The sequence below is a fragment of the Strongylocentrotus purpuratus genome, unplaced genomic scaffold (genome assembly GCF_000002235.5).
Source record: "Strongylocentrotus purpuratus isolate Spur 01 unplaced genomic scaffold, Spur_5.0 spur5_scaffold_19, whole genome shotgun sequence".
Taxonomy (NCBI): domain Eukaryota; kingdom Metazoa; phylum Echinodermata; class Echinoidea; order Camarodonta; family Strongylocentrotidae; genus Strongylocentrotus; species Strongylocentrotus purpuratus.
This window is the reverse complement of record NW_022145604.1, coordinates 14016115-14159077: the sequence shown is the minus strand read 5'-3', so window position 1 is coordinate 14159077 and position 142963 is coordinate 14016115. Positions and strand designations below refer to the sequence as shown.

The 142963-nt window shown below is 37.7% G+C and overlaps 4 protein-coding genes across 6 annotated transcripts; 3 read left to right on the top strand and 1 right to left on the bottom strand.

The window, feature by feature from the left end:
• The first annotated feature begins 26437 nt into the window (after positions 1-26437).
• Positions 26438-46417, top strand: LOC115918779 (solute carrier family 23 member 1-like). The gene is made up of 14 exons (XM_030990361.1): positions 26438-26770; positions 30962-31195; positions 31783-31940; positions 33659-33750; positions 34061-34158; positions 35393-35538; positions 36485-36605; positions 37226-37382; positions 37850-38103; positions 38568-38697; positions 39774-39923; positions 40823-40918; positions 41802-42014; positions 45860-46417. Exons 1-14 carry the CDS (start codon positions 26711-26713, stop codon positions 45907-45909), a joined length of 1959 nt encoding a protein of 652 aa, XP_030846221.1. The 5' UTR covers positions 26438-26710; the 3' UTR covers positions 45910-46417.
• A 6389-nt stretch (positions 46418-52806) lies between these two features.
• On the top strand, positions 52807-84560 carry LOC115918021 (solute carrier family 23 member 1-like). 2 transcript variants are annotated; one of them, XM_030990360.1, is made up of 14 exons: positions 52807-52998; positions 71194-71466; positions 72675-72832; positions 74055-74146; positions 75039-75145; positions 76811-76956; positions 77634-77757; positions 78609-78765; positions 79602-79855; positions 80807-80936; positions 81936-82085; positions 82464-82559; positions 82972-83181; positions 83953-84560. In XM_030990360.1, exons 2-14 carry the CDS (start codon positions 71218-71220, stop codon positions 84003-84005), a joined length of 1926 nt encoding a protein of 641 aa, XP_030846220.1. In that variant the 5' UTR covers positions 52807-52998; positions 71194-71217; the 3' UTR covers positions 84006-84560. The 2 variants fall into 2 exon arrangements, with proteins under 2 accessions (XP_030846220.1, XP_030846219.1); XM_030990359.1 differs by lacking the exon at positions 52807-52998 and adding an exon at positions 63162-63495.
• Positions 84561-87070: 2510 nt separating this feature from the next.
• On the top strand, positions 87071-115807 carry LOC100892519 (protein boule-like). Of its 2 annotated transcripts, none has more exons than XM_030990358.1 (11): positions 87071-87645; positions 91906-92025; positions 95328-95419; positions 99088-99145; positions 99763-99822; positions 101335-101359; positions 102382-102563; positions 103596-103709; positions 104696-104740; positions 109877-110038; positions 114036-115807. In XM_030990358.1, the coding sequence occupies exons 1-11, from the start codon at positions 87619-87621 to the stop codon at positions 114468-114470; spliced, it is 1320 nt and encodes a 439-aa protein (XP_030846218.1). In that variant the 5' UTR covers positions 87071-87618; the 3' UTR covers positions 114471-115807. The 2 variants fall into 2 exon arrangements, with proteins under 2 accessions (XP_030846218.1, XP_030846217.1); XM_030990357.1 differs by having other exon boundaries at positions 95325-95419.
• Positions 115808-124167: 8360 nt separating this feature from the next.
• On the bottom strand, positions 124168-133277 carry LOC105446763 (spermatogenesis-associated protein 48-like). Its single transcript, XM_011683983.2, has 9 exons — positions 133068-133277; positions 132309-132872; positions 131471-131565; positions 129945-130015; positions 129306-129447; positions 128148-128215; positions 126853-126996; positions 125295-125402; positions 124168-124318 (listed from the first exon to the last, which is right to left on the bottom strand). The coding sequence occupies exons 2-9, from the start codon at positions 132859-132861 to the stop codon at positions 124183-124185; spliced, it is 1317 nt and encodes a 438-aa protein (XP_011682285.2). The 5' UTR covers positions 132862-132872; positions 133068-133277; the 3' UTR covers positions 124168-124182.
• Between the last annotated feature and the right edge of the window lie 9686 nt (positions 133278-142963).

The window sequence follows — 142963 nt, the reverse complement described above, 5'->3', positions numbered from 1 at the left end:
CCTTCTATTTCTTTAGTAACGTTTCGATGGGCCACATTAGCCATTAGGCAAATTCGTTGGGGTGCCACGTGTGTCTATCGGTGCAAATATTAGGTATTGATTAACAATTGTAAATTTGCCACGTATTTCTCCATATCCTCAAACACTGATATGCCAGAAATCCACTCTTAAATCACTTATGGAAAAGCAATTGATACGTTCTGTAAGAAAAATAAGAGTACGAGAAAAGATGGAGATAAAAAATTATTTTAGAAGAAAAAAAGTCGCACAATGATATTTCGTTTTAGTGGCACACAAAGAAAAAAAAACACTTACATGTTAACATAGGTCCAGAGCCATGGTTGCGTGATGGAGAGTGGAGGAGGGGAATCGAACATATTCAAGATAAAGTTGAGTTCTGGTCGTGCGATTGTATTGTGAAAGAAACGTTGTGGAATCGATCAGAAAAGGTTAAGTATTAGTGTGTACTGCAAGTTTCTGGAATCATCAAAGCACTAGGGGGAGGGTGCAGGAGGGTTCGTCAGTGTAGTGTCTTCTGTTCACACTCCCTTTCCCCTTTTCCTTCTGTTTCTCTCTCTATCATTTTTCCTTTTAGTATTCCCTATCTTTCTATTTGAACCGGGGAAGGGGTGCGTCCGTCCGGACTCCGAAGGGTAATTCTTCCAAAGGTTCAAGAACATGAATTTCCCATATACCAGGGAAATAAAGTTCATAGTTCCGTATATTTATTGCATTAATTCGAGGTTCGTTAATCCAAAGGTTTATAATTCCATAAGTGAAAAGGGTCTATTATTCCGAAGGTTCGTAATTTCGAAAATGAAATATGATTTGTTACAACGGATGTTCGTAATTTCGAGAAAACGATGTCGAATTCCATATCATTTTCGGAATTATCAACCCCAGTCCATTTTCGGAAATACGAACCTTCGAAATGATAAATGTTTGGAAAAGCGACATGTAACCCGTACAAACATCCAAATATCCTCCCTCTAACTATGTCACGATTGCATTTATGGATTTGTTTTAGCTATCTGTACTGGACCAAAAAAAATGGCATCGATCGTAAGAAACTTGATGGAACAGGAGAAACAGAAGAGGTGTACACAAATCTTGCCATCCACAACTTCTCTGGACTCACATTCGACGCAGAAGGTATAGAATCCAAAGGCGTAAATTCAGAGGAGGGGGGGGGGGGGGGGGGGGGGGTAGGGGTAAACATCCCTCCACAAATTCAATTCAATTCAATTCAATTCAATTCGATTCAATTCTTTAGGGAGGGAGGGGTAGAATTTAAAAACACATTCTATCCCACATTCAAAGTAAAATTAAAGGAAATTTGATTTTAAAACAAATCAGTTGTTGAAAATACTAATAAAGGTGACTCTAATATTGGTGACAATTTCTCTTTACAATGCTATTAAATTAAGGGAAATTTTGATTTGAATTTTATTTGAATTTATTTCCGTATAAAGAGAAGTACAATATTCGAAACATGACACAATATGTACACATACGAGATAAACGGTTGGATGGCCCTGCTCAGCATACACCAACATGGTGGCGCTGTTCGTCCGAGGGATCCAGAATTTGATACAAATATATAGAAACAGGTATAGAAGGTCCTAAAATGAGTCTCTTTTATGGACAAATTCTCACATCCATCTCTTTGAGAGTCGTGTGTCAATTTTTTCATTTGTCTTTTCTTTGACTGTTCACGGTATGGTCGTAGGAGGTCGCATCTTGTTCTGCGATGGCAGTACGACAGATCGTGCCTTCTATCAGGACGTATCCACGACCAGCGGGGAAATCGGTCCTGCTGTCGAGCTGATTCCTGGTCATTCAGGGATCTCCTTAACATTCAAACCGAGGGATGTTGCCATCTTCAATGGGAAAGTCTATTGGCTTGAGGCGCCAGCAAAACTTGGAATCATGACCCATTACGATAATGTAGAAACACTCAGCTACACTGAGTTTAACATTACAGCTTTCCAAAGTGTCCGTCGTTTGTGCATCGTATACTTAAACTAACAATTTCCAGCCATAACCTAATCGGTTGCTTTAAACAAAATTGAGAAACTGAGCAAAAAATTGTTTGAGGAAAATCAGACATCAGCTAAAAATTGTCATGAATGTTTAATGAAATGTAGATCTGCTATCTTATTGAGAACAATTGGCAACTTTTTATATAGAATGAATAACTCTGAATACAAAAAGTATCCACAATATCCCTTTTTAGTGTTTATAGGTCGAAAGGCTTACTCGGAAAAACCATGTTGGGCCAAATGCACAAATCAGGTTCGTGTGGAAAAATCTGATATTTAGGATATTATAGGATATCAAAATCAGACATCACGGCTGCTGCCTATGACCCCCACAGCCTCATGACAGAGTTGCCCATTTGTCTGCATAAAAATGGCGATCTAGTATAGAAATTGGTCCTTTCCTGGTTGCTTTTTGAAATTTGCATGTTTGTATTGAGCATATAGCTCCGAATAGTCTCATTGGACAACGCCCCCTATCGTCAGAGTCCAGCAGCCTAACATGTTAGCCTGTGGACTTTTACCAACGAAATCGATAAAAATTCATTTTTTGTTTAAACGAAAAGCACATCCACCCGACGTACGTTGAGACCAGCTCTTTCATTGGAACCCTCATGTCCTATTGTCTTTTGAAAGTTTACCCACCGTAATTTGGTCAAAATAGGTCGCCAGCTCGCCATTGCCTATATAACACATGTGCAACAAGTCGAACTTTAGACGCAATTTGCCACGCGAATGTAAGGTTATAGGTCAAGCACATGAAGGATAACAAGCATGAATTATCCTAGATCATTTCTGACTGGTCCATTTCAGCCAACCCCCACCGTATTTTTTCCATTTAGTATAGGCAAGTATTTAGCCGAGGTAAGCAAAAACATGAATATTCATGAACGCCATGGACTATTCGATTATTTAGAGAGGGGTGCAATTGTGCACCACATCAAACTCCCCTACATTAAGTCAAGTATTTCATTGTATTATTAGTTTGATAGGTTTATTTTACTAACTGTTTAATTATCAGATATTAATGATAGTTTAAAGATATGGAAAAGGTTGTATTTTCTATTTAGCAAAGCGATCTCACATACAAAATCACTATCAAGTGTCATCTGATCCGCCGATTGCCGTCTGCTATATACGTTCAGGTCACATGTATCTGTGGACTGTGATGTAGACAGTTTACTCGTCATTGTAGATTTATGATTAGCCATCTGTCATTATTAGTCTTTAAGTGTTGACACACATACAATTACCACACACACCCACGAACACCTTCACTTCCCCTCCCCCAACACACCATTTCCGCACACCCGGTTCACCCAATGGCATATACACCCTGCAACATAGTGGAACATTCTAGTTTGGTAGTGCCGTCGAACTAGCTACATTTGTGCTGGCAATGGTCCAGCGAGCGAAAATGAGACAACCGGAGCAATATGTTGTAGAAAATTGTTTAAATTTAAAAATGGCAAATCTACAACATTTTTAACCTTCATTTTGTAGATCTACAATTTTTATTTTGAAAATGTTATCACTCCTTAATTGAGGAATCGTAAAATTATTGAGTATTAGCGTGTATATATTGCGTTTTACAGTAATGATTAGTGACAAGAACGTTGAATTTTTATTTATTAATATCAAATCTTTGTTGTGTGCAAATAAATTGGAATACGGTGGAAATTCATTCGATTGAATTCAGTATAGAATTACATTATTTTCGTCAATTTCTTACTTTCTTTTATAATAACAACATTGTCAGGTAATAAATGTATTCATACGTAATGCTGTGCGCCTAATAGGCAGACTAGGCTATTTGTTGAGCTCCGGCAATGATCGCATTTATTGCGATAGGCTATATCGTGTGTTTCCTCGCAATATACTGAATGTACTGAATGAATACAATACAAAAATGCATTAAAAAATGCTTTGATAAAATGCTTTAAAAAAGAAAAAAAAATATGAGTACTCGACATTCATTACCTATAATTTTATCAATGTAAATAATTTTATGTAATTTGGTTTTTAATTCAATATTTTTAATTCACAACTGCAATTTGCACTCATAACGTATTTTAATCTTTGTAAAAACCTGTATAATTCAGTCTTCGTACTGCGAAACATGTTCAAATAAACCTTATTGAATTGAATCGAATCGAATAGTTTATTGAATCTACACAAGTAAGAAGGCATAGATCCTAGGAAGCATAGGCCTGTGTATATATATATATATATATATTTTCTCCAAAGGTTCATTTTAAGTTTTAGGTAATGCAAAGTTTTGGTATGGGGTCGTGAATTTGGTTCAAATGAACATATTGGAAGCATATGCGATCCTACAATATTCATTGAATTTTGTCGCGGTCGAAATCGACTCTAAAGTTATGAAATTGTAAATAATAAACACTTTATGTTGTATAGCTCCCTCTCAAGGTCAAGTTATTAATTAAACTATAAAATAATGTTTCTTGACTAAAATCGACCGATTAGCTATCCCCGTTCGGAAATTGTATACCTCAACTACATATTCTGAGATTTTCATGGTGGCAGCTGCCATTGTACGGCCGTAGGAGCTATTTGAAATTTATCAAAATTTACCGGGATCACCGGTAAATCTTTATATTCAATTTTTCTCAAAAGCAGAAGTGTTGTAGGGGCTAAAGATTCTAGTGTTTTTAATACATCCACAGGGGCATCCAAATATATAAAAATTGTAAAGAATCACTATTCACCCATTTTTCAAAATTTCCCAAAACTTTGTAATACCTTTAAGATTTTTTTTTTGATGCCGCCATCCTTGTCAAGCTTCGCTTATGATTGCGGTCTTTTGCACTTTTCCAACAGAATAGTTCGGGTAATACTTTAATTTATGATAATATGTTATGGAAATATCAAGCAAAAAAACATTTTGACATGAAGAAATTATTGTTTGTATATGTTGTATTATACCTTACATTTATATGTTCTTTGTTATTCAGTTATATTGTATTTGGAAAAAATGCAGAAATAAAATCAAATCAAAATCAAGTCCAAAATCGTTTAAATACGTTTAAATACTCGTCGTCGTTCCGAAGGTTCATAAATCCGAAGGTTTGTTTTCTGAAAATGAAATCGGAACATTCGTTTCGTTAATTTAGAGGTTCGTATCCGAAGGTTCATAATTCCGAAAGTAAAATAGGGTGCATGCTTACGAAGGTTCGTAATTCACGAATACGATACAAGGTTCTATGTCACTTTCGGAATTATGAACCCTCTGGTATTTGATATTTGTGTTTTGGAATTACGAACCTTCGGAAGAAAGAACTAGTGCCATCCGTGTATAGGATCCGCCTTGTAGAATGGTACGATTTAAATATAACAACGGAAGACTGAGGTTAATAGATGACGAAAAGAAAGGAAAAGGGAAGAAAAGGAAATAAAAGGAAAACTAATTTAGAGTGATAAGATTGGAAATGTGCTGCGACAAAATACATGGTAGCGTAAATGGCTGAGCTGTATATAATGGCGATAACATGCCAATATTTGAGCGAAGAGAACAACATTATCGAATGATGCTGGGGAAAAAAATCAAGTAAAAGCAAAGGCCCCTTCCCAGCCAGTCAGCCAGCTACGTATTATATGCCTTAAAGTAATTTGGTATTGATAAGAGGTACACATTAAAACTCATTTCAAGTCGCAAAGCCTTTACTTATACATTTTCCTAAAGTAAGTTCACAGAAGTAGCCTTTTGAAATTTGTAAAAACACCTTTCTCTTCATATTATTATTATAAGGTTAAAGGTCAGGAAATTTGTCTAGAAGATGTTTGTAATAACAACCATTCCCATGGCTCACAGTATGTAGACATTGTGAAGCTGTTACCATGGTATTTTATGCTTTTATTTATTTATTTGTTGTTCTATAAGAACGGACCAGCAGCGAAGTGGTCATCCATATGGTCAGAGGAGTCGAGCAACCTATGAAGAATTTCTAACACCAGTATGGTATTGAATTTTTTTGACACCATTGGTGTTATTTTTAACACCGGTCAGATTTAAGCATGCATTAATAATTACTTGCTGTTAAGTAACATGGTGTTGTTTATGCTCGGTGTTGAAAGTATCATCACGTGATTATATTAAGGTGGTTGATTGGTCGAATAAGTTTTTACTTAATGATTACTTCACACGTGTTCAAAGAAGAATACATTTATCATGATTTGTTAAGCAAATTATGACAATGCCGGCACATCAATTTTGTGATTTGTATTTTCCTTTGGCAATTGTTGACCAATAGATTATTTGTCCGATCTCGTTACAATTACATTAACGTTTTAGTAATAGATATATTGATTATAAGATTACCAACCAAGAAACAACATGCATATTTATTATATATTCGTGTACCAGCATGCATCATTTAAATGTTAATCTTGAAATTACTTCAAATGATCTATGTGATGGAGTTAATGCAATGGAGATTAGAATATACCTATTGGTGGACAGTTGCCAACATCGATTATGAATTATCAGTTTACCACTGGTTCTTCTACCCTGGTCGATAATGGTCGATAATAGGAAATATGGAATGTAGGACCATTGGATCAACAAGAATATAAACACCAAAAGTGGAATTGAATTTGTTATGATACCAGATATTGTTGTTAATCTACACCAGTAGGAGTTGTCAAATATTACCACCAAGAGTGGAATTGAATTTGTTATGATTCCAGATATTGGTGTTAATCTACACAAGTAGGAGTTGTCAAATATTAACACCAAAAGTGGAATTGAAATTACCTAATTCCAGAAAATGGTGTTTTAATAAGTAACACCAGAGGAGTTGTCCGGTATATATACCAAGAAAGTGTTAAATTGAACACCCTTGGTGTTAATTTTAACACTCCGGTTTTTGCAGTGTGAAGGGCTCAGTTTACAACTAAAATAATACAATATATAAAATAATATCATAAATATAGAATGAATAAAAGAAATATAATACAGACGAAACGAATATATTCTATTCTATCTCTTTTATGATATCCCTCACGTATTAATCACACATTGAAAACCGTTTTACCTTGCATAATTCTCCTCTCAGACATGTAAGTCCATTAATATTTGTGTTCTTTGTTGAACTTTGCCGAGTTGAGGGGGGGGGGGATTTTGGGGTACCTGAAAATTTGAGGGGGGCATAGTGCCCCTCCCCCACCGGGAATGCCGCCTCTGGCATAATGGGCAAAAATGAGAGAAAAAAACCCGGAAAATCATTTCATTTCAGCAACATTTGAAGATCACTGGTATCAAATTAGAAAAAAAAACACGTTTGAAGTTTATTTGGGGGGTCAACTGCCCCAAACCTCCTATCAGTAGGTCAGTGAAAACGATTATGAGATCATGATAAATATGCCGAGTGATATTCCAGCAAATAATTTAAAACATTATAAATCATAATGAAAAAAGGAAGAAAATGCAACCACTCATATAGCAGGTTAAGAGAGATTTAATTAGAAACATTGTTTAAAATGAATGTCGTCCTCTACGATGGGACACATACTAAAAGTGTTTGACTGCTGAACGAGGTACAATGGTACATATATACAACTATTGGGAAAATACACTCAGGACCACCAGTACCGGACAATTATCCACTGGACAAACGGATTCCTCGGACAATTACTCCCTAGAACAACTGGCCACCAGACAACTAATACAGTCACATTGGGTGAGTTCGAGTACGGTGTTCGGTGTTGGTGTTGGTGTTGGTGTTGAGAGTGTTGAAAAGCTGCTGAACCGAGCTCCAACACCGATGGTCAGTTTTATTTAAATATTTTTTTATAAAGTGTTTAATTTTCTCAATGCCTGAAGCAATACATTATAATCAAAACCAGGCAATTTACATCATACATCACATTCAGAATAATCAAAATGCAATACAAAAGTATAATTCTTAATTAAATTGCTGAAAAACATTGATATACAATGAAAAATACAAAAGATACCACTAAAACTGAATACAAAATACTAAATTCCAAATACAAAATTACAATATAAAAGTTTAATTCTGAATTTACATCAATTGCAAAACAACTCTTGTATGCATTTCCTTATTCGTTAAAAAACAATAATAGTAATAATAATAATGATAAAGTATGTAGTCATTTCATGTTCATTTGTTTTTCTTTCAAAAGACGCTTTATCTGTCGAAGTAAAGAAAATAAATAAATTTGTGTTCATGAATTGGCGTGGGACAGGGGAGGATACACGGGGGGTCCGACGGCCCTGCCCCCCCCCCCCTAAAAAAAGGAGAGGAAAGGAAAGGAAAGGAAAGGACAAGGGAGAAAGAAGGGCTCAAAACACGAGTTAGAAGCGGACACAGGGCACTCACCTACATGTATAGGTCAAAGCCCCAGTCCAGCTAGCAAGCTTCTGTTTCCTGATATGGTATTTTTCATAGAATAACGCCAAGATCAATATCTGTAGCATCCGTCGTGAAAGATATTACATTTCTTGCTGTTATAGTTTCTGATGATTTGGTATATCCCTTGTAATGAAAGAGGATCTCAAGTATGCTTTCAGCACGTGTGTTTTCATCATGATTTTAAATGTCTTTTGAGAGCCAAACAGCATTTAAATCTATGTTAGAGGATGAGTTAGCACCCTTCTAGCTTTCAAACAAACTGTGTCTGAAATTGGCCCAGGGTATAAGTTACTCTACCCAACTCAAGATTTCATGACTGGTTTAATACCACCACTCTAATTGCTGCTCATGAAAGGAAAGGAAAGGAAAGGGGAAGAAAGAAGGGCTAAAAAAACACGAGTTAGAAGTGAATAAAGGGCACTCACTTATCCAACAAAAAATGTGCACATACAAACTGGGAAACTTCAAAGTTAACAAACGTCATGTTTAGACATAGGTATATACCCCCTACATCGTCATGATTGTGATTACACTACCAGGGATGACATCAATATTTTTTGTTCTATCTTTACGTGGTACAAGATACTGATTAAGCTTCTCGCACATGAAATGGGACAATCAACAGAGATGAAAAAAGGCACTTGTGAGAATGGAAATGGGGCATCGGTTGAATTCTAGGGCACCTATCAGAAGTGAAAAGTGGCATTTAATATAAAGGGAAGGGGTTCTCTATATTAGAAAGGGAAAAGGGCACTTGTCAAAATAAAAGGGGCACTTATCAGAGATGAAAAGGGGCATTTAACATCAAGGGAAGGGGTTTTTAGTACAAAGGAAAGGGCACTTATAAAAAAGGAAAAGGGGCACGAGTCAAAGTAAAAAAAAAAAAAAAGGACATATTAAGTATCATGGGTGAAAAGGGGGAAGTACTCGCACCTGAAAAGAAACACTCTTTAGAGATGAAAAGGGGCACTTGTCGGGATGGAAAGGGATACTTATTATAAAGGAAAAGGGGCATTTTAAAGGAAAAGGGGCACCAGTCAGATTTTCATAGTGGAAATTATTGGGGGTGCAAAAGGGGGTATTTATGAGAAGGAAAAGGGGCACTTATCAGAATGAAAAAGGACACATTTTAGAAAGGAATAGGGACACGTTTCTAAACAAAAGGGGCTCTCATCTGAAGGGGCACAGGGGCACTCATGAAACAGAAAAGGAACACTTATTAGAAGGGAAAGGGGCAATTATTACAAAGTTAGGAAAAGGAGCACTTGTCAAAGTAAAACGCGTACCTGTTACTTGTTAGATTTGAATGGGGGGGGGGGGGGCTCTTATCACAGGTGTTTAGGGCCGGTAGATCTCGTATCTAAAAAGGGACACTTACCAGAGGTAATGAAGGGCACTTATAAGAATGAATAGGGATACTTATTACAAAGGAAAAGGGGCAGTTGTCGAAAGTAAATGGGCACGTATCTGATTTTGATAGAGAAATTTGTCAGAGGTGAAAAGGGACATTTTTGAGAAAGTGAAGGGGATCTTATGAAAACGATGGGGGTGCACTTTTTGCAAGGAAAAGGGGAACTTATTAGATTGGGAAGGAGCGGTTTCCACAGAGGTAAAGGGGCAGTTGTCGTATTTAAAAAGGGCACTTTGGGAGTACCTGAAAAGGGGGGGGGGGCACTCTGCCCCCGGGAGTGCCGCCTCTGTATATTGCTTTAAAAAATAAATCTGCCACAAACTTTAGAAATATGTGAAAGGAAGAGTTGATACGGTCCTCGCTTGTATTTTATTTTAAACAGAAATTTATTTTTCACCTATATAATGTACTCATAAAAATAAAAGGTCAAAGTTAAATTTTCTAATCTTTAGTAAGTGTCTCATTTGAGTGAAATAATGCTTCAGACCATAATTTACGTCACTACACAAATATATAGTGATCTTCCAGTTTCACAAATAAGTTATCCAAATTCGCTAATTTGACCGTAATTAAATGCTTAAAACCAAGAGCCGCCTGAGCCGGGGCACAGTGCCACCACACATTTTCGGGTACCCCTAAAGTGCCCCTTTTATTTCAGATAGGAGCCCCTTTTTATATATAACAGTTGTCTCTTTCCAAATGCTTATAAGTGGTCCTGATACCACCTCTGATAATTAAGTGCCCCTTCCGGATGACTTTCCCTATTCAAATCTGAGAGGTGCTCACTTTACTTTAACGAGTCTTTTTTTCTTTTGTAATACGTGCCAATTATCACCTCTGATAAGTGTCCTTTTTTATTTTGACACGTGCCCCCTTTTTCTTTCTATTAAGTGCCCTTTTCCTTTGCGATAAGTGCCCCTTTCAATTCTCACAAGTACCCCTATTTATCTCAGGTGAGTGCCCCTTTTCAGGTACAAGAAATTCCCCTTATCCTTTCTAATTAGTGTCATTTTCCTTCGGATAATTGCACTTTTTCCTTAATAATAAGCGCCCCTTTCCCGTTGTCATATTGCCTTTTATCATCTCTGGTGAGTACCATATTATTACCAGAACTCAAGCTTATGTTAAAGTAAACCTCGGTTCATTCTCCATTTTGCGTTACATGCATACACGACATGTTGTCAACCAGGAAACATGTATAATCATGTAATGATATGATGGAAACAACCAGCATAAAAACGTTACGAGAAGTTTGAGAAATTATAGATTGCCTATACGTGAAAAGAGAGAGGAGAGACAGAGAGAAAGAGAGAGGGGTAGAGAGGTTATGAGAGAGAGAGAGAGAGAGAGAGAGAGAGAGAGAGAGAGAGGGTAGAGAGATTATGTGAGGGAGAGGGAGAGGGAGAGAGAAAGAAATAGATTGGTTGAGATAGAAGAAAAGAGAAAGAGAGAAGAGAGAGAGAGAGAGAGAGACAAACACACACAAACACACACCACCACACACACCCACACATAACAGAGCGACCAAGAGAGATCTTGTGGGGGGGGGGGGTGGTTTTCTTAAATTAGGGTCCATGATTGGACTGACTCCAGATACTCCAGTGCAATACTCCAGGGAGGTCGTTCCCACGTTCCCAGCACGTCGCTGCTCAACAGCGTTCTTGGTTACCCTATACCACTGCCATGTAGTTTCATTCAGAAGTTTTGAAAGCAGCTTGTCAACGAACTCGGCGAAAAACGAACTCTAGCCACGACGCGCCCGACAATTTAGGATCAGTTTATATCACTTTCCATTCAGAGATCTCATTTCATTTTCTCATCAATCGCGCATGCACACTCAATAACTTGGACAGGGAAACCGTAGAAGCTGGCCTAAGAGGACTGTGACATAAGACGGAGTTGTTGTCTCGTCACAAATTTGAATAAACTGAAGATCAAACAGGTAGTTTGATAGTGTACACAGTTTTGTAATTGCAACGAGAAGTATCTAAAGTACTTAAATCTAGACTGCAAATAAAAGAACATTTGAACAGCGCTGAAGGCCGTGCAAAATAAACACCAGGACATCAGAACGTAAGTACAGAACTTCAATTTGTACATGTATGTAATTACTGAGGAATAATTGAGTTGAATTGAATTGAATGATACTACACCTCTTGAAGTTCTTGAACCCTTTACTAATAAATAATGTGAATATATTGATGATTTAGACCCAGATGACATGTTGTATAAATTTGATAATCCTTCCAAATATTGGCTAATTTGTGATGAATTTATTATGACAAAAATATAACTGAAAGAAAAAAAACACTGTTTTAGTATGTGCTTCACTTTAATTCAAAAAGCTCGTACTGACTCTAGATAAAAACATGTATAAAATACGCAAGAAGTTTTCTGTTGGCGAAGGCAAATTGAATCTATTCATATTGTGATCTCTGTGGCCTAGTGGTAAGGTACCGCTTACTGTACGAAGGTTCGATTCCTAATGGAGGCTTATCAGGTTTCTTTTCTTCTTCAACCTAAGTGGTTGAGGTAGGTTGATCGATAGAGGATGTGTATATGAGCCAGATTAATTAGCGTACCACAATTCTTAGATGGCTTTCAACATTCATTCAGTTCTTGACAGGGATGCCAATGATATATAATATTCCATATATATATATAACATTTATTTATTTGCAAATACTTATCTCAAAACTTTCGAAATTGTAATTTATTTGTACCCACAACGGTCATAATCAGGGGCGGCGATCCGGGGGGGGGGGGGGGGGGCGGGGGACACATTCCCCCTCAATTTGTACAGGGGGGGGTCGTCCCCCCGGAAATTTGAATAAAATGAGAAGAAATTAAAAAATGTACGCCAAACACTGACTAAAGACTGCAACACAATTTTAGACTCTGAAGGACTCAAGAGTGCAGAGTTTTGACTAATAAAAATGCAAACATCTTCTCGTTCGGTCGCTAACCTTCCTCGTATACCACTATCCCTCAAAATGTGCAAGTACATATTGTAGAAAGTGCACACTGTGTGTTTACTAGAATAAGAGATATAAAAATAGATCAGTGCTCTAAAAAAGAATAATGACCTACCAGCATCACAAATGAGGTATCAAAATTATGCTCATCTAACCGTAATTAAATACCTAAAATCCATGAGCTTGCGGGGGCTTCACTCCCTTGACCCCACAAGGGCCTTAAGGTGGCCTCTGGATGCTCTAAAAAAGAATAATGACCTACCAGCATCACAAATGAGGTATCAAAATTATGCTCATCTGACCGAAATTTAATGCCTAAAATCCCTGAGCTTTAGGGGGCTCCGCTCCTGGACCCCACGCCAATTAGTGACCTGCCAGTGTCACAAATAAGATATCAAAATATGCTAATCTGACCGTAATCAGTTGCCTAAAAACTCTGAGCTTCCGGGGCTCCCCCTTCCCCCTGTGCCCAATGCAAATTATCATTAATATTTTAGCCCCCCCCCCCCACTTAAAAAAAAAACGTTCCGCGGGGCATTCATATAACATAATGTAAGAGTTGTGGTGATGCGGATTCCCCCCCCCCCAAAAAAAAAAGGCGTTGCCATCCACTTGCTCCGAAACTGCCAAAAATGACCTCTAAATCTTTTCCTTGACCTAACTGCGGGCACTTTAGGTGTTTTTAGCCTGCCAGCAAATAATTTTTTTTTTTTTTTTTTTTTTTTTTTTAGGAAAGATAATACTAATTTAAAACACTCCTTAAAACGAAAGGGCTTGGAAATGTCTTTTAGTGGGAAAATAATGACCATTAGTTGTCGAATCGTTTTTTTTTAAATTGCATTCAATAAAGTAATAGTCACCCCAATAGTGTCTGACAGTGAAGTCTGGAAGTAATAATAATGATAACATACCGTACTTGTATAGCGCATATCACAATATGTATATGCGCTGTAAGAAAGAGTAAGAAGGAAAGGTGGATCGATTAACATAAGAAGAGTGAGATATGCTCAACCTACTCCTCAACATGCGGGTTCCCTTGCATAATTTGAATATTAGGACACTGCTAACGTTTAAATTTCACAGTTCATAATTGCTGCAAAGTTCTACAGAATTTGATGTTGGCTGCGAATGGGTCTTGGTACTTTTTAAGCGAATTCCAAAGTATAGATAGACAAAGACCCCCTTAGATTGGTCTAACGGTGAGTGAGAACAGACAACCGTGTCTGGAAGCGATCTACTCGTTCTGCATGACCGTGCGTGAACTTCACAGATAATAGGGACTTTTAGATTTGCGTGGGCTGATACGTGTGACGTCCATTGAAGGCAGTGCATTAAAAGGACGTCGACCGTAGCAATCCCCATTGTGTTCGTGCAAATCTAAAAGTCCCTAGTTGCTCTAATGAACACACACTGTACTTTACAAATTAATAGCTCAGAGATTGCTTAAACTCTTTCACAAAACCTTTTGATATTTGACATAATTGTAATGAATGGTACATGTTTTGTCCACGTGACCTTTACCCGACTTTATCTTGAAGGTTTCAACCTAGCTTTTGTCCATTGATATGTACCATCAATATAATTATGTCAAACGTGTCATGTTTTGTCCACGTGACCATGCACACCTGACTTTATCTTGAAGGCTTTAACCTTTTGTTCATCGATATGTACCTTCATTATAATTATGTCAAACGTGTCATGTTTTGTCCACGTGACCATGCACACCTGACTTTATCTTGAAGGCTTTAACATTTTGATCATCGATAATGTACCATCAATATAATTATGACAAATATCGATGGGTTTTGTCATGAAAGAGTTTAAGCATTTTCTGAGCTATATACATATTTGTAAAGTACAGTGTGTGTTCATTTAGAGCACTATCTGTGAAGTTCATGAACGGTCATTTAGAACGAATATTTCATCCACGGGGGGGGGGGGGGGGGTACTACTCACATTTGACTGGACTGGAGTGTGCCGCTCAAGCCTCGAAACCCGTACCAATTCTTAAGGGTCAAGTGTTGGCAGATTTTTCAAAAAATATAGGCCCATCTTTCACAATCTTCGGGTGTTCGCCATGCAAGACATCCGAAATGTTTTAAAAAACGGACCCATGTTTAGTGATATTTTGTAAAAAGTGGGACCCTTGTTTAGGGATTTTGTGTGTGAAAAAGCTACCCATTAGAGTGGCACATCCTCGTATGAGATTACTCCCCCCCCCCCCCCGGATATCACCAGCGAGCAGGGTCGCCACAAAAATAGTTGGTATAAGGAGTGTATGACCAAATTTGCAGACAGAAAATAAGATTCACATCCCCCCCTCCTTCAAATAAAAAGGCAGCAAAAGATGGAATTGCAATTAAATCAGAAGAAAAATATGAATATATAAAACTGTATAAAAAAAAGGGCAAATAAACTTGAAGTGCAGAATATATCGCCAAGCTCAGCACCAAATATTAGTGTAAGGTTTAGAATTAGGGTTATAATTACTTTGTGTGGTATTTTGAGCGTATGAGATCTAGGATGTCACATCGAATCCCCCCCCCCCCCTCCTCCCCTTACCCTCTTGCGGCGCACTAGTTTACCATATGGAGGTGGTAGGGCAAAAGAAAGATCCCATAAGTGCAATGACTTAGTTTATCAATTAAGGATAGGTTTGTGACCTTGGCAATCGATGACACATTTTTCTACCAGGTTTGATCAAATAAGGCAAAACGTCATAAGTTTGATAAAAGGGGCGACGGTGGGCGGATTAAGAGGGGGTGGGTGGGGGTAATGTGCCCACCACAGGGAATCAAGTTACAGTGGCAGATCTAGGTATTTTAGAAAGAGGGGGCGGGCACCTCCAACTCCTGTGTGCTAATATTTCATTCATCCATTTTATGGGAATTTGTGCTATAGAGTGGGAGGGGTGTGTTCCTGAAGCCCCATTCAATTCGCCATGGAATGAAAGAATCCTATAATATAAATATATATATATTGAACAAAACATCAAAGAAGTATAGGTGCATCATTCATCAATCGTTATGTTCTCCGAAACAAACAAACAGACAAATAGCACAAAACCAAACAAACGAGAATAATAATATCATCTATCGTTACTTTTATACAAAATGTGACCCATTCCCTAAAAAAATAAACAACATGAATAAACAGTACTATGCAATAATACTCCTCTCTAAAAAAAAATCAACGATGAACATGAAAGACATAAAACGGGTTTATAATTAGAAAACATGTATGTCGTTGATAATCATTAGAGCATGGAAGAGCAAACAATTACACACGGTTATACCCACCATTGCGTTAGACCAAGGATCAAGGATTTATTATTGCTGGTAACTCCTTGGTTAATTGACACAAACATCGCCTTCATTAGTAGGAAACTATTTAGGATGTTATGACATTGTCCAAACGCTGAACAACATCCACGAGTTGTACTTGCAACGAAGTAAGGTAATTAAGAATACTACTTGTATTATTTCAATTTTGATTACACTTTTTTTTAACGTCGTCAGTGTGCAGTTGTTTCAACATACACGAATATTATTATGATAATAGAGAGGATTGTTGTTGAGTGGTTTAAACTCTTGACAGGATATATTGAGGTCGTGGTTCGTGGGTCGCCAGCACTTGGTTCCTTTGGCAAGACATTTATCTACATTCGCCACTCTAGACCCGGTGTAATAGGTAGGTACATGATATGATTCAGTCCTTGAATGCACTAATGCTACGGTTGCCAGAGCCAAGGCAGGGGCGATGTTATCCACATTTGAATGAAAGCGCATAGAAACGTTTTATCACGTATTGTGCGCTGTACAAGATAACCATTATTATTATCATTATTATCATTATTATCATTATTACTATCTCTGTATTTATTATTATTACTTTTATCATCATTATCAGCATTATTACTATCATTATTATATCAATTCGTTGATTCAACGTTAGTTAAACGCTTCTCATGTTCAAATAGTGGAATAGCTTATACGTAAATCATTCATGAAATGTTGTGTAAACATATAGCTCCATGTATTTGCAATTTTGGAGCAAAATAATAAGCATTTATCATAATTATAGGCTGAACGAGAAGTGAGTTTCCTGTCATATACTTAAAGGCCTACAGATAATTAAACAACAAAAAATATATTAAAGTCAGTATGCTACCTTTGTATTCAAGGGGTAAAATCAGTCTGGTATACAGTGAACTTTTACTTACATATCTTGCTTCCTTCCTCATGTTCATATATTACAGTTAGACTTAGAGTGCGATGCTCCTAAATGATTAATAATAATAATAAAGACATTTTTATAGCGCGACATATCCACCCAGAGGGTGCTCAAGGCGCTTTATTTGTGATTTTCTCTCGACAAGGGCCCAGCCGACGGAGTTCTATTCATGATATTCTATACATCACTACAAAACTAGTTGTATCATACCATTATGATGAATCTGCACAATAGAAAATTAAATGTTAATTTTTGTTAAGTCCCCCCCCCCCCCCTTGCTTGACTTCACCAATTCCATACATCGTCGTGTATTGCCGCTCAATAATTGATCACGATGATTCATCTGCTCAACAACAATGTGAATGTTTTTTTTTGTTACTCCCCAACCTCGATCAACATTCCTTTCTTTATGAAACTTCATGGGCATTGTCACGACAATATTGGAATTAGTACGTCTCTGTTTGCTTTTACACATTTATGAATTGGTGAAGGTCTGATAAAGCCATGTAAATGTATTGAAGGATTCATGTAGGTGATGTCAACGTTCATTATTCGTCTCGAGTGTTGTAGAAAAATACCATTAAAGATATAATTAAAGGGATGAATATAAATCGCGTTGGTTGCTTAAAGATAAAGCTAAACTTTAGTACTGGTAATGCGATTGCATTGTGAAAGAAAAGGTGTGAAAGGATCAGAAACAGTTGATCATGTAGCATGTAAGTATTGGTGTGCACTGCAAGGTTCTGGAGTCATCAAAATCATAATAAATTTGACCGAGTCTTGGTAAAGTAACAAACACTCACATAGAAAGCTATATATGGGACAACACACATCGTGTCGGGGATGGTACTACCTTGGTTTCCTTGTCTTTCTATGCTCATTACTCAGCCAGTATACATTTTCTTCCAAAATTGTTTGGCACATGTCATTTATTTGTAATCTTGAACATTCAGTGTAAGTTTCGTTTGATTCTGTGAGAATTAATTTTTTTTTTTTTACCAGTACTGGAGTTTATCTTTAAGCTTGAGTTCTGGTAATAACTAATTATTCAAGATGACAAATAAATGACATGTGTCAACCGATTTCGGTAGAAAGTGTATAGGACTGAGTAATGAGCATAGAAAGATAAGGAAATCAAGGTTATAACTAGGCCCGATACCATGTGCTTAACAATGTGCAAATGAGATTTGGGGTTTTATTGAAGATGATTTCAAGCAAGTTTTTTCGTGAAGTTGTTTTTTATTTTACCGGTTCAAACGATCAATCTACTACAGGATAAACAATCCAGAATGAGTTATAGCCATGTCCTCTCGACATACAATGCCCATACCAGAGCTCAATATTAGCTTTAACTCCCGTTTGTGGAAAGGTTACACAACTTCTGCTGTAATTCTTCAGGAAGACGTGGTGTAATCCTGTCCTCTTTAAATAAAAAATGTGAAGGAAATTTCAATTATGACAGAGGTACTTCGGTAAGAAACTTTTCGGGGAATACCTATTAGCGGCAGAATCAAATTTCATTCTGGTGAGGATCTAGAACGAAGAGAAGTTGAGGCCTGGGGGACCGATAATTCTCTTATTTTCCACAATGAACCAGAATGACTCACATCAGGCACCTACGCAGGGGGGGGGGGGGTTGTGTGGTTAACCCCCCTTCCCCTTCACTTTTTTTATGTGTGTATTTTGGAGCACCCCCCCCCTTGTGTTTAAAAAAAAAAAAAAATTATGCCAATGGCTGACCTATAAAAAGTGACCTAACCTCCCCCCCCCCCCCCCCCCCCCCCCCCCCACCGGGGCAAAATGTCAATTTTTCAAATTTCGAGACCAAAAAAAGAAAAGTGTCCTCTTACCGAGGTACGCGAGGTAAGCCACGTACGCTAAATATTCAAAGATAGCACCATGCAACAGACGACAGGGTTATCGATATTTGCTCCAACGACAATTCTTCCAAGTTCCAGGGGGTGTTCCACAAAGACCCTAAGTAAACTTATCTCTAAGTTGGACTTAACAATGTTGGAAGGCTGTTAGCGTCTCTGAAAATGTTTGTTTAAAGTTATTTTAAAAGGCATAAAATGTTGATTCAAATCATTCATTTTTTTCCTATTATCAAGGAGATGTCATGTTCTTGATGTGGAATTTATGAAAAATCTAAAATGCTCGAATTATGGTTAAAGATAAAGTTGAGTTCTGGTCATGCGATTGCATTCTGAAAGGAAAGGTGTGGAATCAATCATAAAAGGTTGACCATGGCATTAAACATATTGCTGTACTGCAAGGTTCTGGAATCATCAGTACCAACATCAGTATCAGTGACCGGATATATTTTTCTCTTGCTCTTCAAGAGTTCAAGTTCACTTCGCGGTCTAATTACCTTGACAGTTGAGAGTAATTGACCCTGTAAAGTAATGGACCTCGTTTAGATAATTCAAAAATGCGCTTTTTCGTCTCTTCTCCACGAATTAAACACAAAGAAGTACTTTTGCTAGCCGTCACCGGTGTCAAGGGCATGAGCGCCAAGGAATCCTCTAGAGACGTCGGTGTGATTGTCTGCCATTGTGGAATAACTGTACTTCAAACAGTGGCGTATCCAGGATTCTCTGGTGGAGGGGGGGGGGGGGGTACGCAACATTTTCTGACATGAACATTAATAATATTGGATAAAGCGCACATAATTATCCACCACGCAAGGTGCTCGAGGCGCTCCACTGTTAATCGTAATCTGCTAGGCTACCGATTTCGGTGATCACAGCATTCAAAGGAATCCCTTCCAACCACAACCCTACCTGGGTGAAGAGCGTCATATATATATATATATTAATGTCCAGCCAAAGGACATAAGTGCCGCGAAGGGACTCGAACCGTGAATCAAGTCTGACAACTTATCCACTTGACCACGACACCTCAAATAAGATCAGCAACCATCTCAATCACCACCACCAGCACCACTACAACAACAACATCAATATGACCATCGAGCATTTCAAAGATTCTAAGGCCCCAAAAAAGAAGTTAGATAGGAAAGATGAATAGTAACGAAATTTTAAAAAAGTACGAAATTTTAGTCATTGTGATGCGATTGAATATTTAAGTGCGCTAAAATTGAACAAAAAGTACCATTGTGAAAGGGCTTTCAAAAACACGCATTTGGAGAGAAACCAATATACAAAAACAAGAGTAGAACGATAAGAGAATATCTCCCCCATCGCCTCCCGGGATCCGCCGCTGTCTGACACTTTTGTGACCTTGGAAACTGAGTGAAACAGATTCCTACAAATGTTTTCTGTTTTCTTTCTAAACACCAATCCTTATATAGGTCTCAATCCCCTTACAAAATAATACCTCCGTACAATAAGGTGTCGGGGACTTCTGTAAGAGGTGGATCCCGGCAAGTCAAAGTCAATACTGGATTGTGATGGAAACACATACACAATTGAAACCACACAGCCAGAAAAACCGCCAAAGTTCTTGGTCACATTTCATGAAACTGATGCCTGTCAATCAATTTATTATCAGGTGTTTCTTGCCATGGTGATAAGAAGAAAACTTTAAAGCCCCACTGTCCTACTTGTAGCTACTTGCTCCCTCTATATAGAAAACTTCCCCAATCGGTGCCTGTTGGTCCCCCGGCCATGAACCTTTTTTTTCTTATGTTAGTTGAGAGCTGAGTTGATGAGATAGCCACCTGTCAGTGACCTGGCTGGGTGGTCTAATCCCTTCTGGCCCAGTAGTATTGACGGTCTTTAAAGCTCATACTATGTTTTAAATCGAAAAATAAATGGCTATCCTTTGTCATGTGTTGTCTCAATTTCGAATCGTGCATTTATATAATCTAAAATATTATTATCAACAATATACTTTTCAACGATTTTTCATACAAAATGATTATTTATATTTAGTAAGTGTGAGTTTTATAATTGGTATGCAGTTGGTTCGTGTGTTTTTAAGAAATTGATACGTAAGGCGGCACTATGTCCCATTTGCAGCCAGCATCAAATCCTGTTGAACTTTGCAGGAATTATGAATATGTCACATATGTCCTATCTGTGAAATCTAAACTTTAGCAGTGTCCTAATATTCAATTTTAAGGAAACCCGTTTACTTTCTAGACTCCACGGTAACGACCAGAATGTCTAGGAGGGTTTCCTTGCATAATTTGAATACTATAACACACTGCTAACGTTTACATTTCACAGATAGGACATAGTACATGTAATATTCATAATTCCTGCAAAGCTCTACAGAATTTGATGTTGGCTGCAAAAGGGACATAGTATCTGTGTGAAGCATGTTCTACTAAATATCCTGCAGCCGGATACAATGTTATTTTTGTGTGGCAACAACAGCATGTCTCTGGCTAATATTTCTTGGAATGTATCATGTTTATCGCCGGATGTCATAATTTATGTGTATATTTAAGCATAATAGTCTTCTGCCAAAATTGTTATGAAAAAGTGAGAACCATTCATTAGTCGTTGCTATGCATGGAAGCTTGTTGATAATAAATACAATTATTTCACTGTATCCTATCTGGTTTCTGCTGAATGAAAAAAAAAATGGGGAAATTGTGTGTAATACTGTAAAAGTGGAAACACGTTTGTCCTTTGGTCTGATGTATCGTTGAATTTGGTAACCATAGAAACTGGCATATGCCATAATTTACGGTTTTAAGATCAACAGGTGGAGAGTCGCACCCTGTGATTTATCAGCTCCGCATATAATTGTGGAGAGAAGCGAGAGGGCCTCCCTGCCCCCCCCCCCCGATTTGTTGCGGAAAAGAAAATCATGTTATATTTTAAATGTTTACAATTAATCCAACACCTAACCCTAAACCTTTTTTATTTTTGTATTTATTTATTTCACTTCTTTATTCAAGGTAGTCTGTTCAGTATACAAAAATAAAAACCTGGTCTTCCACAGAGCCCTGATTATAAAAACAGCACATTAAAAATTTTCATAAATTACAATTAGAACTGTACAATATCGGATTATTAAACATTTAACACAATATATGCATGGTTTAGATAATAATAAAAATCAACTACAAAATAAATTAAACAAAAACATGGAATACATTTATAAGATTACACAAAAGAAAAACAATTCATTAATGATAATTATAGGCATTATATGGTAATGGAGTCAAGTAACATGACAAAACTGAATCATAATAGATAATGATAAAATCAACTATGAAAATAAGTTAAATAAAAACATGGGAATACATTAACTGAATATAATATTACACAAAAGAACAACAATTCATTAATGATAATTATAAGCATTGTATGATAATGGAGTCAAATAACATGGCAAAAACTGAATAGATAATGATAAAATCAACTATGAAAATAAATTAAACATTATATGATAATGGAGTAAAGTAACATTTCAAAAACTGAATAAATAATGATAAAATCAACTATGAAAATAAATTAAACCAAACATAGGAATTTAACCCTTTCCCACCTCCGCTGATGGCCTTCTAAGGTTGCAAATCATTTTTTTTTTTTGGGGGGGGGGGGGGGGGGGGGGGGGATGTCGGTAAGATTAGTGGTTTATAACACCCTCCCCCTCCCTTCTGACTATCTTAGAACCGCCCTTTACACTGTATGGAGTACATTATTTAGTTCCATATAGTATAATATAAATTTGGGGAGGAGGAGCACGAGCAGGTCATGCCCATAACAAAAACATATCAAAGACATTATATTAGGTGCACGTCAGAAAGATTGCCCATTAACTGTGTAATTCTTCGGAATTGCGCCCCCACCATGCATGAGTGTTTTGAAATTAGTATCGCTTATCGTCAGACGAGTTTATCATATCATTGACGGTTGTTTCCAAATGAAAGTGACAACAAAAACCCGAAGAGATCAGAAGGTCACCTAAATTCGTCATAACATAAATCACTAATATTTTGCCCCTGGTACTTTGACAGTGGCGTAGCGTGCTGGTCCTGGCATCATGAGGGGCGGCTGGGGAGTGGAGGGGCCACCTGACTCACTCGAACGCTGATTTACAAGGTGTCTTAAAGCCCCATTGCGCTAGTTTGGCCAGGAGGGATTAGACCTCCCTGCATGGTCTCTGACAGGTGGTTAATTATCTCATCAAATTAGCTCCCAATTAACATAAGAAAAAGAGGGTCATGGGGGACCATGGTCACCGATTAAGCATTGTTTGCTAAATAGGGGGCACAATTAGCTATAGTGCAGGGACTCAAATGAGGGTGTGGGAGGGAGTCATGTCGCCTTCCTTTCCTGTTCTTTACCATTTCTCTCTTTCCTTTTCTCTATTTTTATCTTTATATTCCTATTTTCCCCTCCACCTTTCATTCGATTGGGGCGCATTCCATGTGTCCATCTTCATCAGTACGCAACTATAATCTGACATGAAATATAAAGTGGGTTACGTTTTAGAAATTGACCTCTGACATGAAGACATGTATGACCTCTGATCACGCTGATGACCCCAATTGAAATGGTTTCTGATTCTAAAATCGTTTTCATTCTCTGCCTCTATCTTTATACCCCTTCTATTCTCATTTATTGTTTTTACTAGAGATGTAGAGATGTCAAAATAAAACTAAAAGCTAACATAAATGGTTATTCTTTCTTTCTCCCTCCCTTCTCTCCCTCTGTTTGTCGTCGGAGATGTAAACAAGTATTAATTCTGAAGTACTGTATGAGCAGATGGAGTACGGATCAGTATTCATGCTATTATATACCAGAGATGTCAAAATTAAACGTTTGATGATGCCAACTATATAGTTTTTTATTCTCTCTCTCGAATCGATCCCTCCTCCCTCTGTTTGTCGTTAGAGAGACGTGAAAATAATTATGTATAGAGTAAGGTATGAGTAGGTGGAGTACGGATCAGAATTCATGCTATGCGCTTGAAGCCGCCTCACCCGTCCCCCCAAGAAAATCAACACAACTTATAGGCCCCCATTATAGATTTAAGATATGTGTGGTTGCCCGTATTGGCCTCAATGTACATCCAACTCTTCCTCCCCACCGTCTAGGATTGTACACCCCCCCCCCTTATTGTCTATAAATATAAGGGATAAATGATATATTATTATAATTGACAAATCCAGGAATACATACCTTCACGCAATCTACGGTCATCTTCACAAATAAACCCCGTGTCTACTTCGGTGTCAACTCTTTCTTAGTATATGGTCATCACTCTTTTTTGCAAAGATTCTGCTGAACTTTGGAGCAAACTACCTTTAAAGGACAAGTCCATTCGAATTTTTTTAGATGTACCGGTAAGCTTTAAAGCCCCACTGTCCTACTTGTAGCTATACTTGCTCCCTCGATAGAAAACTTCCCCAATCGGTGCCTGTTGGTCCCCCATGATCCTCTTTTTCTTATGTTAGTTGAAAGCCGAGTTAATGAGATAGCCACCTGTCAGTGACCTTACTGTGTGGTCTAATTCCTTCTGGCCCAGTAGTAATGACGGCCTTTAAATGTTAAAAAACTGTCAGACTGCTATCCAATTCAGAAATTGTCTTAAGACACATTTATTCAAAATTGCTTTTAATGATTAACTTACTCTCTTCACATTGATGTTTATTTCATATGTATTTTAATTTGTAGGTTTATTTGCATTTTTTTGTTTTGTGTTGTTTAATATATAATTTGTATTATTGTATTTTGTATGCGTAGTATATTGAGAAAGCGATATTATATGCGACTTTATGCATTCTCCTCCCAACTCTATCTATAGCCACCATACTCCAATATGGCTAGTCCCCCCGAATGATTCTCATTCCATCTGACCTCTACATCCACATTCTATCCCTCACCTCTCTGACCTCTCTCTCTCATAGACCACTATTATGTAAGCCCACATGTACTGCTACATGCAGAAGGAGATGTGTTGACCATGCACCAATAAAGACCAAGTCTCTTATCCTGCAACTCTACTGAAGTACAGACGTGTCTGTTTTGTGTCCCATAAGTTAGCATGTTATAGCGCTTGGAGACTTCGGTGGTAATTAAGCGCTTTATAAGCACCGTTTTTATGTTATTATTTGTTTAAGGCCCACTGTACTACTTGTAGCTACTTGCGCCCTCTATAATAACAAACAATGCCTAATCGGTGACCATTGGTCCCCCATGACCCTCTCATTTCTTATGTTATATGAGAGCTGAGTTGATGAGATCAGTGGCGGATCCAGGGGGGGGGCCCGGGGGGCCCGGGCCCCCCCCCCTTGAGAAAAAAATCATGTAAAATCACGTGATTTTTACCTTTTTTTGGGGTTGGGCCCCCCCCCTGGCGCTCAAGGGGGGGGTGCAAATTGAAATTTTTTTGAGGATCAAAAAAAAAAAATGTGCTCACTCCCCCCCCCCCCCCCCCCCCCCCCCCCCCCCCCCCCCCCCCCCACTGAGCGTATTTTTGGCCGGCGCGTTTTTCAAATTTTCGGGAGCAAAAAAAAAAAAAAAAAAAAAAAAAAAAAAAAAAAAAAAAATTGTGCTCTGTACACCCCCCCCCCCCCCCCCCCCCACTGAGCGAATTTTCGGCCGGAGCGATTTTCAAATTTTCGGGAGCAAAAAAAAAAAAAGTTGGGCCCCCTCCCCTAAGAAATCCTGGATCCGCGCCTGGATGAGATAACCACCTGCCCAGTGACCTTGCAGTGTGGTCTAATCTCTCCTTTACACTGATGAGCTTTAATATATAGTCCTACAGCAGGTTAAATAAGTACAAGTTAGAATCAATGCTAGTCCTTGATTTGTTTATGATGAGCAGATCCAGCGGTTACTGCACTCCGTTTGACATGCCCTATTCATACCGCAAAGGTGTGGCCTATTGAACAATAGACAGTGCGAATAGATAAGTTTCGGCTATTCAGGGACTCGATAGACATCCCTGGGCTATTCAAGCGATATTAACCAGTACTCTTTATCAAGGTTCATGGTCACACCATTTGTGATATGTCTCATCCATACTGAGCCCGATTCAGCGGCTGTTAGCGAAGATACCGAAGCCATAACTGAGGTGCGAACGTACTATTTTGCACTCTACGCTGTGCGTGCCGACTTATACTAGTATTATGAATGAAAACAGACCTGTTTTTTTCGCAGTGCCTCAATCATCTCTTGATTTTCCAGGCTGACTCAGGCAGAAAGGTGATAAAATAACCGGAAACCATTTTTTTTAAAAAAACTCTACGATCAGCACTCTATAGCGGTTGCTGAGACGAGGGCAAAATAGTCATAGCTCGTATTCAGTTGTGTCCTCGGAACCCATGACAGGTACAAACAGAGTGGCTTTTATTGGTGAGAATGTTTTGTTTCGACATACTGAAAGGGACGTTTTAATGTCATTTGGGCATGATTCATTCATATGTTGTTTTTTTTCTCGTTCAACAGGTGTCCGTTCATCTGACAGTCACTGATCAGTCACGACAGACTGAGGAAAATCATCTAGTGAACATTTTTAGGGTTTGAACATAACTTCCTGACTAATCACAAGAGAGTGGCATCATCTTCTTACCAAGCACACCCGAGATACGTCATCTCCTAACCAATCACATCAGAGGGACATCATCTACTGACCATTCACAGAAGCCGAACATCATCTTCTGACCAATCAGAACACAGGACAATCGTCGACTGACCAATCAGAACAAAGGAGCCTACCGCTGATGCTATGGATGAGCCAAATGGACTGAAGAAGAATGGAGTTATTGAACTTGCTAGTCATTCGGGGGTAAGTTTTCCTATTAGTTTGTTCTTCTAATTTAAAGGGGAATTTTCACGGAAATATCTTCTTCTATTTGTTAGAGGTTCTATATGCCCGTATAATATTGACAAATACAGTGAGTGGGAAGGAAATTGCGCCTAGAAATACGTAAATTTTCTTTACTATACAAGAATTTTTGCGAACAACCTTGAACATTTAAAAGAACTCTGAAACTTGTTTTCACTAAAACATGACACTGGTTTAATCCTGCATCTATATAGAATGTCTCTAGGCAAACTAGTGTTGTTGAATTTATTTTAGCAACAACTTGCCTCTTCTATAAATTCAGTGACTTCTTCTTCTTCGTTAAAGGTACTATGTCCCTTTTGCAGCCAACCTCAAATGCTGTATAACTTTGCAGGAATTATGAATATGTCATGTATGTCCTATCTGTGAAATTTAAACGTTAGCAGTGTCCTCATATTCAAATTATGCAAGGACACCCGTTTACTTGCTAGACTTCACTGTCAGACACTATTGAGTGACTGACTGGCTTTTTTCTTCTTTGGTAATAACATACATGAAAAGAGTTGTAAAGGGTACATGAGCATTTGTCTAAATCAATAACCCACTTCTTGTGATGGCCAAGATTAAACTGATTAAATCTTTGCACAGCATAAAACGTATGACCATTCGGTACAATTGTCTGAAAATCAAGACTATTACTTTTGGGCTCTATAGCCCTAAAGTCGATTTGACAACTAATAGTCGTTTTTTTTCCCACTTGAAGACATTTTCAAGCCCCACCTTTTTTAGGGAAGTTCTAAATTAGTATTATCTTTCAAATGCAGTTGGAATTTAACTTTTTCATTTTTTTGGCCTGCAAATGGGACATAGTACCTTTAAGTGCCAAATCATGAGACGTTGGCGACCATGGAATATGCCACAACTCTCTATCCCATATTCTATGAAGTAATTCATTCTCCCGAGATCAATTCCACGTTCAGAAATCCCACTCTTTAAGTTACTCATCCACAGAATCCTCCTTCTACCCCTACTCCTCCTCCCCTCGATTCTTCCAGTCAGTGCAAGATTTTCCAAACCATTCTTCCGAATAACATGACCCAAGAAGAGAAGGTCAGCTGGCGACATCTTATATAATATAGAAGCTTTCGTCTTGTGACTATTGAAATCATATTTAAACCCACTCTCGGCATGCAATGAACAGGAAGGGACAGCATCAACTGCCATTTTCAGAGAAATTTCAACCGCTGTTCGTTTCAATCGTTTGGTGTCGCGGCCATTTGAATTTATATCATGAAATATTCTCTCATTCTAAAATGTTCCGCTACACATTGGGTTTACTCCTGTTCGTGTTTTTGATATTCTCTTTCAACAATATATATGTTTCGTATGTGAAATAGATACAGATAGTTTATTTGTTTTAATGTCCTTATTCTGCAGTAAAGAAAACATTGAGGATACCTTGTTAAGCTCTTTGTAGTAGTAACAGAAATATAGTTTGAATGCTGTCATATTTGTTCTATTTCTTTTGAGCCAAAACGGGTAAAATAAAAATTGACCAGTTAGCGCTCTATACTCTCTCTCCAGTAAAACAAAAACAAGTTAAATGGGCACTTTAAAGATATTATGTCCCTTTTGCAGCCAACCTCAAATTCTGTAGAACTTTGCAGGAATTATGAATATGTCATGTATATCCTATCTGTGAAATGTAAACGTTAGCAGTGTCCTTATATTCAAATTATGCAAGGAAACCCGTTTACTTGCTAGACTTCACTGTCAGACACTATTGTCAGTATTGAGTGACTGACTGGCTTTTTCTTCTTCTTTGGTAATAACATACATAAATGAGCTGTAAAGGATTTGTCTAGTACAATAACCCACTTCTTGTAATGGCCAAAATTAAACTGATTGAATCTTTGCGCAGCATGAAACATACGACCATGCGGTACAATGGTCTGAAAATCAAGACTATTACTTATTGGCTCTATAGCTCCTAAGTCGATTTGACAACCAATAGTCGTTATTTTCCCACTTAAAGACATTTTCCAAGCCCCATTTTTTAAGGGGAGTTCTAAATTAGTATTATCTTTCAAATGCCACTGGAATTTAACCTTTTCATTTTTTGGCCTGCAAAAGGGACATATAGTACTTTTAAACTGTGAAATTCCAAATTCAAATACCATTAGATTTTTAAATTGTATTCTTCTTCCCTATGATACCGTCATAACATCGTTGCATATAACGAACCTGTATACACTGAAATTTAAGTGGGTTAAGGTCGTTTCCTATCCAGAGTTCATTCCAACTTTGCAACCTGGATCTGTTCCCATTCCAATTCCCCGAAACCCTGAATGATTTCCCCTATTGATTGATTTATGATGACTTTGTTTAGCCTTTTAAATTCTTTCTTTCTTTCTTTTACATTCTGCTTTAAAGGCACACTGTCCTACTTGTAGCTACTTGCTCCCTCTATATAGAAAACTTCCCAAATCGGTGCCTGTTGGTCCCCCATGATCCTCTTTTTCTTATGTTAAATGAGAGCTGAGTTAATGAGATAGCCACCTGTCACAGTGACCTCGTTGGCTCGCTGTGTGGTCTAATCCCTTCTAGCTGCAGTATTCCTCTTGTAGAAATAAAAGGATGAATCTGTTTTGTATTGTGTGTATATTTAATATTTCCAAATGTGGCTATATGTGTGTGTATGTGGGGGGGGGGGGTAAAGTGTCCATTATCCACTTTTGAGACTCCCCCCCCCCCCCGCAGGATTTCAGATATCATATTCGTGGGGAATATTATTATCTACTGGAATAATTTCGTCCACCCTGATTTGACAGTAATACTAGATCCTCCCCTGTATTCATCATTGACATGTATGAATGGTGACCCCCAAAATAGCAGAGCAGTTTGAAATAGTCACATAATTTGCAAGTCCAGGTTTGTCGTTGCCCCGTACGTTACCAAGTACTGTTTTGTTACCAAAAACAAATGCATTCAAGTCTACTATTTTATTTCACATTTCGTCGGTTCTGAGCCATTTAAGAATATCAGTTAACGCCCCTTTGGCTCCAAAAGACGACTTGTTCTGGCCCAAGCTCTATATATCTATATAGACACTGTTGCCAATTCTATGCATATAGTTGGAATATATTTATTCTTTTAAACCTCCTTTCATGAAGTTATGAGAAAATGATTTATTATTGGTAGATAAAGTTGACATCTGCTCAGAATGTTATCATGGTAATCAATCAATCTAAATTATGAAAAAACAATAAAGTTCAGAGAAGATATCTTTAATTAATCTATCAAGAATAAATCATATACATGTAGTCACAATAATTTCATTAAAAAAACATTTGAGATTTATTCGCAGCAGTGTATTATTCTACTAGATAAATTTGGTCTGAGCATGGACCTAGGCCCAAGCTCCAGTAGAAGCTATGTTTTCCCGCCCCCCCCCCCCCACTCAGTGTTATTTAGGGTACGCATATGCGTGTTTCCAGCACCCCCCCCCCCCCCCCCTTCAGCATAAGTCCGGTGTGTAAAGTCAATACGGGGAGACCTTTTTCTTTTTTTATATGAGCCTTTTCAGCATCCCCCCCTTTCAGCAAAAGTCCGGTGTGTAAAGTCAATACGAGTAGACCTTTTTCTTTTGTTACGAGCCGGAGATTTTGGGAACAAGCATGCGGTCCATCCGTTCCCGGAGTGGAGTGGGGGGGGGGGGGTATGTTTTACAGTCTTCATCATCATCAATAGTGATCTGTCAGTTTATGACAGGTTCCGGGTGACCCAATCAGAGTTCTACTTCAAGTGTCTCTCCAAGTACTTCGGTCATTAGCCATACGTTTTAGCATTTCATACCCCGTTGCTCCACATTCCGCAATCAAATCATCTAGAAAGCCTTTACGAGGTCTTCCCCTCAACTTCTTTCCATGTAGACGGCCTTAAAGATGGAAAGAAGGCCGTCTACAGTCATCAGATATACTTTAATCTGAGATGCGGTTGGTTATATCCTGGGACCCGTTTCACAAAGCCTTTTTTTCAATGACAAATGACAAATATCAGTGACAAATATGCTGATAACCAATCAGAAGCAAGGATAACAACAACTGTCATTTGTCACTGATGACAAGTGTTGTGAAACGCCCCCTGGACCTAACCTTGCCTATGCATACTTCTCTTACCTTGCCTATATAGGACAAGCATCATGCCGAGAGTGCAGATGAGGCAGCCGCTGACATGATAAAACCGAAGGATAACCATGGTAACGGGGATGTTGAGTCGGGTGTCGCGGAGTTTGGAGATGACGACCCCACCCGGGGATCCCACCAGGAGGAAGCCGATGCGATCCTCACCAAACTGAAGGGGGAGCTCAGCTACGGGATAGACGATGTGCCAGCCTGGTATACCGCTTTTTTGCTTGGTTTTCAGGTAAATTTGGATAAAATCCATTTTCTTGTCCGGTCGCATTTATAAGACGGTGTAAACGCTGATGATCTTTTTGACTTGTTTGATAAAAATACATGCTCCCGAGGTCGTAATCGATGATAAAGTTTCCTGTAGGAGAAGACGACGTTGAAACTGTTAATGGCGGGAGAGGGGGTGGGGGGGGGGGGGGGCTATAACTGACCAATTCCCGAAAGGATACTTTTTTTTTGTTCGGATTTGCCATCGACCTAAACAAAGCTTTGATGACAAAAAGTGGTATGGATTATGGTGATGGTGGTGGTGATGGGGGGGGGGGGGGGGGGGAGGGGTCCTATCCAGATAATTCTCCCCTAGTTTCCCTAAAATGGAAACTATCCATCTATGTTTAATATAATATGTGAATAATTATCTGATCAATGCGAATAAACTGTTCCAATCTTTAAAAAAAACGAAAACTGAACGAAATTACAATCTGCTCTCCGACGCTCCCTTGTACCAGCTTAAATGGAAATTGAGTTCAGTCTTATTAACTACCCAGGAGACAATGTTAAAATAACTTAATCGTGCATCTAATACTTCTATCAATTCAGCACTACCTAACGATGGTTGGTGCTACGGTCGCTGTCCCGCTCTTTCTCAAAGGAGGGCTGTGTATCAGCGATGATTACGTCACCCAAGCCGAACTCATCGCCACCATGTTCTTCGTTTCTGGGATAGCTACTCTACTCCAGACAACGTTTGGTTGTCGGTAAGTACGCCTCAAAAGGGGGTCACCCATCCCCCCCCCCCCAAAGATTCATAATGCCGAAAAAACAAATTTCCCAAACGTGTGTGTGTATTTGGGTTTTTACAGACGTCTATCAATCAGATATGATTATTTACGCCTGGGGACCGATTTTTAACGTCACCATCCGAAAGACGTGACTCAGTTTCGAACCTGCGTCCTCGGCTGAATCAGTTTGTAACTTCCACTGTTAGCTGAATTACAGGCGCACGCCACAACGCCCACAAACGAGAGAGGGCGTCAAACTTATACCGAAATCAGAGCCATCTACACACAGAGTTTGGCCAGCTTGGTTTCACTGGGTCACAAAATGGCGTATATTCTTTTGTTTTGAGCTTGCCCAAGCAGTAATCGCCATATTGTGTCCAACTCGAACCGGGTGGGCCAAACTCTCCTTATCAATGACACTGACCGAAATGAAATAGGATTCGTTTTTCCGAAGGTCAGTAACTCCGGAAATAATACAGAGCTTTATTTACTTTTTTCCCGGAATTGTGAACCATCGGATTAATGACCTCTATTTCATTTCCGGAATAATGAACCTTTGGCAAAGCGAACCTTCGGAATAACGACACTTTGGAATATAAATACAACCTTCAGAAAAAAAAGAATCTTCGGAATAAATGCATGTAACGGCCTAAACCCTTCATAGGATGCAGTAAGGGCAGAGACGGCTAGAAACCATGGAATGAGGGCGGGGGGACTAATGTTCGAATTTGCCAACTATATTCAACCGAGAGGGTCAACATTTACGATTAAAAATAAAAAGACAACTAGGGTGGGGCACATTTTGAAACAGTGCTAATGAGGGCAGCAAGTTTTGATGACAAGATCCAAAGGACTTTCAAGGGAACAACTTAATTTCAATTTCGTAACCCCCATTGTACTGCCTATGGCGTTCATGTTAATTGGGATTATGTAATATGAATCGACCAGTTCACACATCTCATTCGGTGAGGCACAAGGTCATTGGAATTACCGTAGGTTGATATTTTAAAAATAGTATTTTCGAGGCACGAGCATGCAGATGTAAAAAATGTGGGTACAGTGCGTCCAAGGAAAAACGAAACCGAGAGTTATCGATGTTTTATCATAACTTAGTCACATTTATAATTAATGAAGTCTTTCGTCTACGGCTGATTGTCAACGAAACGGGGTTAAGTCTTTTGTTAATTCCGTTTGTTGCTACGGCAAGCAGCCAGTGAAAACGAATTCGTTTAATAAAATTAAATTATGGAAATGCAAGCACTACTTTAAGCGAACAGAACTTTGTTATTCCTAGTTCATTTTTTCCTGATTGAGGTGTCATGTGAAAGGACAGAAAATCAACTGTCTAGAAATGTGATTTTCTCTTTGAAATTTAAATACCGTCTGCCAAATGACTTTTTGGTTTCCTCTCTTCAAATTCATTTTGATCACTCATGCGTGAAATATGCATTATATGAGTTGCATCAAATGAAAGAGGAGGATCTAAGCTTTACAAATATGTGTTATTTATCAATTATAATTGTGATTAAGTTATGATAAAACATCGATAATTCTCGGTTTTGTTTTTTCTTGGGACGCACTGTATATCGAGTTTTTCCCTTTTCTAAGTCTGTAAATTTGCTTTAAATACACTCTAAAGTAAGCATTATTTAATAATTATAATATCCGTCTTTTATTCCGTTCACTCTCTACAGACTCCCAATTGTCCAGGGCGGAACGTTCTCTTTCTTAGCACCCACATTTGCCATCTTGAGTGTGAAAGGGGCTTGTCCACCGTCTCCCTCTGGTAAGATATTAGTAGGCATATTCTAACCCCCCTTAGACTACCAAAATCTATCTTACGGTTATACGAAAGTTCTTACAGCTACACGATAAGCAATATATTTTTCTTTTCAGTTTACAATATCGTGTGAAGAAATATTGCATAGCGAAACTCATGTTTAGTATTCTTTCGAAGGAAAAAAATACTTGATGAAGAATCAGGGTCTCGTTCTAGTCTAAAAGTCGTATCAAAAATGTTATAAGAGGGCACAGGAGACCGAGATTACAATCTTACTTTTCTAACGACTCTATCTGTTTATTATTTTCTTTTCAAGTAAATGCTTCGATGGAAGAGCTGGCAAACCAGACCAAGGCTTTTCAGGACAGAATAAGAGAGATACAGGGTGACATCATGGTCGCGTCTCTCTTTCAGGTACTTCCCCTTATTCGCAACCTTATTACGTCATTAAGTGATTCACATTCAGTTCAAACGAATAAAAGGGATAAAGGGTTACATCATGGTCGCATCTCTCTAGGTACTTCCCCTTATTTGCAACCTTCCTACGTCATTAAGAGATTCAAATTCAGTTCAAACGAATAAGAGAGATACAGGGTGACATCATGGTCGCATCTCCCGTTCAGGTACTTCCCCTTATTTGCAACCTTATTACGTCATTAAGTGATTCAAATTCAGTTAAAACGAATAAGAGAGATACAGGGTGACAACATGGTCGCATCTCTCTTTCAGGAATACTTCCTCTTATTTGCAACCTTATTACGTCATTAAGTGATTCGAATTCAGTTTAAACGAATAAGAGAGATACAGGGTGACATTAATGTCGCATCTCTCTTTCAGGTACTTCCCCTTATTTGCAACCTTATTACGTCATTACGTGATTCAAATTCGGTTCAAACGAATAAGAGAGATACAGGGTGACATTAAGGTCGCATCTCTCTTTCAGGTACTTCCCATTATTTGCAACCTTATTACGTCATTAAGTGATTCAAATTCGGTTCAAACGAATTAGAGAGATACAGGGTGACATCATGGTCCATCTCTCTTTCAGGTACTTCCCCTTATTTGCAACCTTATTACGTCATTAAGTGATTCGAATTCAGTTTAAACGAATTAGAGAGATACAAGGTGAAATCATGGTCCATCTCTCTTTCAGGTACTTCCCCTCATTTGCAACGTTCTTACGTCATTAAGTGATTAAAATTCAGTTCAAACGAATAAGAGAGATACAGGGTGACATCGCTCATTCAGGTTCTTCTCTCTGTAAGCTATTTGCGAGCTAGACTGAGCGAATGAGCCACAATTTTGGCCGAGTTTTACATCTTACATCTTACACTGAAAGCCGCACTGCACTACTTATATCTACTTGCGCCCTATATAGCACACAATTCCTAATCGGTGAACATTGGTCTCCCATGATCCTTTTTTCTTATGTTAATTGAGAGCTTATGTGAGTTAACCACCTGTCAGTGACCATGCAAGGAGGTGTAATCCCTCCTGGCCAAACTAGTGCGGTTGGGCTTTAAATCGTAGCCTCTGTATATCGATAATTATAATGTATGTATATTTGCGATAATCTAAGATTATGGATTATATTTCAACAGACTGAATTGATTTGATTTAATACAATTTGATTTGATTTGGTTTACAGGTGTTGATCGGTTTTACTGGAACCATTGGCATCATGCTCCGCTTCATCGGCCCTCTCTCCATCACCCCCACCATATGCCTCATCGGTCTCGGTCTCTTCAAGGAAGCAGCGGACTTTGCAGCGGGGCACTGGGGTATTGCGTTCATGTAAGTCGATATCAGGGGAGTATCCAGGACTGTCAGATAAGGGGAGGGGGTACACCAGGACTGTCAGATAAAGGGGCGGGGGGGGGGGGTACAAAGGACCCCCTCCCGACAATAGCTTCTCCGATCCCCAGGTCGAAATTCCAGTTGATACCAGTTGAAACCAGTAAGGATTTCCAACTGGTATCTACTGGTTTGAACTGGTGTCAACTGGTCTCAACTGGTACCAGTTAATACCAGTTGACACGATTATTTGGAAACCAGCAGATATCAGTTGGAAATCCTCTGCAATTTGCTTCAAATGATCATTGTGAGGGGGTAACTGCAATAGTTTATACATTATGGTCTTGTCGGTGGCCAAATCATGCCAATGTTGATTATTGATTACACGATATCAGTTAATTACTGATCTCAACTTATTAATCTACTGGTAAATCAATTGGAAATATCAGCTGGTCTCAGATTGACGTCAACTGGTTTTTCAACTGGTTTGTCAACTGGTGCCAGTTAGCGTTGTTTCAATTTCCATTTTAAAAACCAGTTAACTACTGGTTTAACTGCTACCAGTTGATCAGTTGTCTAATGGTTTCAACTGGTTTTTTCGACCTGGTGAGGAAACTTGATTTGGGGAATCACACCGGCCATCACTAAGCTCTCTCGGGTGCCCAGTGGCTCCCCCAAATGCTAATTTCCCTGTATTTTTGTTCTTCAACAAGGAAGTCCGCTGTTGTTTCGATTATTAATCAAGTGATTAATTTACTTTTGCTTACTGATATGTATGTTATTGATATGCTACAAGAACTTTTCGAGAAGTTATCCAGCCTTCTAGTTTAATCTTTTGACTTTCCAACATAATGATTTATGCGCTAAAAAGTGCTTCATCTTAATGTATCTCAAGAAAAGAAAAAAAATCATCATCGAAATTTCATGTGATGTTCTCAATTTGTAGGACTATCGGATTACTGACTATTTTCTCGCAGTACATCTCAAGGTTCGGAGTTCCATTCTATTGCTATAACAAGGGACAAGGGTGCCACTCAAACAAATTCTTCATCTTCAAATTATTCCCGGTGAGTTCATAACTGATCTCAAAAAATTTGAGTTTAAAATGTGTATTGAAGGAAAATGAGACAATTATTATAATGTGCAATTACAGCATTTTTTCTCATACTATAGCTTTCGATATTTCGAATTATCGCGGAAGATTTTGTGACAAAACGCTCAATGAACTCTCGAAATCATAAAATGAATTAACGAGGGTGATGTTAGCTGTGGTCTAGCGCCATCTACGATATTTATAGCAGCCATCGTATCTTATTTGACAAGGCTTTGGTAATCTTCCCGGCAAATCTTTATAAGTGTTCTAGGTTTCTTACTTGCTTGCGCTACACAAATATGTAACTACGTGCAGCACATAACCGAATTTAATTGATAAATGCCACAATGCGGAGTGCGTCCTGATGACATAAATTCATTTGATAATTATTCGGGCTTAGAATGCTCTGTTGTTGCTTATCTTGTTGTTGCCGTTGATTTTGAGGGTAAAATAATGTTCCATAACAATAAAACTGATATGAACTATAAATGTGTATTCTTCCTGACGCTTATTGTTTGCAACGTATATTTTTCGCTTAATGATTAATTAAGACATAGTAACACTTGTGTTCTGTTCAATAATGAACTGATTTAGGTGATTTTAGCAATTCTCATCTCTTGGATCTTCTGTGCCATCCTGACCTCAACGAATGTCTTCCCAACCGAGATCGATGACTACGGGTTCCAGGCCAGGACCGACACCCGATTTCAAGTGCTGCAAGAGGCGTCGTGGTTTCGATTCCCTTATCCTGGTATGAAGTTTACTTGCTCTGTTGCACTCATTAGATCATTATTTTTTTCTCCACCCCTCCGACTACTTTCTCTGTCTGTCTTTCTCTTTCTTTCTTTCTCTCTCTCTCTCTCTCTCTCTTCATCTTAGTTTGCCCTCCATTCTCTATTATCGTCAATACTTTATCATCTGTATATGATCTCTTAAACAAGTCCTCACATCAGTCACTATAAACAAACAAATCTGTTAATGAAAGATTTTCTTCAATCATTCACTAACAAAAGCAACTCAATGAAATTGGAATCCAAAATGTAGCTAGAAACTGATCCCCCCCCCCCTTCTTCTTCGAATAAATGTTTGAAAGGCAGTGACGTTTCGTAGAGGTAGCTAGTTTTTTCAATAAGTTTCAATAACTTTGCATGAATGAATTGTATTTAAAATACATGAAAATATTTATACTTTCCGATTCCTGCTTTCACCTTCCCGCAGGTCAATGGGGTCTTCCCACCGTCACGGTCGCCGGAGTCTTCGGCATGCTCGCCGGTGTCATAGCCTCCATGATCGAATCCGTGGGCGACTACTACGCATGCGCACGTATGGCCGGAGCCCCGCCCCCTCCCAACCACGCGGTGAATCGTGGGATAGGTATGGAAGGTATTTCATGCCTGATCGCAGGGATGTTCGGATCGGGAAACGGAACTACATCGTACAGCGAAAATATTGGCGCCATCGGTATTACAAAGGTATATAATACCTGATTATGAAATTACTAGCTTACTATGAATAAGGAAAATGGATTATTAATGATACGCAAGCAAAAAGAAACCCTTGTATAATTCTAAAAGATTGATGAGACAAAGACATTTCTGAATTAAGATATAGTAGTCTCTGAACCGAAGAATGGCAGAATGGAAACAATGGTTTCCATGCATTATTGGAAAATAGATTTGTGAAAATCTGTTTTGATCCAGGCTATATACATCCATTTCATTTCCTGGAGAGGGCAACTCTACCCCCCCCCCTCCCCTCTTCCCTTTGAACGCAAGAATTAACTATCCCCTCCCCCTTTTTTTGTTAAGTCTACTTTTACTACCTTGAGCTAATTTATTTGTAATTATCTTTTCATAGACTAGGTACATCTATGGTTTTCTCTCTCGTTTATTTGTTTTCCCATTTTTCTTTGAATTCCTTGATCATCGTTATATAGGTTGGCAGTCGGCGTGTGATTCAATATGGAGCTCTGATCATGATTTTTCTCGGAACATTTACCAAGTTTAGCGCCATCTTTGTCATGATTCCAGATCCGATAGTTGGCGGCATGTTTTGCGTCATGTTTGGTAGGCATGCTTTCGTTTTCTTCTGAGATAATTCGTAATGCAAAAATGTCCGAGTGGTTTTGTTGTTAACGAATTCATCGCTAGCCTGTCAAGCCTCACCAGTAGGCCCACCGGAATTTATATGACATTAGTATCACTCATGTTATATGCAAACATGGGGTCATGATTTAAACAAATAATGCTTGAAAAATATCTAACAATTACTGATTCAAATTTCATTGCCAGAAAACCGCAGCTTTTGGGAATTGGGATTCATTCAGAAACCTGTCTTATATATATATATTATATATATATATATATTTCAAAATATGTTTATCATGTAAAGTAGAGGAGCTGGTAAAATCCAATATATTTTGCCTTTGGGAATCCCCCCTCGAACCAGTAGACATCTTTCTTCCACGTAAACCTATTACATAAATCTCATGTTGATGCCCGAGTATAGAAATTTATTTCGAGGAAAAAAATGACTTTAAATAATTCTGAACTGATTGCTATCCATTTGTTGTGTTTTCTGTACCTGTAAAATATTATTGAAGTAACGGAAACTTGGTGTGAAAAAATAAATAATTCATTGAAATCTACAACTCACCTTTTTATTTACGCATATTAAGTAGACCACGTCTTATGCATGTAAGTCAAAACAAGGTCAGGGTGGTTTTATTATCTTTCCTTGCTCAGTCCTTTTATTATTATCCATGATATTTTCTACAAAAAAAAGTTTGGCAGATATCATTTGTAGCTTTGCCAAATTCATGTAATTTTCTTTTGAAACTAGGATAATGTATTCTCCATTAGTGCCAAACCCATGTATATTGATTAAATTCAATTGATTGCCTAAAACTATGTTTTGTTTATCTTTTTGTTTAGTAATTCATTAATATTTTTTCTTTTTCAATTCTCATTTATTTCATTCTCGATTGAAAATTTCATTGATACAAAAGATTCATGAACAAAATTTAGGCCTTGTACAAGCGTATTTCCCAGAGCAAAGTTCATAGCATACTGTATAAAGATAACTTATTCATGTATTCAATCATTCATTCATTTATTCATTTATTCATTCATTTTATTTCCAGGAATGGTGGCAGCGGTGGGATTATCCAACCTACAGTTCGTTGACCTCAACTCCTCGCGAAACCTCTTCATCCTGGGCTTCTCTCTCTTCATGGGTTTGTGTATCCCAAACTGGGTGAAGTCGGGAACTAACGATCAATACATTAACACTGGTAAGAGATTGTGTTCCCTTATCTCGAGGTATTTCTCGTCACGTTATACCTCATTTTCTCACCGATGTTTCTTCTATTTCAATAATATGGGGGAAATACCCTCTGGCTAATTACTTGTCTCCTTGTAAGTCATATCGTAAACAAGATGTTCTCCCATTGCCATCCTAAACCTTAGCAAACATGCCAACCTATTACAAATTAATATTATTTCACGAGACACGGTTTCACTATTCGTCTCTTAGAACAAAAGTCCTCCTTGATGTGATGAATTAAAGGGATAGTTGAATTCTGTTTTCAGACCGCAAATGCCTTCAAAGTGTATGGTTATTGCTCCTATTCTTATCTATGATATTTCTAGTGCCCTTTTGGGACCTAGAATTGCTATGAAGGTCATTTTAAACCCAAAATGTGCAAAATATAGCCAATATACGATCTTACCAATTCAGCTCCACTTAAAAAAAAAACGATGATCGTTAATTAATTAATTAATTAATTAATAATAACAATGCATGGCTAGTTGTGGGTATTATAACCAACACGACAAAGCCAACACTTTTTCAAATTATCGATATTTGCGGTGGTACACAAATATTAGAAATCGTTATATTTATGAATAATTAAGCCGTACTCTCTGAACCAATTTTAATCAAACAAAGATGATTTTGTCATTTAAATTGTATGTTCTTTCAAATTCGACACTCAGTTGTTCATTATCCCACAACAAATATTTGTATAGCGCCCTCTGCAACAGAACTAAACTATCCCTTTAAGCATTTCGTTTATTTACAGAAGAAAATAACCCTCTTCCAAGTTTAAGCTTAGGTAGACCAGTTTTGTTTTGATACTTTTAACCGCCAAAAGCTTTAAAAATGCTTCTGCTTTGTATTTTCCTGTGTTAGGTGTGAATGAGTTAGACCTCATTATAGTTGTCCTACTCAAGACCGGGATGTTTGTGGGAGGATTCTTTGGATTCGTGCTGGATAACACGATACCAGGTGAGAAAAACGATGATGGCATAGATGTTGATGACGATGATGATGATGATAATGGTGGTGATGGTGATATTGTTGTTGTTGTTGATGATGACGATGCCTATAATGAGATGGTGATGGAGAAATTGTGATCATAGGATGGTGATGATGATTATGATGATGATGATGATCATGCAATCTTAATAGATGATGATGGTGGTTTTGATAATGATCATTAATTTTTATTTTTTATTATTTTTATTTAAATTGTTGTTATTGATGATGATAACGATGTAAACGAGGATTAGAACGAAGTTTAATCAACACATAGAACATATACGTTTTAGGCTTAAAATCACATTGAGTCATGATATTGTGTCTGAATACCTGTTAACGTTAAAGGTAATACAAAGTTTTGGTATGGGGTCATGGAATTGGTTCAAATGAAGCATATGCGACCCTACAATATTCAGTGATCGTTGTCGCGGTTGAAATCGAGTCTAAAGTTATGAAATTGTAAATAATAAACTCTAGCTGTATAATAAACTGTATAGCTCCCTCTCAAGGTCAAGATATTAATTAAGCTATAAAACAATGTTGCTTGACTAAAATCGACCGATTAGCTATTTCCGTTTGGAAATTATGCATCACAACTACATATTCTGAGAATTTCATGGTCGCAGCTACCATTGTACGGCCGTAGTCGCTATTTGAAATATATCGAAATTTACCGGGAGCACCGGTAAATTGTTATATTCAATTTTTCTCGAAAACAGAAGTGTTTTAGGGGCTACATTTTCTAGGTGCTTATAATACATCCACAGGGGCATCCAAATATATCAAAATTGTAAAGAATCACTATCCCCCCAATTTTCACAATTTTCAAAACTTTGTATTACCTTTAAAGGCACTAAGAAGGAGAGGGGCATCGGAGAGTGGCAGAGGTTCTCGGGAAGCGACGGGGAGAACGAAGTCGTGAACGACCTCGTGTTTCGCTGCTACGACTTCCCTTTTGGAATGGCATGGATACGGAGCAAGGACTTCTTTTCTTATTTGCCCTTCTCTCCTACCTTCAAGGGCTGGAGGTGTCGGGGGTGTTGTCAAGGCGGCAGGCGGTCAGGTATTTATATTTCGTCATGAAATTAGATTTAAATATAACATGATCGCAAAGTCTTTCGAGATATCAAAAGCCAGTTTGGACTGCCTGTATAAATCATGTTCAGATTACGTGGTATATATGACATTAGGGACTTTTAGATTCTCCACGACGAGATAGCGGACTGCCCTTTTAAGGCAATGTGACGTCCTTTTAAGGCACTGGCAGTGACGTCACATTGCCTTAAAAGGGCAGTCTGCGTTCTCGTCGTGCAGAATCTAAAAGTCCCTATTGTCATGTGTGCACGTATCAATAATACGCGCAGGGATATGAGAGTACCTCAGGCTGATTTTTGGGGGAAAGTATTTGCGCTTGTCTTTTTTTCATAACTTTGCAAATTAATTCTTGTTCAATGTTCAATGAACGTTGAACAAGAATTAATTAGCAAAGTTATGAAAAAAAGACTTCAATTCTCGTACCAACTTCATGACATGAAGTTTGTACGAGAATTGAAGTCTATCGGCATTACCATCATGTAGTAAAACTCTAAATGCTGATTTGGAGCTGTATAAGTCGACAATGTTGTGATGCAGTCAATATCCTAGATGTATTCAGGAAAGTCACTGTATCTTTCGATGAGTCTGATGTAGGTGCGGCTCCAGACCTTTAGGCAATTTGGGTGGGGCAAAATTCCGAAAATATATGACAAGAATACAAAAAATGAGAGAAAAAGAAACAAATAAAAAGACCAATATTTGTTTTTAAAAGCGTTATCATATTTTCAGGCGCCTTTTTGATCAAATATTCGAACCGGATTTTCCAAGACCTCCCCCCCCCCCCCCCCACCCTGTACCCGCCTGTGTTCCATAAACACACAATTAATGTGTAGCACTTTTCATTTGGGGAGTCGGCAGTGAACAATTGAACGACCGTGAAATATTCTACCAGAACGTTAACGTCATTCGAAAAGAAAACGCATGACCCCAAATCAAACTTGTACTTTTTCAACATCCCAACGATCGCAAAGAAAACATGTATTGCTTAGTTTGTCAACAAAAATAAACAATGTTGTTTTTCCTGCGAATATTCGTCACGGGTTGAATAAACATGATACAAACACGATCAAACAAAAACATTTTCGATGAGTGACATTTCAAAAACTATTTTTACAAAATTTATTTTTGGCATCTCACATGACCTTGCAACATGACCTTGCATATTTTGCTTGAATCTGTTCGTTTTTGTTTTCCTTTATTTTGCTTTTGTTAACATCTCTCAAATTTCCCATCGTGTATACACTAAGGAATGAGCAATGTGTTCTTCGTGCATCTGTGTAATTGCCAAAATTCTCTTCATCTCTGATCTCTGATGTATGTCTGTCCGTCAACATGTCTATACAACAATAATCTTGAAGGCGTATGAAGAAGAAAAAAAATCCTAATTAAGAAATTGATGAATCAGGGGATAAAACGATTACGAAACATGGATGTTGACGTAATGACGCGCCCACGTAAAACAAAACGCAAAGATGAAAAATCTTCTGATTCAAATAATACCAGCTGTTTCATACGACGCAAGTAACTCCTTATGCGGACTGAACTCGAAGCGTCAACACACATCATTGCGTCAACCAAAGACATCCGGGCTCGTGCATGCCCAGACGCAGCGCGCGCACCAATGAAATTTCTTGAGACTGGTAGATTGGATTTATACAGGCATTGAGACATGTCGGAAAGTCGCCGGTGTGGATAAAACAAACTGATGCACGTTGCACACGAGGCTTTCTTTCCACTGCGTTATTCCCTGCGATAATCAAGAAAGTGAAGACAATTAGTCCATACACCAGTAATTCAAAGAAATGTTTGCTCTGTTCATGTTCCATTTATATTTCGTACGATATCACCTTAACACGGACACGTCAAAGACTGTGCCAGCCTTTGACGCAATCCTACGTCAGTAAAATGACGCACCAATCTACAACGAGCATGAATGCATATTTGAATTCGATCAATCTACTGACGCCGCATATGCAGTCGGCTTCATAATTGCCTGTGCACATCTTTAGTATCAAATGAACAAAATGAATCCTCAAAGTGAGGTAACATTATTATGTATTCAGAAAATTCAAAACTCCGAAATTATTCACACCCTATATATTTACTCTCTTTTTGTGTTGAAAAACACCTGTGGGTGTTACAAGCTGTGCAATGAACTTTGCTTCCATTTTTATGTTTTGAGTGCGGTTGCAAATCTATTTACATACAAACGTGAATGTACACATGTTTTACAATTCTATTCATGTGATGTTTATACATTCCGTAGACATTGTAGATACATACCAGGAATGAAAACCAGTGTGAAGATATCATGATGTCTTGTTAAAGCAAAGCAAAGACTGATGAAGAAGAAAAGAAGACAAGAAGAAGAAAAAAATTAGGAAGAAGAAGAGGGAGGAGAAGAAGAAAAGGAAGAAGAAGAAGGAAAGGAAAAAGAGAAAGAAGATGAGGAAGAAGAAGAAGAAAAAGAAAAAGGTTTGGAAAAAGAAGGTGAAGAGTAAAAGAAAAGGGAAAATGAGAAGAAGAAGTAAAAGTAGAAGAAGGAGAAGAAGAAGAAGAAGAAAAAGAAGAAGAAGAAAAAGAAAAAGAAAAAGAAGAGGAAAAAGAAGAAGAAGAAGAAGGAGGAGAGGCTTGCAGTTACCTCCAACAATGAAAGCAAACTCTTACAAATCATTTATACTCAAACATTTTGGGTATGAACCATGTAGTGCATACGCTAATTTTCATTTCTCCGTCTGATGATAACACTGTGGTGAAAACTTGAAGTCATGTGAGAAAATATCAATGTTTACCCTTGACACGAATGAACTATAATGGTAATATCGTCACCAGCTTCATGCTTAACATACATCTTTTGTTGCTTTTATTTCTATAACAATTAGGTCGAGCGTAGACAGAATTATTTGCGAACCGGTTTTCGTCACGAGCCGAATAAACATTAGTCATTTGATCTTTAGTCAGTCAGAGTCGCGAACGAAATAAACTGACATTAGTGTGAGGTTACTTGCTTCATGACAAGCAGTTATTTGATTTTCTTTGATCAACAGAGAGTCTAAGGCGTGCCAAGGACTGTATAATGAGATGTAATGGGGGTGGTTAACAATCATGATATCTAGAAAGTGTGTTACACACGCAGCGCCTAGTTTTGTTTTCTATATTTTCTTTAAACGCAATACAAATATTTCATTATCATATTTGTTGTATTAAAAAAAAAAAAATCTAAAAATGTGTCATTACTATTATTATTTCTTTTATTTTTACTTTATAAATTTTGTATTTATTATATTTTTTTAAATATTTTATTTATTATTATTATTAGTATCATCATCATCATCCTTTTTTTTTTTTTTTTTTTTTTTAAGGGGGGGGGGGGTGGGTACAGTACGGGTGAGGCGCAGCCATTTTTATAATGTTTATCCGCCCATGGATGCCATCCTTTTTTTCCCTCTCTACGATGTTATTGATGGCTTGTCTGAATATGGATTGAATAGCAAAATTAGAAACAAACCTGTTAATAAAATTAATTCAAACCTGAATTGAATATGTTCCATTTTTTCCCGATGTATGGTGTTTTCTTTCAGTCTATTCGAGGGATATTCATGGTAGTTAGCCCTTGTAAACGGAGAGATGGTCCAATGAAGATTACCATGGCCTATGAAACAGGTTCGGATCCAACACTACAGAATTTTAATCCAGCATGTTAAAAGTATGACCACCATTTTGAGAAAAAAAATCACAAGCTTTGGCCCTTTTACACGTTCCTTTAGTATTAGAGAGTAAATCTTGATTTTCTTCTTCATCTTTATCTTTTAGCGTTGTATCGTCTTGTTCCAGCGCGATTCAGGTCAGCAGATGAAGTTTAGATTTGACCTTGCTGACGTCATCATGTCCTCATTCCAAAAGTCTTCGTCATCATCGACGATGCTGTCTTCAATAAGTGTGACTTGCTGAAGTCATCATGTCATCATTGCCATAGTTTTTTATTTGTATTTTATGTGGTTTTAATGAGTGAATGAATTGAATCGAAATTGCAAATGAAAGCGTCTTCGTCATCATCGACCATGCTGTCTTCAATAAGTGTGACGTGGTGACGTCATCATGTCATCATTACCATCATCTTTGTCATCATCTTCGTCGTCATCAACAATGCTGTCTCCGATCAATGTGACTTTCACTGCTCCTTTTACATCACAGTGTCTTTAAGAGAAGAATGAGTTATAATGTTGTTTAAACCGATTTTGAGCACTCACGATGAAGCTCTATTTTGAAACAATTTAACTGGATCACGATCGCAAGAACTTAAGGAATAAAATAAGGATACTTAAAGGTACTATGTCCCATTTGCAGGCCAAAAAATGAAAAAGTTAAATTCCAACTGCATTTGAAAGATAATACTAATTTAGAACTTCCCTAAAAAAGGTGGGGTTTTATTGTCTTCAAGTGGGAAAATAAAGATTATTAGTTGTCAAATCGACTTTAGGGCTATAGAGCCCAAAAGTAATAGTTTTGATTTTCAGACAATTGTACCGAATGGTCATACGTTTTATGCTGCGCAAAGATTCAATCAGTTTAATCTTTGCCATCACAAGAAGTGGGTTATTGATGTAGACAAATGCTCATGTACCCTTTACAACTCGTTTCATGTATGTTATTACCAAAGAAGAAAAAAGCCAGTCAGTCACTCAATAGTGTCTGACAGTGAAGTCTAGCAAGTAAACGGGTTTCCTTGCATAATTTGAATATGAGGACACTGCTAACGTTTAAATTTTACAGATAGGACATACATGACATATTCATAATTCCTGCAAAGTTCTACAGAATTTGAGGTTGGCCGCAAAAGGGACATAGTACCTTTAAAAGCAATAAAAAATAAGGAAAATCTAATTCTTTTATAATCCGTATTTTATCAACACTGTACACTGCTTTAAATTACATGTTCGATATGTGTGATTTTGATTTACAAGTTGTGTGTAATTGTTTTTATTAGTGTCTTACTATTAAATTATCGTTTCAATTTCGACCATTTCTTGGCTCGATCACGTGATCTTTACATGTTTTTTGTTCAAAAGAGGCAATTCGTATTTTTAAGACGAAATGTCCATAATTGAAACGGGTTGTATATCAATATAATCATTCTTTCTTTTAATTCAATCGAATCGGGAGTATTAAATAATGTATAGCTTCAATTGTACATATATCATGTTAAAATCAAATCAAGATACTGTTTTATTATGTAGTTACAATTCAGTGCCATGCAGACGAAATTTTTTCATACAGTCATGTTTCATATTTATATCATTGTGCATAAGCCAGTTCGGGTATAGTTGCTGCGCATGGGCAGACACAGGTCATTAAGTTTGTAGAAAACTGTAAAAGCCATCGAAACTAATGATAAGTGTGTATAAAAGTTATGGTATTGGTATTAATTCATGCATCGACTTTAAATTTTGTGTTTTCCTTTCAAAGAGGGCAAATAAAAGGTATTCATGAAGCACCTTCATCACTTTGACAGTGATTAGTGGGACTTCTCCTTGTTAAAAATTTCTTTGGATAATTATTTCATTTGGGGGTCATTGGTAACGTGCTTTCTCCGGACTGGTCTATTGAGATGAATAGTGTACACGCTAATATTCTGTTGTTTGAACATAACAACTCCTACTCGCTAAACACGGAAAATATTTAGAGCGTGACCTATTATAATCGTCCCCAATAATCACCTTTTATTTCCATGATTGGTGACTCTCATTCTTCTTCTTTTTAATAATTTTTCAAAGTAGTGAATGGACTCTTCAAGAGCAGATTTGTCAGCACCTTAATTGTATTAAGAGGATTGCCCTCTTTTGTTCGCAATCTCGTTTTAGTTAATGGTCCATTTGGCCAAATGAATGGGAAATAAGCTGCATGCGTGCATGAACTCTGTCATAGTGTATGAAATTGTTGTAAATACAAGAAAGGTGTTTATTTTCGTATAATCTTGCGAAGTAATATCGCGGTTCTGCCATTTGAATTTTGGTAAACATGTAGTAACATTAAAGGTACTATGTCCCATTTGCAGGCCAACAAAATGAAAAGATTAATTTCCAACGGCATTTGAAAGACAATACTAATTTAGAACTTCCCTAAAAAAAAAGGGGGGGGGGGGGCTTGAAAATGTCTTTAAGTGGGAAAATAACGACTATTAGTTGTTGAATCGACTTAGGAGCTATAGAGCCAGTAAGTAATAGTCTGATTTTTCAGACCATTGCACCGAATGGTCGTACGTTTTATGCTGCGCAAAGATCAATCAGTTTAATTTTGGCCGTTACGAGAAGTGGGTTATTGATGTAGACAAAATGCTCATGTACCATGTTACAGCTCATTTTATGTATGTTATTACCAAAGATGGCATAAGCCAATCAGACACTCAATAGTGTCTGACAGTGAAGTCTAGCAAGTAAACGGGTTTCCTTGCATAATTTGAATATTAGGACACTGCTAACGTTTAAATTTCACAGAGAGGACATACATGCCATATTTATAATTCCTGCAAAGTTCTGCAGAATTTGATGTTGGCTGTAAAAGGAACACAGTATCTTTAAAGATAATATTAAGCGGTTTTAAAAGATTAACCTCCTTTGGTTGTATTTTAAAGGCCCACTGCACTACTTATAGCTTCTTGCGCCCTCTATACAACAAACAATGCATAGTTGGTGACCATTGTTCCCCCATGATCCTCTTTTTCTTATGTTAATTGAGAGCTGATTTGATGAGATAACCACCTGTCCAGTGACCTTGCAGGGTAGTCTAATCCCTCCTGTACCCTAGTACAGATGAGCTTTAAAAGAAAGGGATTGAAGAGTAAAGTTTGTCCCTGCCACAAAATGATTTTAAGTGTCTCGGCAATCATATCATGGCTCAATACTATGTATATTTCTAATGACATTCTGATATAAAAAATCGTATGAGTAACTCTTGTAAATACAAAGTGCCGTAAGATTATCTGGTACTTGAAATAATTCGTTGTTTTAGATATGGATGAATTTGCATGTACATAATTTAGGACAATCAACTTCAGGCCTTGAATCAGTGGTGTTTCATATAAAACAATTTTAGTACTCTTTACAATCGCAGAAAAATAAAATAAAACTTATACATATTGTATTATTATTATTGTGAACAAAGTTTTGTGTACATGTATTGATTTCCTCGCTTACCTTGTTCTATAAACTGTGTGATACCTCAGTCACACCAAAGAGACCGACAGAGGACCGACAAGAGACCGACAGCTGACCGACATCAGACCAAAGAGATCGACACCAGACCAACACCAGACCAAATAAACCGACACCAGACCAAAGAGATCGACACCAGACCAACACCAGACCAAATAAACCGACACCAGACCAAAGAGATCGACACCATACCCAACACCAGACCAAATAAACCGACACCATACCAAAGAGATCGACACCAGACAAACACTAGACCAAATAAACCGACACCAGACCGACACCAGACCAAAGAGACCGACACCTGACCAAAGAGACCAAAGAGACTGACACCAGACCGACACCAGACCAAAGAGACCGACACCAGACCAAAGAGACCAAACGACACCAGACCAAAGAGACCAAACAGACCGACACGTGACCAAAGAGGTCGCACCAGGCTGACATTAGACCAAAGACACCGACACCAGACCGACACCAGACCAAAGAGACCAGAGACCGACACCTGACCAAAGAGACCAAAGAGACCGACACCAGACTGACATTAGACCAAAGACACCGACACCAGACCGATACCAGACCAAAGGGACCGACACTGACCAAAGAGACCAAAGAGACCGACACCAGACTAAAGAGACCGACACCTGATCAAAGAGGTCGCACCAGACCGACATTAAACCAAATACACCGACACCAGACCGACACCAGACCGACACCAGACCAAAGAGATCTTACAGACTGACACCAGACCAAAGAGACCGACACCAGACCAACATCAGCCCTTAGCTTCTAAGGCCTGAGGGCTACAGTAATTATTTTTACGTTCTCCATTTCCAAGTACGGTTATACATCCATTATTCATTTTCTTGACGGTGTACTATCTTGCTGTATGTACTTTCTTGAAATGCTGAATAACATAATGATACTAGACCTATAAATAATACTTCTACTAGGCCTTGTTATTATGGTTAGTATTATTATCATTAATATTAGTAGTAGTAACAATACGTTACGGCTAGAGCAACTAAATTTGCTACAGGTCTATAGGATAAGGCATGGAATTGATGACCTCCAGTCAGCTAATTTCTTTCATCGTACCACTGTCACAGTAAGGTCCCCAGTTCAAACTACAAAAGAAACACGTAAAATCTAGATTGAGGCAGAGCTGTTTTTCACAGAGAGTAGTAAACGAATGGAATGGTCTTCCATCATATGTAGCAGAAAGTCCATCACTCAATTCTTTCAAATCAAATCTTGACAAGTACTGGTCACTGAAGAAGGACAAGTGTAATCCTGATGAACTATTCAACTGTCCATGTTCATCCATAACTGTACAACGCCTAATTCAAGAGTAACCCACCAGCCGATGCCGAGGGTCTAATAAGTTTTGTATAACTTTTTGCCTACTTCAAAGGTATGAATAATACAGATAATAAAAACCTTCAATTATCCTAATAGCCGCAAACCAGTTGGTTTGGAATCAATGGCGGTGTGACTGAGGAATAAGGGTAACGTTGATTGGTAGTATTTGGTGTTTTTATTTTAATAATACGTGTTACCCCCCCCCCCCCCCCTAAAAAAAATATACATATATAAATAATAAATCAATACATATATACAACAAAATATAAAACGCGTACCCGGTGATGTGCTAGTCCAACTGGATCAGACTTTAGCCCTGTAACATTATAAAACGTCCAATCCTGCTGCAAGTAATCGTATCTTACGATCCATTGTGTCTATATGTAACATAATCAGTCGTAAAGGTTATATTATTAAGATTCAAGGTTCAAATGATTTTATTTCTCATACACAACATAATGCAATGAAATTACAATGGCATTTGCAATTTTATATAAATATATTACCCGCCCCCCCCCAAAAAAAAAAAATATATATATATAATGAAACAAGACAAGTATAATAGTAATGACACGAGAATGGAGAAACTAAATAGAAGCAGAGCTTGTTGAAGTATTAGTTCATCAGAGGCTGTTTATGGTGTAGTTATACGATTGATGGAATAGGATAGCATTTACTGGTTGATGGAGTTGAGATTAAACAGGCTCTGTATCAAGGTGGGGGGGGGGGGGGGAGGTGCGTCCAGAAATTGAGGGGAGCCCCAGAAGCGAGAGGGGGGGGGGGGGCAATCGGTCTTACACGAAGGATAGAATTCGATTTGAGTGTTGATAAGAGGTGGGGATGGGAGGGAATCGTTTTATCTCCTCTGCACTTTCATTATCTTTCTATTTTCTATGTTTGTCCATCTCTCTCTCTCTCTCTCTCTCTCTCTCTCTCTCTTTCTGTCTGTCTCTCTCTCTCTATCTCTCTCTTTCTCTCTCACTTCTACTGCATGTTTCTCACTGGCTTCGGAGATTGAGAGAGAGAGAGAGAGAGAGAGAGAGAGAGAGAGAGAGAAAGAGAGGGGGCCGAAGAGTGGGACAGAGTTGGAAATAAAGAGGGAAATGTGTAAGAAGGAGAGAGAGAAAAAATTGATGGAAGAAGGGGGACGGGGAAAGGGGGGGGGGGGTTGAGCACGCGTAAATATGATACGATCCCTTCTAAACCCGCCCCCTTCCCTCACATAATCCATTCCGTACGATCACAGCCCTGACGCCCCCTTCCACTGACTGTACCTAAACTACATAGTACTCGAGTACGTTTATAGTTGTATGTTTCCGAACTCTGGGGATTGTTTTCTACCATAAAGAGCATCGCTTGTGTAAATACTCACATGTTTGGTTTTCTCTCTCTCTCTCTCTCCCTCTCTCTTTCTCTCTCTCTCTCCCTCTCTCTCTCTCTCTCCCTCCCTCTCTCTCTCTCTCTCTCTCTCTCTTCCTTCCCCTCTTTCTCTCTCTCTCTCTCTCTCTCTCTCTCTCTCTCTTTCTCCCTTTCCCGATTTGGGATTAAAGGTAAAGACCAGTATTGGAAACGCCCCAATTTCAAAAAATGAAATGGAAGCTCTCATTACCAATCATGTGAAAGAATATGTTTTGACTAATACATGATGATAAAAAATTTGCCGGGTAACCGCCTTCTAATTCATATATTTGGTAAATATGTTTCTCTCATGGTCTGTGAGAGATATAGGGTAGTCCCATATACATCTTTCTGTGTATAGTGCTTGTAACTTTACGAAGAATGGGCCAAATTTCTTATCATTTTGATGATTCCAGAACCTTGCAGATGCTAGATGCTAGATGATCAACATTTTCTGATCGATTCCACAACGTTTCTTTCACAATGCAATCGCATGACCATAACTGGTCTTAACCTTTAAGCAAGCATTCATAAATACGTTGGTTCAAGAGTCAAATTGCGAGCTACCAATATTCTTTCTTCTTTTGATACAGCCAAAGCACACAGTGACACGTACCAATGTGGGCGAAGTTAACCTCACGCACGAGCTGGCATACACTCGTGTCACGGCCTACTATCTTCGGATAAAGTCTACAGAAACTTGTAAAAAGAGAAAACCGTGCTAATCAAAAGAAGTTCAAGTTGAATGATCAAGAAACATTTATGTGAATCGAATTCGAATGTTATTGGAACAAGTATTTAATCAAGTGCAAACTGTAGGCGTCGTCGAACGGTAGAACGACGCCAGACGAATAGTGGGGAATCGTCAGATTTGGAATACCAACTGCTTGCAGAGGTACTTGTCTTGATCAGACGGGTCTATAAGGAGGTTCAAGGGCGTCGCTGTTGACTTAAACCAAGGATTTCACCAAACTTCAAACTGAGGTATGTCATTGGGCATTTCAAGGAAATGGAGACAGAAGGCGTTTATCAGTATTATCGAGTGGTATCAGTTATATGTTCGTTCCTTGATTGCAACTGATTCAGTTGCAATCAAGGAACTTTTGTTTATGTTTAGGAGAGTGCATTTTACAATGTCGAAGTGACGAAGAATGGGTGATCTTAGATTATTACATTTTCTTGAAATATATTTTACGTATGTATTTTTATACTTATCTTTAAGCAGAACAACATTGTTTATTGTTTACTCTTCTTTTGTCGCTCTTCCCCGCCGCTATGAACGATACAAACTAAGCAGGAATTATCTGATGTTGGTGTCTGGATTACGACTTTCATCTTTTTTTGTAAATGTTCCATTCATTTTCAGATTTGCCTACCATAACACTCTCGATTTACAAATACAATACGAATCAAGAATTAAAAACGGCTGGAATGCTCTATTCAGAGCCATTATCAAAATGGCTCTGTTCTTCCTAGAGGTCCAGAAATAATTAAACATATCTATAAAAAAAAACACTCCCAAACCCTCTATATCACATTATGGATACGACTGTTACCATCCCTTCCCCTCCCCGTTCACACCAAAAGTTTATACATCAAAATCTGCTATCCATTCATTTAGTCCATGCCGAAATAGATTGAGTGTGTTCGGTCTACGTAATGCTAAGGTCACAAAGGTTCCCTGTTTTCCCATTGTCTTTCCGAATTTCCATTGTCTGAAAATCGTTCGTACGGCGTACGTAGCTGTTCGTAATGGCGTTTGTGACCGAGGCATAAGTTAATCGGTAATTCATTATACAATTTCGATCCGCGATAAAAGAATGTTCGTTTACAATAATTAGTTTTAGGTTAAAGGTACTATGTCCCATTTGCAGGCCCAAAAAATGAAAAAGTTAAATTCCAACTGCATTTGAAAGATAATATTAATTTAGAACTTCCCTAAAAAAGGTGGGGCTTGAAAATGTCTTCAAGTGGGAAAATAACGACTATTAGTTGTCAAATCAACTTTAGGGCTATAGAGCCCGAAAGTAATAGTCTTGATTTTCAGACAATTGTACCGAATTGTCATACATTTTATGCTGCGCAAAGATTCAATCAGTTTAATCTTGGCCATCACAAGAAGTGGGTTATTGATGTAGACAAATGCTCATGTACCCTTTACAACTCTTTTCATGTATGTTATTACCAAAGAAGAAAACAAGCCAGTCAGTCACTCAATAGTGTCTGACAGTGAAGTCTAGCAAGTAAACGGGTTTCCTTGCATAATTTGAATATGAGGACACTGCTAACGTTTAAATTTCACAGATAGGACATACATGACATATTCATAATTCCTGCAAAGTTCTACAGCATTTGAGGTTGGCTGCAAAAGGGACATAGTACCTTTAGGTACCTAAATTAACGATTTGAAGCTTTCTAACCCCATTGAGAGAACAGAGAAAGGTAATTACAATTGCCGGTGTGGTAAACAAAATAAAACTACAGAACGCAAATTAGTATAATGATCATTACAATAAACTTTCCAAAGTGCGTTACTTAAATAGTAGAATGCAAAGTTTGATCTTTCCCATAGGAAAAAAGGGTATTTTGCCTTGCCTGCAACAGAAACCCAACGGAACCCCACTGGAGCTCCCCACGCAAGGGGGCCCCCGCCACCCTGAAAATATCTTCCAGAGCCGAGCCTCCAGGCCGATCAGACATGTCCGTCCCCGTACTTTCAAAAGCGCTCCGCGGTCCCTGTCCCTGATAAACAATGCAAATATATAAAAGGCAATTTTACAATAAAAATGATATTGATGGTATCTAAGGCCAGGGATAAACCTTTACCGCTGAACACTAAGATTAATCATCTTGATATAAAATTGGACTTTTGCTTTGTAAAGGTCTTGGATGACCAAACAATAAACGAATCTATTCTGAATTAGATGACCTGGGCCCGGTGTCATAACAACTCTTAAAACTCGATGACAAGTTTAATACAAAAAAACTCTTCTAAGCTACTGATTTCGTGGTATTTGATTAGCTGAGAGCAAATTCATCATAGAAATTGAGTATTCGTTATCGATAACAAGTTTTTAATGAAACAGGGCCTTGCGTGGGGGCGGGGGCGGGAGCAATTGACCACAACCGTAAGCTTCAAAACCATAACCATTCATGATATTTGACCTTCACTGTTCAGCAGTTCCCTAAGCACTATACTTTAATACAAAAAAACTCTTCTAAGCTACTGATTTCGTGGTATTTGATTAGCTGAGAGCAAATTCGTCATAGAAATAAGGCATTCGTTAAAAATCGATAACAAGTTTTTAATGAAACATGTCCCTGCGTGGGAGAGGGGGCGGGGGCGGGGGCAATTGACCACAACCATAAGATTCAAAACTTTAACCATTCATGATATTTTACCTTCACTGTTTAACAGTTCCCTAAGCACAGGTACAAATAAAATGAAAGACTTCGGATTTTGGCCTACATTAATTAAACAAAAAAGTGAATGAAAGGGTCTACTTTGACCTAAATTTTTACAATGAAAACATCAATATTTTGAGATAATCGGAGAATGAACCTTGCTCATTATATATAAAGGGGTCGTTATAAGTTTAAATTTGTGTACGGCTGTTTTCATTGATAGAATTGGGGCTATGGTAAAGCTATGTGGGGTTGACACGAGGGGAGAGGGGTGCACGTGCCTCAAAATCAATTTGCGAAAATCAGGAAAAGACGGAAGAGGGGAAAGGGAAAGTGGAAATATAACGCTTATATTAGTTCTACATCACCCCTCCCCTTAATCATGCTAATCATTGTTCTTGATTAAGATGATGTAATTTGCATTGCATCCACCAAGTACGACCGGGGCTTATCATGATGCCGGTGCCCCCTATCTGGATCCAATCTACGCCACTGATTTGGGGGTGGGGAGTACGAGACATCTAACCACTTTTTATCGCCTAATTCCTATCTACTTCAGATTTTTGCGCCACTCAGTTAAGTCGAAACGTATTCCGTAACTTTGTTTGATTCGCTCCTAAACTGGGGTTTCTCCTTTCGTGTTTGTAATACAGTGTATTAAAAAGTTTACTTATACTTTTGTCTCAATGCTTCTCAGATGTTTTGCAATCAATTGTAAATATACATGTATGATGTACATTAGCGGATCCAGGAGGGGGGGGGCCGCCCCCCCCCCCCCTTGAGAAAAAAGAATCATGCAAAAACACGTGATTTTTTACCTTTTTTGGGGGGGATTGGCCCCCCCCCCCCTGGCGCTCAAGAGAGGGGGGGGGGGGGTGCAAATTTTTAAATTTTCGAGAACCAAAAAAATAAATAATTGTGGTCACTACCCCCCCCCCCCTACCCCCACTGAGTGACTTTTCGGCCGGCGCGATTTTCAAATTTTCGGGGGCAAAAAAAAAAAAGTTGGGCCCCCTCCCCTAAGAAATCCTGGATCCGCGCCTGATGATGTATCACAAAGCCCAATCCACTTTTTTCTTTTGAATTTGACAGTTGAACTTTAGATTCTTATGAGATTATTGATGAAAAGACGCGTCGGGTGAAAAATACCCTCTTTACATCATCATCATCGTATTTAAGTGGGTATTATGAGACTAGGGTTCTGTTTATTTGTTCAAACTCTTAACCTCATTCAGGGGAGAGCTGCGAATGTCGAATAGTTGATAGTCCTCTATTCCTCAGTCTAACGACGCAGGCAAATAACATGTTCTATTTGCTCGTTGTATCTATAGTTTACCTCGATTTCGGGTCTCCCCGAGTACACGGTGGTAAAGGGTGAAATAGTATTTATTTAATGCAATTGGGTCAACCTTATGAACCTTATTATGCAAGTTGAGACTAATGCTTGAAAAAAAGAAAGAATGGACTGGGTCATTTATGTTTGAAGAGTAGAAAAGTGACTTTATTTTATTGATAGCCGATTATTTATTTTTATGCCTCCGTTACGAAGTAGCCGGAGGCATTATGTTTTCGGGTTGTCCGTCCGTCCGTCCGTACGTCCGTACGTCCGTCCGTCCGTCCGTCCGTACGTCCCGTTCTCGTGATCGCGTTATCTGAAGAACCGATTGATGGATTCCTGCCAAACTTTGGTCATGTATGTTACTTGCAGAGCCGATGAACTGATTAGATTTTGGGGTCACGAGGTCAAAGGTCAAAGGTCACAGGGCTCATTATGTATGCAAAAACAGCTCGTGATCGCGTTATCTGAAGAACCGATTGATGGATTCCTGCCAAACTTTGGTCTTGTATGTATCTTGCAGAGCCGATGAACTGATTAGATTTTGGGGTCACAAGGTCAAAGGTCACAGGTCACAGGGCTCATTAGGTATGCAAAAAGAGCTCGTGATCGCATTATCTCAAGAACCGATCGATGGATTCCTGCCAAACTTTGGTCATGTATGTATCTTGCAGAGCCGATGAACTGAATAGATTTTGGGTTCACGAGGTCAAAGGTCAAAGGTCACAGGGCTCATTATGTATGCAAAAATAGCTTGTGATCGCATTCTCATTAGAACAGATTGATGGATTCCTGCCAAATTTCGATCATGTATGTATCTTGCAGAGCCAATGAACTGAGTAGATTCATGGGTCATGAGGTCAAAGGTCATGGGCTCAATATGTATCCAAAAATAACTTGTGAACGCATTCTCATTAGAACTGACAGATGGATTACTATTTAACTCAGGACATCTTGCAGAGCCAATGAACTGAGTAGATTTTAGGGTCATCAGGTCAAAGATCAAAGGGTCATATATGTATATGAGAAATTGTTTGTAATCACGATATTCTGAGAACCTCTTAATGGATTACAATTGAACTTGAATTTGAAAAATTTCTTCTGTTTTGGTTTGTAAAATTGCTCTTTGACGGAGGCATCATTTTCGACTGCGCGCAGTCGAAGTTCCATCTAGTTTTGTTACTGTGATTCCAAGTCTTGTGTTATTCTTGTGGATGTTAAACACGCAAGTATTGGATCGTTTTTTAAAGCAGGAAATTATACACTCTCAAAAATATTTATTCAAATATGAAGAGAATATATTCAGACCTGAAAAAAAATCGTATGAGGGACACTAACAAGAATATATTCAAAATGAACGGAGACTGGTTTCCACTGGGGCCGTGTTAAACATCGAAAATAACATTAATACATGTTGCACATCTGATAACATTGAAAACTTTAACGTTATATTTATATTCATTAAACAGGCGTAGTTTAAACAGACAAAAAAATAAAGGTTATAGCAGTACTGTTTACTACTAGGTCTTTATTTATAGTAGTTTACTACCATGAAAGCATAATTCAGTTAAATATATCCATTGGTGTACGCAGAATTTTTTCATGGAGGGTGTTTGAAAATTGGAAAATCGCGCCGACCGAAATTTCGCTCAGTGGGGGAAGGGAGTGGTGGGGGTGGTGGTGGGTGGGGGTGGTGATGTGTGGGGGGGGGGGGGGTAGTGAGCAAAAAAAAATTGTTGGCCCCCCGAAATTGGAAAAATTTATTTTAAAAAATTGAAAGGCAGAGGGGAGTTGACATCCCCCCCCCCCCCACCCCTGCGTACGCACCTGAATATATCACATCACATTCATGAAAGTTATGATAGTTTGAGTGTGTCGTTTTTATATAAAAAGAACATTAAATGTGGAAATTTGAAGAGAAATACTGGGTGAGCCGTCAGTTCAAGATTATTGAACAGCTGATCTATTACAAAATTAAATCGGCTGTCACGAGGGTCGCCTTTTCGATTTCAAAGCTATGTTCTTCTTTGCTTACAGGTAAATTTGATTCAAAGTCTACGCAGACATTCAATTTTTAACAGGAGTATCGATGGTTAAAATGGTGGCAGATATTCGCATCATTTCTATGGATTTACAATCCGATACAAAAAAAAGTCAATGGGAATATGCCTCAACTTTTAAAAAAAAAGGAGAAGAAGAAGAAGAAGAAGAAGAAGAAGAAGAAGAAGAAAGAGAAGAAGAAGAAGGAAGAAGAAGTAGAAGACAAATTAATAAGGAGAAGATGAAGAAGATAGGAAGACCGAAGAGGAGGATTAATACAAAAAGAAGAAGAAAAAAAATTAACAATCAACCAACAAACAAAATCAGCCAACAAAACCCACATTATTAATTTTCTACTAAACTGCCAAAAAATAGATATCTTCAATGATTTCACGTCGATACTTTATTCATTTTTATTTCCATTGAATTTTCATCATGAATTGAAACGAACTTCATGATCGAATGGTGTGTCAGTTACTTTGTGCCTTTCGTATTATGGTGTATAATTTAAAATACCAGCATAATTACCATCTCGATTCTTATGTTACAAACTGAATGTCTGTCTGGCCCGAAGCAGGTAGATGACGTGATAATCTGCGGATTTCTAAAAAAAGAACTTAAAATAATTTTGGGGGACTTTTGAGGTGAAAAGTTTCATTTTATCTAAGCCGCTGACATTTTTACCTCTAATAACTTTACATGTGACTTTTTACCTCAGATATTCTTACCTGTGACATTTTTTCCTCTCATATTTTTGCCTCTTTCATTTTTAACCCTCGCCTTTTTTACCTTTCTCATTTCTACCTCTGACTTGTTCACCTCTGGCATGTCTACCTCTCGAATTTTTACCCTTGACATTTTTACCTTTGGTGTTTTTACCTCTGACATTCATAACTCCGACATTTTCTTACCTCTGACCTTTTTTACCTTTGGTTTTTTCACCTCTGGAATTTTGTCCTCTTACAATGTACATCTGGTCATTTTTACCTCTGACATTCCTTCTTGTTCAGATATTTCTATCTCTGACATTTTTACCACTGACCTTTTAGCCTTTGACAATTTTACCTCTCTGACATTTTTACCTCTGGCATGTTTACCTCTGACATCTTTACTGCCGACATTTTTACATGGCACTGTTATGATCAGGGGCGGCGAACCCGGTGGATGGCGGGGACACGTCCCCCCCCCCCTCAATTTTCTTAGGGGGAATCGTTCCCCCACGGAAAATGTGAAAAACTGCAACACACTTTTAGGCCCTGGTGGGCTTAAGAGTGCAGCGTTTAGAGTAATAAAAATGCAAAATATCCTTCAAAATGTACAAATAAATATTGTAGAAAATATGCATTCCGGTTTTAAACTATATTTCTGCTAAGGAATGATATTTTTGAATACATCAAAACTTCAAAAACCTGTGAGGGGGTCGTTCACTATTTCCTCGTCCCTCGCGTATTTTCTATTTACACAATAGCCTGTTATTTTAAGGCTTTAAATTCAACACACCTGCTCGTGAAGAGTCTAGCTAGCTACGAAATGTTGGAAAGCGGTCAAAAACAACTTAGACTTTGATTATTTATTGCTTTGCATCACTATTTATAAAGGCAAGAAATAGAACTGAATAAATACGGGGATTCGATCCTACAACTTCAACGTTGTATTACACCGTCCTTACTGATTGAGCTAGCGATGGGTTGATGAATTATTGTGACTGCCATGAAGGAAGATGACGTCATCCGTTTACAGTAACGGCTGCAAGAAATTCTACACGGAGTTTGATTTCGACAAAGAAAATCCGGGGAAAAGACCGTTCAACGCATCATACAGTCAATCTGGTAAATGGAACCGATGTATATTAATTAGCCTAGGCCTAATTTTCAAAAAATAAATGCAACGGATTTAGTCCAAAGATCATGATATTTTTTCCCAGTCAGTATGACGACGTGCTATTGTAAAATTGGAATCGCTGTATTATGGTTCGGTAATGAAAGATAAAGATTTTTCCGTCAGGAATGTTATTGAATCTGATCCACCATATTTACATAGACAAAGTCTATATAGGTATGGAAATTGAGAAGCTCGTTTCATATCATACAAATACGTGATGAATTACGTTTCATCTTTGCACTTTGCGGATTATTTTTTCTCCAAGAGTATGCCTAATTCTATTCAGATGTTTATGGTCTGTTAAGTCATCATGAAAGATTTGCGCACGGCACTTCATGGCAGTATACCAACATTTTGTATTCGTAAAGTTAGAATGCAGTCAAAAGATATTGAAACAATGCAGGGGAGGGTGGAGGGGGGTAGTGCCATCTTAATAGGCGGACCGTATTTCTGGTGCATTTGATTTCTTTTCACTTAAAGTTATTTTAGTATGTCCCATTTGCAGGCCAAGAAATGAAAAGGTTTGATTCCAAGGGCATTTGAAAGATAATACTAATTTAAAACTTCCTTCAAACGAAAGGGCTTAGAAATGTCTTTTAGTGGGAAAATAACGACCATTTGTTGTCGAATCGACTTTAGTGATTGCAATCCGTTTAGTAATAATCTAATTTTCGGACCCTTTACCTAACGGTCGTATGTTTTGAGCTGCGCAAAGATTCAATCAGTTTAATTTTGGCCATTACAAGAAGTGGGTTATTGATCATGATGTAGATAAATTCTTATATACCCTTACAGCTCATTTTAAGTACCATACAAGAAAAAAAAGAAGTCACTCACTCACTCAATAGAGTCAGACAGTGAAGTCTAAAAAGTAACCAGGTTTAGTTGCATAATTTAAATATTAGGACGCTGCTAACGTTTAAATTTCACAGATAGGACATATACATGACATTTTCATACTTCCTGCAAAATTTTACAGATTCTGATGTTGGCTGCACATGGGACATAGTACCTTTAAAAGAATGTTGAGTTCTGCGAAAGGTGAAAAATAATTTGTGAGTTTTTTTTGTTGTAGCTGTTAGTGTTGAAGAGTATTATATAAAATTGTCCCCTGAAAGGGATGGCTCTTCAAACGCCTTGACATTCATTTAAGATAATAACTAAAGGTTTAAAGACCGTCAATACTACTGGGCCAGAGGGGATTAGACCATGCACACAGCGAGGTCACTGGCTATCTCATTAACTCAGCTCTCAACTAACATAAGAAAAAGAGGATCATGGCCGGGGACCAACAGGCATCGATTGGGGAAGTTTTCTATAAAGAGGGAGCAAGTTAGCTACAAGTAGGACATTGGGCTTTAAGACCACAATTTCAGGAACTTTCTGAAAGAATTAGAAGAAGAAGAAAAAAGGGAAGATGAAGAAGGAAAAGAAGAAGATGAGGGAGAAGAAGTAGAAGAAGAAGAAGAAGAAGGTAGAAGGAAAAATACTACTATTTGGGGGTATTGCGTTTGTGGTGCCATCTACTCAAACTTCGTCTTGTATGTAGGCACGTTTTCCGTGGGGTTCCCATTATACTTCCCGTGACCTCACGAAAAATAGGTGGAAAGTGCAATCTGTAGTACAGAGACAGAGAGTAAGAGAGAGAGAGAGAGGGGAGAAAGAGGGAGAAAGAGAAAGGGAGAGAAAGGGGGAAAACTGTATTTATAGTGATCAATCTGATTGCATAAATATTGGCCTATCGTTTCCACCTTTTCTGTTATTCTCAGTGCAAACTTGCTGTAGGTGTGACACCGCTCCTGTAAACAGAAATAAAATGGTCACACTTTACTTCTGACTTTCTGCACCCCGATCGATTTCCGCCCGTTAGAGAATGACAAAGAGATAGGTGTTATATAAATCAAACGCTATGTCATTTGATCGTGTGAATGGGTAAACCGTGCCCGAATTATTGATTCAAGCGAAACAGTGATAGAGATGTTCACACGAATCCTTAGTAGTTTTAAACGTGACGTTTGCGAAATCTCGAAGAGATTAACAACGATCCACCGATCCAAACGGGACCTTAAAGTATTTAAAGGGGAAAGCATTCATTTTAACTACAAGCTAGCGTCAGCACGACCATTAATTTCGAGTGAGGACACCCCCCCCCCCCCCCCTCCAAACCGCGCTTCACGTAGTTGTCGCGCCATTAAACTTTAAGAACTGCGGTGGCTTGTAGCTTTGATTCAACTTATAAAGCCTATCTGCACTCGTTTGGCCAGGAGGAATTAGACCTCCCTGTATGGTCACTGGCAGGAGGTTATCTCATCAAACCAGCTCTCAATTAACATAAGAAAAGAGGACTATGGGGGATCGATGGGCGCCGCTTGGGCATTGTTTGCTATAAAGAGGGCGCAAGTAGCTACAGGTATAATGCAGTCCCGCTTAAAGCTTCGTATAACCGCGAGTACGTCCGCATTGTCCCGAACTACGAGATAACTTCAAAGTTAAAACCGCGACCTAAACTTGGCCTTTTAGGCACTGGCGTGTGAAACTCACTGGTAATAGCGGGAAATAAATAGAGAGAAATTGTAGTGGCCGACAATAGGCGACCGGTCGAACAACCTTCTGAAAACAGATACCGCTATCGTAGGTTTATGTTCTTCTTCAGCGGTGTGTCAATAGAACGGTGGTTGGTATACTCAGTACGCTGCTGGTGGGTGCGAAGATAGTACATCCCGCTGTGACGCGGCGCTTTGAACAGTAGCATTGAAAGAGTTTGACTCTTGATTCCAGAAGCAAACGGTGTTGAACTGCGGAAACCTTTGCTGATGATGGTAACGACTAAATTCTATATTTCAGATTAGTTTTTTTTGTTATACCTCGCATGCCATCAGATCTTTATCGTAAATGCAGCTTTCTATATCTACGATGTTCGTTTTGGGAGAGGGTACGTAACATTTGCTTTTAGTGTCATAATAATCTTCGCGGTAACCCTCCGATACGTTTGGCGTCTTCCGAAGTTTCTACATTGTGTCCTAGTTTGAAACCTTCAAGCCAAGTCATTCCAAAGAGCAAGTGATTCATAATTATGATTATGTAGTACTCTGTTTAACATCATTGCGATCAATATTCTGTTTATAAGCATATATTCAAGGTTGTTTTTTCTTGATACTACTATAGGTCAATATTACTATATATAACTTATAGTGATTGTAAAATTTTGAAAATATGTTGACATATTAAGTCTTTGTATATGCATGTGTATAGAGTCGCCCTTCTGTACGTTATCATTTTTTCAGATTATTGGCGTATGACCTTGATTAAAATTTGTGTGTGTGGGGGGGGGGGGGGGGGGAGAGGCTGGCATCATATGCCGAATATCAACTTCCAACATTCTATAATTCAGTTATTGTTATTGAGTGAGAATGGGGGGGGGGGCGGTTGGGTAGGGGGAGAGAGCAGGGGACGGAATCGCATGTAAAAATGCTACTTGAAACGACACTTTCATGCCAGTGTTAAAGTAGATATTCATTGATTTAAAAACTAACTTTATTTTCATTATTGCAAATTATTATTGCAAGTTGAAACTTTGATTCGACAAGGTTATCAAAATTCAATGCTTGGAAACATTCGATTGTACATTCCGGGTAATGTAGTTTGGGGTATCGGACTGTAGTCGGTTTTGGAGTCCCATTCGTCGATTTGACTGGGGTATAGAGTACCAAAGCTGTGACATCGTAAAAATCTATAAAAAAAAATTAGAATTTCCTTTTTTTTTTCTCTTCATTTTCCGAAAGAGCAACAAAAATAATGTCCAAATGTCGAAAGTTAATTAAAATTGTTAAGTATTGGCTGAGATATGACCATCTGAATAAAAAGATTTCCTATAGGAGCTCATTGTTATTTTGCTCTGGTTCGTAATGTTATGATTCATATAAATGTGATCCAATGTGTTATGATATTCCGTCATGGAATTTGCCCTAAATCAACATTAGGGCAAGGTCATAAGTAAAGGGTAGCAATATGCATCGCTGTTGTTCGACTGTGCATTTAAATTGCTCTTTTGCCCGAGCCTGTTCTACAATAATTGTTAAAGGTAAAGACCAGTTATGGTCATGCGATTGCATTGTGAACGAAACGTTGGGGAATCGATCAGAAAATGTTAATCATCTGGCATTTAGCATCTGCAAGGTTCTGGAATCTTCAAAATGATAAGAAATTTGGCCCATTCTTCGTAAAGTTACAAGCACTATACACAGAAAGATGTATATGGGACTACCGTATATCTCTCACGGACCATGAGAGAAACAAATTTACCAAATATATGAATTAGTAGGCGGTTTCCCGGCAAATCTTTTATCATCATGTATTAGTCAAAACATATTCTTTCACATGATTGGTAATGAGAGCTTCCATTTCATTTTTTGAAATTGGGGCGTTTCCAATACTGGTCTTTACCTTTAACCTACACTAAACATGGCGCTTCAGAACGTTAATGACCAAACAGGAGCAAATCGTGCGTGACACGTCACCAAAGTGCATGAATTTCAATTTCAGATTCTTTAGAAGTTGGCATTTAAGGACGACTAGTTAGGATTGATAGCCCACTGTCTAAAGAAAAATCGCACTCTCATATCAAAGAAAGAAGTGGAATTGCGAAGAAAAAAAAAGCTATTTCAGGTATCAACAAATATTAATTTGTTGACAGCAGGTCGTATCAGCATGCAGTGCCAAGGTCACACTGGGAGCTTTACAGTGCGATGTCAGTTCGTTTCTCGATTTTCGAAAAGAATGCGTTTCCCAGTCCCAAATAAACCAATCAATTTGGTTCGCTGCAGCTCAGATGATGTTATGAACAATTACGATCATGTCAAAATGCGGAAAAGTTTATTTGTATATGAGGAACGTGACATTGCGTGACAAAAAAACAACCAGATCTCAAACCAAGCATGACACTCTCAGAAAAAGATTTTCGAAATGCATGCCTTTCCCAGTCCCAAATAAACCAATCAATTTGGTTCGCTGCAGCTCAGATGATGTTGTGAACAATTACGATCATGTAAAAATGCGGAAAAGTATATTTGTGTATGAGGAAGATGACATTGCGTGACAAAAAAACAACCAGATCTCAAACCAAGCATGACACTCTCAGAAAAAGATTTTCGAAATGCATGCCTTTCCCAGTCCCAAATAAACCAATCAATTTGGTTCGCTGCAGCTCAGATGATGTTGTGAACAATTACGATCATGTAAAAATGCGGAAAAGTATATTTGTGTATGAGGAAGATGACATTGCGTGACAACAAAACAACCAGATCTCAAACCAAGCATGACACTCTCAGAAAAAAAAGAAAAAGAAAACATATAACAAAAAATAAAGAGTAAAGGGCACTAGGTGCTCTAGTACATCAATTAGTGATTCACTATTTACCCTAGCCAAGCATGCAGCCCCTATACCAGATGTATGATAAGTGCGTCTAGCCCCCTAAAAGGTAATGCAGATTTCAACAAAAGTAATCTATTGTCTAATGGCATATTAAGTGTTTGTACACTCTCCATTTGAGGCTCTGGACGCCGTACTCTTATATTGTTCTCAACATTTGCATCTGGAAGGTTTTTTTCTTCCATATTCGAAGTGCAGAGTGAACGAGGCTTAAAGGTAAAGACTAGTTTTGGAAACGCCTCCATTTCAACAAATGAAATGGAAGCTCTTATTACCAATCATGTGAAAGAATATGTTTTGACTAATAGGATACAAATTTTGCCGGGAAACCGCCTACTAATTGATATATTTGGTAAAGTATTACATCCATCTGGGCTGGATAGATATAGGGTAGTCCCATATACATCTTTCTGTGGACAGTGCATGTAACTTTACCAAGACTGGGCCAAATTTCTTATCATTTGGATGATTCCAGAACCTTGCAGTACACACCAATACTTATATGCTAGATGGTCAACCTTTTCTGATCGATTCTACAACGTTTTTTTCACAATACAATCGCATGACCAGAACTGGTCTATACCTTAACGTCAAGCGTAGCTGTTATTGCTCTAGGCAGGGCATGACGAATCATGGACATAATGGCTATACACGGGCCTTGTTTCATAAAATACCATGACTATTGTAAGCTACTGAAAGCGTGGAATTTGGTGGGCAGAGAGCAAATCGTCATAGATATCAATCATTTCAATTCAATTCAATTCAATTTTATTTCATTCATTTTAAAAAGACAACATTTCATATAACAACCAGCTATATAACATAAAATACACATTACGAACATATGTGACATTTGGACATAAAATAAACTGAATAGGTTGCAACCTGAAAGGAAAAAAATAATCCTTATATAAAGGTTGACCCTTTTTTTATAATAAACAAATATGAAATATATCCGTTACTAAACATTATACTATACTCAAATCAAGACAACAAACATACATACAACAAACAAATAAAATATGTCTTGAACTTAAATGATTATTGCAGTTTATCTAAAAGAAATTTCTTATACCTACGTTTAAAAACATTTACACTAACAGAATTATGAATATAATGGGGAAGAGTGTTCCATAAAAAGGGTCCTTGGAAAATAATTATTTTTTGGTTTAGTACTGTACGAGTCAATGGCAAGTGAAATTGTTTAGCATTTCTAGTATTATAACTATGAACATTACAGTTTAAAATAAACAATTCGGAAATAGAATCAGGGATAAGATTGTGGTGACATAAATACATAAAAATACCTACTTGTAATAAATATACATCCCTATATTGCAACATGTTTAATGAGTAAAATATTGGATTGGTATGGGCTAGAAAAGAAGAATGATTAATAATTCTTATTGCACGTTTTTGTAATTTAAACAGTCTATCTTGATAAATTAATGCAGCATTGCCCCATACAATAAAAGCATAATGTAAGTAAGGGTACACAATTGCATAGTATATCATTTTGAGTATAATTTTAGGGAGAGATTTCAATCTGTACATGACACCAATACTTTTAGATAATTTGTTGCAGATGACACCAATATGATTAGACCAGGAGAACTTATCATCGATAATAACACCCAAAAACTTTGCTGAAGAAACTCTCTGAATGTTTGCATTACCTATAGTTTGATTGTTATTGAGTCTTTATTTATTTTCTTTTTGGTAAAAATCATAAAATTGGTTTTCTTTTCATTAATGGAAAGTTTATTAGCGTAAAACCATTGAACAATTAATCCAATCTCAATATTAAATGTAGTTTCAAGAGTATGATTGTTTTTGTGTGAAAGGAAAATACTGGTGTCATCTGCAAACAGAATACATTTTAAAATTGTTGAAGCATTGACAATATCATTTATATACAAAATAAATAAAAGTGGTCCAAGAATGGAACCTTGTGGCACTCCACATCTAATTAGCTGTAACTGTGATTTGTTTTTATGTAATGCAACAAATTGTTTTCGATTTGATAAATAATTTTTAAATATTTTCAATGTTATACCCCTAATTCCATACATATATAATTTATCCAACAAAATACTATGGTCAAGCGTGTCAAACGCTTTAGTGAGATCAAGAAATAAGCCAATTGTTGTTTCTTCATTATCTATTGCACTTCCCACTTTATGAACAAAATCTATCAAAGCTGAAGATGTTGAGTGTCCTGCTCTAAATCCATACTGGTTATTGTTTATAATATTGCACTTTGTAATAAAATGTAAAAGTCTGGTATAAATACACCTTTCAAAAAATTTGGAAAAAAAACAGGTAAAACAGAAATTGGACGATAATTAGACATCACTTCTGGTGGACCACTTTTAAAAATGGGTATTACCCGAGCTATCTTTAACGATGTAGGATTTGTCATTGATAACAGATTTTATGGAAAAGGGCGCTGGTGTCTCTACGCATTATGAATTTTGGTAACAATGCGTAAAGGTCTTTGGGTCAGTGGCTGGTGTGCATTTACAACTTTTCACTTTTGACCCTGTCCCTCATTCTGATGTACTGTTTACTCCATGGCTGCAAAATCGTAACAAATGTGGTATTATCCTAACTAGGAATAATCACACTTTATAATGATACTAATCAATGCGATGATTATGACGCGATAAGAGAGTTATAATCGATCCAACTTGAGTTTCCAACCTTTGTTTGAGGGATGCGTAACAATACTTTGCATTCCGAGGGAAAAACTTTATTTAATTCTTCATTGTTTATTTTACGGTAAGTTTTTAACCAGTAACATTAACAACACAAAACAAAGTAGTTGAAAATCTCATTCACTGATAACCGCAACTCATTGATTTAACTGGAAGCCCGACTGATGAGAACACAGCATTCTTCCAGAATCTCGGGTAAGGGTAAAAATAACGATTAAGACGTCTAACGATTTGTTTTGTTGTTGAATCAGAATTAATTATGTACTTTCTAAATGTACAAGAGTGGTCATTCAGTATTTTACCTGTCATAAATTATGTTTCACTTTATATGGAATGGAAATCCACGTTCGAAATAATGAATCTATCTCAAAGGAATAATCGAAACCATACTTTTAAGTGGCTTCCACTTTAATCTGGAGTGGCTTCAACTCCAGAACACTAATGATGGTCCCTTATATGGATCTTAAAAGAGTAGATTGCCCCTCCTCTGCATTTGGAGAGTGTATCTCTATTTTACCCCTTTTTAAAGCCCCCACTGCACTACTTGTAGCTACTTGCCCCCTCTATATAGAAAACAATGCCTAAGCGGTGCCCGTTGGTCCCCCATAATCCTCTTTTTCTTATGTTAATTGAGAGCTGAGTTGATGAGAAAACCACCTGTCAGTGAACAGCAGGGTGGTCTAATCCCTTCTGACCAAAGTAGTCCAGACGGGCTTTAAAATGCACGCGTCAAGTATAAAATCATTGCCTTTTAATAGATAAACCGTTTTTTTCTTTTTCCGGTTTCTTTCATCGGTACCCCCCCCCCCCTCCCCCAGCTTCTTCGTTGGAATTGTATCTTGGTATGAGACTGTCATTCAAAGTATTGTTCATGATTTTGTTTAAGGCATGACCCGTCATAGCAAATATCCTGGGATGTTTGTTAAAATAAATGTCATGTTGGTTCGGGATGTTGACAAAAATGTAAATAGTGGGAAACATGTTGACGCGGCGCCAAAAAAGAAAACGAGCAGATAACAGCGCTTTTAATATTTGAACTGAAGCATGTCTTCCTGTTTGTCATTGCATGCCAATCATCTAAAGTATGAAATGTTTGGTCGATGTTTTGTTTTTGTGCACCTGAACATACCCAAAATCCTCTTCTAAAAACAGTTTATTATTATCTCCCTGTATTTGCACATGTGGCAAAGGCACTGGGGCCATGCAATTACTGAAGAGCGAAAACTGAAGAGCGAACACAGAAGGGGGGGGGGGGAGGGAATAGGAAGAAGGGGATGGTAAAAGAAGATCAGACGAACTCCACCAGGTTTTCTTACTCTACCTGCTTTTTCTTTCACATTATTTTAGTAAGACAGATAGCCTTCCCCCTCTCTTATTGACTGTACTCACGGTAAGCATTATTTAATTGTCCTAAATTCCTCCAAAGCTTCTGATAAATGGTTGAGGTATGTATACAATCAAATACACACATTTGAGGTCTGACGATGAATAAATTACCTGGAAACATCATGCCCCATCACAACCAAGGATCATGTCAAATAGGAATGAAATTCGCCTCCCTATGACTGAGCTCTTTGTCTGTCATGACTAAAAGGCTCCTTGGTAGTGGGGTGAAGGTTTGTTGAGGAGTGCATTTAAACCGGATATCCTTCCAAATATTACCTCTATATGTATGATCTGTATTGTTTAAATGAATGACCTTCCGGAAACATATTGCCCCTTATCAAACAAGGGTCATGTGGTCTGACTTGTCAAATAGGAATGTCAATTCAAATTTGCCTACCTATGTTCTGACTTAGCTCGTTGACTGTCATGACTTAAGACTCCACCCGTTTCGGGTGACGGTGGTGGTGAAGGTATAGGTCCATTTTTGAGGGGTGTATTTAGACCGGATATCCTTCCAGAATATTACCGCAATATTTATTACTACAATTCGAGAGATGTTAATCTGTATCGTTTAAATGAATGACCTTCCGGAAACATGCCCCATCGCAGTCAAGGATCATGTTGTCGCAGTTGTCATATAGGAATGTCAAATGAAATTTGCCTCCCTATGTTCTGACTGAGCTCTTTGTCTGTCTTGACAAAGGGCTCCACCCCGTTTCGGGTGATAGTTGGTGGTGAAGGTTTATTGAGGAGTGTTTTAAGACAGGATATCCTTTTTATAATTGTTATAATTCGGTAGATGTTGATATGTATCGTTTAAAAACAAAATGTGTCTACTCTCAAACTTGGTGACAATTCCCTGCGGAGAATTATGAGGTGTCATTTGAACGTCAGCATTTCGGTAACTACACTCTTCACCTAAAGTAAATCCTTTTCAAAAAATTGTTTTATTTCATCTCTTCTTTACCGTCTATCTGTTCACTCAGGCTCAACCTGACAATTCCAACGCCATGCAAAACGGCAAGGAGATCGACGCCACGCCTGACGCGATGCCAATATCAACCATCTCCTCCTCCTCCTCATCCCCTCCTACCAATGGAAGGATGGTTTCCAATGGTTACGGAGAGGACGCTGGGTTGGATGATGATGCAGCAGCTCAGAAGCAGGCGGATGCGGTCCTGGCCAAGCTCAAGGGGGACATGTCGTATGGAATAGAAGACACTCCAGCTTGGTATATATCCGTGTTACTCGGATTCCAGGTAAAAATTAAAGTATACCTGTATGTCTGTCTCCGTCTCTGTCTCTGTTTCTGTTTTTGTCTCTCTATGTCTATGTCTATCTGTCATATTCTGTCTGTCTGTTTGTCTCCCCCTCTTTCTCTCTCTCTGTCTCTCTCTCTTCTTGTCTATCTCTATCTCTCTTTCTCTCTCTCTCTTTCTCGCTCTTCCTTCTCTCTATATCTCTCTCTATTTACTCGGATTCCAGGTAAAAAAGATATTACCTGTATGTCTGTCTGTCTCCATCTCTGTCTCTATCTCTGTTTTTGTCTCTCTCTCTCTATGTCTATATGTCTGTCTGTTCGTCTCTCTCTCTCTCTGTCTCTCTCTGTCTGTTCTCCTTGTCACTCTCTCTCTCTCTCTTTCTTTCTCGCTTTCTCTCTCTCTATCTTTCTCGCTCTTCCTTCTCTCTATATCTCTCTATTTTATCCTCTCTCTCTCTCTCTCTCTCTCTCTCTCTCTCTCTCTCTCTCTCTCTCTCTCTCTCTCACTCCCTGTATCTTTCTTTTGTCTTTCTGCCTCCCCCTCACTCTATTTTGTTGTTGTTGTGTGAAACATGTGATATGTCCTCATGTCATTTATTATTGTATTAACACGATTAATGTCGTAGCTAGGTGGATGGGGGCACGTTTCCTTTCAGTTGAATGATGAAGAGTATATATGTATACAGAAATTAAAAAAAATGAAAGAATAATGAAGAAAGGCAACGGGAAAATAATATGGTACGACACTTTTCCACACGCTCCCCTGACTCGCTGGCTTTATTCTTTCGCATGTTGTCCGCTTAGTAAGTCTGTCGCCCCCAATCTGCCGCTGGTACCAACAGGAACAGTAACAGTAATTTCTTCATATATATATATGAAGAAATTACTGTTATTACTGCCTATAGGCTCGACCCATGCTCTGCCATTAACTTGTATATCATCTTATAATTGTAATAAATGGGTCCCATTATTATGGCACTTTTACTCTACTCATTTGCTTCCAACTTTGTACAAGTTACACAGATTGTAGTAAATTGTCAGTTTTCAGAGGGATGATTAAAAAAAAAAAAAATCGGAAGAAAATGCCGACAGATTATCATCGTTTTGCCTGCCCGACTGAAAAGTTTGAAAGTTTTTAATCCCCTAGTCACAAACAATGGCCAATGCTATTAATCTTATTACTTTTTTCTGTCCACTCCTCTCCAGCATTATCTGACGATGATTGGTTCAACCATAGCCATCCCTCTTATCCTCGCACCAAGTCTCTGTATCAGCGACAACAATGTCGCTTTGGCCGAGGTCATCGCAACCATGTTCTTCGTATCCGGTGTCGCAACCCTTCTACAAACATTCGTCGGTAACAGGTAAGAGATGGACGATGGCGATAATGGCGATGATGGGGATGGTGGTGGTGATTATTATGCTGTTGATAGTGAAATGGAGTCTTTGTGGTGTTTTTTCCAAAGAAAAATGTATTCAATCATTCTTGAGCAAGAACGAAACAATACATTTGAACAGAGTACATGTTGTGACATATCGGTAAAACAAACATTGTAACATCAGTTGCACGTGTCTCCATTTATCAAGTAATACAACGAACTTATTGCGTTTGATAGAAAGAACCCGCTCAACTTCATAACAACGTTTAAGCATCTTCTGAAAAAAATATAGATAGCCGTTCCCTTTTGTATTTTGCAGAGAATGTAGTGTTTTGCATATAAAATGACAAAAATAAAATGCGTACCATCTGGGAAACAAAACAAAAGGCAATTTTTTATTCAAAAGCACTTCATTGTTTAGAATAGAGCTTTGGAAGTCTTTAATAATTATTGATGCATAACAGGCCATTCCCAAAACAAGTGTGAAATACTTTCAACCGAACATAAGCAAAATGTACATAAATTAAATAGCTATGCCCATAATGTGAATATATTTGTTGACACCTAGTATTCGATGTAAAATTCTGAACTGAAAATAACGAAGTTTCGTATATAAAGAAAGGCAACATTTCAAAGGAAGAGTGTAAAGTTTCTTCCCGTCTTGAACAGGAAGTTGATAATAATGATGTTGATGATGAAAAAAGTAATAACTGTGATTTCCGTTCAACTTATTCTAACCGTTCAATCGTATGTCTATTATTTTTATATCTACTGTAGATCGAATCAGATTTATACCCGGACAGCTAGTTCTAACCGTTCAGTGTATTTGATTGTGTCCGACTTACTACAGATCGGATCAGTACATGTGCGGCTAGTTTTAAAGTTCATTGAAACTAAGCTCTTCCGTTCACCGTTTTCATGTTTATCCCTTTGCTTCTATGAAATAGACTTTTAATTTACCATACCAGCTCACTTTATTACCGTTTATTGTAAATATTTGAATTGCTTTTTATATACTACAGTTCGGATGGAATACCCGTTCAACTACTTTCGGTTTAACCGTTAACTGTATGCGAATCGTTTCCTATGTGAGATAGATCACATTATAGAGACCCGTTCAGGTAACCGCCCATTGTATTTTAATAATTTCCTATGAGTTATAGGTCTAACGGATATCCGTTCGACCACTGTTTGTCATCTACTCTAGATTACCCATCGTGCAAGGCGGAACCTTTTCTCTCTTAGCACCAAGTTTCGCCGTTTTGGCTTTGAAGGGACCGTGCTTAGATCCGTTACCAGGTGAGAGCTACTTCAAATATCAGGTTTATTTCTTTCAAAAGTGGAAGATAATATGTGAACTTTCGCATTGTTCATATTCTATTGTGAAGAAGCAAAAATTAAAAGTATGAATTATGGGAAGAAGTATAGCATTATGATTCACAGCAACTTAACCTGCCACATCTCTATATAATCTTTTTGTTTTACAATCCTATGCATCCATTTTAATATTTGCTTTCATTCCTTGCGATATCCATCAAAAAGAGAGTCAAAATAATCTCGATGGTGCCAAAAGTTCACGATTTATGAAATTCCTATTTACAACATACATTGTCTTTCAGCATGCCATTCAATGACCAGCACTCAGCTTCGTCTTTAAAGTGTGTCATTTTTTAAAGAATATATTCAATCTTGAATCCTGAATCTTGTGGCTATGCCACAGGGGCAAATATAGGGAGGTAATAATAAACCGACTCTTTAGCTACCTGGTATATGTTTTATTGTGTTGTGTTTCTTTAACGTCATTTAAACAAAACATCAACAAATATATATTTACAATCATAAAGACATACTTATAAAAAAAAGGAAGACGGAGGGATGGCCCTACTCAGCGTTGTTAGCATAACAATGCTGTTTTACAGAGGGGTCCCTGTTATTTCTCTCTCTGTGTAGGGCCATTCCTCGCATGCAGTTGCTGTTCTATTGGTCCTGTCCCTATTCCATACTGTATTTTGTATTTTTGTTTGTGTGTATGTCTTTTTAATGGTGAGGGGGTATATAATATCTTGGGGCATTAAAAGGTGAATGTACGTACGTATATTGCAAAACCGGTAATCCCACGGAATGGGTATTGTCTGTGACATAGAAAGCGTGTACTAGGACCTGTACGGATTATTCTTTACCCTGTTCTCAGACAATGCTACCGATGTGCCGCCCGAGGTGCTGGCAAACAGAACAGAATTCTGGAGAGGTAGAATGAGAGAGCTTCAAGGAGACATCATGGTTGCGTCCTGCTTTCAGGTATTAAAGGAGAGGTCCACACTGATATTCAGTTAGTTTAAAAGCCCGTCTGTACTAGTTTACATGAGGGATTAGACCACCCTGCAAGGCCTTTCTCATCAAGGTTTTCTCATCAAATCAGCTCTCAATTAACTTAAGAAAAGAGGATCGTGTGGGACCAATATGGTCACCGATTAGGCATTGTTTGCTATAAGGCGCAAGTATAGCTACAAGTGGTACAGTGGGGCTTTAATAGAAGCAGAGAATAAGAGATACATGTCAGTGAAGGTTTGAGCAAGAACCGATTAAAAATACGAAAGTTGTGAATGTTTTAAGGTGCGATCAATCAAACACAAATTGGCAACTCTGTGACGCATCTTGCGAGCTCTCCTCCCATTTGTCCTGTACTGAAATACTGCAAAAAATTATATTTTCCCTTAAAGGCACACTGTCCTACTTGTAGCTACTTGCTCCCTCTATATAGAAAATTTCCCAAATCGGTGCCTGTTGGTCCCCCATGATCCTCTCTTTCTTATGTTAAATGAGAGCTGAGTTAATGAGATAGCCACCTGTCACAGTGACCACGATGGCTCACTGAGTGGGTGGTCTATATCCTTTCTTGCTGAAGTAGTAAAGCCTCCCTTTAAGGAAATTTTCAATCATACATTCACCCTGAATATATTTATTGCAAATATGTTTGTATATAACACCTCTATGCAACAAATCTATTCGGCTTTGGGGAGGAGGGACATTCTGTTCCCTTTGAAGGCCACGATCGGACCTTACTTACATTGTCAAAATATCCAGGTTATAACTGGCTCATTGTCTATATGAGATTCCTGTAGAGTCACCAAGGATAAATACGTTGCATTGATTGACTTTATAACTCAGGGGCAATGCTAGAGAGAGAACGGGGGGGGGGGGGCAGCATCAGAGGCGGATCTACGGGGGTTAGGGGGTTTAACCCCCCCCCCCCCCCATCCCCACCCTGTGTGCTCAGTCTATAGACTCACTGAAATGTTAACCAGTCATTGATTTCCCCTAAGAGAGGTCCGACGAAGTGGTTAAAGTTAGACCACAAAAAAGAACGCACACTGGAGAGAAACCTTTTAAGTGCAAATATTTTGAGAAGATATTCAACTCATCTGGTAACTTAACCAAGTAAATGATAACCCTGGATATAACTGTGTATTAAACAGTTATAATGCACTGCTTTTTATGGTCTCAATTGTATGCCAGGAAAACATCACTAACGGGGTTCTCTGTTTAACGATTGTTTGTTGTTGTTGCTTAAAGGTGAATTCTATTTTATTATTTCATTGGAGGGGGGGGGCACGCCCTGGCACGCCCTCCCTCAAGATAATAATAATATTGGATTCTTGTATAGCGCACGTATCGACCTTGCAAGGTCCTCAAGGCGCTCCAACATTACCCGGCTAGGCTGCCGATTTCGACGCTCACAGCATTTCAAGGAATTCCTTCCTACCGGTACCCATTTAACACCTGGGTGGAGAGTGGCAAGTGTAGATCAATGTCTTGCCAAAGGACATTAGTGCCGCGGCGGGACTCGAACCGCGGACCCTGTGATTCACAGTCCGACAACTTATCCACTACGCCACAACACCTCTAAGATAGTAATGACTGTAATGTTACATTATATCATTCTACCTCTGTGTCTTTCTCTAGGTCATCATTGGTATCACAGGAGGAATCGGTTTCTTGCTTCGTTTCCTTGGACCCCTGGTCATCGCCCCTACCATCGCACTGATTGGTCTTTCTCTCTTCCCTGCTGCTGCTAGCTTTGCTGGGTCACACTGGGGAATCGCCTCTCTGTGAGTTTTACTTCTGTCATGTCTATAATCAATAATGATAAATCAAAACCGACTTTAGCAACTGTCCACTGTATATTCGGTAAAGAAACTGATATTAAAGCCCGTCTGCACTAGTTTGGCCAGGGGGAATAGACCTCCCTGCAAGGTCGCTAACAGGTGGTTATCTCATCGAATCAGCTCTCAATTAACATAAGAAAAGGGGGATCATGGGGGACCAACAGGCACCGATTAGGCATTGTTTGCTATATAGAGGGTGTAAGTAGCTATAAGTAGTACAGTGGGGCTTTAAAGCATCTCCCAAACAGTTGATATTTGATATCCCATTCATAATCTCTAAACCGACAAATAAACGAAGATTGTTCTGCCATTTTGAGTGATGTAATTTTTGTGTTCGGTCTATTCTCGGTTTTTTGTCCGTTTTCTCTTCGGTGTAAGTAGTGGTATAAACATGTCGGGTTTCAAGACAAACGAATCATAAAATCATTATCAGTGTATTAGAGACTGATTTTAACCTTCAATCTACTTTACTTTGTAAAAGATGGGCATGATGCAGGAGTTGCTACACAAGAGAATCTTTTAACAAACGCCACGACATTGTATAGAACAGTATAGAAATCATTAAAGCAATCATGAAATAAAAGGTATTTCATTTATTTTTTTCCTTTATTTTTTTTCAGAACGATCGGATTGATGGTCCTGTTTTCCCAATATCTAGCTCGGGCATACATCCCATTCTGCGCTTTCTCAAGATCGCAGAAGAAACTTCGTCTGGTGAAGATGTACATCTTCAGGCTCTTTCCTGTAAGTGTAGACAAGCATTATTGTTTCGATTTAAATACCAGGGAGTACAGCAAACGAAAGAGAGAAAGAATGAGGAAAGAAGAGAGAGAAAGAGAGAAAGAGAGAGAGAGAGAGAGAGAGAGAGAGAGAGAGGGGGGGGGGGGGGAGAGGGGAGGGGGGAGAGGGGGGGGGGGAGGGTGAAAGGGTTTGAACAATACCGAAACTAGACATTTTGCTCTCGCGACATCCGCTCCGGGGTTTATTTTGTCAAAGATTTAGGGTTAGCATAGGGTTGCAATTTTGATCGGGGCTGTGCTTTTTTTTAAAGGAGCAATTCCCATAATTTCGTAGAACCAACATTACCGGTTGCCCTATTCTAGAAGTATTTTACGTTTAAAGACACATTATTTTGTCATTCATCAGCCACAAAAGTCATGTAATAAGTATGGCTTAGCATGCCGCGCAACATGAATAATATGTAATTAAATGGCATAGAGACCACGAGGAGGAGAGGTATATCAATGATATTTATTCAACAATCATGGCCTGAAATGATTATTTCGTTTTTTCGTTTTTTAAATAAATAATAATAATAATAATAATTGATTCTTATTGAGCGCTACTACAGACAAACTGATCAGAGCGCTATACAACAGAAAAGAAACATACAAATCATAATAATTAAACAAGGAACAGTAATTAAGATATTATGAACGAAAATAAAATTTAGCTACTCAAAATGTACATTATGGATTCAAGATGGAAAGAGTTGGGTTTTAAGTTTCTTTTTGAAAGTGTCTTCTGTACTACATATGCAAAACAATGTTTAAAATGATTCAATTAACATTTGTAATCACCTCTTTTTTTTGTAGGTAATTTTGGCGATACTGTTATCCTGGCTCTTCGCCTACCTCCTCACGAGATTTGACGTGTTTCCGGACAGTCCGAGTGTTTACGGATACCTGGCCAGGACGGATATCCGAGCTTCGGTTATCCAAGACGCATCGTGGTTCAGATTTCCTTATCCGGGTACGTGCGATCACTGGGATAAACAATCGAGCTAGCCTTTAAACGCACACTGCACTAGTTTGGCCAGGGGGATTAGACCTCCCTGCGTGGTCACTGGCAGGTGGTTATCTCATCAAACTAGCTCTCATTAACATAAGAAAAGGGGGACCATGGGGGATCAACGGGTACCACTTATGCATTGTTGATTAATAGACTAGCTACAAGTAGTGCAGTCCCGCTTTAAGAGCAGGGAGGGGGTGGGGTTGAGGCATGTTACCTCATGATTTCCTGTTGTCCCTTCGACCCTATGAGAAATGATAAAAATATAGGTAGATTAGTTAGGGGGAATCATTTTTCTATAAGCTCTGTAATTTATTAATATATTATATCAAAATATTTGTATTTGTCGCTAGGTCGCTACGGTGTTTAGCAGAATCTCTTTCAACACAACTCTACTATGTTGTTTTGCCACTTCCCCCCGAATATCAGTGACGCCCATTTCATAACGAGCATCGAAGGGAAACATTTTGTTTCACAGACATACAATTATGTTCTCTCATTTAGTAAAGTGTTTTTTGTTTCTTTATGGACAGATTAATCCAAATGTAAAATTCTCTTCGGTTCCAATTTTCGTCTTGGAAACACTTGAATAATAGATAATTTTATAATGGTAATAATGATGATGATGGTGATAATAATATTAAAGATTCTACTATGATAAAAATTATGATAATAGTAGTAATTACAATAATGATAATGTAAATAATAATGACAACATAATGATAATAATTATGATAAAAACAATGACAATGATGATTATATTTTATTCTATTTTGTCCTATAATTTTTATAATTAGGTCAATGGGGTCTTCCCACCGTCACGATCGCCGGAGTCTTCGGCATGCTAGCAGGGGTTCTCGCCTCCATGATCGAATCGGTGGGCGACTACTACGCATGTGCCCGACTAGCTGGAGCCCCGCCCCCTCCAAACCACGCGGTGAATCGTGGTATATTGATCGAAGGTCTTTCGTGTGTGCTCGCCGGTGCTATCGGGTCGGGGAACGGGACAACATCGTACAGTGAAAACATAGGCGCAATCGGCATTACAAAGGTCAGTCATGTATTTTCTTTAACAAATTAAAGGGGATGGGTATGTGCAGAATGGATTCGAGTCTTTATCCACAACAAAAAAAAAAATCAGAAAGTGATTTAAAAACAAAGGAAAGAGCCAAATTGGGATATTGCTGCGATTATGAATTGATCATTTACAACTAACTCATTCTTACCCTTACCAAGTTTTGTATTTGGAACATTTATTTGTCCCAATTTATGTTTCTTGAGAGTATGACAAATTAAAACCCACATGTAAAAGTATTCGACCAAGGCCCTAATTCATCGGGTCCACCTTTCATCATTGAGTTACGAAAAACACACAAACATAGAATTTACGAGGATATTAGTAATTTAGTTGTAAACTGTATTTCAGCGGCGTAGCCGATTTTGCAAAGATATATCAGCTAAATTGAACGAATCATACGATTAGCGATCATATTTAATTGAGATACTATAATGAGCTTCCATCTTCAAGGTTCAAACTCATTAGAGGACGGGTTGGTTAATCCCCCCCCCCCCCGGATTCAAAAGGGATTTGAAAGATTCTGTGAACATTTAATAATTTTGTTGTCAAAACTGAGCTTAATATTCTTGTTCATTTTCGGCCCATTCGCTTTTACTTGTCGGCCACAACGAGACATTAGAGCAAAAATGTTTAATCATGTTGATTTTAGTGGAGGCGAGTTGGTTTAGTCGATGAGGCGCCCCCTCTGTTTTATAGACGTAGACTATGTTACATTGGACAATACTCCATCCATCAGAAATAACGTTCAATGGAGACCCCAGTGTAAGTGGTCCACCTGCACACCCACAATTCGGGAGAGAGAACCGAGGATTACAGTGATTCGGTTCGCTTTTCGCCTCCCAGGCACAGCGACGCCAAATATTAAAAAAAAAATTATGATGACAATTATATATATTGATTATGTCCTATCATATCTGGCTCTAGGTGGGGAGTAGACGAGTTATACAAACAGGGGGAGCGATAATGATCCTCGTTGGGTGTCTACCCAAGTTTGCTGCCATCTTCGTCACCATTCCAGATCCAATCGTGGGAGGGATGTTCTTCGTCATGTTTGGTGAGATACGTCATCATTAAAGATAAACTTGAGTTCTGGTAAAAAAAGAAAATGAATTCTCACAGAATCTAACGAAACTTAAACTAATTGTTCAAGATTAAAAATAAATGTCCTGTGCCAAACAATTTTGGAAGAAATGTATATACTGGCCGAGTAATGAGCATAGAAAGATAAGGAAATCTAGGTAGTACTAGCCCCGACACCATTTGTGTTGTCCCATATACATCTTTCTGTGTACAGTGATTGTTACTTTACCAAGACTGGGCCACATTTATGATGATTTTGATGACTCCAGAACCTTGCATTACAACCAATACTTACATGCTATATGATTAACTTTTCTGATCCATTTCACACCTTTTCTTTCACAATGCAATCGCATTACCAGAACTCACCTTTATCTTTAATTTCCTTTGCACACGATTGCATGATTAGGTTAACACCCGGGTGCATCGGACAGAAAACAACGTCATAGTTATTATAATAGTGAAAATATTAAGAAAAATGTTTTTCATCGTTCTGATATACAGACAGTAGTCTCAATATCTTGATTGACAGTCGAGTTAATAATCCTAAATCTCCTTAAAAATGCGTGTTACACAGAAATGATGGCAGCGGTGGGATTATCAAACCTTATACGTACATTAATCTTAACTCTCCCTCTCCTGCTCTGTTCTTCCCCTTTCCACCTTTGTCTTGTTATCATTTTCAACCTCATAGGCTACATAATACAACCTATAGAGTACCAATGTGGGACGTCATACTGGCAAAGTTGTTCAGGTTGCTGGTTCCAAAGAATTTTGTGCTAAACAATGGTGTGGTGACCACACCAGCCCAAAACACTGAATTGGCCCTGATCCAGCCTGTTGCTTGAATGACTTGGCGGTGAACCTCATGCGCAGTCTATGTTGTTTAGAACCAGTAACCTGGACGACGCGCGAATATGACGTTAGCACTTCGGTACTCTATTGACAATGCTTCTCCCCATCTGTTACACAGGAATGGTGGCAGCGGTGGGCTTATCGAACCTTCAGTTCGTTGATCTCAACTCATCACGAAATATCTTCGTCCTTGGATTTGCAATATTCTCGGGTCTTTGTATTCCGAGTTGGATCTCGAGTGAAGAGAACGCGGCGTACATTGCCACAGGTATTTAATGACACATTTAGATTTTTGTTAGATTTATTAAAAAAAAAAAGACTTATGTTGCATAACGTAAAGTATAAACCACATAACCTTTTTCGTTCTTTAGTATAGATTATACAGACATTAGTTAGTAAGCCATTGTGCAGATTAAAAGCCTGCCAGAGCGGCCATCCCCGTGTGAAGACCACCTGTCTTTAGTGGTCATCGATATTGACTACCTCTCGAAATCATGAAATGTGTTTTGAAGAACCTGTCTACAATGGCCACTTTTTGTGTCCTTAATAAACATGTTTGGCTGTATTTGACTAAATACTAAATATTTCTGTCATATTAGTTACTGGTTCAATAAAGGTATATACTTTGTTACTTTGTTTATTATAGGCGTACCTGAACTGGACCAAATCATCGTTGTTCTCCTGAGTACCAGTATGTTTGTTGGAGGATTCTTTGGTTTTATACTGGACAACACCATCCCAGGTAAGATATTGTGATGTATCCAGCAGTGGCGTCGCAACTGCATGGCGGGGACGGGGAGGGGGTCGGGGAACATGCCCTCCCAAGGCATTGAAAAGAAAGGAGATAGGAGAAAAAAAAGAGAACGGGGGAAATGAACAATAAAAGAAGACGTTGGAACCCTCTGAGTACCAGTGTGTTTGTTTGTTTGTTTGTTGTTGTTGTTGTTGTTGTTGTTGTTTTTTTTTTGGGGGGGGGGTTGCTCTCTTAACGGCGCCAGTGCCCCTCAACGGCTGGACACGCAACGCCTCTGACTCCGAGCTCATTTTAATCGTCAATGAAACGAGGAAAGGTATAAAAAGTGAGAGATAATATCATCAACAAACGTAGAAAATATAGTAACCATAGCTGCCATGTTTTCGTTGTTCTTTTCTAGGAACGATTGAAGAGAGGGGGATCATTAAATTTCAACGCCTCACAGGGGACGGAGAGGACGGAACCGTCAATGAAAAGGTGACCGAGCTCGTCAACAAGTGCTATGAGCTACCCTGGTTATTGATGCGGGTGATCAACAAAGTACCGTGCTTCTATTATCTGCCATTCTGTCCAAACTTCACGGGCTGCTGCCGACGAAGGAAGCGACTTGGTAAGTTGTGGAGATTACGTCATTTCTATTATTATTATTTTTTTTGTTTTTTGTATTGCTTTATCTCATTCATTACCATTATTGTGGGCATTTGTTCTTTTTCTGAATTCTTCCCCTTCCTCTTTTTTTCTTTCTCATACCATATTCTTCCCATATTTTCAGGTTTTTTAAAACTTTTCCTCCTACCCCTCACCCCTCCCTCTCTCTCTCTCTCTCTCTCTCTCTCTCTCCTTCCCTCTCTCACTCTCTTAGTCCTAGACTTTGATCATCCTTTGTTACTGAAGAACCGATTTTCCCTCTAAACTTCCTTCCTGTGCTCGGTTGCTGCTTTTTTTTTCAATGGTTCCGCTACATTTTGATTATTTTCTTTTTGCCGATGATTATTTTGACTTTTGCATTTTGATCTCTTTTGTTGGACTCCTAGCATGAGAAGTGGCAGACAACGACATCTCTTGAATTAAGCAGGTGTTACAGGACGAATGTTCGATTGAATTTCATTAAAAATTCATATTGATATAGATTGAAAGTAAAATGACAACATTACTCCAGTATTTGGGCTGAAATTGTTAAACACATTTTTTTGTGTAATACTAAGATTTCTACTTTTCCGTTTTTAAAGGATTGTATCATCTGAAATTATTTATGTTATTTTCACCTCTTTTACTCTCCCTCTCCTCTCTCTCTCTCTCTCTCTCTCTCTCTCATTCTCTTTCTCTCTCTCTTTCCCTCGTCCATCTCTTATTCTATTTTTGACTACCTTCTTTGTTTTAGATCCAGAACAACCAGAAGCAGTAAACGTCACATCTAACACCACACCTCTCTGATTCACCATTCACTTAAAACCAAAACAAATTGTATATGGACAAGACAAGGTATTCATTCTGTGGGCCAACGTAGAGGGCTTCAGCACAGGAGGCCGATATAGTACTACCAGACCGAAACTATAATTGGTCAAGAGTGCCTTCAGGCAACAATTATCCACGAGACTGATATTAGCTCGACCGAAAATGTGTTGGTCTCACAGGATTTGTGAAAAGTTACCAGAGGGTAACTAAAATGACGCAACTTTTTTGTGGGCAACAAGATTATGACGAAATTATCGTGTGAATATATTATTGGTGTAATATAGATGTAAAAGAGGCTATCTTATGGTAACTTTGCAGCATATTGTTTAACAAATAAAAAAAAATCCAGTTCTTCCTATACACATTGTCTTTCACAGTTTATTGTAAACTATTTTGATCGGGTATTACGTTTTGTGATTATATTACTAATTGAACTAAACTTGGTGATGATATTCTCTTTCCTTTAATTGACGTTGTTATGAATGTTGCTTTGTTTTTTTACTATTGTATGTTTGTATTATCTTCTGAAAAAAATTCATTTGAATATTGTATCAGTTGCAAGTGATTACACTTTTATCTTTATATTTGTATGTATGACAAAAAGGAAATGTATCATGTTGATAATAAGTTTTTAGCTTCATAACTTAAAGATCGTCAATACTACTGGGCCAGAAGGGATTAGACCACACAGCGAGGTCACTGACAGGTGGCTATCTCATTAACTCGGCTCTCAACTAACATAACAAAAAGAGGATCATGGGCGACCAACATGTTTTTATTTACAAACAATGAAAATGGGCCACGCCCCACCCCTCTCCCTTATTTACCGGGTGGCTGATTCGCCGCTAAATATTTTCTCACGAATTGGGCAAAATAAAATTAAAAAAACAGTGCTCCTTACACCCCCCCCCCCCCCCCCCCCATTCCGCTTATTCGCCGGCTGGCGGATTCGCCGCTAAATATTTTCTCACGAATTGGGCAAAAAACTGCCCCCCCCCCTTACAAAATACTGGATACGCCCTTGCCCCTAGTATACTTTCTTGGATCTGTCATAGATAAAAGTTTAACGCACCATTTTTTCTCCATTTAGGTCCAATGCAATAATGTATAATTATTTCATCTGACTTTGTTTTTAAAAGTTCACAAGTTGGCATGTACATAAATGAAAACAAAGGGTCATTTTGTCATTTTGTTTAAATCTTGACACAAACAAATTATCACTATTCCTTGGAACTCGGTCACCAGGTCGCAGACAGCGTAATTCTAAGAAAAAAAAACGCAGAACCGAACCAACAGTCGTGTTATTGTTAAAAAACATATTCACATAATCGCTTTGTTACTGTACAGATTACGAGGAAATTACATATTTGAGAAGAAATGAAAAGGTGAAAAGTTCAGGCCTTGTAAAATACGATTTATTAGCCCCCAATATTAATTTCAGTGGTGATTCAGGCGTCTTTTCCCCGTCCTTTTCTCCTCCACCTTGCCTTTATCATTTCGTTTTTGTCACCACTTGGGGGGGGGGGGGAACGTGTCCCGTGTTACCAGTAACTATACGCCGCTTGCAAGCACCAAAGGTGTTGCATTGCTAAAAACTAGACGAAACACATGATAACATAAATAATTATTATTTTATAATGCCATACATTTGATTTGTCTACCTTTCTTGTAATCAAACTCAGGTTGTATAAATTCATGATGATGTTGAATCACGATTATAAAAATAAAGATGTGTAAACTAAGTTCGAAAATATATTTTTTGTACAGCGATAAATGTATTAAACGTTACCATTTAACAGTCAGTTTACATTTGTCAAGTATTGTCTTTGTACTTAACTTTTTGACGTGTTCCTACGAGTTTTCTTTCATTAAAAGTCTCCATATGGGTAGTTTCAAGCTATAGCACTGGGATACTGATGGGATGAATGGGGTGTAAACCCCTCCCCTAGAAAAAAATATCACTTTAACAAATTTAGCATTAAAACTTTTTAACAAATGGAAACTTGGTGAATGGTTTGGGTGAAAACTTGGAAATTCATCAAAAGGGGACAACCCTGATTTCATTTTTATTAAGGCATGATTGTCACAGGTGTGAGAAAAGTAAAAATGAAGACAAAAAATGGATAAAGTATTTCATATAACTCGCCATTCCACCAACTCTTTAAAAAAATTTTTTTTTTTTTTTTTTAAATCCAAAAAAAATCCAAAAAAAAAAAAATCACCGAGGGTGGGGGCGGTCAGCACAAAACATAAAATTTAATAACAGAAAATATTTCACTATTTTATATACCAGTCGCACATAATGGGCGGAGGAGGGGCTGGGGGAGGGGGCAACAATATAGAAACTTAGGAGGCGATGTCTATTTGGTGATTTATAGGTCTGCACAATCTGCAAAAATTATGTAGATTCGTCTATCATTTTTGAAATGGGCACTTATCATATGTAAAACGGGTTATCTATAAGAAGTGGAAGGGGCATTATTAGAAAAGTAAAATGGGCACTTATCAGGAGGGGAAAGGGTACCAATAAAAAAAAGTGAGCACCTCAGGGCCTGTCAAAGTAAAAGAGGCACTCATCAGAAAGTAAAAGGGGCGCCTATCAGATTTTGGATAAGGGCACTTATCAGAGGTGAAAAGCATGCATTTATGAAAAGGGGGAGTGGGCCCTTATTTGAAGGTGAGGGCACTATCTGAAGTAGGGGGAAGGGGCACAATTATTAGAAATAGTTTCATTTATCTGCAATTAAAAGGCGCACTATATGGGCACTAAAAAAGGGGCGCCTCCTCTAAAAGGAAACTCACACTGAGCTTTTAAAATCACAAGCTTTCTAAAAGGAAAATCACCGTAGCTTTTTAAAACTTCCCCAATGATCTGGAGAATTAATGTACGAAGTAGGCCTATATAAATTATTGCGGACATCAACGTTTTAAGTTCGCCGACAGAATATTTGTGAATAGGGAGCGCAGATTGAGTACAGTGTAGAATTCAGTGGCTGGGGCCGGGGGCTGGGGGTCCAAAACCCTATCACTCATCAACATAGGCTACAGCCTATCTACGCCCCAATACTGACAAAAAGCATGTCTCAAAACACGTGGTCTGTACTACCACATGTTGTGTACTTCTTTTTTTTTACCTTTTGGAAGTATCAAAACAACTTTCCAGACGGAATCGTCCACTGGATCAATAAGGGGGGAGAGAAAAAAGTTAGTTAATAAAACTACTAATTAATTCATACTACGATCTTCATGAAGCTTCGATCATTTAAATTTCGAACCAAAATCACATTTTGTGCCAACTTTGAATTCGAATTGTTTATTATGACTTTTGGGTGAAATTTCCTAAGTTCAAATCATACAAATATTCTGAATTTCACAATGGAATGGTTGGAATGTGGAGATCACTTTTAACTTGCCGCGCCAAACTTCGGCGCTGAGCTCGATCGCATGCGCCAATTTTATGCATGCAAGTTGTGTACGCGATCGTCGATCGAGCGAGCAGAAAATCGCGCTGTGTTTCAGTAATTGAGAGTAAAAAGGAATTATATCACCTGAATTTGAACAGAATGTCGATCAGATCGCCATTTGATTTGCAATGAATATGTCGGAATCTCAGTCATCGGTAAGTCAGGATATGGCAGACTGTTTTGTGTGATGATTTGCACTGTTTGTAAGATAAGAGAGTGAGTCTGCATGCAAATACAAATAGGGAGATGTGCGAATCTGCGAATGTGATGATGTTAATGCATGGAGCGCTGTGCTGTGGAGTGCAGAGGCAATCGAGAGTGGCAGTGACCAGACAGTGCTTGCTTGGTTGGCCTTGGGCCTGAGGCTGTGTAGAACTTACTTAGATCTACTAGTTACTTACTAGAGGTGACAATGATGTTGGTGTTAAATTTGGTCCAAATCCAAAGTTAGATTTGGTTCTGTAATGATCAAGATCTAGACCCTAGAACTTAACTTAGGGGTCTACATGTATGATGTAACTTTACTCTTTAGGCCTAGATCTAGTACTAGTAGTAGCCTAGAGTTAGACCCCGTTCTCACTCACTTTGAAAGTGGTCTTAGTTAGACCGCTCCAGAGGAACGGGTCTTGAGGAACGGTTTGCGTTCACACTCCAAGCAGTTTTTTATGGCTCAAACCGCTCCATGAGTCAAAGTGGTCTTGTTGCTGCATATCAATTTGCATATCAATTTTTAACTGCAGTGCAGGATATTTTTCTCTACCAGCACGTATCACACGCTACCAGATTTAGGGAAGGACAACAGGCTAACGTTCTGGACCTTGTGCTCACTGATGAATCGGACCTTATTTACGACATTGAATATCTGCCTCCCCTGGGGAAGAGTGACCACTGTTGTCTATTGATCAACACGACACTTGAACGTGAAGAACCACAAGAGAAAAAAGACTCTGTCTATGACTTCAACAAAGGCAACTATGAAGAAATGAGGAGAACTTTGTGTGATGTTAATTGGGATGATTTCCTTGCCAATTCTAGCTGTACTGACTCATGGAAAAAAGTGTCTGATAAACTCCATCAATGTATGCAAGAGTATATTCCAAAGAGAGTCATGGGGAAAGGCAAGAAAAGGAATATTTACATGACTCATGAAGCTTTGACTATCTCCAAGAGAAAGCAGAGACTGTGGAAAAGATATCTGGAATCAAATAGCGCATGGGATTATGCTACTTATGCTCGTGAACGGAACTCCTTGCGAGATATGACACGAGATCTGTGCAAAGATTTTGAATTGCGGTTAGCAACAGAAGTAAAGTCGAATCCTAAATCCTTTTGGAGATATGTCAACAGTAAAACGAAGAGCAGAAGTAAGATCGGGAATCTATCCAAAACTGACGGAACAACAGCTACTACTGGTCAGGAAAAAGCTGATGTGTTGAATCAACAATTCAGTAGTGTTTTCACTATTGAAGACCTCTCTAGTATTCCTGAAGCTCCCAAACATTCAATTGACAATTTGCTTGACAAAGTAAATTTTTCAGCGGATGTTGTCCGAAAGAAACTACTTTCACTGAAGAATGGTAAATCTGCTGGTCCGGATAATTTGCATCCTCGTGTCTTAAAAGAACTTGCTAATCAACTCTGTGAACCATTTGCCAAGATTTTTAATATGTCACTCACAGAAGGTGTCCTTCCTCTAGAATGGAAAGCAGCAAACATTACGGCTATATATAAGAAAGGTAGTAGGAAGGATGCCGGTAACTACCGTCCCATTAGTCTCACATCAGTTGTGGTTAAGGTCATGGAGTCCATTCTTAGAGATGCCATTGTCAAGCACATGATTCACCAACAGTTGTATTGTGATGCTCAGCATGGATTTGTGCCTGGACGTTCATGCACAACACAGTTACTCTGTCAGCTTGAGGATTGGACAGAAAGCATAGACAATGGCGAACCGGTTGACGTAATATACCTGGACTTTAAAAAGGCTTTTGATTCCGTACCGCATGCTAGACTCTTGAAGAAAGTCGAATCGCTAGGGATACGTGACCCGTTCCTCAAGACCACCTCCCGAGATGATCTTCTGGAGCGGTCCAGAAGTCCACTTCCTGGACCACTTTGACCGTTCTCACTCACCTAAGAACTGCTCCTGAGGAACGGGTCTTAGTTAGACCGCTCCAACGAAGTGAATGAGGACGGGGTCTTAGACTCTCAGTGTCACTCAGTTCAAATTCAATGGGATGTCGAGGAACTTGTAGTTGCTTGTAGTACTAGTAGACCTAGACCCTACTAGGCCCTAATTATTAATTGTTATGACGATTGACGGTTTTCGTGAACTGCTACCCTGATGAGTGATGAGCAGAGCCAGAGAAGTTGTGTCGAAACTGGCCCCTTCTTGCTTCTTTTTTCAAGCCCGCCTCATGTAAATTATTCAATATTTTTTATTGGCACATGAAATCAGAAAAATATGAGGAAAAGCAACTACCGGTCAGTGAAAAAAAAATACATGGGGGCTCAGGGCGAATTTGCCCCCGAAATGTCTAAAAGAGCCCCCGAAATTCAGAACAGAGCCCCAGTAAATTTGCATTGAGTTCAATGCAAAACAAATTTTAGAGTGTTATTTTTATGCAGGCGAGCTTGAAAAGTAGCCCCCGAAAAATAAATATTTTCCCTGTAGTACCGGTCTAGACCCTACCTCAGTCACACTGTCAATACTGACTCCAGGGTCGTAACAGAAAAGTTTGCAATCAATTGCAAAATGAAAATGACCAATCAAGATCAATGTTGCATGCCTGGCTGTATTGATCAAAAGGCTGACCATTAGACCAACAAAAAAACAAACATGTTTAGCGTCCATTTTTTTTGAAAAATAGGAAGGAGGCCCTTTTTTTTCTTTTTCAAAATGGCCACTCAAAATGGCCGCTCGGTACATTTTCCCCGACAGTGGGGCTATTTTTCAAGATGAAAAGAGCTATCTTACTGGGTTTTTTTAAAATCAGAAATAGGTCTAGATCCATTTTAGCAGTGGTTTTCATGTTTTTTTTTCTTTAAAAGAATAAATAAATTTAAAAAAAAAAATCAAAAATTCCCCCCCCCCAAAAAAATAGGAGGCGGCCCCAAAAAGGAAAGCGGGTGGGGACGCTAAACATGTATATTTTGTTTAATGGCCTTAACCAATCAGAATCATCATTTTTAATTTGCAATTGATTCCAAATCTTTGTCTTACAGGCTCAGATCAACTCCAGACCAAATGAATTCATTTATGGCCATTTATTGCAGCCTTTGCAGGTAATGCACAGGTCTGTAATGTTTTTTGGTCTGTAGACAGTCGGTGTGGTGTTGGTCTCGGACTGAGGTACATGTATTAACAGAAATGATTTGCATTTTAAAGAAAAAATATGAGGAGGAGAGGAAGTTACGAAGAAAGAGGAGGAGTAGGAATAGGGGAGAAGGAGGAGGAGAAGAAAGACATTTGAGAACATTAAGATGGAGGGCAAAACTGAGGAGGAGGAATAAACAAAGAATTAGAAATGAGAGAAGAAGAAGAAGGGTTAATAGATATAGATCTAATGTGCTAAAGAAAATAAACTTTTTTTTAATTTTTTTTAAAGATAACTACTATGTTAGATGATATATTTTCAATATAGGGTCTAGTCTTTTTTATTCTATTTTGAGATTATTTTTTCCTTCTATTTTTAAAATGTTATTTTTCTTGTTTGTGTACATATATTCTTTTTCTTCTTCTTTTTATTTGAACGCATATCGCAATAATCGCATACACGTGGCCTGACCTGCATAAATGCATGCTCCTGCCGGTGCAGTGCCTACAAAGCATTTCATTTGGCTAACATGGGGAAGGCCTACCCATTGCATCATCATCTGCTTTGTATCTCCTTGATTATACAGTGCACCTGCCTATGCCAAAACTTGACCTGCCCACCGTAGGTCAACATAGCATGCGAATCCAGATAGGCCTACAGAGCCCGAATTGGCCTAGAGAAGGGAGCATAAACAGTACACCGTGGAACCGTCACAGCGATTACGATGAACGTTTCAAATCGCTCATTCTGCCTTCAAAATTGAGCATAAACGCACCCTTAGAAGAACAAGTAGAAGAAAGGAGAGGAGGAGAATAATAATTAAAAGAAGGAAGATTTTAAGAAGGAGGAGGCAAAGTTGAATATTTTATTTCTCTTGATGAAAACATTTTCTTCCTTTAAAGCCCCAATGTCCTACTTGTAGCTACTTGCTCCCTCTATATAATCGGTGCCTGTTGGTCCCCCATGATCCTCTCTTTCTTATGTTAGTTGAAAGTTGAGTTGATGAGATAGCCACCTGTCAGTGACCTGGCTGGGTGGTCTAATCCCTTCTGGCCCAGTAGTATTGACAGTCTTTAAATTGTTTTTTTCTTTCTGTAGCCAACCCTTGAGAGTGCAGGCAGCTCACAAGCCCCCTCTCCAGTAACCGGTGCACCCAATGCACCAAGATATGGAACCATCATTCCAAACAGGATATTCGTCGGTGGAATTGCATTTAATGTGAGTATAAATAGTTACCAATTCTGTGAAATAGTATATTTCGTGTTTTATGGTAAAGCGTTTACAATATCAAAATGTGTCATGATAAGTGCATAATTAAAAAGGTTGTGTAATGAATGTTACATGTTCAGGTTCTAAGTGATACAACATCTGTGTATCTTACCTTTCTGCTGTGTTTCGTAGTCCTAACTTCATGTTCAAGTGTAAAATGTCATGGTAACAAACATAAACAACATAACAATACTTAAAAATACCAATACTTTAAAAGTTTTCTTCCTAGAGTGCTTTGAACTTTTAAGCATTAAAGAGAAGGTTGAGTTCTGGGAAGAGGAGAAAATAGTTTGTGAACGTTATCATTGTTATCGTGCAAGTGTGGAACAAATACAGATTAAAAAAATGTTCCCTGAAAAGCATGGCTCTTCAAATGCCTTAATATTCTAAATATGGCATGAAAAATATTCGGACAGATTTTTATGCCACATGTTTGTGTAGTCCCATATTTCTGTGTACAGTGCTTGTAACTTTACCGAGACTGGGCCAAATTTCTTATGATTTTGATGATTCCAGAACCTTGCAGTACACATTAATACTTAAATATGCTAGATGGTCAACCTTTTCTGACCGATTTCACAACGTTTCTTTCACAATGCAATCGATGCCCAGAACTTAACTTTATCTTTAACTTTGGCTTGTATTGATTTGTTCCATTGTTTAAATGGACACAAAAACTCTTCGGCACTGCAGAAAAAATCTGCAGGAACAAACATCTTTTGTACATGTATGTAATGGAATGTAAAGCCTCTTTCTCTTGATCAATGTGTGTGTGGGTGATGTTTTGATGAGGCAGTGAATCTGTATGTGTAAAGGTAATATCAATCAAAACAAGCATTTAACCTTGGAAGTACATGTATGTGTAGAATGTACGACCCCTACAATACATACAACATAATCTTCATTAACAGACCTTATAGTAAGAGAAGGTTGAGTGAACTTTCTCCTTCTTGTGACATGGAATGTAATCCCTTCTTCCCTTGCACCAGTGTGCGTATGGGTGATGTCCAATATTTTGTTGTGATGAGCCGGCATTGGATCTGTCTGTGTAAGGTAATATCAATCACTTGGAGATGAGCAAGCATGTAAAGCTTGAAGTATGACCCCCATGTAGCTGGTCTAGTCATGCAGTCTTCGTCAGCAGACCCTATTTATAAAAGAAGGTCGAGTTCGTTTAAAGATGAAAAATAAATTGTGAACTTTCTCATTCTTGTACATCCATGGACAAGGAATGTAATCCCTCTCGTCCTTGCATCTGTGTTTGTGTGTGGGTGATGTCCAATGCTTTGTTGTGATGAGCCGGTGTTGAATGTTGTCTGTACTAATATCAATCAAAACGTTATGAGCAAGCATGTAAAGCTTGAAGTATGATCCCCATGTAGCTGGTCTAGCAATAGAGTCTGTGTTAGCAGACCCTATTGAGAGAAGGCCGAGTTCTTTTAATGGTGAAAAATTAATTGTGAACTTTCTCATTCTTGTACATGTAGTATGTACATGTACACTGTACATAGACAAGGAATGTACATGTAATCCCACTTGCCCTTGCATCAGTGTTTGTGTATGGGTGATGTCAAATGTTTTGTTGTTATGAGGCATTGGATCTGTCTGTGTAAGGTAATATCAATCAAAACGATATGAACAAGCATGTGACCTTGATATGAGTATGATCCCTATGTACAGTGTATGTATGTAGCTGGCCTAATCTTCGTTTTCAGACAGTTTGTTTGAGTAGAAACATGCTTCATTCCCAACAAATCAATCTGAGTTTGTAACAGTTTGTAAAAAGCTATACAGAAAAGCCATTCTAGATTTATGTTATCATCAGGAAATTTGATTTGATACTCATGAGCAAAAGTCATAATTTCAGTCTGATCATGATACCCCCCCCCCCCCCTTTCCCCCACAAGCTAATTTTTAAAAATTCTTTTATTGGTTGTTCATGTAACATGCATTAAGCGGTCATACCCTGTTAACCCTGAGGGAACTAGAGAAAAAGAGAAAAAAACACATCGTTGTATGTTAAATACTAACACAGAAGAATTGTAAAGTTTTTAATGATTTAACCCCCTCATTTAAGAAGCAAGCAACATTGATGTTGTCTACTTTCTCTGCATCAAGCTTTTTTAAAGTATCAGAGACTTAACGAATCACTTTATATTTTGTGCAGAAATTATTACTCACAAGTAGTTGAGTTTGTCTTTAATTGCACCTAGAAGAAAGATAGTCAAATTTTAATTTTGTGGTCTGAAAGCAAAGACTACATGCTCATGAACCCATCATAACATTTAGTTGTTGTAGCTGTCCTGTCTTTGTGTTTCAAATTGGTTACTGCACTGTAGCATGGAGAGTATGTTATGTTCTAAGTATTTAGGTCGCTTTGATACACATCCCACTCCTTTATGTACGCATTGTATGTGAAAATGTGTGAAGGAGTGTGCTATCCGGGGTAGATGTTAACCTATGGAATGCACTTTCGTGTTGCAGAATGGCTCTACATTCTACAATATACAGTCCAGTGACAATTACTTTGCAGTCTAAATCAAGCTTCTAACTTCCACCCTACATGTGCATGTGTAGATCTAAAGATGGTGCATGTAATACGATGCCTCAGTTACCTTAAAAAAAGTTAAAGGGCAATCTAACCCCAGTTAATAAGTTCATGTGCATGAAGCAGAAAATTTAGATAAGCGGAATGATGAAAGTTTGAAATAAACCGAACCAATAATAAGAATGTAACTATTTAAAGGGCTGGATATTAAAGGTAAAGATCGGTTTTGGAAACACCCCCCTCTCAAAATATGAAATGGAAACTCTTATTACCAATCATGTGAATATGTTTTGACTAATATGTGATGATACAAATTTTGCCGGGAAACAGCCTACTAGTTGATATATTTGGTAAATTATTATATCTATCCGGACCTGATAGATATCGTGCACGTGTCGTGTAGTCCCATATACATCTTTCTGTGTACAGTGCTCATAACTTTACCAAGACTGGACCAAATTTTTTATCATTTTGATGATTCCAGAACCTTGCAGTACATGTACACACCAATATTTATATGCTACATGTACTGTAGATGATCAACCTTTCCTGATTGATTCCACAACGTTTCTTTCACAATTCTATCGCATGACCAGAACTGGTCTTTACCTTTAAGATTGGGAGAGAGAGAGGGGGTATCAAGGAGGCATGATGATATTCACCCAAGTTTACTAATCCATCTTGGAATTTTACTTTTCAGCAGACAAGCGACGCAGAGCTCAGGAATTTCTTCTCGGCCTTTGGTCATGTCAAAGAGGCCAAGATTATTGCAGATAGAGCAGGAGTATCCAAAGGGTGAGTACCATTGAAAAAAATACACGGGAGCTCGGGGCGAAATAGGCCTCGAAAATCAGAAAAGAGCCCTCGTAAATTTGCATAGAGTTCAATGCAAAACAAATTTTAGAATGTTATTTTCATGCAGGCAAGCTTGAAAAGTAGCCCCCGAAAAATAAATATTACTTTTTTCCCTAGTGAGTACCGGTACTAGCTTGGTTGGTTGGTTTGTTTTACCTGACTGCTTAGAAAGTATATTCGTAAGTAAGTCACCAGGGGACTGATGGCTTAAGTCCTCTCTCCAAGGGACTTGGTAATGAGGATTAATGCCTTACCAAAGGGCACGACTGCATTGACTTGGTTTTGAACCCAGCACCGGTAATGTGACCACTACTCTACCACTGAGCCATCGCGCCACCTCTGCGAGTGGGGCGAGGGTGTGGGAGGGGTTGTAGGACCTTCATCTTTTTACGACCCCTAAGTGCGTGTCAAATTGGTTTTGAACCCGGAACCTCCAAGTTACAAGACCACTGCTATTCCACTGAGCCATCTCGTGTCAGGCTCACTCGTTCATTTAATCTACATTGTACCTTCTCTTTCTTTCTTTTATGCATCATTACTCCCAAACAAATATAATTTTCTTTCAAGAGGAAAGCCAACTTGAATGAGTCATGGTAATGTACATTTGTATACTGCATACTTCCAATAGAGACTGCTAGATCATTGCTTGGTATTAAGAACATGTCAGATGTATACAAGGAATGCAGCCTCTCAGCTTGTCTGTAATGCCATCAGAGGTCATTGACCCCAAACTTTCTTGACTCTCCCTCCGCAGTCTATCAGCAAGGCACCTAATGCCAAGAGACAGATGGACCCTGTACTAACAGTGCATAGTCAGTACATGTAGGTCCGCTTCTACTCATATCACTGACAAAAAATAGCTTGCCAGAGGTTTAATGGCACATCTAATCTTTTTAATCATCAATCAATTAATCATTCTTTGTATCCAAACTAGACTTAATTGTAAGGAAAATAAGCTATTACATGTACATTGTAGATGTAACGAAGGAGAGTATAGACAGTTAATAGGCTCTAAATTTCTTTGCTGTATTCTCTGTCAACAATGCTGCCCGTTGCGATGTACTGTACACTTTTTATGTTAAAAGTTTTTTGTTTGTGTGTGTACAAAAGCTTTTACAGTTTAAATGCCTGCTCTTGAATCTTCGGTACGATTCCATTTTTTAGTCACGTGACTCTCCTCGTTTCCATGCGATCACCAATGTTTTTTAATTGGTATTCCCAGTAGTCTAAATGGCGGTCAAAACATATGATGATTTTTTTCACAATGCAGGCCTTAAATTAATCGACGGCCATCGACGGCCAGGCCGTCGATGCCCCTATGACTGGCCGCGGTGCCCTCCCAAAAAAAGATAAATTCACGGCCAAAAAGGCCGTGCCCTTTTTTTCAAACTGGCCGACGTGCCTTTTTTTCCAACTCGACGTGCCCTTTTTTTTTAAATTTGCGCACATAAAACCACCAATTGCGCCCATAATCATCTAAAACTAGACGGCAAGGCGCAAGTGTTTTCCGTGAAAATGCGCCCATAAATTATTAGAACAGTAAAAATACACGAATCACGAACAGTTTGCCGCCCACGAGCTCTCTTCTAGCTTCGTATTTAGTGCTTTAATAAGGCGTAAGTGCCGTGAAAATGCGCCCTTTGTTATTATATAGGCAATGCGCTAGCGCACGTACGTTCATGCGATCGCATGATATGCATATGGTGCATGCTGTTGACGCACGCACGTGCGTACGTAGAAACCGAAGGCCAGGCCGGCCAGGATCAAGAAAACAAATCGTCAAATGGAGAAATAAACAAGCATTCAAATAGTCATTAGAGATCTGTCGAGGTTTGTTTGTAGGTCTAGTTTATTATTTTATCTCAAATAGAATTTAGAATTATCTTATTAATAAGTTAAGAACACCTACGATGTTCTCGATCGTAATTACTCTCATTTTGCCACCAGCCGACCTCGCTTCAAAAAGCTACCCCGCCAGCTTCCCAAGACGAACGTTTCGAGTCCCGGTAAAATTCCGAGGGTGCATCGGTTTCGCTGGCAAACTTCCAGCCCGACAGCTTCCCACCAAAAGTGGCGAGAGTGTGTGTGCGAGGAACGATTTTGGTTTCGTGAATGCACGTTACGCAACTGAGCTGAGCGTGTCACTTTCAGCTGTCGAATGTCTATAAGGACATTTTTACATCTTATTTAGGCCTATCTAGACCTTTCTATACAACAGTTAAAAAGATAATTTCTTCAAATTTGCTCCTAGATACTATTACTACCGAGAGAGTGGCGGAAGGTTTGTGTGTGAGGTGCGATTTTGATTTGGGATACCCGGCCCGGTAAACTTGCTAAGTCCTTCTGACTTTCGATGTTTGTGAAATTGACAATTTATTTATTCATTTGCTCATCAATATTTTTAGTTACTTTAAAATACTGTTTAATGTGCAAGTTTGATGTTCTTAATCAATTTTTCCTGTTCATATTGTTAAGATTAAAAAGTTATTAAATTGATCGTTCGATCTAGATCTATTCACATTATGAAATTAACATTTGTAGACTCTCTTTGAACTTATGATTAGATAAGGGGCCTATCTGTTTTTGGAAAATTGCCCCTTGCTCTGGTAAATTCCCGTGGCAAAGGGCAACTTAAAAAAAAAATGCCCCTTGCTCCTGGCTGCTAAATCTAAGGCTTGCGGGCCGCCGCCTTGTTTGTATGTACCGTAGACCTCTATACATTCTGTGAAGAAGCTGGTGCTAAAGTCATGGGAAATTGATCCCGCACAAGTTTCATAAAATACACATGACATCTAACAAAAATAGAATCAATTTTTTTGGCCTCATACTCGATGCCCTTTTTGTAAAATATTTTGGCCTCGATGCCCTTTTTGTAAAAATATTTTGGCCTTGGTGCCCTTAAAAATATGAGGTACTCAAGGCCAAACTGGCCTTGCCCTAAAAATGACGAAATTTAAGGCCTGCAATGTATAAATAGGCCTACAACAATACAAAGGGGAAACATCTTGCAACCTTGGACGTGAATGATTTTTTGGATGCAACATGCTCAGGCAATGATTGCTCATGGTCGATACTGTTTGTTTGAATAGTAACCAAATTCTAACTTTAATCTTGGACAGTAAACTACACTTGTACATGTACATGTATCCCTTATACAACTCCTACTGTATTTAAAACATAATTTAAAACCCTATGGCAATCCTAGTCCTAACCCTTGGTATCTTTTGATTAGATAAATCTCATTGTAACGCGACTTGATCACCCCCTTTAAAACCAGCTGTGTTTGTCTGTCACATCTCCTCCCAGTACTGAATATGATGCTATGATTGCTTGAGCATACTACATTTATTAACTCACTTGTACCAGCTAGGGCAGCACAATGCTATATACAGTAACTACAATGTACATGTGTGGTATGTGACATGAGGAAGAGACGTTATGGTTGCCTACACGTACATGTACATGTACTTGACCTATTTTTCACTGCACTTTTATGGGGTGTTTACAATTACAGCTCTTGTGGTCAAGATTAAATAATTTTAATTGTAAGGATGATTTATAAACAACATGCATGCCTCCCTCATTGTTTTCTTTTCGTTCTTCTCCAGGTATGGATTCATCACATTCGAGACGCCAGAGGAAGCACATAGAATTCTAAAAGATCAGGTAATGATGATAATTGAAGGCTTATAAAGCAAATACATGTACGTACACGTTGTACTTAATGTATATTTGCCCATATCACTGGAAGGGCATGAAACAATTAGATATGAAATTCATCAACACAATTGTTACAACATTACAAAAAGTGCCAAGTGCTATTGATTAGATATGATTATATGATAACCTTATTCTCTGATAAACTTAATCTGTATATTCCAGGGAATAATTTTCCTCAAATTTTTTGATTAGCAATTTCAGTCGATGGATAAATATTTCACTGCTACACAAAAGATATTTTGTATAGCAGTCATGCAAAAATGCATGGCAAATTGCGATGCGATACCAGGAAAATTATTCCCTGTATTCAAAATGTTATTTTAGTTCGATTTCTGAAAGGGGAATGTTTCCTTCATACTCTGTTTCTGTATCTCTGTCTGTCTGTCTGTCTCTTTTCCCCTCTCTCTCTCTATCTCTCTCCCTCTCTCTCTCTCTCTCTCTCTCTCTTACTCTCCCTTTCTTTTGTCTCTATCCGCCTGTCCATTTATCTGTATCGATAATTAGATATGAAGTGTAATGTGGTCTTTGTTTTCCTCCTTGTTATTTATTTGTTTATTCATCAGGCAAACTGTTTAGTTTTCAAAGAAAAGAAGCTGAACATTGGGCAAGCAATTAGAAAGCAGGTAAGAAAAATTTGCAATTTAGAGTTTGTTTTCGATTTTGCACTGAATTTATGCATGATTTTCAATGTTTCTGCTTATTTTTTGTAGTATTGCCAATTGTGTTTCTTATATAGATCAACCTCATCAGCTGTTTCAATGCTTATTGTTACCCCCATAGGCAGATTACATACATGCCAACTGTTCAGATTAAAGAGGAACATTCCTCTTTTTGGGAGAAGATAATTATCATTTTAATGCAGGTGTTCCTCTTCCTGTACAAATTTGTCTGTAGTATTGAATAGGAGAGTTAGGATTGTTCCTCTTTTTTTTTAAAATAACATAATTTGTACAGATTTCTGATTTTCAAATGTTGGCATGTATGAGATTAGTATCCCTCTTACATGTAGTCAATCTGTAGAGTGATGGTCACATGACACTGACATACATGTATATAATTATGTCAATCAAGCATTACTGCCCGAGCACACTGTAATACTGAATAGGGGCCTGTTATAAGGAAAACCCTTCCATGGTTGCCAAATGGAAAACGCCCTTCATGCATGCTGGTCAATGGACATAATTCAAAAGGATTTAGGGATTATTCTTTTGTCTGAATGATTTGTAAATATTCAGTGACAAATTTTTATCACCATTTTTTTTGCATGAGGGGGGTGGGGGGGGGGGGGGGGGGAGGAGGAGAAGAGGAAAGCATTTTTTGGGGGGCATGGAAAATAGAGTACCGTACCTAAAATTGTGAGTTTTGGACTTCCATAAAGTGGGAACTCAAATAAAGTAAAGTCCTTGCATGAGCTTTTTAACAGTATTCATAGTATTGGCAATTGCAGGTGTTGCTTTCTAGTTCAATTTTTATCCATTTTCTTCTCATATTCTATACACATCGATGCCAGCTATACATAGTATTGAATTAGTCCAGCTTCTAAGTATGCATAAAAGTACATACTGTCCGGAATTTGATCAAACCTGTTTTTTGTTGCCAGCTCTCAATTTTACAGTCATGAAAGTGCCTGAAAAAAGTAAAAATCTTTGAGTGACTGGTTTTACCATACTCATTTTCACCAATAGACTGTAGTGTTATAAAAAACGCAAATCTGATTTCGATTTCCAATCATAAATATCTTGATAATCATTGCAGCATGAGCTAAATCCACGATTTTGTTTCAGAGTCTGAGACAAAGATACCCTATCCCTTTAATTGGGACTGGCGTTTTCCTACATTCTCATTGTCATAAACTTCGGACTCCTTTACAGAATGTTCAAACTCTCAAGACTATACAAACGTATAAAGCACGTGTTAATGCATGTACATCACAACTGTGATAGCTTTGATCCCACATATCAAACACTGGCAACTTTGTATTGAAACCCTGTTTAATAGACTTGTGCTGTTATTAGTTTGATGCTTCCATCATAGAATTACCAATATTTGCAGAAATCTGCTGACAATGTTTTAGTCAGATTTTCAGGTTGATTTGTTTGTTGACAAGTTTTTCCCTGTTTTCATTCATTTTTCAGCCTCTCAAATACCCCAAAGATGTTGGTGAGTTACAGCATTTTATTGCACTTTTTTCGAGCAGATTTTTTGCATGTTTCCCCTGTGTGTGCTTTGCAAAAATGTTAAACGGCTTGATATTTCACTTTCAGCTTTAAAGCCCTACTGTACTACTTGCAGCTACTAGCTTGCTGCCTGTATATAGAGAACAATGCCTAATCGGTGACTGTTGGCCCCCCATGATCCTCTTTTTCTTATGTTAAACTGAGAGCTGAGTTGATGAGATAGCCACCTGTAAGTGACCACCATGGGTGGTCTAATCCCTCCTAGCCAAACTAGTACATGGCCTTTAATTAAAAAAGAAAACAATATATGTGATCTATCAATTTTTAACTGTATGATTGAACCAGAAAAAAAAATGATAATGATTCAAATGCCGTAGCCTGAGATTTAATTGTAAGTTTTGAGTGTTGTGTTGAAGAATGCAACATTATCTGCAAGGTATTTCAGCTATATTTGTTAGCCTACAGACACATCCGGAATGCAAAATGCATAATTGTTTGAAATGATGATTTCATCACACAGAGGTAGGATATCACTATTATGCCATTTGCGTTCCGGACGCGTCTTTCGGTGCATTTTGCTAAGATACCTAAAGCTAAATACAAACTCAGAGGTCAACCACCCTGCATCCAGCCCCCCCCCCCCCCCCCCCCCCTCCCCCATTGAAACAATCACCTAAAAATGAATTTGCAAGAACTAATAGTATACTCTCACTTGGTCACTGCTCCCTTGCAAATTTACTTGTATATGTTTTGATAGAAAGCAAACTTTTAATTCTGAAGAGGCAAAATATCTTTATGGGGGGCTAGGGAAGGCGGTGGGGGGGGGGGGGGGGATACCATCAAAGAGACTTTGCTGGTCACCTCCACTACCACAATTCTTGGCATGTTGCATCCTTCCTCTCCTTGTCCCCAAAATATCATCTCTGCTCTGTGTAAATTTACAATTCATTATCTGTATTTCTGAAAACTTTTGTTGTGAACCAACGTTGTCTTGGTTTGTTACAGACCCAGCCCTTATTCCAAGCGGGATGGTCTTCCATTCACCGAGCGGTGGGTACAGCTACACGTACCACAACGGAGTGGCGTACTTCAATCCTTCGGACGCACAGGCGGCTACGCACGGTCATCCAGGTCATCCAGTACAGACAACGATAGCTGCACATCATCATCATCAGCAGCAAGCACAGGTAAATTCTTTCCAAAGAAGATCCCATTACACACCCTTAAAAGTATAGACCAGTTTTGGAAACGCCCCCCTCTCAAAAAATGGAATGTAAGCTCTTATTACCAATCTTGTGAAAGAATATGTTTTGAATCATACGTGATGATACAAATTTTGCCGGGAAACGCCTACTAATTGATATATTTAGTGAATTATTTTATCTATCTGGACTGGATAAATATCGCACAGTCCCATATACATCTTTCTGTGTACAGTGCTTGTAACGTTACTAAAGCTGGGCCAAATTTCTTATCTTTTAAGTGATTCCAGAACCTTGCAGTACACACCAATACTTATGTGCTGGATGATCAAATTTTCTGATCAATTCCACAACGTTTCTTTCACAATGCAATTGCATGACCAGAACTGGTCTATACCTTTAAAGATAAAGTTGTAATGTACTAGAAGCACTATCACAAAATCCCCTTTAGCGCCATCTCAGGTCAGCTGTAGCAGTATGGTCCTTTAACTCGCTGTATCCCTATAGCTGCGCTGTTGGTTCTCGCATCGAGTCCTCTGTCTGCGAAGTGGAAATTAGGTATTGGGTTATGCATACCTGCCAACCCTTACAACTAATACGGTATATTCTGTTTTTCTGGATTTCTAGGACCTGAAAATCCGGAATATTCAGATTTTTCAAAATGTATTTATTTATTTAAAATTTAGTGCTAGAGCCAAATTAAGCTTGTTTTATCATGTGCCGTGATTTGAGAGTTCCCATATTGTGTGCGTTGAATGGCTGTATGATCGAGCAGCAAATGTGTATTCGCTTTTTGGTACAGATTTACCGCGTATCGCCAGTTACACTGCCACTGCAGGTGCGAATTTTAATTTTCAAAGGCATACCGTGCTAAAAATTCCTAATTCTTATTTTGAAATGTTGGCAGGTATGGGTTATGCCCTGCCGGCAAGTTGACTATGAGATGGCGCTGTGCAATGAACAGTACGCTAGGGCAGAAAGTTTAAATTCTAAAGTTGTTCTTTGTCATTCTTGCAGCCCCAGTATGCACCGTACACCGTCCCCTTCATGCTGCCTCCTCCAACCCCTCAGCAGTACATGACAAACCAACATCAACAGTTTGCCTACCAACAGCCCCAACCGGTCAGACAGGTAAACACAGATAAATCGACCACTCAAATTAGATTGTAGACAGTGCACAGGGGCATGACCAGTAATTCGTTTCATCTATGATAGTAAATTGAAATGGTTGAATTGATGTCAATTGTATTCAAGTCAATCAGAAAGAAATGAAATTGAATTAATTGTATATATAATAATAAATAATAATATTGGCATTTATATAGCGCTCTTACAGACATACATGTGTATCACAGCGCTTTACAACATATTATTACCCCGGTCATCGGATTCAGGCTTACCCGCACACAAGGTATGCACATTCTCCACTCCCTGGGGAGCATTCCAGCCGGTCGCCATTTTACAAGCGCCACTTGCTAATCAAACCACATTAGCTTTCGCATCCTACCGGGTACCCATTTTAACACCTGGGTGGAGAGTGGCAAATGTAGATCAATGTCTTGCCAAAGGACATTAGTGCCGCGGCGGGACTTGAACCGCGGACCTTGTGATCCACAGTCCGGTGACTTATCCACTCGACCACGACACCTCTACATAGACTGGAAATGAAATTTTATCTAATCTTATTATAACAAAAATTATCTTTCATTGGTAACTTATTGGCTAATATGATAATGTAGCAATGTATTGTATTTCCACGATACTCTTTCCCCCTCCCCTCCTTCCTTTCCATGAGATCATGAAGATTATTAAATAATTATAATAATAACAATTTGTTCTTTTATAGCGCACTTCATGTCTGTTGGCATTACAATGCGCTTTACAATATACACATATATGAAATATTACTAGATCATAAATAGAAAACGAGTATTAAAACAGAAGCATACACCGGTATAGAAAACAATGAAGTTCTTACAAACTAAGAGAAAAATTGCAACATAACTTATCCTTTAGTATATTGATATGCTAATTTGAAAAAATGTTTTGAGTTGAGATGTGAATGTTTTAGTATTGGATATGCAACGTATCAACATCTTTCTCCAATTTTTGTTCAGCCTGCACCACAGTACCAGACACAGTGGAGATGGGTACCTGCACAGGTAAGAACAAGCCATTACAACACTCCATCCTCCCAGTAGTCTACTACTGATGACAGGCATTCATTCCGTTAACATTTATTTTTACAGAATAAAACTTAAAGATAAACTTGAGTTCTGGTAAAAAAAGAAAATGAATTCTCACAGAATGTAACGAAACTTACACAGAATGTTCAAGATTACAAATAAATGTCATGTGCCAAACAATTTTGGAAGAAAATTTATACTGGCTGAGTAATGAGCATAGAAAGATAAGGAAATCAAGGTACTACTAGCCCCGACACCATGTGTTTTGTCCCATATACATCTTTCTGTGTAAGTGATTGTTACTTTACCAAGACTCTGCCAAATTTATGATGATTTTGATGACTCCAGAACCTTGCATTACACACCATTACTTACATGCTATATGATCATCAACTTTTCTGATCCATTCCACACCTTTTCTTTCACAATGCAATCGCATTACCAGAACTCAAGTTTATCTTTAAGCTATGTTCTTTGGTCTGTCCCCCTGTTTGTTACCACTATAAGTAGAGTTTTATCCCATGTATTGCGGACATACAGGTGAAGCCAAATTGCATTACCCACATGTGTAATGATCTCCCACTAATTACAGGTCCCTCTTTGTGTTCTGGTTTATTTTTAATCCTGATATAACAAGAGAATAAAAGTAAAAAAGAGGTAATGTTATTGGTTCCAAGGAGTTTGATAGCAAAAACAGTGTTCCAGGGAACTAAGTTGAAAGATGCATTTGATCAGTTAAGAAAAATCAGCGCATCATTTCTCAAACGGTCATAAGAACAAGTTCCCTGACATTGCTCGTCGCTTTGAACCTGTACGGTGTCAAAGTAGTCTACACAGAGGGTACCACGGAGCCCGTATTCCCTACTACGCTAATTCATATGTCACATTTCAACTCTCGATAATATGTAGTGGAGATATAGAAGTCAATCCAGGACCCTCTACCACGGAAACCAGATTGTCAACGCACCGTTGCTTGTCTGGAATATCATTCAATGCCCGAAGTATACGCCACAAGTGCATAGATTTGTTAACTTTCATAGAATGCACTCGACCTGACATTATCTGTATTACGGAAACCTGGCTGGATTCATCATGTACTGATAGTGAACTTTCGATCCCTGATGACTATGTCATCTTTCGACGAGATCGTGAAACTGTTAATGATGTACGTCACGGTGGTGGTGTTCTTTTGTGCTTGAAAGCATGTCTAAACCCTAGACGGTTGGAAAATCTCGACCACCAACAGTTAGAAAATATATCAGCGGAGATATCCATAAACGGTTCAAAATGGATTGTATCTGCACTATACAGACCTCCAAGCAACCTATCGGACTTCTGGGATCGACTTCAAGACCACATCGACCAGATCCAGGTGTCCTCATTGAATCACAGAGGTATCATACTGACTGGTGATTTTAACATCGATGTGAAGGATCCTGTTGCACCTGATGCTGTTAGGCTGTTGTCCATGTTGGAAGCAGCTGATCTGTCTCAGGAAGTGAAGTCTGTCACACGCCAGTCAACACATGACCCCACAATTGGTTCGATGATTGACCACTTCTACACTAACCGTCCAGATCTATTTGATTCTATTAATGTTCAGCCTAACCCAGTTTCGAGTGATCATCTCGCCATCTATTTTAGATTCAGACTGCTCAAGCCATTCGTTGGAAAGGGTACATTACGCGAATTTCTCCTCTACAAAAAAGCCGACTTTGACCATTTCAATCAATTGTTGGAGTTAGCTCCCTGGGACCTGTATTTTGACCCTAATGATGTTGATGCCACTTGGGAAGGATTCCTTGATTTGTTGTTGGCAGCTTCCCGTGATGCCATACCACACAAGTTATCCGGATCCAAGAAGACAAAAGCGTGGATCACTCGAGAAATCAAGGGCCTTATTAGGAAGAAACATAGGCTCTTCACAATTGCTAAATGCTCTAATAGTTCAGGTGACTGGATAAAGTTCAAAGAAGTCCGGAATAAAACGAAGAGCATGATTAACAGTTCATACTGGTTGTATGTCAACCACCTGTTTACATTGAATGATAACCAAAAACGTTTCTTTGCCTATGTTAGGTCAAGAAAGACTAGCTTGGCCCCTCCGGTCCTCGTTGATAACAACAACGTCATCAATAAACCAAACGACATTGCAGAAAGGTTTGCAACTTACTTCCAGTCTATTTACCCTCCTCCTAGTAACTTACCAAACGTTCCTGACGCGTGTGTTCATCTGATTCCTCCACTTTGTTCCGTCGAGATATCTACTAGTGATATAGCAAAGGCTATAATGCTTCTACAAGATAAGAAAAGTCCGGGACCTGATTCTATCACGCCAACGATGCTTAAGAAATCTGTAAAAGTTATCTCACCAATTCTTCAGCGTCTATTCGCCTTGTTTCTTCGACATCAATCTCTACCATCTTCGTGGAAACAGGCTAATATCTCACCTGTTTTCAAAGCTGGTGATCGGTCGCTTGTAACAAATTATCGTCCAGTAGCACTAACGTCCATTGTTAGTAAATTGATGGAATCGTTCATTTCTAGGGCAATCTGCAATCACATGGAATCGAATTGCCTTTCATCACAGGTCCAGCATGGTTTTGTATCTAAAAAATCATGTGTGACCCAACTTCTGACCATTACTCACCAGTGGATGTCTATCTTAGATCAACGTCGCCCGCCCCGTATTGACGCAGTCTTTTTCGACTTTTCAAAAGCCTTCGACCGCATGCCTCACGATGTTCTATTGCACAAATTGTCTTCATTATATAATGTTACTGGTGATGTATGGTACTGGATTCGGTCTTTCCTGTCTGGACGTCAACAGCGTGTTCAGTACAAAGGATATTTCTCTTCACGGAGTTCACCAACATCCGGTATCCCACAGGGCAGCGTATTAGGTCCTTGTCTATTTAACTTGTTCATCAATGACCTGCCCCGCTACATTGACTCCTCATGTGCATTATTCGCGGATGACACTGTCATCTCTCGCCCCATGTATGCTCCCGTCGATCACCAATACCTCCAAAATGACATCGATAGTATTCATCAGTGGTGCCAAGACAACAAGATGTGTCTCAACGCTTCAAAATCTAAAGTCATGAGGATATCATGCGCTAAGAATCCAGGTGTTCCCGAGTACAGCATCAATAGCGTTTTTCTTGATGTAGTAACTGAGACCAAATATTTAGGTGTCATGATAAATAACCGCTTATCTTGGGATAGTCACGTCAACTACATTGTCTCACGAGCCAACCGGCTCCTTGGGCTGCTTTCTAGTGTTTCATCCGGTCTCTCTTCCCACGCTACACTTTGTCTGTACAAAGCTCTTATTCTACCCATACTCGAGTATGGTCTACCGGTTTGGACCCCGTATACGAAAAATTTAATCGGTAAGATTGAAGGTATTCAACGTAGAGCGACCCGAATTATCCTTAAACAAAGAAGAATGGAAATGTCATACGAGGAAAGGTTGCGACGCCTCCGCTGGTCATCTCTTGAGTCTCGTCGGAAGTTCACTTTGATCACATTCATTATCAAATGTTTGTTTATGTATGTATCCTGCGATAGTGTAAATAGCGCCATAAATGTAAACCCAAGGTATAGTACCGACCTGAAGTTCAAACATTTGTTCGCTCGAACTGAAAGACTGCGTTCGTCAGCCATTAACTCATTTCCCAGATTGTGGGACACACTTCCTCAACATATTCGTAACGATGTACTATTGACTCAAATTGGCACTTGGTGCTCCCACTTGAAGGTGTTGAACTCTGGCTTGTAAATCTGTATATATATATGATTCCATATTTATTCATGTTGTATTATACATTATATTCCTTAATAATATTAATAATGATTGTAAAAGTTATATGATATAATCGTAGCAATAATAATGATTGCAATAACAATAATATAAATGATGTTAATAATAATGACGAATATGCTTATACATATTTGTAACAGTGTGATCTTTTAATGCTGTTTATGCTTTCTTATTGCTAGTTGTTTAATTGCTGCTGTTTATATTCATTTATAGAATATAAATAATCCTTCAATTCTATAAATGATTCACATAATAACCACCTGTGATGTATACCGTATAATTTGTGTTTCATTTTTCATTATATAATATGAAACAATAATGATATTTATTTGAAACAATACACAGTCCATTTTAACCATTCCAAACCATTCCAAAATTGTATTACTGAATCTTAATATTTTCATAAACATGATATAGGGCTTACCTTTATCTGTACATATTATGATCGTGCAATAGCTTCGAGACTGGTTGTTGTTGAAATTGTATTCTCAATGAAAATTAATTTTGTTGTTGATGTTTTAATATAAATATTGATGTCAATGATACAAATTATAATAATCATAATAATCATGATAGTAACGGTAGTAGTAATAATGTTAATAACGATAATGATAATGATATTATATTTATTTTTTACAACGTGATGATGGTGTTGATGATTAACAGTAATAATATGTTACTATACCTTTCATGAAATCACAACTTTTTAAAAAACGATAGTAACGGTAGTAGTAATAATGTTAATAACGATAATGATAATGATATTATATTTATGTTTTACAACGTGATGATGGTGTTAATGATTAACAGTAATAATATGTTACCATACCTGTCATGAAATCACAACTTTTAAAAAAATTGTCATGCAATGTTTTTTTTCCTTTCTTTTTCTCCCTCTTTCCTCCATTTTCTTCTCATCTATCTTTTCTTTTTAAAGCTTTATTTTAACCAATATCAGGTGCATCTAGTCGGGTGTGGGGAGGAAGGTCTGCGGATCACAGTTATTTGGTTAACTTTTTCCATACCCGGGCAGCTCGACCGGATGCACCTGCTATTGCAATATTTATATATGCTTTCTATTGATTTTTTTAATCTCAATTCATGTTTGTTATATTGTTGTATTATGTGACTTGATTTGCCAAATAAAATAATAATAATAATAATAATAAATTTAATCCAGGCATTTCAATTGGTTGTCGAAGAAATTTGTTTTTATGATGGTTTTGTGAAATGCTGCCTAGAAGATTACTGACTCGAGTTATGTGCTCTAATCCTTGCTTCTTCAGGCCCCATCTGCAGCAGCGGTGAACGGCGGCATGCTACCGGTCTCCCCGCTCTACCCCAACCCTCCCCAGCCCCATAGCCATGAGGTCATCTACCAACAGGCCCACCATTACCAGACACAAGAGATTGGAGAGGTGCCTATCATGGAACCCTCAGCAGCAGAGGTAAGCAAACACCCCCATAAACCAGTGGTATAGCCCATTACGGCATTGTGTTTAATAGCAAACTTTAAAGGGATAGTTCAGTTCTGTTTCAGAGGGCGCTACACAAATTTTTAATGAGATAAGGAAAAACTGAGTGGCAAATTTGAAAAAACATACAATTTAAATGACAAAATCATCTTTGTTTGATCAAAATCGGTTCAGAGATGGCTGAAATATCCATAAATATAACCATTTATAATATTGTGTACCACCACAAGTATTAGATAGTTTGAAAAAGCCGTTGAAGAACAGGAAAGCGCCTTATACGTTTTATTCCATCCAATGCCGATGTTGGCTTTTTCCTGTCAGTTATAATAACAACCAGCCGTCTAATGTATTATCATTATTGATTAATTAATTCATTAACGTTCACCGTATTTTAAAACAAAATAGAGCTGAATTGGTATGATTGTATTGGCTAAATTTTGTACATTTTGGGGTCTGAAATAACCTTCATAGCAATTTTAGGTCCTAAAAGGGCACTAGAAAATGTCATAAATAAGAATAAGTGCAAGAACCATGCACTTTGAAGACTGTTGGTCCCCCATGATCCTCTTTTTCTTATGTTAATTGAGAGCTGAGTTGATGAGATAGACACCTGTCAGTGACCTCGTTGGATGGTCTAATCTCTCCTGTCCACACTAGTACAGACGGCCTTTAAGCGTTTCTTTCTCACGGCTTGTTTTTGAGGTCTCATAACATGTCTGGCATAGAAAGATTGATATTTGATATTCAAACTAAATCCCAATCATTCAATTGAATTATGATTCATTTTGATTAATGCACTCTCTCCATTGGGACTGGGCAGCATTCCTACCTGAAATCGTGAAACAGAAATAGCCTTTTATTTTAATAAGTAGTATTAATAACAAATTGTATAATTTGTGGTGATTTTTCATTCTGAAGTTTCAGTGTTACAGATACCATTAGCAATAGATAAAGGTGAGATATGTGTGAACAGCATCCTTATTATTCAAGCTGTTACTGCATCTTCATCTGTTGTGTTTAGAGTGATTTAGCTTTGTAAAAATGCCTTTGGTCATTTGCAAGCATATGTGTGACTCAACATGTTACTGCCTTTTTAATCTTTTGTGGTAATTTGTTGTAGCTTTGTGGAACTTTTCTGTGATATTACTGAACTTGCTTTGCATTATCATCTGTTCATATTGTTGTTTGCTCTACTTATGAAAATGTTGACCAGGCGTCATTTACAAGCGCACACATGCCAATCCAACCACATTAACGGTCGCATTCTACTGGGTACCCATTACCACCTGGGTGGAGAGTGCCAAAATTGGGATAAGACCTAGCATGCAATTGCTTATCTGCACATGATAGTGTACACGCTCCTCTCCCTGGGGAGTATTCCGACTAGGCGCCATTTACAAGCGCACACATGCCAATCCAACCACATTAACGGTCGCATTCTACTAGGTACCCATGAGGGACTTTTAGATTGAGTGGACGAGAACACGACGAACGCCGACTGATCATGAGTGTCAACGTACTCAACTGCCCATGTTGACTACATTTAGAAATCTTTTATATTGCACTCGACGATATATATGCATGCCGGAAGTAACACTATGAATGTGACGGACAAAGAAGGAGGACAAAATATACAGTTCCTCATTCTACCCTCAACAATTGCTGTGGTAGAACATCCCTTCACTGCTCTTAACCCTATTTAGCCCGGGCTATTTTGAAACTGCATAGCCCGGGGGGGCCTGTAAGGCCCCCCCATGATCTCGGCCGTGAAACGACCGATCGCTGCGAAAATTTGCATACATGTCAAGTGAAGTGTATAGAAAACTATGGTAATTTCAATTTTTTGAAATATTCACTCATTTCCTTATTTATGGTAATTTATGGAAATAAGGTCATCAAATTCACATTTTTGCCAATAAATCAGACATTATTCATATCTAAGCATTCTTTCTCACTACATATATTTGTTAGACCATTTGGAATAATAATAATACAACACAAAAAAGTGAAAAACCAGGGTTTTTCTTTATGTTATCTATTGTTTTGATAATTTCTTATGTATTTATTTGTTTTTTTAACTTATGTATTTTATTTTTTTTTGTTGTTTTATTTCATTTCCAACTATAATTCAACTATTTTGACCCCAAAATAAACACCTTAACTATAAACAAGACCAAATAACCAATGTTTTATCTCTTTAATTGAAAAAATGAGATTTCCATATATGTTTTGTACACAAATCACAAAAATGAGCGATTTTCGGGCTGACATGCAAAGACAAAAGGACACGTGATTTTGTAATGGTAGGTCCGATTTTCAAAAAATTCTTTCGAAAGAAAAAAGTCACAAAATTTCAGTGCAAGATTTTCTTGCGTTAAAAAATTATCGCGAAAAATGTCGAGGGGGGGCTTTAGAAGCTAAGGCTAAATAGGGTTAAGTAAAAATGTGTAGAACAGGTGAATATGCATGTGACACCTGTTCTACACATTATACATAATAGCAGGGAAGGGATGTTCCTTTCTCTACCTGAGGAACTGTATATTTTATGCGCACGCGGCATATATACTAGTATCGTACTAGATTTAGGAAAATCAAGGTTGACGCATTCTTGATCGCCGACTGAGATGACGTGACGCATGCGCAGTGCCTTAAAATGACGTCACACATTGCAGTCAAAGCTGTCGACGTGCAAATCTAAAAGTCCCTATGACCACCTGGGTGGAGAGTGCCAAAATTGGGATTAGACCTAGCATGAAATTGGTTATCTGCACATGATAGTGTACACGCTTCTCTCCCTGGGGAGTATTCCGACCAGGTGCCAATCACAAGCGCACACATGAATTCCAATCCAACCACATTAACATTCGCATCCTACCAGGTGTGCACCTATTTAACACCTGGGTGGAGAGTGGCAAAATAAGAATTATCATTAGACCTACCATGCGGATTGTGGAGTTGACCAATGATTTTCTTATAGATCTTCCAGAATGGTTGAAAGAGACATACTAGAGAATGAATGGCTTTTGAAACCTGCATGCAAATGATGCTGTCATTACTTTTAACATTCTATTTGGTAGTGCTTTTTACTCTAGGGTAGCTTCAATAGCGAAATGTAATGGCACAAAGAGGTGCGTCCGTAGCGCAAAAAGGCCCAACAGTGAATGTAAATTTGTAATTTGACGTATGAAAATGAAAGTTTTATGAAATATTGAGTCTTATCAAGGTAATAGAGGTATTTATTACTTCCATGTCCTAGAAATACTGGTCTAAATTGCATTGCCACGAAAATATAATTTTCAAAACGATTTGTGCAATTTGCATTGGGGACGACTCTTTTGGTGTATTTTGCTGAACTACTTTGTTTGTAATTTATACTGATAAAATGTTGTTAGTGTATCTTATGATTTTAGAATAGAGAAAGCCTAAAAATCATTAAAATCAACATGGATTCATTTATTGCCACGTTTTGTATAACACTGAAAGTTGTTTGTAGCAAGGTGTACGGTGGAAAAAGTAACAATTATTTAGACATCGTCTCCTAAACTATTTACATGGTAGATGTCTTTTAAGTTTTAACTGTGTAGTACAGTATTGAGGATGGGAAAAAGTTGCTGTGTGTAACAGTGGCTTCTTTAGTGTACTCATCTATAGCAAATGCAAGAAATGTGAAGCACTACCTGCGTATATATATATAACTAGTTGGCTATTTTTATTCTGTACTACTTGTAGCTACTTGCTCCCTCTACATAGAAAACAATGCCTAAGCGGTGCCTGTTGGTCCCCCATGATCCTCTTTTTCTTATGCTAATTGAGAGCCGAGTTGATGAGATAGCCACCTGTCAGTGACCTCGCTGGGTGGTCTAGTCCCCACTGGCCAAACTAGTACAGGCAAGTTTTAATTACATTGTGTGTTTTCTAGAGTTAACGTGATAGTGTTTGACATGTTTGAATCGTGTTTGTTTTACCACAGGGTACCACCGTAGTACAGACTGCTGATCATATGCCCACCCAAGTCATCAGCCGTCACCAGCCCTACCTAGGAACCACTGAACTCCAACAGGCCACCTACACCACCTCCTACGACCCCAACACCATCCCGACCTCCATCGTCCAAAAGGTCACGCCCAAGTTCACCGGGAAGCGCCCCATCAAGATGCCGAGACGCGGGGACCGCGCCGTCAAGACGATCCGGACGGACATCCCCGGGCAACCGTGCACCTCCCCCATGGGCTACCCGACCATGATGATGGCCGCCCCGCCCCGCATGGACGAGGCGCTGATGATGAACCTCAACAGCACGGCTCATATGGGGGTTAGCGCCGCCCACATGGCTGGCCCCGCCCACATGGTGAACTCCACCCACATGGGAAATGCCACCCATATCACAGGAGGCGGGGACAACTGATTGGTGACGCATCCCCTGTACTGTAACCCAACCCCATCACTTCACCCCGCCCATTTAGTACACCCTAGGTCCCACCCAAATGGTGCTTTACTTGCTGATGAGGGTTAAACACGTGCCTTAATTACCCTTTATTACCATGCTTGGGTGTGATTTCAAAGTTATCTGGTGACAAAAAAAAATGTATACTGTGATTTATATAATGTAAAGTAGAAACTAAGCCTTTTCTTTTGACATATCAAAGTACATTAATTCTTAGACGCTGTATATATTTCATTCAATATTCAACTCGTGATCACAGAAGGTCAGATAGATATCTGACACATTTTAGTGAGTGACATCACTAAAATAATATTTTTCTTTTTTTCTATCAGGGTATAGTGCCTTTCATTGTCTTCCATGCCTCTTTCTAAACATGAATTCATGATGCAATTTTGGATCAGCTGAAAGGGAATATCAAAGCATTTTGTGCGAGAGGCTTTTAATAGAGACGGCAAAATTACGGGTTTTTGATTGGTGTAATCGTTCTGCGCTAAGTCTAAACGCATCCCTCAGCGGTGTTAGTCAATGTGCAAATTTAAGATATGAGTGCAAGATTATAAAACGATAGGTGCCAATGAATCATTTATATGTCTTGTGCTAAGTCTTGCGAGTGTAGTAACACAATTACACTAAAGTGTGCTCTGAAGTATGATTCATTTGTCTAAAAATATCGCTAGCTCCTTGCCACATTTTGTAAAGTGCTCATACAAAATACAGAGAGACAGTATTCATCTATTCAGAAATCAAGCTATTTAATGTTCTTGTAAATAGATATTAATGTTCATCTCATTTGTTCTGCCCCTCTCAAAAATGTCTGTGCCTTCCATAAAGCCTGAAATAATGAAGCAAAGAGCTTGCTTTTGTGTAAAATCTTGCCCTTGTGAATAATATCTCTAAAAACCAACATGCCTTGTTTAATTTGCAATGGTATTTTGCTTCACGCTTAATACCAGTTGGTAGCACTTTCAAAACACCATGGTTTCTTTGGGTTTTGAAGTTCTATTAAAACAATTGATAGCTAGGTAATATGCCCTTTACATAGAACTTTAATGAGTACAGAAGCATACTTTTGCACTGAGGCTTGCCTACTCAGTTTGCAGCTCCTAAGCTGCAAAGAGGCTGAAACATACTGATGTGTAATTATATCAAACAAAGTTTATGTTAGAAATACTAACAGCCTTTCATTGAATTGTAACAAGTGAGAAAAAAATCTAGTATTACACAAAGGTCACAATTTTACAAACTATTTTGTAATGCTTCCTACTTACTACTAAGTGCCCGACTAGCATGTGCTCTAAAACGATTTATAAGTTGTGTAATATTTTTGTTCTGCAAATATCTCAAAGAAACATTTAAGAAAAAGTACATCTTCCTAAGCTTTAAATCTTCAGGAAACAAGGTTTTTGTGATTTTGAACAAAGGTGCCTTCACTTAGACAAAATAGTACATTTACTCTTACGAAGCATGTCATATTATCCCAAGTACACATCGTCATGATATGTATATATTGCTTATGTCTGGTATGCAATACATTAGAATAGTTATGAGAGAGTCGTGAATATTCATGATTAGTCATGTAGAATAGTCATCAATAGTCTTAAATCTATGATCGATATAAAAAAAGACCTCTCAGTAGTGTGTGATTACATATTTACTAAAGCCAATATATGCTTGTCTGAATATATAAGCCTACATGCAGTAGTTCAGATTTGTAAGCTACACGTAGTTAGAAACGCAAGAGCAATGAACGAAAACCAAAAAAATATGAAAAACAGACGATGGTGAAAATGATAAAACTTTGTGTGTGAAATAATAAGGATATATGATGTAAAAGTACTTTCATATTTATGTTTAGCTTTAGTTCTACTTCTATGTTTAACTCTTTCATGTGCGATTGAGATTATGTTTATCATATTTGTTACAGTACAACTCGTTGCATCCTATGCGACATATATTACAAAGAAATTATATATTCTTGTGGAGATGATATTTGATACATATATTTAGTTTAGTCTAGGTATGACAACTCTATTCATTTATGTTGATTGTTTGCAGCTGTTCTGTGTCACAAACAAAGTTTGTATATCCTAGCCACCGATAAGTGCTCTGTAGAGAAAGATTAGATGATGTCTTTCGTTGGAATTTAAAGTGATCAGGCTTCCGATTCCTACAAATTATTAGGAAATAGAACAAACTTTCATCTTGGAACCGTAAAGTAGATATAACATACTTATTATTATCATTAACTAATGATGTCAAATGCGCCTGGGAAATAACCTAGTTTCGCTGACTATAGGGGTCTCTCCCAATTCAGTATAACTGATTGGCATGTAAGGCCTTTAAAACAAAAAGTGGTATTGCCCCTTAGGTGCCAAAATATGGGTTGGCCGGTCGGTCTGAATTCCTTTTTTGTTTTACTTCCTCTTTGGGCTGATATTTCTCAGTTTTTATGCTTTCATACATTTTTTTTCCTAAAAATCGGTTTAAAAAATAAAAAAAATTTAAAACGCCGACCATAGACTTCAAGATTTTGGGGTCGGTCGCAAAGGGAAATACAAATGGATCATGTAACTTGTTTGTAGTTTCAAGTTTATGGCAGTGCCGATTCCCACTTCAATTTTTGGACAAACTTACCTAAAGTACTTGAAATGTGGTAAGATTTAATTTTGTTATTTGGTCAAATTATGTAATTGATGGAATATGGTATCATCAAATAAGAAGGGTCAAATCAACTGATGCTTCTTTTATAGATGTGGTATATTCATTTTGTATTACCGGTACTCAAAATATGCTACCTAAACATTTATTTACAATGCCTCTGACTTAATTACCTTTTGCAGCTCAACTGCGACGTTTGTTTCATATGAGAGGTAAAGGTAATAAAATCTTTGTAGAAGACTATTTGTATATATATGTACTTGAAATGTTTTGAAAGGTCAAACAATTAGTGACTTAAGCTGCACTGTCATGACTGTTATAGAATTCAGCGTTAAAGTAGAACATTTGTATACATTTAAGAGAAAATCAGACAATTTAGAGGTCAAACTATCGGGGTAGGAGGAATGAATCTGAAATGTGTTTTTGTAACAATTATAATGATGAAAATTATTCATGTGAATTTAGCTACAGTGTCATTAAAATTGTGATAAAATTAAGCTTTAAAGCAAAAAGTGTAAGAAATTTAAGAGAAACCTTCAGACAATGTAGAGGTCATGGTGGTAGGTGATATGAATCTGAAATGTGTTTTGTAACAATTACACCTACAAAAACGTCTTCATTCAAATTGCTTAGCCAATTAAATGCCAGAATGACGATTATTAAAAAAAATTGGGTTGTTTAACAGACTTGCCAATATACATGTCAAATTCCTTTCGACTCAATATGATGAGTGTAATGATAAAGATGAAATATAGTAGTAGCAAGTTGTCCAAACAGGAACGGCTTATTAAAATCATAGTTTATAGGGATTGTTGAATAGGAAAGAATGTAACCATGGATGTAAAAATGCAGATTATCATGAAAAGTATGAAAAAGACGCTTGCACTCATGTATTGGAAAGACTTGATTTCTTTGAAAAAGGTCAATCAACTTGAAATGTTTTTGTACTGAAGTCAAATAGTCTACTTTTTTATATATGCAAATTTTTAAACTGACCTTGTACGATGTAATGTGGTCCCTATTTTGCTACGATGAAATTTTTAGTGAAAGAATATCTTTTCAAAAAATACTTGAATTTTATTTTGACATATTTTGGAGTAAGATAAGTAATGTAAGTGCACACCCAGTTGTCCTGTTAAAGTTCAAATTTTGTTCAAACTTTTGGCAAGGTTATATTTTGTGTTTTCCCGTTCATTTTGTTTTCGTTTGCAAAGATCTTCCGTTGTGTTATAACACTTTCTAATTCTGAGACTGTTTAGACTCCGCTGGGTTTGGGGTGATGTGTTTCAAGCATTTAAGACAAGAAGTTATTGAAAGTTCAATTGGTTTGGAAAGGTTTAAGGTTTAAGGTTAAAATGTTGTTATTCATTTTATTAAAATAAAAGGTTAAGGCTGTAATCTCATACTGGAAATAGAGTTGCGAATTTCTGTATAGTATTACTCATATGAAGACAAAAATTTCAAGAAGAAAAAATCAGTGTTACAATAATCATTTTTGCCTGAAAGCTTGAGTGGAATCTAATTGTAAAAGTAAAAATATTTGATTTGCCATTTGTTACTTTATATAAAAGTGACAAATATAAGTGAATAGTTTGTTGATGCTAAATTTGCAGTTGTCATGTACCGTTGCTAAATCATATCAATCAAAGTTGTTTTCAAGTTCAACCATTTGTTTCATTGTTAAAAGTTTTCTGATGGTCCTGTTTTGCTGGTTTTAGATGTTAAAAATGTTTAAGATAAATGTATTGTACTTAAAACAGGAAATAAACAATTTCTACTAATTCTAGTTGATAATTGAAAAATAGGCTTTAAATGTTATCACTGTGCCTTCAAGTGTGGCAAATATGTTTAATACTAAGATTAATGAATAGAAATCTGAATTATAATAAATGCAGGGAAGAAAGTATATGATCCAAGTATCACAATATTAATGCAGTTTTTGTCTAACAACCACCATTTCTGCTGTCAGTCGTGTAAATGCATCTCACTGGGTCTGGAATTGATAAACTAGTCCCAAAATAGTGAGAGATCATTCTACATGTATCTCCATTAGACTGTAACAACACCTTTTTATCATAAGGAAGGAATTTCTTCTATTTAGAGCATCTGAGCTCCTTTATTCAATCTTCTAACCAACAGCTTGATGCCAACTCATTGGTTGGTTGGGGCTGGGCTGAAAACCCAGGTTTTATGCAAAAAAATTGATTAAATATGCAATCCACTAATTACGATTGACAGTACTACATGATGCATACAGTATCTAACGGGACTTTTGTACTCGGGGGATGGGGGGGGGGGGGGGTTGTAACTTCTGCAGGGACAGTTTGTAATATCTCAATATTCATTTAAAAAATGCAATAAAAGTGAAACTCAATTCTTTGTGCTCTTTTGAAATTGTATTCAAGGCTATTGTATTTGCCACTAAACTTCAAGTGTGGCTGTTTTCTATGCAGTGTTTGTAACTTGTTTAACATGTATCTACATGTTGTTTTCTTGTAATTGGAAAAAGAAATGCCAAAGTGTTCTTTCATTATGCTGTTCAGAGTTCTAATGTTCACCTTGTTACAAAATCTAAAGTAAGAGTAATTTTCAAACAATGTTTGCTATTCATGTATTTTGTGCTGCTTACACTTAAAACAAGATTACGGGAACGAATAAAGGGTATTGATCAGTGCATAGATTAAAACTAAAAATTTCTATGAAATTATAAAAGAAAAAAAAGAGAGAAAGATTGTTGTGAACTGTAGAGATGATTTATACAGAAATGTATGCTGTGAACAACCAATAAAACAAGATAAAAACCATGTTTGTGTTTTCATGTTGATTTCTTTTTCATTTATGTTGATGTATATGAAGCGGTATGCATATATGGGAACATACCAAGTAGATGTACCATATATAGCCCGCAAGATATTGTAGGTCTCTTGATCACCCTCGGAAAAGCTATCGGAAGTCTTGTGAAAACCAATGTGTTGGACTCATTAGCTGTTAGAGAGTGTGCCATTGGTCTCGTGGACTAAATGATAAAGTTTTGGGTCATGAGACCAGCATCATCGGTCTTGCAGGCTACAGCCATGTGGTGTGCCTGTGATGTAGTATAGATGGTATGGATGTATGCATCAACATGTGCAGATTATCTGTGTGATAGTATTGCTACAGGTTTTATTTCACCACAGATATAGAGGTTTGGTTTGGTTTTTAGTTCAAGGTTGGGGTCAGGTGTAGTTAGTGTTTTGTCCAGGGTTGAATTCAGAAATATATATTATTACAAAAATAGAGTTATGTGCAGCTACAAGTACTTTTTTCTTTACCCTGTTTTTTTCATTCATCCATTCATACTAATTATGATTTCTATTTTGTTTGGGTGTTTCTTTTTTAGAGGCAGTTTAACCGAGTCGAGTGTGAATGAGACTCGCCACGACAACTTAACACTTGGTGTGAACCAATCACCAAAACATGTTTTGCTCTTGATGTATGGGTTTCCATTTGGCTATACTGTATTCAGAATACGTGCTTCCAAAAGTACTTATACAAAGAGATATTGCCATTGAAATACTTTTACAGTGAACAGTAAAACGTCTTATTGAGAAATGACTACCAGTAGTATTAATGCATGTGTATGCATAGAATAGGGTGTATACGAAACCCAAGCCTTAAGTGTAAATGGGGTCATGTGGGTTCTGTGCAAGCCCTATATATACTCCAGGTTTGGTGTTATTCTGTACCTTAATTCGTCGCTGTTTTCACGAAGTGACGGTAGTGAGAAGAAATTGCATTGACTTTGCGTGACGATTTTCCTCACTACCGTCACTTCGTGAAAACAAGGACTAATTCTTTAAACTCCTCAACACATTTGCCTATTGAATGCCAGGTGATTTATTTTTTGTAGGCCGAGTTTGTTCATTCTAGCTATACACAATTATTTTCATAGTACTTGGTACTTGGTAGGATTCCTCCAAACGACGCCGCAAAGGTGTTTAAACTGGAGGTGTGTCGTCGTGTGCGGCCACCAACTTATGGTGCTGGTTTTAAGTTGGTTTTAAGTTGGTTTTAAGCGCAGATTTCAAAGTATTTAAGGATGGTACATATAAGTATGGTTGTACAAGAATGGAGAACAAGACTTGAACAACTTTAGTTATATGGACGGATCTTTATTGCATATACATGTCAAATCATACCAATGTTACACATAACAGGTATTAGTTACGCACAATATTCCACTGCAATCTTGCACAGCATAATATACAAATTACATATCAAATGATTCATTATAATGTACTATCATTATAAATGGTAATCTCATAGTAAAAAAATGACTTAAATAGTAAATATAGGGTTCGATAGTAAAAAAGAAAAGAAAAAAGGGTCGAATATACAACTGATTCTAAAGATGCGATTCTATCAATTTCCTTACTGAAAGACATGTTAATAGAGAAAACATACATGTAGTTGGTGTAGTAAAAAACATAATTTATGCACATATAAATGTACAGTATGTAATCTATATATTCTGTACAACTCAATCTATAACGTATTATAACCTCAACATAATTTTATAATATCAGAATTTAATACTATGTGTAATTTTAATTTACACACACTAACATTTTTGATGAAATTCTAATTAAGAATTGATTTCTTTAGTGGAAATTCTGAATTGAAAAATTTCAAACCCTGTTTTACCCAGATGTAATTGATATCTAAATATTCCAAGAAATTACATACATATTGATATATGCCTTATTTTTAATGGCACTAAATGACACTAGTAATTTACATAAAATTAGCATGAAATTTGCATAAAATTAGCATATAATTGCATACAATTTGCACTAAATTTGCATATATTTTGTATATAATTTGCATATTTCTTCAAAATACTAAAGTGGTGAGTTAAGACTATATAAACTATTTAGATTAATACGCTATGTAATTTTAGTTCAAGCCTTTGTGGGTCTCATATCAATTTGAGATTTTCATCAGGTATGTGATAGTACACTAGCTTGCAAAACAATTACCCAAATACATATAAGCAAATAATTACCGTTGGTGAAGGTGATGGGACAAACTATCACTTCCGAGGCGATCTGGATGTAGCTATCTTTCCGAAGCGAAGCTGAGGAAAGATAGCGTATACATTCTGATCGACGAGGAAGTGATAGTTTGCCATCGCCTGAAACCAAAAGGTGATTATTTGCTTTATATTCCACATCTAAAAACAATATAACTACAACAAGAAAAGGACGTGTATGCATCTACATGAAAGACACCAGGCCCAAATAAAATTCACGCCAAAAAGGTTAAAAGTTTAACCCAACCCCTTGAGGGTACGGTGCGCGCATGTGTTTGCTTTAATTGCGCTCATTGGTAATGCGCGCTTAATTACGCCTATTTTAGTGCGCTTTTGGATAATCTTCAGTGAAAGTGCGTTTCCCTTTGTAGATAGTAGTACTATCTACAAAGGGCAACAAACTCTTTGCTTCTCCCATCAATGATGGGCGAACTATCTTTGATCACGTGATTTACTTATGACCAATCGTATAGAGCAAGATTCTTATTATGTGGAATATAAACCAGTTTAATCTATGGGTACCACTAGGGTACTCAATCAATCACACAATAAAAAAAGTTGGCTGTCAGACAATCCTAACCTGCAAATGCATAGAAATGCATTTCTATTGTAAACATTTCTCAAAAGGCAGCTTTTTTTGCACACACACACACACACAAATGTCCAGTAAATGTTGAGAATAGACATATAACATTAGTTCTAGCAAATGATCACATATAAAATACAAACAATTTATAGAAAAATTCAACTTTTCATTCATTCATATGGTCATTCATGAAGTATACATACCGGTATATATGCTACTGCATGATTTCACACGATTGCACAATTTGAAGACAATTACGTAATAGGACAACTTCTAAATGCAGCTAAATGCAGCTAAAACACAGTTCAAATACTGTAAGGCATACTAGCTTGAATTGCATAGATCAAGTGCATTTACATAATACATGGGTGCAAAAAAGTATTGCTATAAAGAAATTATTCATTGTACATTCTAGTACATGTAATTCAAGGCAGAAATAGAGAGGCACGTAACAAGTATGTTATATAGCACAGTATATCATTGGAAGAATATATTACAGAAATTTATAAACATATACAGTTAACTAAATTATTCATTCCTTTACCCAGTCTTCTATCTTTTACATGTACATGTGTATGTAAAAAATTCATTTGTCCCTATCTACATTTCTTCAAAATGTGGCATATGAAAGCTTACATCTACAAGTACCGGTATTCAACAAAAGCCCTAATCCAACTGGTCCACCTATCATTCTTGAGTTACGAAAAACACAAAAATCATCAAATTTTAATACAAGGGGTATGAATAATTTATTTGTTAACTGTATACTTTTGATCACTGCATGACAGTTAAAATGCACAGGCTCATATTCTACTAACATTTACACCAGACGCTGTGTTTAAGCTTCTTTTTTCTTCCAAAATAAGGTTTAACAAAGGAAGCTAATTTGAGGTCTAAGTTTTCCTTTTTGATTTTAGACTTAGTGTCAGGTTTTACTGAATTAGCAGAATACGAACCCAAGAGTTTATCAAAAAATTCCCACAATTGTTTTGGTGTACCTTTACACAAACAATTTTCTTGGTGTTAAAACGTTAATACAAACTATATTTAGGGTGTTGATAACTTTACACAATCAATTGTTTTGGTGTTCACTGTTGACACCTTTAGGCAAACAATTATTTTGGTGTTAACACCTTTACCCAAACAATTTTTTGGGTGTTAACACCTTTACACCAACTATTTTTATGGTGTTGATAACTTTACAAAAACAATTGCTTTGGTGTTAACACCTTAACACAAAAAACTGTTTTGATGTTAACACCTTTACACAACAATTGTTTTGGTGTTAACACCTTAACACAAACTATTTTCATGGTGTTGATAACTTTACACAATCAATTGTCTTGGTGTTAACACCTTTATCTATACTGTTCTAGTGTCCTCTCATTGTTGTCCACTTTGTTGAACGGGTTGCACGGCGGAACCAAAGTGACCATCTTGGACATCCTTGACGTCCTCTTGAACGGTGACTGGTTGGGGTCGTATCTATCAATCCTGGAAAACAAACAAAAAATAATAAAAATAAAAATATTGATACACTCTTTTGTACATCATGGGCCCATTTTATAAAGAGTTGCAACTGATCCACATCAATTGCAAGTCCTAATATCGATAGCAAGTTTGCAGTCTCCTCTCTCTTATGTACATAGTTGTGATTGATATCAATCGCAAATAAGAAGAGATCAATCGCAACTCTTTATAAGACGGGGCCCAGATTTTGCAAGAGATGGACTGCTTTACAAAGCCTTTGCCACATGTACAGTTTGTATGAAAAACATAAAACTGAAAATAGTTTGGCATGGTATGGATTCCAACAATTAAAGGTAAATAAAGAGTTGAACAGAGAGGAAATGACAAATTTACAGCTGGCACCACATGTCTATTTCTGTAGCAAAAAAAACATACAAAACTGTGCCATCAAAACTAAAGAGGGATTCAACTCATATAAACATCAAAGTCTCTGAATTCCAATGTAGAATTGAACTCATGATAATCTATTTTTTCATATATTAAATATCTTTTTTGTTGGGGGGGGGGGGGGAGGAGGGGGGAGGGGTGCATTTTAAAATTTCAAATCAAATCCTTATTTTCCTGTTGTTGTGTTTTGTTTTGTTTTGTTTTGTTTTTTTTTTGGGGGGGGGGGGGGCGTTATTCTTTAATTATGAATAAAAAAGATTCATATGGTAATTGTTTGGATTCGTCTTTAAAAAGGTATGGGTGAAAAGTAAGAATAACTGGTGAAAAGTAAGAATAACTGGTGACAACAAAGCTTTGCGCTAGTCCTGACCATGCATGAGCCCGATAATGAACTTGACAAGTCTCATATAACAATAATAGCTAGTTCTTATATAGCGCTTTTCAGGACCGAAGGCCCTCTCAAAACTCTTTAAATGTAACCTGCGTACAGTGTATATTCACTAATCACTCGCAAACATGAATTATTTGTATATTAACTATTCATTGAGCTTACCTGTGTACTCTGGCTGTAGTCTGTGGTGGTGGGACGGGTACATTCACATTAGCTGGTTTCTCCGACTTCCAATGGGTGCAACCAGTATAGCCAGGAATGTTAGGTCGACTGAATTGTTGAGTGAAGAAAAGAAGGAAAAAGGGTTAGTTTGTCTACAGAAATAGCTCAGATATCTTTTTATTTTATCAAAATAAAATACAATCAAAGAACAAAAACGTTCTTACAACTACAAACTGTGAAAAAGATGTGTTTTAAGGTCTTTCTGAATGTAATTTGGAGACTGCCCAATTCTAAGTGGTAGATCATTCTTGGAAAGTTTCTGTGCATATGTATATTTTTCCTTATTTTGTATGTAGGCAGAATGGTAATCAATTATGCTTTTGCATCAGTAATCAAAATCATGAATTTTATGAAACTAACATTGTTTGTACCAAACATATATGTATTGTTGTTGTAGTAAATATTTGTATAAAAAATGTGTATCTCTTCTTCAAACTTTAAACAGGTTCATCACTTATAAAGCAGGACTCGTGGACCAATATTTGTTTTATGATGCCCAATAAAGAAAAGAAGAGGCATTATAATTAGGAAATCATGTTGCAATATTGAATCAAACAAACTTGAGGCAAAGCTTGATAGTTTAATTTTGGGGCACTGCAGGGCTTAAAGGTAAAGACCAGTTATGGTCATGCGATTGCATTGTGAAAGAAACATTGTGGAATCGATCAGAAAAGGTTGATCATCTAGCATCTAGCATCTGCAAGGTTCTGGAATCATCAAAATGATAAGAAATTTGGCCCATTCTTCGTAAAGTTACAAGCACTATACACAGAAAGATGTATATGGGACTACCCTATATCTCTCACAGACCATGAGAGAAACAAATTTACCAAATATATGAATTAGTAGGCGGTTTCCTGGCAAATTTTTTATTATCATGTATTAGTCAAAACATATTCTTTCACATGATTGGTAATGAGAGCTTCCATTTCATTTTTTGAAATTGGGGCGTTTCCAATACTGGTCTTTACCTTAACAATATAATCTGTCCTATTATTGTCAGTTTGCTATCAAGGAAATTATCACTTCAAGTCTACTATAATAATAGAAGGGTTTGTTTATTTCTTAGCTGGGTTATAAGGCTGTTTAAGGAGTCATATCTGAGGGCCTTGGAGGTGTTGCAATCTAGTGGATAAGTCATTGGACTGTAGGTCACAAGGTAGGGGTTCAAATCACAGCCCAACTCTAACGTCCTTTAATGGCAAGACTTAATTTACTTTTGCCACTCTCCACCCAGGTGTTGAATAGGTATCCTAGGATGTGAACATTAATGTAGTTTGCTCAGCATTGTGAGCACCTGTAAAGTGGTACCTGGCTGGAATGCTCCCTAGGGAGTGGAGAATGTGCATACATTGTATGCGGGCAAGCCTTAATCCCATGTGATATGGATAATTAACAGGGATAATTATTTATCTGTAAAGAGCTTAGAGACAATGTTGATGTATTAAGCGACATATAAACATGGAATATAATTTTTATTATTAAATCTGGAACTCACTTTGCAGTGTCTGTGTACCACGGTAGACTGGTCCTCTGGACAGCAGAAGGGAAGAAGTACTGCTGAGGGTGGTCTCTCTCACCCATACCTCCAACAAAACCGGTGTAGTTGGGAATCTGGTAGTTCTTGCGGTGGGGGCTGCAGCTGTTGTTAGGAAAAGGGAGGAAAATAGAATAAAATAGTTTCAATATACAGTCAAACCTGTCTAAGGCGACCGCCCAAGGGAAGCACAAAAAGTGGTCTTTGTACATGTAGACACGTGGTCTTTATATTTATTTATTTATTTATTTGTTGTTTTATTTTGACAGGGTAGCCCTTTCAGTTATAAAAACTGTTCGACCAAGGGGCCCTGTATCAACATAATAAAAAACATTTTTACAAAACATATAAAGATACATAAGTTATAATGAACACAAAAATTAAACAAGATAAAATATTGAAATAAATGGGGGGGGGGGGGGGTCAAATATTCATGTAAGTACTATCTTAAACTATGTGAGAGAAAGGAGTTTGCAGTGTTTTTTGAATGAATCCAGTGAGTTTAATAAACGTAAAGAAGGGGTTAATGCATTCCAATGCATTTATAGACAGGTTCCTTTAGTACATGTTTCAAGGAGAAACCATTTTCAAGGGGAACAAAAAATGTGGTCCTTGAAGACAGGTGGTCTTTGTAGATAGGTGGTCACTAAAGCAGGTTTGACTGCATCATGCATGTAGCTATCGCTTGTGGAAGTATATAGTTTTTAGGAACTCTGGCTATTCATTGTCCCCTATCTTCGCCTCAGTGATCTTGAAGCAGCAGACAGCAAGAAATGGTGTGAATAAATCAACACTCGGCTTGAGAAAGTCCACAGGAGTTGGACAAAAGCTTGCCTGCTGAATTTTAATGTTGGCAGAATTTTAAGCTACATGTTATGATTTACCCCAACCGATGAAAGTTTTCTGTATCATTCTTTGATGTTATTACATCTATTCGGCATGTCATAATTAAAGATAACAAATATATTCATAATCATTCCTTCGTCAATTATTACTAGTTTATGTACTTCAATGTGGAAAGAAAGATATCAGAGTGAATTGTGATGAGAATCGAAGGGTATAATGAAATAACTTTTCTCTTCCCCTGGAATAATGCAGACCATTCATATTTCTTTCATTCATGATGGATGAAAGCAAAAGGAAATTAGGGTCTCCATCGTTACTGAGACCAAATTCAAAACACCTTCCAAAATTCTAAGCCTGGTGTTCCTATATAGGCACCTCATTTATATTATTAAAGTATTATCTATACTTACAACTCGATGGGTCCCTTGATGTGAAATCCATCTCTGATCTGGAACATGTCAAATGATCTTCCAAGATTCTAGTTGGAGAATAAAACATCACAAATAAAAATCAGAGGAAGGTCTAGTCAAATGCACGGTACAGTGCGTCCCCAAAAAAACTATACACTTTTGAAATGGCTGCCGAATAAAAAATATAATATTCTTGGGGGAAAAGTTTTATATGTATAGAAAGCTCATGAACTCAACTTTCATATGACACCAAAAGTCAGAAAATAATTCATGCTTGGGTGAGCACTGCTCACTTTTGTAAAGGGTATGAAAATTAGGTTGCGCAGGAATTGGCCTTCCAATTTGTGAGAGGTAAATCCTTTGGAGCTTACTGAATTGAGGATGAGTGTATAGTTTTTTTTGGGACGCACTGTATTATGAGCATTTTCTATTTAATATCAACGAACCACAATGCAATATAGGGGATAGATGTCATGATCACATGATAATGAATATATATATATATATATATATATATATATATATATATATATATATATATATATATATATATATGAGATAGGACCTATATGCAAATGTGAGACTTGTGATCTTACAATTAAGGTCAGATCGCATTTGTACGATGTGATATACAGTGTGAGGGAATAAACGACGGACTATGGATATGAATTTAAGTCACAATAGTCTTGTTTTGCACTTAATATGTGGAATTTGCGACAAGGATAGTTGACTGACTATATAGGCACATTCAGATTTCCATGAGTGTATTTTTTCCATGCAGATTTGAATCTATCCTGATTACAAACAAAAGGAACTTAATTCCTAAAGAACTAATTGAATCAGGTTAATCAATGGTTTAAACTCTAGAAGCATTGTATGACCATAACCCCATGCCCTATGGGCTAATAATAATGCAATAATATGCTTTTAATTTAAGTTGTTATAATTTGTTAAGTCCAATGTGGAAATTTAAGCCATTGTTTAGAAAACCAGTGAGTTCAATACTCCTTCATCTGGGCCAATATTAAAAAAATAAAAAACTATAACAAATACACATACATATTGTAGCAAATGAAAGATTGAATTGTAAAAACTATGAATATCTAAATTTTCAATGAGATGTCCAAGTAGGTTCTTTAGGGGTGTGTTCATCTGTACCTGCCATGGTTGTGCACCTGACTCGTATCGTTTGTTGACGCTGAAGCGATGCGAGACAGGGTCAGGTTGTCTCTCCAGGGTTGTAGCTGGGGGTAAGACCTTAGGGGCTAACTTGGCATCCCAGTTCACACCTTCGTATGATCTACATCGAGAAAGTGAGAAAGATATATTTTAGGATGACAGACAGGGACAGTTCATGGGTTTATGTTTTTTTTTGCAAAAATTAACAAGACTGCTTACAATACATTTTAGTATTTGATTAGCTAGGCCGCCATTTTTGCATGCTGTAAGTTTGCTACCCTTCAACAACTTGCCATTTTCATGAAATAAAAATAATACCTTAGACATTCATGCATGTACATACAAAATATAAACAGGATATGCTAGTAGCTCACTACAATTTCTACTATGAGATTAACTGGCCTATGTATAGGATCGTAATCAAGTGAATGCTCTAATTTGTTCTTCATTTTCATTACCAGTGTCACAAAGTAATTAGTCAAAATCTTCTTTTTCACCAGAATGCTTGTACAAAAATTGAATACAGAACTAATATTGAATGTATGAAACAATGACATTTGGCATACAATTATCAACTAAAGTTTAAGGTTTGTTTGTGAGTTGCACACATGTACATACCTCTGTGTAGAAGGCAAGTAGACATATCTTAGGGCTGCTTCATCTTTCCAGTCTTCGGCTTTGTCAATTACCTAGATAGATACGAGAAAATGAAAAATCTAAGTTTCCAATGTTGCTAGGCCTTCTGCCTACTCATGGAAACCATAGGATAGTAACTGTGTCAATTCACAATTGACAATGAAGATACAAGTTGGTCTAGCAGTAATAGAGTACCAAAGCTGCGACGTCATAAAAATCTATTTTTAGAATTTCTCAATTTTTTCCTTCATTTTCCAAAAGAACATTAAAAATAATGTCCAAATGTCGAAAACCAATTGAATATGTTAAGTATTGGCTGAGATATGACCATCTGAATAAATATACTCCCCATAGGAACTCAGTGTTATATGCTCTGGCTCCTAATGGTTAGGAGCCAGAGCATATAACACTGAGTTCCCATAGGGCATATATTCATTCAGATGGTCATATCTCAGCCAATACTTGGTTTTCGACATTTGGACATTATTTTTGGTGTTCTTTTGGAATATGAAGAAAAAAATTGAGAAATTCTAAAAATAGATTTTTGATGACGTCACACTTCCCACTCAATGTCTGTGGTATGGTCAGCTCTCTGTCTTTGCCTATAAATTAACTCGACCCAGGTTAGAGTTACCAAGTCACGTCTTCATCATCATCTATACGAGAGTGTAGGCTATCCTGTAGGTCTCCCGGTCAGATCACTTGGTACATTAATAAAGGTCTATAAACCAGTGCATGCGTGGATGTCAGACTATGCTATTTCAAAGTGTTTGTCTGACCCAAAAGAATCCAAGGATGAAGTGACGTTAAAGGTTGGTCCCTAGACATAAATAATCATATATGATCAAAACACTTTGTAAAAACCCAAATTGCATACACAGTTGGAGTCCAAAATCACTCAAGATACTGAAGTCCATTTCTACTACTCTCATGTCAACACCATGAGATTATTTTGTTTGATCTTCCTTGTGAAACATTTACATGTAACATACATGTACAAAGTACTTTGAATGTAGATATATACAAATCAGTTATTAACGAGATGGCCGATTGCTGTAAATAAAGCCATTTGTATCACAGCATTGTTCTTTAAAGAAGTCCTGCTAAACATAATACACACAACAAGAATTAAACATACTGTATAAATAATGATTTAAATCTATTTGACACCTGTAGATAAATGCCAAGTGAGCATAATTTTGTGCAAAATAATGTGGGTTAGCTACAATGTAAATGCTCTCTTGGGTCACACAAGACAATCTTCTTCTTCTTCTTCAAAATAATCTGCCTCCTTCACTGCTGAAGATTCTTGCAGATGTGTGCGAGTGCATGTGTGTGGCTACATGGGGATGTCCAGGTGTGCAGGTGAGAGGTGTACATAGTGCCAGTAAAAAAAAAATTGCCGGAATTTACTTCCCCCTAAGACTTCATGCTAAGATTTGTGATCCTCAATTTTTTGTTCAAGAGCCAAATGAATGAACCACTATATACCAACATTGAATACTTACATTTGCCTGGTTTTTAATGGATTTTGAATGAATCTGCTGCCATATAAGGTCCTGTTCTTTCTCTATTTTTCTTGGATCTGCATCACTTGTCCAACCTGGAGAAGAAAAAAAAAACAGGAAACATATTTAAGACATTATTTACTCTCACAAGTCACATGTAACTCTCACTTTGTCAGGGAGTTCAGCGTATTTCCAGATTTTACTCTAGCATGAACCATGACAAGTTTTAAAATACTTACACTTCATTACTCATACTATGTATAACAAAACAGTTTCTAAAAAGTAGAATATCGCATGCCCTTTGTAATGGTACTGAACTGAATGATGAAAATACTTTGTAGGGTATTTTCATCATTCAAAAGGTTAATGGCTCAACAACATTTTTTCTTAAATTTGGCGAGCTGAGTTGGTTTCTAAATATATTTCAATAATACCCTCCAATAATTCCATGATAATTGCAAAGAAAAAATAATGAATAATAAGATAAAAATTATGATAGTAATAATAATTCTACTAATAAAAATGATACTACTACTTATAATAACAACAATAAAAATAATAATATTAACAACGACAACAACCCTACTACTACTACTAATAATAATAACAATAATTGTTTGGAAAAATGGTCTTCGATTATGATCTGCTTATTACTTTGTTTTATCAATACGTCTCAGTATATCACAATAAACATGCAATTGAGCTTTTACTCATACTTTATATAACACAATAGTTATTTTAAAGTAGAATATTGAAATGGTACTGGACACATGTTTGTAAGATATTTTCATTATTCAAATCTGGAATTTAGCTTTTACACTGAAGAACAAATTATTACCTCCTAGTTTTGCTCTTATCATGGCATCACTGATCTTCTTGCTATTCCATGTACCAGGATCATTTAAAAGTCTTGTCTTCTGCAGCTGAGGGTCGGCAGACTGTAAGGCAGCGGGGGCCGAGGCTCTCAAAGGATTCTGGGAGTTCGACTCCTTCACTTTGTCCCTGTAAGCAAGAGTTGTTGTCGGTCGTGGCGAGAGCGGGGTGACCGTGTTCGGGGGATTGTCCGATTGCTGCATGTTCGGGATATGCGAGACCCCTGTATTTCTGTCCACATCAGCCGCAACCGACACGAACCCACTCGTGGGATCAATGATTGGATAATTGTCTCGGTTTGGAGCAAGGGTGTCATCGTTATATTTCACAAATCCAGAATTTTTGTGATCTTGAAAGCTGGCCACGTCAAATCGTCCTCTCGAGACTGGGAGTTTCATCAGCCGTTGCCGCCGATTTTTCACTATATCCTGAACATTGTTGGCTCCAGAATTGGTATCTACTTGAAGATGAAGTCGTAGATCGCCGAGCGGCCTCGGTCTCACCATAGTTTCTGCCATTTTGTGAAGATCTGCAATTGAACAATAAGGATAAGGTCAACCATAGAATCAAACCAACAGTAATTCAGGCGTGTGGGACCGATATGCGATTATAATATTGCAACTGAACCACACACACCCGTTTTCAAACACTGGACAATACTTATTTCTCCGCAATGGATGCTTGATGTAACCACTTAATATAATTAATGAGACATCAAAATTACCTCTTATACCATTCGCTGAAATCAGATGTCTACAGCCTGTACACGTCACTTGTTTTTAGACGATACTTTAATGCGCGTTTCCGTAATTCACTGCATGCGATTCTCTCTCATTCTCGCCCGCTGAGCTTGCCGTACAATCGCGGTGAAGTCGTGTCAACAATACAAGTTGCCATGAGACGGAATTGTACATTGTGTTTGTTGTTTCAGATCATTGATCTCTTCCACGCTACGATATGGAGCTCAGCCTAATTGGACGAGTCCATTATATATCAAGGGGGTTACATTTTTGGAAGTACGCTGGTCGGCGCTTTTTTGGCTTCTATAAAGGAATGCATTATAATTATTTAAGATGATTATAAGATATACATCAGGTAGACTTATTGATTATAACTCAATACAAATGTAAGTCTAAATTAAACTTTTAAAACAAATATTTACAATGTCACTTTGGAAATTATGTAGCGTGTTTTCCCTCTCTGAACTATAAGTGTACGAATCCAAACACCTGTTGTATCTTCGCAATATATAGTGTAGACAAAAGTTTCGACCAATCAGTGCACACTACAGTGTTCGAACCTTTTCGAAATTATCCTGCCCATCCTATATTCGAACCTTATTATGATATCCGTGCTATATGTCGGATGGCTTATATTTAAAGGTAAAGACCAGTATTGGAAACGCCCCAATTTCAAAAAATGAAATGGAAGCTCTCATCACCAATCATGTGAAAGAATATGTTTTGACTAATACATGATGATAACAAATTTGCCGGGAAACCGCCTACTAATTCATATATTTGGTAAATTTGTTTCTCTCATGGTCTGTGAGAGATATAGGGTAGTCCCATATACATCTTTCTGTGTATAGTGCTTGTAACTTTACGAAGAATGTGCCAAATTTCTTATCATTTTGATGATTCCAGAACCTTGCAGATGCTAGATGCTAGATGATCAACCTTTTCTGATCGATTCCACAACGTTTCTTTCACAATGCAATCGCATGAACATAACTGGTCTTTACCTTTAAGTAGGTAAATAGATAAACTGCATAATAGTGTATAGCAGCTGCGCTATAAAGTTGATCTATGGATTATTCTTATCATTATTGGTACAAAAATCAAGATAATGAATAAAGAAAGAAAGAAATGTAATAAATATTGAAGCGAATGAGTAAGTATTAGTATAAGTAAAATGAAATTACGAATGATTAAATAGATGCAAATAAGTTAGGATAGTAGTAGAGACTGTCCTCTTTTTGCTGTGTGATTACTAGTATTGCATCAATTTTGTATATCCGAATATTTGCCCGTCACTCTAAATGTGACTCGTGAGAAAGGACAATTTGGAGACAACTTTAGTGGACTTCTTGGTTGCTGTTGAGTTCATTAAAAAGAGGACTTCTGACTTTCAGCTATAACTTTACTTACAACTTTTGGATCAGTTTGACACTTCAGTCCCAAGCCTTCTGTTTTATGTATATATTTCTACAATTCCTGTGATACACACAAGATGCCTCAAACAAGGAACAGTAAGAACAAGATGCCTGGACATTTTCTGCCAAGCTCCAAACCACAAGGCCACATTCCAACGGCCAAACGACCTTTTACTGCCCACGTGGGAGTTGACCAGGCAGTGAAGGAGAAGAGAGGAATGGCAGCTGTGGAAGAAACCAGCTCTAATCTAGGGGGCTCGAATGGGGCGAGTGCAGGGATCCAGCTCAAATTTGATGGGTTGTTGGAAGAGCTTAGGGGGGGTTGGGAGTGAGCCTGGGGATGACATCGCCCAGCTTGTTGTGACTGCGGTCTCCACCGCTGGTAAAGCTGCACTCCCGACTATCATCCAGGCGGTGCGAGAAGCCTGCCTTTCAAGATTTAAGGAGGCAGTCAACCCACACCTGCTGCGTCTGCAGTTTAAACAGGACGAAATAATGCAAGAACTGAGGAGGGACAACCTGCGGCTGACTGGTCTGAAGGAGAACGAGGAGGAGTCGGAAGATGCTCTTGCGGAGAGGGTTTGCGAAGTCGCCAGGGAGGTCGGTGTCGACATCCAGCCGACCGATATTTCTTCGTGTCATCGGCTCGGGAAGAAGAGAGAAGGAGGGAGGAGCAGGCAGGCCATTGTTCGATTTATTTCGCGGAGAAAGCGAGACCGTCTCTACGATGGACGGTTCCGGTTGAAGGGGAAGGATGGAATGAGAGGGGTCTTTATTAATGAAGACCTCACACCATTAAGATTCTCGCTCTTGATGAGATCAAAGGAGACCCCTGCCGTGAAAAGTGTATCGACAAAATACGGAAGCATCGTCTGCAAACTTCAAGATGATGCATACAAGATCATCCGGAGCCCGGATGATCTCTTTGAACTCGGAGTTGACAATGTCCAATACGGCGATTTTAAGCTCCATTTCCTTGCCTAGTATGTTTCACTCAATTTTAAGGCTATGTTAGATTCCCGAATATTTCATTATGTTCGATATTAACGAAGACATTAATTTGTTTGATATTGACTCTTTTGAATTAACTCCATTCGAATTTGATAACAGATTATGTTCAAAGTTCCCAACAGCTTTTACGATTTCTCATATAAATATTAGATCTTTAAATAAGAATATTGATGCCTTAAGATTATTGTATGAAGAATGCATAAAATCAAAATTTCATTTAATTGGATTGTCTGAAGTCTGGAATGTATCTTGTGCAGATATCCTTGGGATAGATGGTTATACTTTGGAAGTGAATTGCCGGGACCCTGGTTTAAGGGGAGGAGGTGTTGGAGTCTATTGTTCATTCTTCTTTGAAATATAAAATGTTAAAATATGATATTGACTTTGCTGAATCACTATGGCTTGAGGTTCAGATCGGTGATCGTTCCGTTGTTGTAGGTGTCATTTATAGAAAACCAAACACTGATATTTTCCAGTTTCAAGGGAGTTTATTGTCTGTGTTAGAAAGGATTAAAGTTGATAAAAAGTTGTGTATTTTAATGGGTGATTTCAATATTGATTTGTATAATCCCAGCGTAAATGCTGAAATGTTAGTTACTTCCTTAGTGTGTTTGGGAATACATCAATTAATTAAGACCCTTACGAGGGTAACACCCATGTCAGGTTCCTTAATTGATCATATTTACACAAATATGGGTGCAGATCGCATATGTGCTGGTACAATTGTAACTGACGTTTCTGATCATTTCCCTATATTTGCTATTTTTGAAGATAGCTCAGTAAAATTACAACCACAAGGAGAAGTACGATATAGAAGTTATAAAAACTATGAGAAAGAACAGTTTTGGGATAGTCTACTTTTGGAATCATGGGAAAATGTATATGAATGTACTGATGTTAATAAAGCATATGATATATTTGTACAATCATTCATAGGTATATGTGATCAATATGCTCCGATTGTTCATCGTCACTCTTCCAGGAGGAAAAATGATAAACCATGGCTGACTAGAGCTATTAAGAAGTCAATTAAAAAGAAACATAAATTGTATGGTAAAGTATTAAAATCAAACTATAGTGAAGATAATTTGAAAAAATATAGGACGTATAGAAATGTTTTAACTACAGTTTTGAGGAATGCGAAGAGGAAATATTATAGTGATGTATTTGAAATGTATAAAGGTGACACAGCGCAAACATGGAAGTCAATAAATAAGCTATTGAAGAGTGGAAACAGTAAAGTAAAAACGTCACATGTAGATAAGCTCTGTGTTGATGATAATGGTAGTAAGAAAGTTGTAACCTCAGGGAAAGAAATATCAGAAGGCTTTAATGATTTTTTTGTGAACGTTGGGCCTAACCTTGCTAAATCTATTAATGGTAATGTTGACGATGTTATTACATTCAAAGGTTATCTTAGTGATGGAATAATTGACTCCATGTTTAGGGAACCAGTTACTCATTATGAGGTACGGGACTATTTATTAACTTTAAATGTAAAGAAAGCTTGCGGCTTTGATGATATTCCAGCCCGATTACTGAAGGATGCTGCTGAAGTAATTGCAAAACCAATATCTTATATTTATAATCAGTCATTATTGAACGGTGTGTTCCCAGATGCAATGAAAGTAGCCAAAGTTACACCAATTTTTAAAAAGGGAGATAAAAATGTCCCAGGCAATTACAGACCTATTTCAGTTTTGCCTCTTTTGGCCAAAATATTTGAGAAATTAGTAAACAAGAGGCTACTTGATTATTTTGAAAGAAATGATGTCTTGTATAAGCACCAGTATGGCTTTCGTAAACATTATAGTACTAAGTTGTCTTTAATTAATTTGGTTAATGATGTGCTTAAAACACTGGATAAGGGCAGTGTAACACTAGGTGTATTCCTAGATTTCCAGAAAGCTTTTGATACAATTGATCACGCAATATTGGCTGGAAAATTAGAACATTATGGAATAAGGGGCCTTCCTCTCCAGTGGTTTAAAGATTATCTTTGTAATAGATTTCAGTTTGTGAACTATGATGGACATAGCTCATTGAAGCAGATAATAACATGTGGTGTTCCTCAGGGTTCTGTGTTGGGACCTACACTGTTTTTGTTGTACATAAACGATTTACCAAACTCAACAAATTATTTTAATTTTAGACTTTTTGCCGATGATTCTAACTTGTTTCATACGTTTCCACCGAGACAGAATTCAATTGATATGGATAATATAGTTAATATGCATCTTGATAAGGTGACCATATGGTGTAAGGTGAATAAACTTACAGTCAATCTATTAAAGACTAATTATTTGTTAATAAGAGGGAGTAGGCAATCAGTAGTGACTCAAGGGGTGCTAAAAATAGCAGAGACTGAAATAACCCAGGTTGATGTTGCATCATTTGTAGGAATTTATATAGATCAACACTTGACGTGGAAACCTCATATCCAAAGGGTTAATAAGTTTATTAGGAAAAGGGTTGGTGTTTTATATAGATTAAGACAGTTTGTGCCAAGGCGTGTTTTGTTGTTACTGTATAAGACGTTAATCCAACCGCATATGACCTACGGAATTGAGGTTTGGGGAAGTAATTATGAAATGAACATGAAGTGTTTATTATTAAGCCAAAAGATGGCACTAAGAGTTATAACGTTTAGTCCAATTAGGACTCATTCACAACCGATATTCCAGGAGCTAAAATTATTGAATGTGTATCAACTCCATAAATTATCTGTTTGTGTTTTTATGTATCAATTATTGAATGATAAATTGCCACAGTCTCTAATTCAGTATTGCTGTTTCATAGAGCACAACTATGAAACTAGACAAAGAGAAAGTAAGAAGTTAAGTGTGCCTAAAGTAAGGACAACGCAAGGTAAATTTTCAATGTCATTCAGAGGCACATGCTATTGGAATGATCTACCCCTTTCTGTAAGGGAGAAAGCATCAGTGTCTTGCTTTCGTAGAACTCTTATATCACAAATGTTAATAGAATAGTTGTTTATAACTTAGAACCAAGGCTCTTGCCTTTTTGTAAATGTTTTGTTATATAATTCTTCATCTTTTATTTAGTGTAAAATACCAAAGCTTTGTAAATAAGCACAGAACACATTTACCCTAGATGTAGAATAGTTTGTAGCTTAGGTATGAATTCAATAGTTATTCATATTTATTCATTACATTCTCATTTATTGCTGTGATACTTTTTGTGTGTTAGTGGTACTAGACACGATTAGCATTAAATGCTATTTTCTGGTCCCATTTATCCTTTCAATGTTAATTAATCATTCACATTTGATTGTTATATTGATGTACTTTTTGTTTTGGATAATAAACTTCAAACTCAAACTCAAACTCAAGATGGATAAAAAAAACATACTAGATAAACAAGGAAAGGTTATGCTTGAATAAAGACTTTAAGATAAATTAATCCATAGGTAAATGAACAAAACACTACAAACAAACATTGATGAATAAATAGATAAACACATATTACATACATTAATGAATAAATACAAACAGTATATTGAAATTACGAACTCAGATACAGCTCTTTCAACTCTACATTTCCATTTGGCAATCTATAATTAGTTCCGATCTTTAGCAATGTTCAATTGCATTGGCAGCTGAAATCAGTCTCATTATACACATGGATTCCAGTCAGAAACTTATACTCCCGTAGAGCTGCACCCCTCCCTCCCCTCTCCTCTCCTCTATATATCATTGATATAACATTAAAGGTAAAGACCAGTTTGAGAAACGCCCCCCCCCTCTCAAAAAATGAAATGGAAACTCTTGTTACCAATGATGTGAAAGAATATGTTTTGACTAATACATGATGATAACATTTTTGCCGGGAAACGGCCTATACCTATGACCATAACTGATCTTTATCTTTAATATTATTGTTCATGCACGCATTGCGTGACTGGTATTTTGTGCTATCCTTATCAGAACGTATCTATCTCACATTGTTGACACTGCCTGCTACAGATGTACGTCTTCAGTATGTAGATGCACGAGCATTTTCTTCATGAAAACAATTTAATGCGTTCGTCACAATTCGTGTGCTTTAACTCGTCTTCTTAAAATGTAATGACTTTCATGTACAAGTATAATGGTGGTGGTGATGGTGGAGATGGTGGACCGGTGTTGTTGTTGTTGTTGGTGGTGGTGGTGGTCATGGGTGTCGATCCGTAACTGATACCTAGTCATCAGGGGGGGGGGGATGATCTATTCATTCACCCCCCCCCCCCCTGATGAATAGGTATTACGTAAGGATCGACACCCATGGTGGTGGTGGTGGTGGTGGTGGTATTGGTAGGAGTGTCGGTGAGAGTGGACGAGGTGGTTGTGGAACTGATGGTGGGTTGAGAATGGTGGTGCTGGTATTCTCTCCCTCTCTCTCTCTCTCTCTCTCCCTCTCTCTCTCTCTCTCTCTCTCTCTCTTTCTCTATCTCTCTCTCTCTCTCTCTCTCTCTCTCTCATTTTCCCACAGTTTCTCCCTTTTGATCCAGGTGTAGAACATCTATATAAATGACAGTGCTGGGGTAACCAATAATTTAGCAGCGCCTACATAAAGCAAGAAGATTATACCCTGGATAAAAATAAAAACATGTTACTATTATCTTATATATTTATGTTCAAATACAGCGCTATACACTATGAAGATGATAGACAAAGAAAGCGGACAAAATATACAGTTCCTCATGTAGACAAAGGAACTTCCCTTCACTGCTATCATGTAAAAATGTGTAGAACAGATGATTATGCATGTGACACCTGTTCTACACAGTTTTACATAGTAGCAGTGAAGGGATGTCCCTTTGTCTACCTGAGGAACTGTATATTTTGTCCGCTTTCATTGTCTGTCATGTTCATAGTGATAATAGAGAGATAAAATAAATATGATGACGATGCTGAAACAAGCTGACCTGTCTGTGCTCATAGAACTCTAGACACATGTCACATTTCTCTGAGCACTTGAATGTGAAAACAGATAAGAATATGCAAACAGATGATACAGAAGAATGGGAGTTCATATAATGTACTGCATTTGACACAAAGTACAATGTACACCTGCAAACTGGTAACGGCTAGGAATCTGTGGTTTATTATGTGTCTAATATATCAGGGGGGAAATAACAAACGAAGCAAAATAAAAAAAACCAACATGAAAACAAGACAAGACAAAACCAAATGTATCCCCCAAAAAGCAAAGCACAGAACACTAACAACAACAACAAAAAAGGGCAAATTCTTTGACCAAGCAAAAGACTGACAGAATTAGACTAGGCTCAAGGATTTGTTGAATTGTCAAAACAGAAGCTGTGTCTAAAGACTACTTTATTACATTGACTATCCATGTCATCGTAGCATTAAAATGTATGATGGGTGGTTAACAAAATAAAGCCGTCTCTTGCTGTTTGGTTTAAACAAAAACACGTATAACAGTTATAATACATGAATACTTTTCATTTATAATATTGTCATCATAAGTCTATGTATGCAGACTAGTATTTATGAGCCTAGACTATGGTAGATAAAAGCACAACTAATTCGAACCTAGATTAAATTTGTGTAGTGGGCGTGGGTTGGGGAGTAGGAGTGGGCGGGGTTGAGAGGGGGGGGGGGGGTAACGTCTTTTCAATCAGTTAATTATTTACGTTGACAAATACACCTCTCCATGTCATAGACACTTTGTTATTCTTTAAATACATGTATTTCGTAAAATATTCTCGTATTTTAACCAGTCTCAAGTAAAGGTAGAGAGGACACCCCTAAAAGATACTTGAATAAACAGAATATTGATTAAATAATGTGCTTCTTTACGTCAACATGATCACGCAATGTATGAGTTAAAAACTTAACTCTTACAATGCCGAAGGGATTCGCTTGGTTCAAGATTTAATCAAAGCATGAGCATCTTTACTTTCCAAATGCCTACATTTCGTCAGCCACGCCTTTTATTACAAAATAGTATGTTAAAAATATATATATTGTAAAATAAAAATGAGGTTCCTCTTAGTCCCCTACGTTTCTGTTCTCATTATTTATTTACTATTGTTTGATGTAAAAGTGAAAGAAAATGCTTTGTTAAATATGTAAGTTTCTAGATCATTTCTAATGGGAGCATACAATTATCTTTAGTTACGTGTATTCCCTTGATTCATCCTAAACCATCACATATTTCTAATAGCAATGATATCATCATTAACATGATCACCATCATCAACAACGTTTTAATCAGCATCATCATCATCATCATCATGATTATCATAATTTCCATGACCCAGGGAAGCCTCATCAACTCCAATACTATTTCCCCTGAGGGCTCTGCAATTACAATTCCGAAAGCAACTGCCAGGTGTCCAAATACACCTCGGTGGACACTGGCAAATAGAGACTTAACGGACCTTCGTCATGTTAGTGCCGGGCAGGGATTCGAACCCTCAACCCTTGTATTGAAAGTCAAGCCGAGTGACAGAACCACTATACCACGACACGTTCTATTAGGGCGGCAATAGGGATATTAGATTTACACGACGAGAACATGGACCGCCACGTTTGACATCCTTTTAAGGTAATGTGACGTCCTTTTAAGGCACTGCCGGGCAGCGAATTTTTTTTTCCCAAACAGGTTTACCTATGAGAGTAAAATCTTGCCTCCTGATTGGTTCAGAGGTATACGCATCATGAATATTCATGACTGAGCTGAAAGATACTAGTAGTATTACGCATGCGCGTGACACAAGGCGAAGCTGCTCATGCAGCTCATCGAAATCCAAGTTTGAGTTCGTTGATGCAGCGCAGCTATAGTACGTAGGCTATACACTGCATGCATGGATATGCATGCGCAGTGATTGGTAGAATGAAGGCACATTATAACTTTTGAAGGAATAAATGGAGGCATGAGTGAATTTGCAAGTAAGATATATCTCACGCATATAGTCATTTTAATGACTGATGATTTAATTGGCTAATTTAGATTTTTAGTTCATTCAAGATAACTTTTGTTCGTTTAAGAAAATGGTGACATTTTTCATAGATTTCAGTAAGTGTAATACATACTTGTAATTAGAATGTTCAATGTATTGACAAAGAAAGATTATTAATAGAACAAAATCTTGAAAATAATTTGGGTAAAAGTTCATACTACTTTTTTTATGTGAAAGGTCATGCTAAATTCTTGCACATAGAGTGTTCATGTCTAATTTCGAATCTGAGAATAAATAGTGAGAGTTCAGGTTTTAATTAAAATTGGGATTTATTTTTTATTTTAATGCTTTGAAATTGTCAGTATATAGTGTCAGTAGGTTATGTTATTATGTATTCTGAATTAGTCTCAAAAGCAGTGACACATGCATGCAATATATATGGAGTCTCAAATTTAGTTGACAGAGGCAGTGAAATAAATGTGTGTGGGGATTGTATCTTAATAACAGAAAATGTAAAATCATA

Coding starts and splice junctions, on each gene's coding strand:
- LOC115918779 (XM_030990361.1), top strand. CDS start 26,711: ATGGATGAGCCAAATGGACTGAAGAAGAATGGAGTTATTGAACTTGCT. Junction 36,606..37,225: donor TCATCTTCAAATTATTCCCG/GTGAGTTCATAA, acceptor GAACTGATTTAG/GTGATTTTAGCAATTCTCAT. Junction 42,015..45,859: donor TCAAGGCGGCAGGCGGTCAG/GTATTTATATTT, acceptor TTTATCTTTTAG/CGTTGTATCGTCTTGTTCCA.
- LOC115918021 (XM_030990359.1), top strand. Junction 72,833..74,054: donor CAAACATTCGTCGGTAACAG/GTAAGAGATGGA, acceptor CATCTACTCTAG/ATTACCCATCGTGCAAGGCG. Junction 75,146..76,810: donor TGGTTGCGTCCTGCTTTCAG/GTATTAAAGGAG, acceptor GTCTTTCTCTAG/GTCATCATTGGTATCACAGG.
- LOC105446763 (XM_011683983.2), bottom strand. CDS start 132,861: ATGGCAGAAACTATGGTGAGACCGAGGCCGCTCGGCGATCTACGACTT. Junction 131,566..132,308: donor GATAAGAGCAAAACTAGGAG/GTAATAATTTGT, acceptor TTTCTTCTCCAG/GTTGGACAAGTGATGCAGAT. Junction 125,403..126,852: donor TGGTACACAGACACTGCAAA/GTGAGTTCCAGA, acceptor TCAACAATTCAG/TCGACCTAACATTCCTGGCT.
- LOC100892519 (XM_030990357.1), top strand. CDS start 87,619: ATGAATATGTCGGAATCTCAGTCATCG. Junction 95,420..99,087: donor AGAGCAGGAGTATCCAAAGG/GTGAGTACCATT, acceptor GTTCTTCTCCAG/GTATGGATTCATCACATTCG. Junction 99,146..99,762: donor ATAGAATTCTAAAAGATCAG/GTAATGATGATA, acceptor TTTATTCATCAG/GCAAACTGTTTAGTTTTCAA.